This window comes from Pinus tabuliformis, chromosome 8 (assembly GCF_031772625.1).
Source record: "Pinus tabuliformis cultivar Carrire ecotype Pingquan chromosome 8, CPIR1, whole genome shotgun sequence".
NCBI lineage: Eukaryota > Viridiplantae > Streptophyta > Pinopsida > Pinales > Pinaceae > Pinus > Pinus tabuliformis.
Window position 1 is genome coordinate 291,891,355 of NC_142294.1, and position 144,179 is coordinate 292,035,533.

The 144,179-nt window shown below is 38.6% G+C and overlaps 2 protein-coding genes across 2 annotated transcripts; both read left to right on the forward strand.

Moving 5' to 3' along the window:
- Positions 1-34,742: 34,742 nt before the first annotated feature.
- LOC149235272 (GTP binding protein) lies at positions 34,743-118,118 on the forward strand. Its single transcript, XM_089372061.1, has 6 exons — positions 34,743-35,067; positions 73,489-73,549; positions 73,689-73,824; positions 73,976-74,306; positions 116,990-117,118; positions 117,243-118,118. The coding sequence occupies exons 1-6, from the start codon at positions 34,929-34,931 to the stop codon at positions 117,791-117,793; spliced, it is 1,347 nt and encodes a 448-aa protein (XP_089228187.1). The 5' UTR covers positions 34,743-34,928; the 3' UTR covers positions 117,794-118,118.
- Positions 40,506-41,320, forward strand: LOC149235273 (uncharacterized). Its single transcript, XM_089461337.1, has 2 exons — positions 40,506-40,642; positions 40,758-41,320. The coding sequence occupies exon 2, from the start codon at positions 40,783-40,785 to the stop codon at positions 41,167-41,169; it is 387 nt and encodes a 128-aa protein (XP_089317463.1). The 5' UTR covers positions 40,506-40,642; positions 40,758-40,782; the 3' UTR covers positions 41,170-41,320.
- Positions 118,119-144,179: the final 26,061 nt, after the last annotated feature.

The following is a 144,179-nucleotide window of genomic DNA, read 5'->3' on the forward strand; positions in this document are numbered from 1 at the left end:
GTTAATGGATCGCCCGGAAGACTGCTTTCATTGCAGAGATCTTCAGGCTGAATTTGAGGAACTGCGAGCTCAGCAGCGGGCCTTGGAGGATCAAGTGCGAAGTCTGGAGGCAAGACTGGAAGACCAATACCGAATCCTTAATGAGAAATATCGGGCTGAGATAAATCTATTCCTTCACAGAGTCAGCTCCTTACATGAGCAATTTAACAGCCTGGCCAATAGATGTAGCCATGCTGAAGAATCGATCACTGTCCTCAAATTCATGATGGACAAGCATTTCAAAGAGACTCCATCCTCTTCCAGCGCTAAACAGAATGAGCCTGATCCTAATCCAGAAGCGTCTACTGCAAGGAAGATCAGTCATATAGAGATAGATTAATTATGATATGTAGTTGTAAATTTTGGTGTCTGCAGTTTGTCCGGATTTACAGTAGTTTAAGAAGCCTCAGAGGCAGGAATACTAAAACAAGGATCAAGGAAAAGAACTTTTTTGTAATTCCTTGGATCCAGAATGCTCATGAAGCTCTATATGTATGGCAAACAACCTTCTCTTTTTTTCAGATCAATATATAGCACCCGAACTTTGTCTAAAAAAAATGGAACGAGAAACTACTGCAAATGTCCCTAAGTCTATTATTTACACATTATATTATTATTTTGAAGGATATGTTTTTTTCGACTAGGCAGACCTCATCTCTACTGAATTGTCCTTCCAACTTACCAATTTGTCCAAAACTCGTAAAATTTTCATGATGGCTTATTTGGTCATGGCCCTAGTCTCATGTCATACCTTCCATGGTTTACCTCGTAAGGACAATTTGAATCCAAATTTAAAGCCTATGCAATTTTAGTATCCAATGTTGTGGAAGCATAAGGCGCCATTCAAATTTTGTCAAATACAATATTCTTTTGTTACATAAGTTAGTTATCTGATAATCGGGCCAAAATGCAATAAAACTCTTGATTGTTTCTTTACATCATCTAGTTTTCTTGATTGTTTCTTTACATCATCTAAGGCGATCCCTGACTGCAGCTCTTTCTTTCTTTCAAGTATCTTAATATTTACTAGTCCACGAGAGCCCAATTATAGTCCACTAATGGGATGAATGCATTGACTTTTACAACTTTAAGCACCAAGATTTTGAAGGTAGGCACCGAACTTTCCCAAGACTTTAAAATCGTAAAATTATTTTTGACTCTTACAGTGAGATCCCTTTTGGGAAAGCTATTCATTTGTGATTTTGAGATTTATTAAAGCAATCTGAATCTCGTGAATGCTTTCCTGTGGCCTTAATGATTTCCATGAATGTAATTATTCTGTTGCTCTTGAATATGTGGACCATTATTCTTTTGTCTTTATCTATTTATTTCTTTAATGATGCTTATCTCACGAATGATGAATGGAGTGGACATGAATTAAATCTTTGTATATTTATGTTTTTGTTGTTTATTCTCATTACCATGCTTGGCCCACTCACATGTGTATGATTTCCATGTATATTGTTTCTTTATATAAGTGTACCCACATGTTGCCATAAGTGTTTCTTGTGCATTTGTTTACAATAAGCATATCACTTAAGGCAAGGCGGCTATAGGTCAAAGGAGCCAACACATATCAATATCTTGATTGTTTCCTCTAGGTTTCCTAATGTCTCCTTCACTTTCTCAATTGTGCTAGTGTAGCATTATGACATTTTATTGCGTCTACCTACCACTCGATAGACCTCATCCCTTTTATAAAAACAAGTAAAAATATATGTCTCCTCGTATACTAACTCCCTAGTTTAATCTACTAATTTAGTCTTAGTATTTGTTATTTATTTTATTTTATTTTGATTAATTATACAGCTTGAGTGGGCCTAATGGTTAAGAGCTTATGTTTCCTCCTAAAAGGACATAAGTTCAACTCAATAGGGGTGTAGAGTATGTGTGCCTTCATAGACTTTAACAATCAAATTTTTATCTGGAGTTAGGTCCCTTGTCCAATAAACAAAGGGGTCTCATACACAGATTTGGTGTTTGGTTTGGTCACGATCTTAAATTGTATTATTATTATTATTTTACTATTTTGTAGTGTGTGTGTGTGTGTATCTTATCTTATCGTCAACATTGAATTTATCAATATATAAAAGTTTATATTAAAAAAACAAGAACAACAATCATATATATAAAACATTACACACACACACAACAAGTAGCTAATATGCATCCATGATCAAATTTGAGAGGGGGCCTTTATATAAAGAGGCTCTATGGTTTAGTGGTTTTGTAGGGTCTCAAGTTTTATGGGCATGGTCGATTAAGGTTTTAGGTGGTGGTAAAGGCCATTTGATGGTTGTTTCGGGTGTCGATTTCAGGAATGAAAGGTCTTTCGTGCAAGGGATTTTTAATTTGGCTTTCCCATGGTCATTTCCCTATCGATTATCCATTTATGGTGGTTGTCAATCAATTTTTTTTTTCTTTCTGAAATGGAGGAGGAACAACTATGCTAAGGAGAATCATTGTGTCAGGAACATATTTTTAAGTTGCAGTCTAAATTTTATTATAGATCATTTCCATCCATGCCAAAGGACGGTTTGGTGGTGTTAGATCAAGTAAATAGCCCCTCACAAGTAGTGGGAGATATCCCTAGGTCTTCAATTTCTAAATTGGTGGCTAGAAAGGAGGATGTAGCAAATCCCTATTCGAGTGAGCTCACTTCTTCACATTTTGAAATTAATTCACTTTGTTCCCTCCCATCTCTAAGCTTCATAGGCATCTCCTTCAAGTGGCTTTGACCCAAGAAAAGGGTAGAGTCATTTTCTCGTAGAGAGGCAAGTCTGAAGTCTGGTTTTGGAAGGGAAAGGAAGTGTATTTACACTAGGGTTGAGAAGGAACCAATGTTGATTGGAAATGGTGTGTGGTTTGAAGACATTCCAAGTTTGTTCGGAAAAACTTTGGTTGGATAGTTCTATGGAAAATTAGTTAGGAAAGACTCCTTGAAACATTAGTTGGAAATTAATCAGGCACCGATCTTAGGGTATTTACTGATCTTCCATGTCTTGATTTGAGGTTGGCTCTATGTTAACCTTGCTTTAGAAGTTAGTGCTAATTTTTTTTTGGATCGAGAGTGGAGTTGGGGTCCTTTAGTGTCAGTCCTTCAAAAGTCGGCAGTGGATTTTGAACTTATGAGTGTTATGGTTTCCTTTCAATGTGTGTGGGGCACCATCCTTCGTAGTCTTTTTTTGGTTTGTTTGATTGATCACTTTTTGGTTGTGAATGAGAACAAGCTTGGAAGGTTTGTTATCATGGATCCAAAATGGGTTTCAAATGTTTATTGCCATTGGGCATGGGTCCAAGTTGAAGTTGATCTTAGGGATGGTTTGGTTGGGGAAATTGATATGGTCTTTGGTGATAATTTGTGGAACCAAAAAGTTGAATATTCGAGGCTTCCTTTTTTGGTGCTTCGTTGTAATGAATATAAAAATATAAATAACATTAATTAGTAGGTAATAAGTAATAATTAGCATAATGAAAGGATGTGTTTCAAAAAATGCAACTCTTGATTGAAGGGCACTCTTGTCTAGGAATATATATGAGGCTCTCATTTGTAAATCATATTATATCAATTCTTTCATTTTTCCTAGGGAAAAGTATCATAATTTTGATTATCAAGGAAAATTACATGTTGTAAATGCCATAGGCATATGTTGAGCTAGTGACCGTAGTCATCTGTAATCTGTAAAGATCTATAAAAGTCTATACAAAAAACCCAGAGTAGGGTATGCATCCTGTATCTAAACATATACATAATATATACAAAAATTCAAAAAATTTCAAAATTTCACCCACTGGTGATTACTGTTTTGTAGTCAATAGATAAAACTGTAAATAAGTTAGGGCTTGTCAGCCCTCTGCAAATCCTGATCAATGTATGGTCTATGGTAGTTCTGGTAGATCTGCTCTGGTTGTGCTCACAGATCAACCATTCCCCTTTGGGATGGTGTGCTGCCGCTTTCGAAAGCTGATCTGCAAGTTCGTTGTGCTCCCTGTAGATATGAGCACATGAAATTTGATCAAAATGAGTTTTTAAAAACAAAACATCATCTAATATGGTTTTGAGTGTATAAGCATGGCATGTAGAAGTGCAGTTGAACCAGTTAATAACAATCTTGGAGTCCCCAAATACTTGTAAATGTCTACAGTTTTTGTTTAATGCAAAGTATAAGAGATGACGAAGCGTTAGGAGCTCCGCAAAGTTATTTGTGCTAGCCCCCAATCCCATGCAGATATGGAAGATATGTGTCTCGGATACGTATAGGATAATGTCACCACCCCTGGTCTTGTGCAGAACCGTCAAAGTAGGCCCAAGGATGAGATTTGTCTGTATCCTTCGAAATGATGGTACGAACCGTGGCTTCCAGATCATCATCAAGAATTTCATTGTAACTATTGCATATCTTAGGGATAATGAGTGGCCAGATTAGTTGCCTACAACGAAAAATGTTGTTGTTCCTGCTCATCCATATGTACCAGCACACAATTAAAGGGAGATTTCGGGTTTTTAGATTTGGGGCTTCAATCCACTAGCTATTCTAGGCATTCCGTATACAATCACCAACCCATCGCTGAGATATATTTAGTGTATGCAACACCTGCTCCCAGATCAGTTGAGTTGTGGGGAAAGATAGAAACAGATGGTGATTTGATTCCTCCTCCCCACGACATAGTACACACCATGAGGGTCCCTGAAAAGAGTGTTTCCTGAGATTTGTTCCGGATGGGGTCTTTTCCATGATTATGTTCCACATCAGGAGATGTGTGCGAGGTGGGCCTTTCCACTGAGATAGGCTTATGGCAAGCATTTATAATAGGATAACCCTCCTTTGGTGTGTAAGTCCCCTTCTGAGCAAGAGCCCATATTAGTTCATCTTCATCATCCCTGAGTCTCACATGGGGTTCTATTAAAGTAGCATTGTATTTCCTCCACTCCATATGCCACTGTTTCAGTATGTCAAGGGCCTTCAATGATAGCCAAGCTTGCTGATATATGGATGTATTTAATAAGTCCCAATCTATGTGATGGTTACCATGCCACTACAATTAAGGAAATCAGTCAACTCTGGAGTGAGATTGTATAAGTTGCTGCAACCAATCCATGGATCAGCCCCAATGCGTACAGACATGCCATTGCCTATACACTAAGTAATACCACTTCTTATGATGGGGAGGGTGTGTATAACAACTCTCCAGATCATTGATATTCCTTTCCTGTTCCAAGTAGGCAACCGTATCTAGTCCATAATAGTATGAGGCCAGATATATTTATAGGTAACCGCCTCCGTCCAAAGGCTTTTGTGCTTCAGGAGAAGCCATCCTAGTTTGGCCGCAAGTGCTTGTGCAAATGCAGAAAGATTTTTGAGTCCCCAGCCTCCCCATTTTTTGGGTACTGCAATTCTGTTCCATTTAACCCAAGCAAAGGGTTTCCCATCCTTATGCCCCTTCCATAAGAAGTGGCAACATAATCTCTGAATCTTGGATAAGATACCTTGGGGAATCCATAATAGGGACATCCAGTAGACCGGGGTTGCTTCCAATATAGATTTAATGAGCACCAGTCGTCCAGCTCTGGATAGTAACCAATGGCTCCAATTGTTTAATCTTTTTTCCACCTTAGCAACCAACCAGGTCCAATCTATAATTTTTTATCCATGTGATTTAATCCTGAAGCCAAGGTACTTCAAACCATCCTCCAGCATCAGGCTCTGGAAGGGGAAATTGAGATGTGCTTGACAGGTCTCCTATTGAGAGCAAGCAGATAGAGTGATAGTGGATTTGGCCCCATTAATTTCCATCCCTGTTGCGAAGCAAAATAATTGCAACACTTCTGAGAGGGTGTTGTTGTCCTGAATGCCTCCATCTAGGAAAATTAAAATATCATCCACAACAATCAGATGCGAAAGAGTGCATTGCTACGTGATCTTGAGGCCCTTGAACCTCCCAAATCTTTTTTCTGATGCAATCAACCTACTTAATCCTTCCATTACAATAAGGAAAAGCAGCAGGGAGAGTGGGCATCCCTATTTGATTCCTCGTTCTACATGAAAGAAGTTGGAGGCTGGTCCATTGATTAAAGTTCCGAAAGATACAGTTGTGATGCAGCACATGATCCATTTGATGAAGGAAAGTGGAAAGCCCAAGAGTGTAAGGATCATCCTAATAAATAGCCAACTAACCCAAACAAAAGCCTTTGAGAGGTCAATTTTGAGAATGGCCCCTTTCAGCTTCTTCAGTTTTATGGAGTGGAGGGCTTCTTGGGCTGTACCTATGGCCTCATGAATTTGTCAGTTGTGTAGGAAGGCAAATTGTTCAGAGGATATGTTGTTCGATAAGATCAACTTCATGTGATTGGCAATGATCTTGGCTATAATTTTGTATAGGCAATTATAGAGGGATATGGGTCGGAAATCACTGAAAGATAGCGGGGAGTCTATCTTGGGTATTAGGGTGACATAGTTGCAATTAATAGCTCCATACAGTCTGCCATATGATCGACATTCCTCAATCACATTGAGTAGGTTCGGGCCAATAATGTCAAAGAAAGTAAGATAGAATTCCACAGACCAACCGTCTCGCCTCAGAATTTTGTCCTTCTTAAACCACTTCAGGTTACCTTCCAGCTCCCCCATACTTACAGGTTTGATGAGATCCTCCTCTGAGTCTGGCTCCACAAATCTAGGCTAATTCCCCACAATGTGAATAATATCGGCAAGAGTTGTGCCTTGTGGAGCTTTGAAAAGCTGCTTGAAGTGAGTGTTCCCCAACCTGGCCAGCTGATTATAGGATTTAACAATTTGACCCTATTATGTAGGCATCTACCAAATAGTATTGCAAGCTTTCCTTCCATTGGCATATTTATGAAAGAATTTAGTGTTACCATCCCCAGCTTGTAACCAAATTTCTCTACGTCTGAGCCTCCATGTTTCTTCCCGATCCAGTAGGATCTTGGATTTCTGGGCTTCCAAGTCCATAAGGTGTAGTTTTGCTTTGATAGAGGTGTACCCTCTACCCTAATCATCCGTTAGTGAGGCCAGTTGACTTTCAATGTCACAGAGGGTCTGCTCCTCCCTGGCCTTTTTCCCCCTGGCCCAGTCAATGGATAGTCTCTTGAGATTGACCGGGTTGCGGCAAAAAAATTCGGTCATCCTCTGATCATTTGGTAGGGAATGTGCTTTCCAATATTCTATAACCAATCTGATATATTCAGGGTCCTTTAACCAGGTCGAGTTAAATTTGTAGGGAGCCCTGGGTTTTTTAGAGGAGCCTGCCAATTCCAGATAGATAAGGGAATGATCCGAGATCCCACCAGTGCCCACCCATTATCTGTAATTAGTAAAGGAAGTGATCAGGTCTTCATGAATGAGAAACATGTCAAGTCTCCTACTGAGAGCAGCATCTCCAGTCCTTTTGTTGTGCCATGTTGGCAACTTCCTGTTCATGGGGATGTCAATTAGACGATGTTGCTCCAGAAGTAATCCTAGTTGATCTGAGAGTGGATCCAACTGTGAGTCGTGTCCCCAGGATTCTTCATGACCGATGGTGAAATTTAGGTCCCCCCTAGTATAATGGAGTGGTCGATCAGGGGGTTCTCTAGTAACTGCTGCCAAAAGTCTAGTCTACTATGATTGGGGGTGTAGATATTCATAATACAAAGATTTTTTCCTAATTCAGTTGAAAAAATATCCATACCCAAGAAACCATGACCACCCCATGTAGAGGTGACCTTGATAGATTGCAGGTTTACCCCAAGAGCAATACCCCCCAATCTCCCAATAGCATCCAGAGCTTGAAAATTCCATCCTGGCATGATGGCTAGGAGAGTCCTAACAATCAGCTCAGACCTACCTAGGGTTTCTTGTAGAAAAATAATATCACATGGCTCACTGCCCAAGAGCCTCTTGAGAGCTAATTTTTTAGAGGGGCTAGCTAAACCCCTATAATTGAAGGATAGCCACTTCATGGGGGAACGATGCCAAGGGTGTCATGTGCTCTAAGTACCCTTTCAATGATGTTCTGTTTGCCCTGGGCTACATCAACCCCAGTAATCTTGATGGCCTCCCCCGGGAGGGCTTATGCTCAACTTTAGAGGATGTGATGCCCAATCCATGCAAATCAAGGTGAGCCTGGTGGTGGGAGTGAAGGTTGTAAGGGTCAGAGCCCGAAGCAGGCAAGGAAATAGGAATGTCTTGGAGCCCCTGAGATAGTACATCCAAGGGGGTGGTGGAAAAAATTGACAGTGGGGGGTCAAGTGCACATGTGATGGGGGAGGTGACCATACTAGGTGTAGATGCAGATGATGCCAAAGAGAATATAAAATGACTAACATTCAGTGCAAAGGAAAAGGGAGAAGAGACAGTACCTGTTGATGGAGAAGCCACCGCAGCAGACCAGGATCTAGTCATAGGTGGGGAAATTGGCGGCATTTGGGCAGCACAGGTTATTTGAACCATGTCCCTAGCCGCTTCCTTTAGACTATCTAAACCTGTGGGTTGCTCATCCACAATCAGGTCTTCAGTCTGGCGATGCTTCTTTCCTTTGGATGTAGGAGGAGAAGATGGCGAGATGAGTGGACAGTCTTTGTAAAGATGTCCCACCTTGTGGCATCTTCTGCATCTGAATGGAACACCTTCATAATCCAGATTTTGTCTGCGTAAGTAGTGCCTCCAATGTAGGGTTATCTTCTCCTCCAGGCCTTCTCTGGTATCCAGATGAACCAGAATATGAGCCATGGTCATATTCCCCGTAGTTTCATAGGACTGGTCATGCTCCAAGTAGGTTCCCAACGCATTGTCGATGCACTTGAAGACATCTGGAGACCAATATTGCATAGGAAGCCCTGGTAAATGTACCCATATCAGCCCAGCTCCTAGTTGTTCCCTTTCAGGATCAAATAACGGATCCCATCCTTTCAGCAATACCCTCGCGTGAGCACCCGAATGGTGGGAATTTCTTTAAGTAGAGTGCCCCAAATCTCCAAGGTCCAGAGACATAGTCTCTCCACAGTGTAATTTCGCCCTCGAACTCAGCCCACCAGGACCTTCTTGCTTGTATCTGCTACTTCCCCCAAGGAGAGGTTGATATCCCTGTCAACAGCCTTCAGACACCTCCCTTTCTTGACTTTTTTAGACCTACGTGCCATCGAGTAATCCCAAAGGAGACCCTTGATGCCCTGGTTAACCGTCTATGGGGTAGAAGGAGTAGATTTAGGGTTTGGGATCGGCGTGCTGAAGCAGCCAGAGCGGATGGGAGTGTTGGGTGTAGGGCCGATAGGATTAGGTATAGCGCTTTCGGCCTATGTAGGGAATAGGTGGGTAGCAGACTCGGGTGGAGGGATGCCAAAGAAAGAAGGGATGTAGGGCGGGAAGGAAAATATGAGGTAGGCAGGGCATTGGCGAGTCAAAAGTAGGGGATGGTTGAAGGCATGTGCCGAGGAGGTTCAGGGTAGCCGGGGAGAGCGAAGGGCAATCCAAGCCGAAGGCATCTTCAAGATTGACAGAGGGCGGCAGGTGGGTCACAGATGGCCGAGGTCGAACCAGGGCAGTGTTCGGAGTAGACAAAGGGCGCAAGGATAAGCCAAAAGAACCGGAACCCGACACGGCGTGAGGGCGAGTCCAAATTTCTTTGTGGGGATTGGGGTCCTCGAAATAATCAACGGTATCCAGGTCCATGACTAATGGACAGGGAGCAGGTCAGTGCAGGTTATGGTCTGTGGGAAAGATGAGATGACTGCCGTAACAGAACACCAAGGATCCCACGGGTAGGAGGCAGGCAGGATGGAGGCAGGAGATCCATGGAGGTTAACCTAAACCGTCAGGTGCAGTGTAACACCGCCTCAGAACCTCCATTTTCGCCATCCTTCCTATCAATTCTTTCATACGTTAATCAATATATTTTATCCTCACTAGATTTCTTTATTGCTTTTCAAATATTTTGGATATCTAACTTGTGAGCCAAGTTTGGCTATCACATTTGGTATCAGAACTTTGTTTTATGATCGTAGCCATTGGCCAAATAGGCTTTTAGCCATTCTAAAAAAAAATGGAGTTTCTTCAATTCTGAAGTCTTTGGTCACTAAACAGTAATGAAATTTCTTGAAATCAAAATTAATCTATTATGAGAAAATTTGAAGAGAGATCGAACCAAAATTAAGAATTAAAAATTAAAATAAAGGGAGCACACTCAGTGGTACATATCCACTGTCATAATCAGTTATACATATTTTTTCCACACCTTCGCTAATTGTATCATACACATTAGAAATTGCATTGTTATTCTTACAAACATGAGCATGCCAATTAATTTATAATCTATTGTTCGTAAGTTGTTGTACGGTTCTCCACTATATCTATTCAATGTGTCGTGCACCATACCACACCACCAAATCCTTTTTTGTTTGTACAATGATGGATACAATCTATGACCTAACTCTAAGGGGAGATTAACAAAATATTCTTCTTTCAAGTATACCAAAAAGTCCCATTTTTTACCAAATAACATTATTTCTGCAACAAACTTCTAAAATACTAAATTGGATTATGAGTTCACCTCGTTGTCATTTTTTGCTTCTTTTCTACTATTGTCCATGCTTCCATTTTCTTTTATGAGGATTTTTCCACTCCGATCATTTCCTCTTGAGCTTGAACTAGAGAATTATTTACTCAACTTGTTAATGAGAAAGAGTTGGGAAAGTCCTTAGGTCCATGCCCCAAAGCAGATGAGATTGGATCCTCAACTTTGAGTCAAAATGTTGAAATTCATTTGCATGTCTTTGATGTTCTGTACTTCCGCCTCCAAGTCATTTGAAAGAGGATTCCAATAGAAGAAACCTCATTGGATGGTGAATCATTGGTTGTTAATGGTGTCTCTAGGGGCCTATATTTGGAGAGTCCACATCGGAAGAGCCTTTTTTGTTAAAAACTCGATGCTCATGTCTGGAACCAAACCACCTGGTTGAATTATGCCTTTGTTTTCTATCCTTCCTTATATTCTTTGGGCATTGAGCTATAAGATGACTTGTATCAAAGCAAGATTTGCTTCAAAAAATTTTTTTTTTCATAGTTTGGCTTTTATGTCAATGAGTATAATATCCTAGTTAATTTATTTGTCACCATAAATCCTTTATTGGAGCCCATTTCTATACAAATCCATGCACAACTACAAATATTATAATCCTCTATTTGAGGGTTGCAATAATGATTTTTCTAGAGCATTCCTAATGGCTTAAAGAGAGGGTAAACTTGTAACTGCAAAGGTATATTTGAGAGACTTTCCCAAATAAGGGCAAGAAAAAGAGAAGTAAAATAAGGATCAAATACTAGAGTCCAAGGGATCATGCATAGACTTGGGCTTTCCCAAAAACAGGGGTCAAGACCAAAGATATTATCCTTTCTTAAAGAAACCAAACTCAATAATAAAATAACCCCTTTGAGATCCAACCATGAAGATTGGTGAGGCAAGGCCATAAACCATTTAAACAACACACCAAAGCTTTGGCACGAAGGCAAGAACATTCGTAAATGGAATCCTTACCAATGGGGATGGATGATGTCATAACTTTCTGCACGAGACAAATGCAAGAAGAATAAGGGAAAGAGATGCACTAAATGCTAGTAGAATCCTAGAGAGGGCAAGTAGATGAGCCAAGAGAGCCCCCTTAAACAAGATCTGGAGGGTAGAGAATTAACCCTATTGGAAGAGGAACCTATCTTTTTTGCATGAGACACATAATCATGAAGGGAAACCAATGCAGGCCATGAGGACCACCATGAGTGTTGGGGGCTAAACCTTAGCCATCAAAACTACCACCTTCACTTCTTCTATTGCATAATAGAAGTCACTCATTCAAAATAAAAGTGTACCATAAAAGTGGTAGTTGTGTTGTATCTCATCTTTTAACTAGATGACACAGGGGTGGGTTTTGATCCTCTTATGTGTGAATAGGTCATGAGACCATTATAATCCCTCTTAGTGCAACCACGCGTTCAACCACTACCTCAAGATGCCCTCATGGCTTCAAGGCTAGGCCCTCATGGGATTTGGACCTTGTCTGATGGTGAAAAACTCTTGACTCTCCACATTTGGATCCAACCCCTTTGGGCACTTGATCCACTAATATATATTTTTTTAGTTTCCTAAGTCGTGTGAGTTCTGAGATGACTACATGCTTAACCTGACTTGAGAAACAGAGACCCAGGGGCATTTAAGCCATGAAAATCACACAGAGATCGCACCCGACCTGGGCCATACCAGCCCTTAACATGGCTAGATTTTTGCCCATGGAGTTTCAAACCAGTCACATTCACATCAAGAAGTGCCTTTATAGTACACCCCATCATCATCTATTCTATATCATGTGGGCCACTTTATCTAATAATATTAATAAGCAACCCTAATTGAATTGATTGGGATTTAATAATATAAATACTCAATAATTTATAACAATACATTTTTCAATCATGGTTGGAATTAGCCTAGGTGCAATATGAACTATGAGTTGCAATTCATGATGTGAAATATTATATAGTACATGTTATTAGGTGTGGTATGCTGAAAAATGGTCAACATATGGTCCTGCATACTATAAAAATGAATTCAACATAAAAAAACCGAGTTAATTAAGATGATAAAGCATATTAAAATGACTACACTTCTTTAATTTAATTACATATAAGTAAAATATACCACAAATTTATTTTCACATAGTCATTAACTAGTTTCATATATTTATATGTAATCTAGACTAGTAATTTATGTCACTAATTTATAGCGGTCTTAGTTAAAATACCTCAAATTTTCTATTATTTAGCTATGAAAATGTCATGACAAACCCTTTTTTTTCACATAGTCACAAATCAACTTTTTTGTACTTATGACATCAATGTCCATTAACCATCTAACTTGTCATAGGTTCACAGAGACAAATGACTTTTATAACGTCCTAGGCCATCTCATGGTGAACGAGATCTTGTAGGCCTTCAATGATAATAACATACAATGTCACCACTAGTAGATAGGCTTGATAGAATAATATGAAAATGACCAATCTCCTCAAATTTGCATATGTTAATGGAAATTCATGTCAAGGCTACAACAAATTGAGTTTCAACTACTATGAAGAAGAACTTTCTAGATCCCAAGGCCTTGAGCATGGTTAAAATGAAGGGCCACTTAATATTGTTATAGTATTTCCTGAAGTCAATTCTAGTGAAGGGTGAAAAGGTCAAAGCCTCGTGTTCATTACATGCTTTCCAGACCAAAAGTAGATTATTCAAAATGAAGCAACCTCTAATAAATCGTAGACGCTCGAATCAAATGGTTTTAGGTGAGATTTATATGCTTAATGTACATGGCAATGGTTGGGCCATGATTTTGCTAAAATCACTAAAAATAATTATACAATTCCCACTAGTTAAATGTCCACAATCTCGCTCCTCGGGAATAAATATGATTGAATCTTTTATTAATATATGTTCCCAACAAATGCTTTCTAATGGATTCCTTGAAGAATTGTTAGAGGTTACGTTCAATAACCTTTTAGCTGGATTTGTAAAACTTGTATATGAAGTGGTCTAATCTTAATTACTTGTCATCAATCTATTCCATCAAGGAAACAATCAAGTCATCCAAATTGAGATACTTTTTATGCATTCTTTCATATTTCTTGAATATATCACAATATCACATCCAAACATGTTTGCATGTATGCCTTATGTTTATTAAAGAGGCCTTAGGCCTAAAATCCCATCTTGTAATGGTCCATAATCACTTCCTTAATGTCTTCCTACTCAGTTAAGCATCTATTATTCATCTTAAACATGTCAATATTCTTTTATCTATTATTCAGACTGCCATAATTTCCTTTAATTTTTTAAACAATATGTTTAACCAACAAATTTATAAGAATTTAACAACTGCACGGATCGTCGATTTGACAGCGACATAGATCAAAGTGTCATAATTTCCTTTAATTTTTCAAGCCATATGTTTAACGAACAAATTTGTAAGAATTTAGCATTTGAACTTGATTCCTTCATTTAACTTTATAAGTTGTGAACGAGAGTGATCATAAAATTTTTGAATACAACACGATCATATTATGACACCTCGAAATTACATAACTAAATAAATTAAACACATGTCAGGAGAAAACAAACACTTGAAATGGTCATTCTTATAATTATTTTTATATATTAGAATAACAAAATCATTATATATATATGATTGAGTAATTAATATAATTGAAAAAATTCTCTCATAACAATGTTACATATTTATATATATAACATTGTTTTGGGAGAATTTTTTCAATTATATTAATTACTCAATTATATATATATATATATATAATTTTTTTACATATTTATATATATAACAATGTTTTGGGAGAATTTTTTCAATTATATTAATTACTCAATTATATATATATATATATATATATATAATTTTTTTACATACAATTATGATGTTTTTTATCTTTCTCATTTTGATGGTCTTTAAATTATTCAATTTATAAATTGTGAATATATATTTTAAACCATCCATATTTTTAATTAGGATAAACAATCTATATTCCTAATTAGGATAAACAATCTACATTTTTAAAGATAAACAACATTTTCATTTTGTATCTAAGGATGTATGAAACCGAAGTTGCTTTTTATTATACACAATATATATTTATCATTTAATTTCATGTTGTGGTATATCCAATTGTGGTCATGTAGGTGAGCATTTTAATGTTCCATGTTTTTTTAATATAGTAACTCTATATTATGATATCCTATAATTATTGTCGTGGGATTATTCTCTTATCAATTACCGTTTGCATAAAAAACAGGTACTAAGTAGCAACAAACGTGAAGTACGTAAAATTAAAAGTTTTAGAGTTTTATCATCTTTATATTTATTTTTATTTTTATTATTTTCTTGTTTTTTAACAATGATTTGATTAACTTGTCTTTTTCTCACGTGCTATCCTCATTTTTGTATACTAACTTATACACACAATATTGTAGAAGAAGAAGAAGAAGAAATTATTTTAACATCCACGAGTCTAAAGATAGCCTATGGGTCAGATTGCTTCTCCACCTGGCTCTTGTATTCGACCCATTTCCTGTGAAGTCTCACAATAAACACTCCCAGCTTCTCGACAAACCCCTCACTAAATAGATTATCCCAAGTGATAGCTACCATAATATCTGCATAACTTTCACTATTGTCTTTGAAGTCCTCACATTCTCAAATGAAATGCTTTTTTGTTTCCACTTTTCCGAAGGAGAAAAAAATACATACTCTTTCCTCCCACACTTCTTCTGGGCTTTTCCAGTGCCCTATTTCACAACGAAGTCTATGAGAATTAGTCCTTGGTTGAGCAATAAGAATTTTGTCTCTCCAAGAAATATTGGCCCCTGTGTATGCTTTTTGTTGATGATTATGAGCAGGATTAAACTCTTCAATATAGTATTTTTTCTTTCTCCCTAACTCCTTCTCCCAAGTAAGTTTGTGGAACTTATCCATAACAAAAACGTTTATCTCTTTACTGTTTGTGGGACACATGCTCAATAAAATACCCCATTTGTTATTTTTCCATAGCCAAGTCTTCTTTCTTTTGCACAATATGTCATTAACACAACCTTAGGCCATCTTCCCTCTTATATTTGCTCAATTTTTTTTAAATACCTTATGACTCGCACCATAGCAATTGCTTCAATAGGAGCAACCCCTATTTCACTTAATAAGATAACATAAGGAACTTCACTTTTAATTTTGAATTTGTTTGTAATCAAACGCTTCTGAATTTTCTCAATTTCTTTCCACTGCATGTTGGATATACTGTTGGCCCACAGTTCACAACAGTAGAGAATCAATGGAATCACTAAAATCCCAAAAAGAGTTAGAGTGGTTTGCTAGTCCCATAACTCTGCCTCTCTACACCTATTTTGAAAAACATAAAATGCTTTCCAACCCTCCAAAGTTCTTTTCTTTCTACAACCATCCCAACTAGGATTTCTATTGAAGTCAATTCTGAGGTATTTGTAATCTGTAACTTTGTCCTGAATGTTGCCTTCAAAGTAGAACTTATGCTAGTTATGTTTTATTTTCTTAGAGAAAACCATGACTTTCGTTTTGCTAATATTTACTTACATCCCCACCCTTCTACAAAAATGCTCAAGGGAAATTAAGTGTTCTTGCAAACCAAGAGCAGATTTAGCAATCAAAATAAGGTCATCTATGTACAAAAGAAGCCTTATAACAAACTTGCCCAAATGGATATTGTCAACCCCTTCCAAATTTCGCCACTCTTCGAGCTTGTCAATATATAAACCAAAAAGGCTAGGAGACAATGGGCAACCATGCTTGACCCTGATCTCGCTTCTAAAACTTTCAGAAATGCCTACTGAAGTTCTAATTTTCACTTTCAACTCTTCATACAACCTATGCACAATTGCTATCAAATGTCTAGGAACCCCGAGTTCCTCCATTATGTGCCAAATCTTATCCTTAGGAACCATGTCAAAGGATTTTCTGGAATCAACAAATCAACAAAAGGCTTCTTCCTTTTTCTCCCAAACTTTTTTCAATGATGTGACTTAAAGTTATACCATGATCAACTATGAAATGTTTAAGTCTAAAACCTGCTTTCCCTTTGGCACATTTATCTCTTTCTTTTGCCCACTTGCTGATTTTATTTTCTAGCATGCTTCTAAATAACTTTGCAAACAAGGGGTTTATCATTATGGTCTATAATTGTAGGTATTATTGACTTCATCACTCTTGAAAAGAGGTATTGCTAGACTAGTTGTCCAATCTGTGGGGAACCCATGTTGTATGATGTTATTGAATTTTTTTTGTAATGTGAGGTGCAATAATTTGAAGCCCTGCTTTAGATACTCTGCTTGGAGTTCAGCTAAGTCTTTTGCTTTTCCAACATCCAACTTCTTGATACCCATCTCTACCTCTTGCACTATGAAGAGTTTTGTATCAATGTTGACCAAGGGAGGAGGGTCAACATTGGGATCTTGCTCATAAAGTTGTCTTACATAGTCAAACCATTTAGAAGCTGTAATATTGTTTTCAGTTTGCATCTTTCTCGGCTGGAGCTCCTTCCAAAATAATTTGGGGTTATTTATCCCAAGGAAGATTAGTCCTTCTCTCCTTGAAACCATGAAATCAACGTTTTTCTTTCTTAATATCTGCTTGTAAGCTTTGAGATGTATGTTATCCTTATTTGGCTCTTTCCACATTCTTCTTGCCTTTTTGCATTCCTTGTCAGACCAAACATTAACCAGAAAGCAATTTGTTTCAGACTTGTTAATTTTTTCTCTTTTGCACTCTGCAAGTGCTCTTTGAATTAAGTATGCTAATTTGTGACTATGAAGGTCATGAAATGGGATTTTCTCCTTCTCGAAGAGCCTCCCTAACATTGTTTTGAAGGTATTACAATTTTTTGGAGTCAAAATAATTATGCCCTTTGGGAGATTTTGTTGAGCACGTTGAGTTTTTGACCCTAACTACTCCTTTCCGGTCCAAGAGAACTTAAATAAATTGGCTTGTGATTTGATTTTAAGTCCCAAATTTGATCTCTAAATTACATAATCTACTACACTTGCTCCATCATAAGTATTGCAAGTGAAATTACCGAACTTTTCCCATCTATTCAAACCATTACAACTGACTAAATCGAAAGCCCCACATAGAGTAAGCAATTGTTCACCAAAGAGATTGAAACCCTTGTCCTCTGAAATTCTTTCCCGCTGATGATTACTCTCTTTTGTAAGCCATATAGGGTCGTAGCCTTCTTTACAACAAAGAATGCTAGCTTGCTCACTTGTAGTCCTAGCATTGAAATCAACCACTGTAAGGACTTCACCTAGTTGAGAATATGTTGCAATATATGTTTTTAAGACTGCAGAGGGATCTTTATGGTCAAGCCCTCTACTTGGTAGATTTTTTGAACTCGCAGCGCAAAATAACATGTTGCATTTCTAATGTGATTTCCATTTTTTTATATTTTAAACTAAACGAATTATTTATTTGAGTCTTCTTTCTCTAACTGAATGAAACGACCTTCTTTTTCTCTCACTAATACCATGATACCCCATTGTCCTTTTCCATTCCCTGTTTCATTGTTCCACACGACCATCTTCCAGTACCCTTCAAACAAGGGTGTCTTGCACCCTTCATGCTCATGTGTTTCTATGAGGCAAATTATGTCTCTATCTTCTATAATAGGCCCTAACCCAGGTCCTCGTATCCATGGGTAACTTCTGTAGTTCCAACAAACTAATCTTAAGGAAACCTAGCTGTGACTTGATTGCTATTTGTTTTGACATGCAAGACTCACAATTGAGTCTTTGTCCCTGCTTTCCCAAACTGGCCTTGCTTCCTAATTTCCTACTAAAGGATTTGTTGCCTCTTCTTTATTATCATCTTGTTGTCCTGTTTTGGAAGGAGGTCCAAATCGTGCTATCGCAACTTTACCTTTATAAGTCCATGCTCTCTGGCCCTCATATCTTGTTGCCCTAACCTTTTCCATTTCCTCCCTCCTTTCCTCTTGTTGTCTTACAATTAAATCTTATTCTAGAAAAAAGTGAGAACCCCTTAAGAGTTGCTTCTTGCTTAAAATTATATATTTATCATGCAAGCTAGGCATGATGACTTTTATGGGCCTGGCTTTCTCACTGTTAAACTTACCTACCCTCCATGCTTGGCATATTTGTCCTTGCCATAGCAACTTGTCTTTCAAGAAGTCCCTTGCAAGGTCAAGAGTACATTAATTTTTCCCATAGTCTTTCACCCCTTTAATAATTATGTTTGTTGCTCTATCTTGCCTTTCCTTGCTTTCTCTATCTTGCATGTTTCCAACCCGAATGTTTGCTTCTCCTTCCCTATTAGCAGAATTCCTAATAACTTGGGCCCAAGTTTTGGAAACTTTTGTGGAACCTCCTTTCCTTTCTTCTCTTGTTGTCTCTTCATGGTTGTCTATTTGGGCAACCGCTTTCCCTTTATCCTGGGATCGTTTCGCATTCACCACCTTTGTACTCTCCACTACAAATTTCTTCATGTTTTTCACATCCGCCTTCATGAATTGCCATTTTGTCTTTTGCATCAAGAGAGCTTCATGTAGCAATGCCACTTGTTCCTTCAAAACTTTATTTTTTTTCTGCTAAAGCCTAGTTTCATCTGTTATTACATGAATTGTATGATCTATTTCTGGTTCGTTAGCTTCTAAAACCTCCAACCTCTTTTTTGCACTTAATAATTCTTTCACATAAAGATCATATGATGAGGTGAGAGGTGTGGATGTGGGACTATAGAAGGCATAATCATCAATGACTTTTCCTCTGGACCTATTGTTGCCACATGGTTGCAAAGGGGACTTGTTTCAATATTGGTTAATGCCAAGGGCCCGAGTACTTTCCCTTTGAAACTGTTTTTTCCTTGTCTGCTCCCATTTTAGATGAGCTAGTCTTCGCTTTAAAATGCCCCAATACTCTTTGACATTGACCCAAATCCACTTCCCAGCTTTGGATGATGAGGCAATTTTCACTTGTCCTAGATCATTTGTTTCCACACATTCTAAAATTTCTTGTCCCATTGTCATGTTTGAATGCATTTTTGATGCACTGTCCTTTCATCAAATATCTTCGAAAATGTTTGGATTTATTCACTCCAATAGGTCCTTTGAGTTTGCCTACCACTTCCCTTTTCGATCATGGTTGTTTGTTGTTTGTTCAAAAAGTCTAGTTGTTACTGCCCTACTGAATGAAAACTACACTGCATCAAATTCATAGCGACATACATTTAATGACTTAGATTCAAGTCAACATGAATCTCCATCCCTCCAACCCCAACAGTGCAGTCTTGACAGGGGCAAGCCTCTGGTGTATGTGATATCCCTGTTTTCAATTTGTTCATGTTTGCATAAATATTAAACACTATTAAAGAAATCATCATTCCCTTCCGGAAACCCACCTTTGTGTGCCTCTTCTTTAACCTTCATAAAGTTTACTTTTATCACATCCATCTTATTGTTTTTGCTTGAATTAGCTCCACACATGTACATGATCATGCAATTTGCATAAATTTAATTTTTAAATTTGCTTAAATGACTTAAAAAAATTAAATATGATTATTCCATTTTATCATATTTATAGTAATTAAAATTGTTTACATTTGTATTTAATATTCATTTATAATTTAAAATGAAAATTATATTTTATAATGTAATGTATAATTTTAATATATTTAAATATTATATTTAAACTACATGGTATTTAGAGTAGTGATAACTTAATATAATGTTACGAGCGGCTCATGCATGTAACATTGTCTCTTTAGTCACATGTGAGGGACTTATCTCTGCCAAGTTGGTCAAAATATGTAGAAGAAGTGTCCAAACACAATTAGCTTAAATTAGCTTAGACGAAGTAAGATTTTGAGCATTGTTGTCGAGTGATTATTGAATTTAAAGCTAAGAATTTTGGACCTGAAAATCTATGTTTCATTAGAACTGTGGAATTTGAACGAATATGAAAAGTGGTAATTTGAGAAACAAACCAAGTGGAAAACTATTACAACTACATTCAATGGTAGGATGCTTGAGCAAATATTTATTAAAATATTTCATTTACTCCATCAAAAAAGAAAAAAAACCAAAGATAATAAATAACATATGCATTAAAGGCTATTACATTTTTTTTTGCGAGAATGCAATTGTCTTCTTGTTGTTGCAAGATGGGATATATGCAATTTTAGTTTTTTTTTTTTCAATTTAGCTATATTTACACTAAACTACACATACTAGCTACTATGTAGAACTTGTTTACCAAACACATTGCATTGAAGTTGTTGGTTAAGTTTTGAAAGTTCACTTTTCACAATTTTATGGTGTTTGTAATGAAAATAGTGAATTTGTTTCTCATAACTTCTTAGAAATAATGTGGTTTGAACAATATCCACTCATGCTAGAAAAAAATTCCAATAATCTTTGTCTCTTAGCTCTCGGAATGTTCTAAACTCCCTTGAATGAATTGTCAGTTATCAACAAAAATTTTAGTATTATGAATTCTCATTATTTTGGCTTCTCCATAAATTAAAAGTGAAATGCATTCATGATATAAGAGAGTCATATTAGAGAATACCTAAGTAAACATATACATTGTAACAAAAAGAAGAAGAAGAAAGAAACAAGGAGAAAAATAAGTTATACCCCATTTAATCTCTTCATAATTTTCTTATTACCATTTTAGTAGTGAAACCATGCAATTAGTCAATTTAGCCCACTGTACTTAGAGAGAGAGAGAGAGTTTTATTAAAATAACACAACCTTGTTAAATTTCTTCATAATTTTGTCATGGCCATTTTAGTAATAAGGCCTTGTAAACTTAATTGCAAAGGTGTCTTTTATCATGAATTTATCTCAAGACTATAGTGACAAACTTGCCTTTAATGGTGTTCATGGCACTTTCCATCTCAATATATGTTTATCTTGAATTTATTGGGATTTTACAGATTAAATTTAGTTTAAAAAGTATTCTATGTTATCTTTTTTACTCGGGGTTTGTAAATTGGATTATTCTTCATTATTAAAAAAAAAACAAAAAAACTTAAAAAAATTTAAGGGATGCATTTCCATATTTTTGGATGATTTCTCTAAAAAACTTGATGATATAGGTCCTATGGGTTTAGTTTTAATGGTTGGGAAATGATTTGTTATCCTCTTCAATTGGTTTCAATTCCTGAAGAGGGTTGGCCCATTGTGATAAGGTTCGAAGAGTTGGTGTCCCTTGGAATAGATTCTACTTTAGTGGGGTTGATTCATCTCAACTCTTGTTAAGTCATAAGTTATTGGCATATTTGACTTGTAGGCTATTAGATATAATATTGATGTTATAGTGATAGCTAAAAAATTTGATCCTAAATCCCTCTTTTTCCACTAGGAAAAAATTGTTGAAATATACATTGTGCTGAACCATATGTCCTACAAGAGTTTCAACATGAATCTTCCTCCTCAAGTCTACCATTCAAAAATAAAGAGACACAAAAAAGAAAAAGGGGAAAAAAACCATTTTACATTCTGCTCTTTCCTAACGGTTATACAACTGAAATAACCATTAATTCTCCATGACGATAGCTTCCAATGGTTTCCCTTCAAAAAACTCATGTATCACCAATTATCATTGTCTTCCTATGGTGGCATCTTTGGATAATTTATCTTCCAGAGTGTTTAACTCTCGATAAATATGTATGTAGGTGTACCATTCTAGTTGTTCAAATTTGTTTTTAATAGCAAACAAGATGTGTGCTAGATGGGGCGCGAAAATACCATTCTGGTTATTATCCTGACAATTACTACTTTTGAAGCTCCATGGATTTGGATGTTTTTGACTCCATAGAAATTTGTGCTATGCATAAATTTCCATAGTGTCGATAGTTATGCCCTAACATTTGTTCCTTTGCCAGGTGAGAACTATATATGATAATAATGTGTGTGGTTTATAAACAGGGCAATGCCAACTCAACATGTGGGCAGATATCCTTACATGCTCCATTGAAGAAACTCCAAGGAATGTCATCTTCCAATGATAACATGATAGGAACCCTTTGTTTCTTCTATTTTACTTATGATTTGAAATTTTTAACAGTGTGTTCAATAGCATTACCGATAATATCAAAAGGGATAGGTTTGTCATGGAACTTGGCACAGTTCCTTGCCCGCCAAATATTGTGAACAAAGGACTTTGAGAAACCATCAAATCCTTCACTGGTCTATCAATCGCCTAATCCTTCACGCAATCTTCTAGTGTTGGTTTATCCAAGGAAGCGAATAGTGAATTGAAAATAGGATTTAAGAGAAACCCAAACTGCCTTGAAAAAAGACATCATGTGAATACATGGTTCATGGTTTCTTTATTAGCACAATAGAGAGGGCATCGATCGGGCCCAACCAATCCCCACTTTAAATCGATGTCCCAAGTTAGTAATTGATTTTTGAGGGCAATTCATAACACCACTTTGCACTTTAATGGACCATGTTGTTTCCAAATAAAAGACCACCACCACTTCAAATATCCTCCATCAATGTTTTAAAACTGAACCTGGTAACCAATTTTGGTAGAGAAGATTCTTCTAGATTGATTCTTTGTCCACATTAATCGATCTTCATCATCTTATTATAATCTAATCATTGAAGAAGAAAGTAATGCTACATATTTTTTCCTTTCCTTTGTTGAAGCACTAACCAATCCAAGATCTTGAATATACTTCCAAGCATGCAACCATCAATCTTGTCCATTCTATGCATTGGCACATGCGAATGTAAAAACACCTGCTTCATGGAGTGTGAAAATAATTCCATGTGAGAGCATGTAATTCTCACCCAATCCCGACCATGGGTCCAACCCCAATCTAACACTCTTCCCATCGCCACTCTCTAAGCAATCCATTGCCCAATAAAAGGAAAATAATCGATAAGCTTTTTCCAAATAATGGAAGAGTTCGACACCATTTTATTTAGATTATGTATCCAGTCGACTATTTTTTTCCCACAAAATATTTGCATCTAAGGGCTCTTCTCCATAAAGTTATGTCATTCATTAATCTCCAGAGGTTCTTTGCAGATAGTGCCCCGCCAAAAATAACAAGGTTCTTCAATCCCCATCTACTCAATAGCTTGGGCCTTGCAATTTGAGTCCACTTTACGAGCCCCACCCCCTCCAAGGACCGATTTCCAACCCATAAATATTTGTAGATGAGCGTCCTGATATTTTTTAGGATACATTTTGGGATCTCTACTATAGTCGACCTCAAAACTTGTATTCTTCCTATAACATATTTGATCAGAATCAATCGTCCTCCTCTTGAAAGGAAGCAGTTGACCCAAACGCTAATTCTAGCCTCCACTTTCTTACCTATTCATGTCCAATCAACAAATGTATATGTGTTTGATTTTAGATAGACACCTAGATATTTCAAATTGTCCTGCAAATCTTTTTGTTGAAAATGAAGGCTCATTGTTAGTTTATTTTTTATTGTCGTACCAATGTTCCAATACGATATTATGGATTTTTCCTCATTGGTTTGCATACAGGTCATGAGCTTGAATCTTTTTAGTATGCAACCAATAGAGGAAATGATCCCTAGTGTTCCTAAAAGGAAAAGGAGAATGTCGTCAACAAACAAGAGATGGGATATAAGAATATGTTCGAAAATATTAACGCCAGATAAATCACCCTTCAATATGACATCTTTCACCAATATAGACTATTCTAGAGTCTTAAGCAGAGTTACAATATAGATTGTTCTAGAGTCTTCTACGTCATAATCACGTGGCTAGCCCCTTTTTTATGAATATTTGGGGCTGACGGGGAATCCTCTGGAACTATGGTGGTGAAAATAGGAAGGTCGACTTTTAAGTGGCATAACTTTCGCATATGGACTCTGATTGACGTGATTCATGCGCCATTGGAAAGGTATTTGTGTGTATAATAGGAAAAGAAGGTGTTAGACTAAATCAACAAAAATTTACCCCCAAAATAAATGTTGTTTGATGCCTTAAAATTCTCCCGGAAGGTTTCAGACCTTGTTTTTTCAAATTGGGTCCCATTGGTAAAAACAGTCCCGTGAGTTGATTCCTCCATTTTTTCCACTCTGAAAGCATTGATATGGATGAAGAACAATATACCGATCCAATTTGGGTCATGGATTATCTAAAGAAAGGTGATGGCTAACCATTTATTAAGATGACAAAATTTGCATTTGATATACACGCCATAATCCAACTTACAAAACTGAGATGGAATCCCATTTGATAGGACATAGGCGAACGAAGGTCCACCTAACCTGACTACATGCCTAAATATTTTTTGTCTTGACCAAATGTAGAGTCTCTTGGGCTAGCACAACAACCGTGTATTTGTATATCCTGCCAAAAGCCAAATTGTTCCTCTGATATATATGAGCTGAGAACGAGGTTTATTCTCGTAGCGATAACCTTTGAGATCAATTCATAGATGACGTTACAACACAAAATCAAACAAAAATCACTAAAGGGATGTGGGTCTTGTTTCTTGGGGATCAAACATATGAAAGTGGAATTTAAGGTGCCATGGTCACAACTGCATCTCTGTGATTCTTTGATGACCTTAGCAATGTCTTCTTTTAGAAGGTCAAAGAACTCAACCATGAAGCCATCCAACCCCGAGCGCTTTCCCTTATACATTGTAGATAGAGCGCCTAGGACTTCTTTCTTTGTGAAAATTATAAATACTTCTAAGGATTCCATAATTAGATAGTCAGGGGTTTAATGAATAAATCCTTAAAGAAATTGGTCCCACATCAAGCTTTATCTTGAAAGTATGAGACTATGCTCCCCTTCACATCTTCAATCTCCCATATAGTATTTTGATTCTTCGTCATAATTGCAAATTAATGATTTTTTTTTGCATTTCCGTCACCTTCCTTTATCCAAAAGGCTCTTCTCTTCATCCTCCAAAGCTCCTCTTGTCTAGACATCAAGCCCCTTTTATTTTCTTCAAGAGCTTTTAGTGTGGAAACCACCTCTTGTGAGAATTTTTTTGGGTGTGTGTTATATTCTTTCCATGACTAATCGCAGGCGCGGTTGGGGGGGGGCGTGATAGTGACCCCTGTTCATTGTGCTAGGTGCAACAGGGGGGTCATAGGGGGGGTTTTAGGGGGGCGATAGCCCCCTTGCACGGGTTCCAGGGTAGCACCCCAATTTTTTTTTTGGACCCTATATTAGTTGGGCGAACCTACCTATGGTTTTGTGCATGGGTTTTGCACATGGTTTTGAGCATGATGGTTTTCTGCCCATGGTATTTTGTAGATCCGGTCAATGGAGCTACAGTTATGTTCTAATCCAGGGTTAATGGATTGGGGTTTATGAATGCTTCAGCATGTATATATGTATTGTAACATTGAAAGGAACGTAATGAAAAATCAATCTCGTAGTCCCGATTTTGGGATCGAGGGGAAAATCTTTGTGTACTTTTTTTATATTATCATCATTGTTTATTTTCTAATTTTTAGAATTTTTTTGCAAGTAATTTTTGTACAGGGTTAAAACCTACATTTGGTATCAGAGTTGTTTTGACTTCAAGGGGGTGCCTTTGTTGCTGTGGGGTTTTGCTCGGGCCTGTGGTAGACCCTATTCAGTGGGAGATCTACGAGATTGATTCTTGTGGTGAAAGAAGATGACGAGCAGCGGAAAGATAGAGATTGAAAAATTTAATCGCCAGAGTTTTGAGTTGTGGAAACTCAAGATGGAGGATCTACTGGTGGATAAAGATCAGTGGATCGCGGTAGATCCAAGTACTAAACCAACGACAATGTCAGCAGAAGACTGGGCGAAGTTGGATCGAAAGGCAAAGAGCACAATACGGTTGTGTATCTCAGATTCAGTATTGTTGAATGTATCAGGGGAAGCTACAACGAAGGATTTGTGGGTCGAGTTAGGGACTTTGTACCAATCTAAGTCTCTGGTGAACAAATTGTTCCTGCAAAAAAAGTTGTATAACCTGAGGATGAAGGATGGAGACTTGGTGACAAAGCATCTGAACACCTTTAATACTATGGTAAGCCAGTTGTTATCTGTTGATATAAATTTTTTAGATGAAGATAAGTGCATCTTTGCTATGTTCTCTACCAGGTTCATGGGATAGTCTGGTTATTGTTATAGGTAGCAATACAAATACCTTGAAGTTGGATGAAGTTGGATGAAATAGTCTCATCCTTGTTGTTGGAGGAGATGAGATGGAAAAATATGGATAGCCAGAATGGAGATGCCTTGTCTGTACGAGGATGACCTGAGAACAAAAACAAAAATAAGTTCTTGAGTGGGAGATCTAAATCTAGAGGGAGATCTAAATCTCCACGAAAACGTGTAAAGGTATGTTGGAAATGTGGAAAGGAAGAGCACCCAAAAAGGTCTGTAGATCTAAAGCTCTTGAGAAAGGAAAGGGATCCGATGATGCTCCTTCTGTAGAGATGGAAACCACCTCAGACAAAGGTGGGGATGTGTACTTGGCTTCTTCTTCAAGTACACATGTAGATAACGAGGCATGGTTGATTGACTCAGATGCATCCTTTCACTTCATTCCTCATAAAGAGTGGTTCTACGAGTATGATAAATATGATGGTGGTGATGTCTTCTTAGGGGATGACAGGAAGGCTAGAATCGTCAAACGTGGAAAAGTCAAGCTGAAGTTGCAAGGTGGAAGGATTATAACACTTTCGGGTGTTCTGCATATTCTTGCATTGGCCAGAAATCTGATTTCTGTAAGCAAGACGGATGATGTAGGTGTAAAAACAATGTTCAAGAAAGATACCTGCAAGATGGTTCGAGGAGCATTGGTATTAATGCAGGGAGTTCAAATTGGAACTCTCTACAAGCTTTTGGGTAGTACTATTATTGATGGGTGTAATAGTTATGTGGTTCCTCAATAGCGGAGCAGAAAATCTAGTGGTCTCTGGAGAAAAGACCGTGCTATGGCATCAAAGGCATGGACATATTGGAGAGTAGGGCCTTCAGATACTTCATGGTAATAGTATGGTAAAAGGTATGTATAATTTCTCTCTGGATTTCGATTTTTGTGAATATTGTGCATATGGGAATCAAAATCGAGTGAGTTTCCCCTCAAGTGCTAAGAGGGCGAAAGGGATATTAGAGCTTGTGCACAATGATGTGTTTGGACCTGTGTTGGCTCCATCACTAGGTAAGTCTGTGTACTATGTATCATTTATAGATGACTTCTCAAGGAATACATGGATATATTTCCTTAGGAAGAAATCTGAAGTCTTTGACATGTTTAAAGAATTTAACACTATCGTGGAAAACTAGAGAGAGAAAAAGATAAAGGTGTTGAGGACAAATAATGGTGGAGAGTTCTGCAAGAAGGAATTTGAAGAGTTTTGTAATAAGTGTGGTATAGCATGATAGAAGACTACTCCATACACACCTCAGCAAAACGGAGTTGCAGAAAGAATGAACAGGATGTTGATAGAGAAGGCAAGAAGCATGCTTAGTGGCGTTGGTTTGGACAAGAATTCTGGGCAGAGGTGGTGGAGATTGCATGTTACCTGGTTAATAAATCGCCTTCATCAACATTGGAGGATAAGACTCCACATGAGGTATGGACTGGTAAGAAACCCTCTCTTTCACATCTGAGGGTATTTGGTTGTGATGCATATGTACATGTTCCAAAGGAGAAAAGAACCAAGTTGGATAGTAAATCTGAAAGGTGCATCTTTATTGGGTACAAGGATAGTTTAAAAGGTTATAAACTTTGGAACCCAGAAACAAGGAAGGTTGTGTACAAATGAGATGTGGTGTTTAGAGAAGTGAAGATGTTATTAAACATGAAGTCCTACCAAAGGAACCTGAGAAGATAAAATTTGAGCTAAAGGAGGAAGTATTAGAATCTACAACAAAACAAGAATTAGAAGATGAAGAGCCACAAACTCAAGTTGTGAGAATATCAATTCGAGAAAGAAGGTAGCCAAAAAGGTATAGTCCATCTGCTTTCTATTCAATTTTTTCTTTATTTATTATTGATGATGATCCCAAAACTGTTAGGGAGGCAGTAGATTCAGAGGATGCCAAACTCTAGAAAGAGGCCATGGTTGATGAAATGACATCATTAGACAAAAGTGAGGCTTGGGATCTGGTGGAGTTGCCAGCTAGAAGGAAACACATTGGAAGGAAATGGGTGTTTAAGAAGAAGATGAATGCAAAAGGCAAGGTGGAGAAATACAAAGCTTGGTTAGTAGCAAAAGGTTATTCCTAGATGTCATGAATTGATTTTGGTGATATTTTTTTCTGTTGTTGCCAAGGTAGCTTCTATTAGATTAAGTTTATTAGTTGTTGCTTCTTTTGATTTTGAGGTAGAAAAGATGGATGTGAAGACACCATTTCTTCACAGGGATTTGGAAGAAGAGATCTACATGAAGCAACCTAAAGGCTTTGCAGTGAAGGGAAATAAAGAACTGGTATGCAGGTTAAAAAGTCTTTGTATGGCTTAAAACAGTCACCAAGGATGTGGTATCAGAAATTTTATACATTTATACGGGGACTTGGCTTCACTAGAAGCAAAGCAGATCACTGTGTGTATTTTAAATTAATTGGTGACCGTGTTATTTATATGGTCTTGTATGTGGATTATATGTTGCTGATTGGAAATGACAAATAAATTATTAAGGATTTGAATAACCAATTGTCCTCCAAATTCGACATGAAGGATCTTGGTGTTGCAAACTATATTTTGGGCATGGAAATTAAACGAGGTCGGGCAAAGAGGAAGCTTTGGTTAAACCAGAGGAAGTATGTTGAGACAATATTGTAGAGGTTTAATATGCAGGATAGTAAACCGATGAAGGTTCCTATTCATGTAGGTGTAAAGTTATCAGTTGAACAATGTCCCAAGACACAAGAAGAGGAAGAGGACATGTCCCGTGTTCCATACACAAGTGCAGTTGGTAGCCTGATGTATGCAATGGTTTGTACTAGACCAGACATTGCACATGCAGTGGGAGTATTGGGCAGGTTTTATGTCAAAATTAGGGAATGAGCATTGGACAACAATGAAGCGGGTTTTCAGATATTTGCGTGGAACTAGTGATTATGGTTTGTGCTACCAAGGAAGACCTGGATTGGACAAAGTTTTGGATATATGTGGCTTTGTTTATGCAGACTAGGATGGAGATTTATTTAAATAAGAGAAGATCTACAAGTGGGTATGTGTTTAACCTATTTAGAGGTGAATTCAGTTGGATGAGCAAGAGACAGTCTGTAGTGACACTTTCAAATATAAAGGCAAAATACATGGCAACCACTCATGCAAGCAAGGAAGCAGTTTGGTTGTGGAGATTGTGTTCAAGTATGGGGTTAGTACAACGACCTATAAGGATAGATTGTGATAGTGAGAGTGCAATTTTCTTGGCAAAGAACCTTGCTTATCATTCAAAGACAAAGCACATTGATGTTCAATATCACTTTGTGAGGGATATGGTTGAGGACAAAAAGGTGTTGCTGGTAAAGGTGGACACTTTGAAGAATGATGCAGATGCATTGACGAAGTTTGTGAGCACTGAGAAGTTTTGTTGGTGTAGAGAAACAATGGGCGTTGCAGGGCTAGACCAATGACTAAGCTCTCTTGTGACCCCCTGTGTGGAAAAGAAAACAACAAGTGGGAGAATGTTGGGTGTGTGTTATATTCTTTCCACGACTAGTTGCACATGTGGGGTGGGGGGGGGGGGGTGGGCGTCACAGGGGGGGCAACAACCCCCCTTGTTCGCTGCACCAGGCGTAGCCCCCCCCGTCGGGGGGTTTCAAGGGGGTGGTAGCCCCCTTGCATGGGGCCTACGACAACAGCCCGAGAATTTTTTTTGGACCCTATATTAGGTGGGCAGACCTACCTATCGTTTTGTGCATGGGTTTTGCACATGGTTTTGGGCATGATGAGTTTTTTCCCATGGTATTTTGTAGATCCGGTCAAGGGAACTACGATTATGTTCTAATCCAGGGTTAGTGGATTGGGGTTTATGAATGCTTCGACATGTATATATATGTATTGTAACATTGAAAGGAACATAATGAAAAATCAATCTGGTAGTCCCAGTTTTGGGATCCAGGGGAAAATCTCTGTGTATTTGTTTTATATTCTCGTCATTGTTTATTTTCTATTTTTTAGAATTCGTCTGCAGGTAATTTCTGTATAAGGTTAAAAGCTACAAAAATACTATTTGAAATTCAACATTCTTGAGAGAAGCTTCTTGTTGTTTCAAACAAACTTTGCTCCATTCTTTAATTTTTGATTTCAAATGTTTTAGATTATTTAAGAATTGGTGCATGCAAGGGTGGTTCTGGATGTTATCGATGTGCTTCCAATTTGTTTCCACCAATTTGAAAAACTCTTATTCTTTTAACCGTGTGGTGTTAAAGTGAAAGGGAACAATATGCTTTTCTTCAATGGCCTCGATCCTTTAGATAATCAGACAATGATCAAAGATGCCTCTAGGTTCTAACCAGGACATCAACCTTAGATTTTGATTCATGATCGATTCAAATACCATGAAACTATCTAGATGTTGACATCACTTCATTAAAAGCTCTGAAATTGCACCAAATATTGGCTAACTTATTCAGACATATGTCAATCATCTGAATCCTATAAATGGGAAAAGAAACCATCTAGAGTGTCTGCTCGTGGACGTGAACCCAAAACTTCCTAATTAGATGAAATCAAATTCACATCTCCACCTGCAATTATTTTAGGGAAATCAAGGCAACTCAAATTTCCAGGTGCCTCCTGCCAAATTGAGTCAAACTCTTGAACTTCAAGATTAATCAAGATGCCATTTATTGAAGAGGAAGTGGACAACCTAGAGAAGGACGGGTTCTAAGCTATTAATAAACCACCCAAAAGTCCTTCAACATCCAAAGTACTAAAGGACAATCTTTCAACCATGGTTCAATGATCTTCATAGCCTTATCACGTCAAACCATCATTTCTTGAAATAAGATGATATCTAGATTTTGTCATTTTAGGAGACATTTGAGGGCATTTTTCTTCGGGATGTGCCCAAAACCTCTGACATTCAAGGATAAGATTTTTGTTTTGAAGCCCCGGATGGGGCTTTCCTGGCTCTAAGAACCCTAATGATTGTCAAATGTTTTCCTTTTCTAATATCTTCCTTAGCACGAAACTAGGCCTTAGATAAATGTGATCTCCGCTCCACCTGACCCTTAATAGGGGGTCCTCATCTAGCCTACTCGAGGACATCGCATATGTCAATACCCTACTTATTAACTTGAGCGCATAGTCCCTACGACTAATCTCTTCGCCATCTTTTCTAGTTGCAATAGAGGTATCATTATTATCTTCTAGGGAGTAGGAGGATACTGAAGTCTCTGAAGCTGTCATAGAGTATGGAACATTTCCAGAAATAACTTGAAAGGGAACATGACCATAAGGGATTGATCTAAGGGGATGAGGAGCATCATTGAGGACAGTGTAGGAGAAATAGTTCCAATCAAAGACTTTGGATTTTCCAAATCATAAGAAGAAGGATTAAGCTTGGCGGAAGACACAGTAGGGAGGTCATAAGTGGTCATACCAACTGATTCGCACTCCTAATCTTTGGTCTTCTGGCGAAGCGTTGCATCTAGTCCTTGGTCATGAGCTTTAATCACCTCTAGATTTGTGTAGAAATTTCTGTTTTCCCACCCCGGTTTTCAGTTTCTCCTTATTTCTCCCATGTAGTTAAATGCTCATTCCCATAACCATACATTTAACAGACTGAAAAAAATAAATATTGCTGAAAACACAAATTCTGGAAATTTTTCAGAATGCTGGAAATTGCAGAATTAAAAATCAGCAATCAAAAACAGCCATTAAAACACATTAAAACACTGATATTTTGGTCAACGTGACCCTGGAAAAATCCCCTACAACTCTTGGGGAAAACCAGTTTGAGAGCTCTTCTTTATTTCTGAAAATTGCCTTTTTACAATGAGAATTATTCAGCAAAAAATCAGCAAGCAAATTTACAACTTATCTCCTTTCCCGTGCCTCACAGCAATCTGGAAATTACAGCAAACAGGACAGCAATAAATGTTGTACGGCCTCCGTTTTGTGTGCAGAAAAATCAGCAAACTGCTCCTCGATTTTTGTGCAAAAATCTGCCTTTCACTATGTGCTGAATCAGCTGTACAAATCTGCTCAACTGCTGCCTTGGAATGTGTGCCAAGCTGCTGTCTCCTTCTCCTCCCTGCTCAGAAATCTCTCTTGCTCTCTTGCTCTCCTTCTCCCAATCTGCTCATGAAAGAATGAATGACCTTTTCCTCCTTTAATATAACTCCAAGTGACTTTTGGGTGATCTCTAAATCCAATGGCTGAAATAGATTTAGATCAATGGTTGAGATTAAATGCTCATTTAAATCTCACTTTCTATTTTTTAATTCACCCCACTTTAATAAAGACCCACTTAGTCATTTATTTCCAAAGTCACTTTTCCTTTTTAATTTTTCATTTACTTTAAAATTAGACTTAGTAACTTTATCACTTAAAGTCACTTTTAAATTAGATTTAACTTTATAAAATTATAAAGTCACTTTAGGAGAAAAATTAAATTCTTTTGGACACTTTTCCCTAGGCCAAAGATCAAAGCCTAAGGGAACCACCTGTCCTCCGGTACCAAATTTCAACAATTTGTAGAAGCAAATTTACGAATCCACACTTTTTTTGATGGCTTGTACTTCTTAGCCCTGCATTTGCAGAGGTCAGTGAGGTATCCAATTTCTTTGTAAATGAAATACTTAAAAGGGACCCTCTAGTAATTGACTAGTTGTGTCCACTTTTTTCCTCCTAGAGACACATCAACTTCTACAACCAAACCTTTCCTAAGGTCCACTTAAACCATCAACCATGCACATATGTGGTCTTGTTTCGATAAACAACCCAACTCCATAGTGATATAATGCCCTAATTTATTTCCAATAACTTGTATTAGATCCATGTTCCAAAAAGACATTGGAAGGCTTAATAAGACAGTCCAAACTTTTTGGGTGTGTATGGGCTTTGTGGATGAATTAATGTCGATTCCCCATTTTTGTAGAAATAATATGGATCTGTCCCATATCCAATCTTTGGATGTAATTTTATCGACATATTCAACTTGGTTATGAATTGCGCAAAACTAACCCTTTGGAAGAATGTGACAAGTCAACGTATATGAAAAGGTTGGTACCCAATTTTGCCCGAACCAAACCTTTAAGGAAGCAACACTCAACAACTTGCCTGCAAAGCATTATACTAGTGTTTTTTCCATCAACAACGGGATCTTAGAGAGCCCAATATTATCCCCACCATTCCTTCAACAATTCGAGCCTTCAAGGGTTTTTGCTTCGACTTCCTGTATGAAACTTCTTTAAGGGGAGATGAGGCTTGAACCTTTTCGGATTGCTGGACTATATGATCATTTGAAAAATCAGAATCATATGGAAAGAGAGGGAAATTAACCCCTATAGAGCTTGTGCCTGCTCGAGTTTGGATCACGTCATTGTCATATACACCTACCTTACTATGTCTAAACTGTTCATTTGATAGGAAAATGCCAAATGGATACGAGCTGTCAAGCTTGTAGTCCACAACATCAATTTCCATTGTGGCCACATTTACAAATATGTCAGTCCAAGATAGGCCGAGCTTCAAAAAACGATATGCAAGGTAAAACTTAGGACAAGGTATGTATGAAATTGGAAACCGAAAAAAAAATCCTAAAACACCATTACATAGACCGCCACCAATGCTCGAGACATCGAAAAACCACTCTTGACCCTTATGCCTCCCATCAATCTCTAAATCTCCTCTCATCATGTTTGCTGTCTTGTAAAATTTCTTGTGTATGAGTATCTGCTTGCCATCAATTTAATCCTAAATCTTATCAAAATTAGTCCAACAAATTATCAATTCATAATACTTAAAAATAGATAAAAAAACCTTAGTAATATAAACTAATATATAATATAAAAAATATTTAAATTATATATCTATTAACCTAAAATTAAACCAATAACCGAATATGAATGACCACTAATGAGATAAACTTCTTAAACTAAACATTTTTCATTATTATGTTGCAATTCTCCCGTGTAAAATCCCTGAAACACATTGACGGAGGCATGCATATGGAAATAAAAGTGAATATTGTCGAAAACAAATAGCTTTTAAAATATATATATATATGAGTTTGTCTTCACTTAATTCCCTCGGCTCCCCCAGAGAATGAACGCCTAGTAGGCTTACAGTTGCTGTCCTCACAGTCGAGCGCACATCCGATCGCTCTTGTAACCTATCTGTCATCTTCTAATTATGGGGATAGAGATTCCTGATGAACAAAATGGCGTCCAGTATGGCCAACCAGAACAACGAGAGGAAGGATCCCTTTCTAGCAGGCCCAGCATTTTCTTAGTTGGTTCCCCGAGTGTTGGCAAGCGTGCCATCCTCACGAGTGAGTATCCTCTAATTTCAGAATACTACAGTTTTTCCAAATTAACGGACCAGGATGGATAATGCATTATGTGGATTTTACAATCCATAAAATTCAGTATATCAAAATCATTTTTTTTGCTTGATTCGTGAGGATTTGAAATTTAGATGTCATAGTTTACATAGTCTTATGGGCATAATCAATTTTTGTTATAAAATTAAATCTGCGTTTCATAATTTTATTCTGAGGTGCCCATGGGCTAAATCAATTTTTGTTCTTCAATTAAATCAGTAGCTGCCCAACTGACTACTCCGTGAGAACCCTTTGCTTGCAGCATAATGTCCACCGATTTAAAAGTAGAAAGCCAACCAACCAAAAATCCAATAATTGTGCCTACTATGATCTGATCAAAGGGTAATTCCCTCGGATTGGAAATTGTGAAAGCGATCTACCAAAAACTGTTATGGGCCTTTTGATATGATCTGATATTTTTTCTCTGCTAACATATCCTGGGAAATATCACCAGACACTTTCTTTCATTATGAGGAGAGTATCTGGGGTAAACCCTAGATTCAACAGTGCACAAGGTTAGGTGAACAGGAGTGCTCAAAACTGTTACAAATTACAGCATTATACTTATTATGAACTCAACATTTCACTTACACGTTGAGGACCTAGGTGGAGAGGATAACTCTCCATCCCACAATCACTTGGGCTAGACCCAATTGACATGCTACAATCTGATTTGTATGATATAATGCAAGTTTTTTTTGTAAGCAATACAATATTTCACTAAACCCTAGATCTTTCTGTGGAGCGAGTTAAGTTAATGTTTGTAGTTATTGTAACAGCGTTGGATGAGTGTTGACCAGGATAAGGTCAAACTTGTTTTAGAATTACAAGTTACAACCAATCAGTAAACCGAGAGAAATTATAGCAGTGCTTGCTAAGTTGGTATTTCTTAGAAGATGCAGGATTTACCATCATTCTAAAATGACTTTTAAAAAAGAATGCTTCATTTTATGGAACTCAACAGACTCAAGGAGCATTTGGTTAATTGAAACAGGCTTTCTTTTCAGTCTATAGGGTAGTGCTTCTTGGTTAATCTGGAAAGTCTTCTATATACATATCTAACAGCACCGCCCATTGGTATCATAATTATGCAGTGTTGCGAATATCTTGATAACATCCCGATTTTATTTTGAATTCACGATTTTTTGGCCTAGCCTATGTTTGCCGATTTTTAAATATATTTTTATGGTATCTTAATTTTGCCAATGTTTGCTGATTTTTTACCGATATTTTCCTGATTTTTTGGTTTTCCAGACCACTGCCAATTTTATCCTGATGCCGATGTTCGCAACATTGTAATTATGTAAGAACATGGCAATCAGAAAGAAAAGACAGACTTATTACACACGATTAAGAATTGAAATGACCAAAAAATACAATGAAGTTCGGAAAGCTTCACCACACTACTTTATTTTTCCCAAAAATTCTTGGTGTTATATAATGTCATAAATTATCAACTAAAACAATGATGTATCAAATCCTTTGAAGTACCTGTTACGAAAATAGCCACAAGGGAAAACTAGGTTGGTGAAAGTGGGGTAGTGTTATAGCTCCTACCAGGGTTCTACTCCTCAAAGGAGTGGTTGGAACACTCTGGCAAGGATGCTGTTGTTTAATGGAGCTGCCATGTTCGTTAAGCTAGGCTGGGTTGTAGAAATTTTTTTGCTGTAGCCCCAAGTTTCAAGTTTTTGCATGAGGTTTAATGCCCCGACCCAACATAACATGAGTTGATATAAGAGACTACTCTACTCATTTGACTTTATTAGCTGATACAAGAAATTAAATGCAAGCACACAACAATAAAATATACATTTATTTTTGGTCCAATAACCCTGGAAAAACCCACAAGGGGAAACCCAGTCTTCAAGGAGGATTTAATTGCTTCTTAGGAAAATTTTACACAGCAGAAATAAAAGCAAACTTATCTCCCTTTGCTTGCTGATGTCACTGTCCAGATTTACATAGAAATTTGTGCCTCACACAGTCATAAAACTCAGCATGTGATTTGCCTCGAACTCCATGTTTAAAACCCACTGAAAGTGTCTCGAATTTCGTGTCAGACACTGCCGAAACTTTCTAGAAATTTTGTGCCTCTGTCCTGACCAATCTTCCTTGGGATTCACACTGAAACTGTCTCAAAATTCGTGCCACCAATCCATGAATTTACTGCTGTAGCAGACCTTGGAATTCATGCCAGAATTCCTCACTGGTTCTGCAACCTCTGACAACTGAGAGTGCACTCAAATTTCGGGCCAAACCAGTTCCTGAAACTGCCTCGAAAATTGTGTCACAGTCTGATTTCTCTACCTAGAAACTCGGGCTCTCTAGGAATGCATGCAAGCTGATTTCCTTGGGATTCGAGCTCCTTAATACTGTGAATTTCGCCTCCTGCAATTGCTGTAGCAGCCTCTTCCTCTTGCTCCTTCTCTCCTCTCAAGTGCTCATGAGAATAATGAATGAGCCTCTCTTTCCTTTTTCCTTTTTTGTCATCTCAAAAGAAGAGAACCCTAACATGTGAGATCTAATGGTTGAGATTAAATCTCAGTTTATTAGATCAAGGGTGGAGATCATTCCCTTTCTTCATCCCTTCTCTCATGTGGTCCCCCTCAATTAGTGAGCCTCCTAGAAACTTTTTAAAGTTTTTGTACCATCTAGATTCTTCACATTTTTTCCTCATAAAGTCACTGTAATATTGAAAAGTGTACTTCGTACTTTTCTCATAAAGTCACTTTATAACACAAGTGACTTTAATATATTAAAGTACATGGTACATAACTCATAAAAGGTGATTTTGCTACATGACATTAATAAAACTCATGTCCCAAGACAAAAATTCATTAATGTGTTTTCCTAGGCCAAAATGATAAATGCACTAGGAAACACCAGTGTTGTTAAAAGCGCGATTAAATCACGCTTTTTTCCCTAAGCCGATTTAATCGCGCTTTTTATGGGAAAAAAGCGCTTAAAATTTATTTTGCCGCTTTTTTCAAAAAAAGCGCGCTTTTTTCACAAAAAAGCTCGGGGGCGCGGGGCAGCGAGTTTTATAATGAAAATTTGGATTTTTTTTTGGTCATTTGGATAGTGGGCGCGCGCGGAAGGAGGAGAAGGTGTTGGAGAAAGGAGCTGGAGGGTTTGTGAGCAAATCTAAGTGCTTGTAGGACAAATTCAAGAGGAGACCACCAATTTCACCATAAAAACGGTATGTAGATTAATTTTTTTTTTTGTTTTCTTTTTTTAAAAACTTTGTTTTTCATTGTTTTTTGTGGGGAAACTTCATATGGGCACCATTTTCCTTTTGTTTTCATTGTTTTTAAAGAATTTTTTGTATTTTTTCATTGATTTGGGATGGGTAAATTGGTATGACTATGGGAACCAATTTTTTATTTTATTTTTTTCATTTTTTTTAAACATTGTTTATGTTTTTTCATTGTTTTTGGCATTTGCCATTTGGTTGGGTAACTTGGGTTTGGAACTTTGGATTCTGGAAATTTGTAACTTGTAATTTAAATTTTGTAAATGCTAAATTGTAATCCTAAATTCCTATTTCCTAATCCTTATTTAATATTTTCCCATAGGTTTGCAAATTCAAAATTCAAAAACAAACATGCCAAGGAAATTGGATCCTTTCTGGGAATATGGTGAACCTCATGCTCCGAATGATAGACAAAACTTGAATTGCAAGTTGTGTGGAAAGGAGATACGCGGGGGGGTGTACAGGTTGAAGTTTCACCTTGCACAAATCCCTGGACATGATGTGGGGCCCTGTATAAATACAAATCCTGAAATTATCCAAAGAGCCATGAGAGCATTGGGAGAATTAGAGCACACTAGAGAGGCCAAAGAAGAACTCAAAAGGCAACTAAAAAGGTCAGCTGAAGGAAGTGGGCCAAGTGGCACTGGTTCTACTGCAGCATCAGTCAATCCGGTAGCTGCATCATCATTTTTTGTTCCTCGAACCACACCTGGTTCACAACCATCTATCGGTTCAATGCTAAAAAGAACTGAAAAAGAACAAGCTGACAGGTTGATGGCAAAATTTCTCCTTTGGAGTGATATTCCTTTCAGCATTGCAAGGAATAATCCATTTTTCCAACCTACTGTTGATGCTATTGCTAGTGTTGGCCCGGGGTACAAAATCCCTTCTTATCATGATTTCAGAGGCCGGCTTCTTCAAGATGAAAAGCGTGACTGCACCCAAAGATTGGAGGATTTTGGGGCATCATGGGCACAAACAGGATGCACTGTTATGTCAGATGGTTGGATTGACCAAAAGGGGAGAACCCTTATAAACTTTTTGGTTAGTTGTCCCAAGGGGACTATGCTTATCAAATCTGTTGATGCATCTCATCAAATCAAAGATGCAAAAACTTTATGTGATTTGCTGGATGTGTTTATTTTGGAGGTGGGTGAACAACATGTTGTCCAAGTCATAACGGACAATGCTGCAAATTATGTTGTTGCTGGTAGAATGCTGATGGACAGGCATCCTACTTTATTTTGGACACCTTGTGCTGCCCATTGTATTGATTTGATGTTAGAGGACATAGGGAAAATTCCCCTTGTCAAAGATATTGTTGACTCATCAAAAAGCATCACAAAATTTATATATAATCATACATATGTGCTTAGCTTGATGAGAAAATGCACCAACAACAAAGAGTTGGTGCGCCCCGCCATTACACGGTTTGCCACGAGTTTCATATCTCTTCAATCCCTCTTGAATTCTATGTGGGATGTGAAGAGAATGTTTCTTTCAGAGGAGTGGCGTGCTTTGCCAATGAGCCGCAAACCAGAAGGAGAGGCCGTATGTAGACTAGTTTCATATCAGGAAGACTTCTGGGCGGGAGTGCAGGAGGTGTGCGCAGTTACTGAACCTTTGGTAAAGGTTCTTCGGTTGGTTGATGGTGAGAAGCCCGCAATGGGCTATTTGTATGAAGCCATGGACAGGGCCAAAGAAGCCATTCGGGCCTACTATGATGATAAGGGAGATGATGGGTTTCAGAAACAACTCCATCTATGGGGAGTGATTGATGAGCGATGGAACAACACACTCCATCGTCCCATTCATGCTGTTGGGCTTTTCCTGAACCCTGCATTTTCTTATGCATGTGGGTTTGATTTTGATGGTGAGATCATGGATGGATTCTTATCCCGTGTCCAGAAGATGGTGCAATCTCCAGAACAACGTATAGAGATCTCTAAACAAATTGAGACATATAAGATGGCAGGTGGCACATTTGGCTTTGAGATGGCTGTCACTGATAGGACGATTAAAATGCCAGGTATTTTTTAGTTTGTAACTCTGTTTCAAATTTCATTGTCTCTTCAAATTCCATTTTTTTCTTATGTTTATTTAAAATTTTATTTGTAATTTTGTTGTAGATGCATGGTGGAAGATGTATGGTGGCAGAGTACCCCTTTTGCAAAAGCTTGCCGTACGCATCCTCAGCCAAACATGCAGCTCCTCAGGATGTGAGCGCAACTGGAGTGTATTTGAAAAAATACACAACAAGAAGCGCAACAGGTTAACACTTAAACATTTAAAATATTGCAAATTTCCAAATAAATTTTTGAATTCATTAAACAATATTTTTTTTATAATATTAATTATTAATTATTATTTCATGATCTTTGTACAGGTTGGAGTCCCAATGACTTAATGACATGGTCTACGTCTACTACAATCTTCGATTGGGGGTGAGGCAACTTGAGAGGACACCTGATGTGGATGCCATCTCATTGGATGGGATTGACACCACTGCTGCATGGAGGGTTGAGGCCGAGAGGCCTCTCATGGATTCTACTGATGATTGGTTAGTGCAGGATGAGGAGGAGGAGGAGGAGGAGGAGGTGACACCGCCTACCCGGGCTACCACTAGGACCAGTAGAGGACGTGGTCTACCTCCTGTAGCTCATACTTCTAGTTCTTCAGCTTCTAGAGCACATCAGACTCCATTGCCATTTCCACCAGCACAGGCACCAACATCTACATCTAGAGGGAAAGAGAAAGCTGTGACATTTTCTCGCAAGAGGGGCAGAGGAAATCAATAGGATTAGACTTTCATTTTATTGTATATGAGTCTATGACATTATGACATGATGAGATACATTATCATATTTTTTGTTGATATTTTGAGGCTGAGCTGGGACTCAGGAGTCAGGACTTACTATTCAGGACATGATTCAATGTTATGTGTGATTTTAGCGCTAGAAATGATATTAAACATCTTATATATTAGTTTTCTTATCATATTTATGTGTCAATGTATTTATTTTATGTTGTAGATGGTTTAGATATTAAAAAAAATGAAAAAAAAATGAATATTTTTGTACCAAACGCTTTTTTCCCGCTTTTTTCGATTTTTTCCGCTTCATTCCCGGCGCCGATTTAATCTCGCTCGCGCTTTTAACAACATTGGGAAACACCTCCTTGATACCCTTATTTTCAACACTCTCTCTTATCGAGGAAGGTGTTTCTCACCACTCCCATCCCCTCTCTGAAATATACATGCTTGTCCCTTGGTGAGAATATCTGCTATTTGTTCATCAGTGGATATATACTCAAGCTTCACAACTCCCCTCTGAACCTAGTCTCTGATGAAGTGGTCCCTGATCTCAATATGCTTTGACCAATCATGAAGTACTGGATTTTGAGAGACTTTGATACAACTCTGATTATCACAGTATATTGTATTTGGTCTTAGCCTTTGACTAAATAACCCATGTAGCATCTTGCAAAGCCAAAATGCTTCGCAACTAGCCTGACTAGCTGCTATATACTTTGCCTTTGAACTGCTTAGTGCCACTGACCTCTGTTTCCTGCTAAACCATGACATAATGGTTGAGCCCAACGAGAAACAACACCTGAAAGTACTCTTCCTGTCACTAGCACTGCTAGCCCAACAAATTTTGTTCCCATACTCTTCCCCAAAAAATTGTTCCCAACAAACTCATAGACCACTGCTTGGGACTAATTCTAAAAAGTATGACTAACCTAATGGGCAATTTTGTTTTGTTTTTGTGACATGTAACTGTTTGGACTCGCCATATCTGTCTGCCTTACCTCTCTGATTTTCTTTTGTTGAAGTTTCTAAGTTTTGTTAGTTATAAACCCTTCATGCATTTTATCTGATTTATTCCTACCTACTTGTTATTTTTCTTAACAAATTATTTACAATGTAAATACTGAAAATAAACACTAGTGCATGCTCAACATATTACAGATCAGCAACTAAAAGAAACAGAAACAAGCACACCATATGACACCATTATTTTTGGACTAATGTCCCCAGAAAAACCCAATGTGGGAAAACCGGTGCAACGATCTAAGGGTTTTCTTATTAAGCAATATTAGAGTACAATCTGGATGCCACAACTGGCCTACCCGACAGAGAATTTCCTCGGCAGTAATACCTCTCAGTTTCTGACAAATCTTTTGGCTGAAACCTCGGGTAATTCTTCTGGCAGCTACTCAGCACAAATCTGCCCCAGAAACCCTAGCGTCAGCCTCCCTTTGCACTGCGTCAGCCCCTCTCTGTCTCACGCTGGCCCTGCGTCACCCCGGATGGGTTTGCGTCAGCTCTGGGATGCCCTGCATCAATGCTCTGGCCCTCTACATCAGCAACGCTGGCCTCTTTGAGGCTCTACGTAGCTCCCAGCTGCCTCTGCATGGCCTTGGCTGGCACTGCATCACTCTCCTTGGCTACTGCGGTGCTCTCTTGGCACTATCTCTGCCTCTCTGTCTCTCTGTACTCAAATGCCCCTTAACGTCATCTCCTGATCACTAATTCTATCTCTCTTAGCAAACCTTGCTCTAGAAAATAGAATGAATGATCACTTTGGTGTGTTCTCCAAGTGATCCTCAAGCCTCCTCTTACACTTTTCCTGTTGACATATCAACGGTCAAGATTAAGTCCCTAATCAACGATTAAGATTAGATCTGGCTTGATCCATGTCTTTTGGACCATTCTAACACAAATTCATATTAATACACATTAATATTTTATTTTCCCTAAGTTTAGACTTAGGGACTCCATTAAAGATATTAATTATTTTAATATCTCCTGATCTGTTTAGAATCTGCCCAAACCCTTTCTGGGTATTGGAAATCTCATGTGCCCCAACCTCTCCACCAAATTTCGTGGCTAGAGCACATCCGATGCTACCCCAAATCAACACTCCTTCTTAGCAAGGTCTGTGCTCTAGCAATACTCCTCACTGAGTATTACTCTGATCATCCGGCATCGATACCTGTGCTGATGCTAGGCCTTCCTGCCGAAGATCCTTTGCATTGATGCATCCTGTACTGCTGCCCATGGTTCTGCCACTGCCACTGCTGCATCTGTACGACAACTCCCTCTGCATTTGTGTTGCTACTGGTCCTTTCTCTTAGCATTGCATCCACACTGCACCTCCTCTCATCATGTTGCCCACTGCTGCACTGCAACTAAGTTACTGAGAAGTAAGTCACTGATCTCCCAATCTAACCTCCCTGTTGGGCTAGAGAAACCCATTGATGCTGAAGCTCCCTTTGCCGCTAACAGTACTCCCTCTCTGACCTCTGCGCTGCTGCAACAACTCCCTGCATCTCGCACCGCTGCACACCTCTCTGTGCCATCCTGCACAGGTGCAATACTCTTGTGCCTCTTGCATTGCTGCAGCTTGCTAGCCTCGCACTGTCTCAGGACTCTTGCACTGTAGCTCTCTTTGTCGCTCCATCCGCATCCGTCTCTACCCACATCAGCCAATCTTGCTACTCCTCTTCGGGGCTCCCGTAGCAAGGTCTAATCCAGGAGGCTGGGTACTTCAAGGATCTTGCCCCGCATCGTCTGTAGTTCGCCTGACTACAGTTCGATGTCTCCCCACTTCCGCTCAAGTGGTGCGTGTGCATTCATGGCACAACCATCGTCTGTCAAAACTTCCTTCTTTGCCCGTGTTGGCGTTGCCTTAGTCTCAGAAGACTCTCCCTTACTCTTCTTCCTCCGACATTGAGTCGCATAATGACCTAGCTCCCCACAGTGGAAGCACTTGATCTTGGAGAGATCTTTCTTCTTCCGCTTTTCCTGCGTTCCCTCAGATGCTAGGGCCACATCTTCCTCCTCCTGCTTGACTTTGATCCCCTTACTATTGCTACCCGTCTTCGACTGCCATTTGATCTCTTCCTGGCGAAGAGCTGCCGACATCTCGTCCTAAGGGGGGAGAGTCCCTCTGCCTAGTATACTCTGGACATATACCTCCTAGTCTTTTGAGACAACATTCAGGGCTGTCCTCACCATCAGCGCCTAATCCGGTGTCGCCTCTATAACAGTCAACTGATCTCGGATCTCATTCAGTCCTCCGAGGAAGGTGTCAATCGGTTCTCCCTTCTTCATTTGATACGACCTCAACTGATTCTCAAGCAACATTCTTCTCTGCACAAAAGTATGCTGGTACAACTTCTTGAGAGCCTCCCACATCTCAAATGCCGTTTCCTTCTCGGCTATGTGTGGTACTACATGATCCTTGACCCCATCAAGGATAATGCTCTTGGCCCTCGCCATCGCCTCCTCGTACTTGTCATTATCATTGGGGTCGACTGGGATAGCTATTACCTTCAAGGCGAAGTTCTTGACACGATTCCTACCAAGTACAGATAAGATTCTGGCCTTCCATACTGCGAAGTTCGACGTTCTGTCCAGTCTATCTTGGTCTCTTACTCCGTGTAGTGCCATGATGCTCCTCTATTTCCCTCTTGGAAGTTCTCTGTTCGACTCCTCTGAGTCTCTACTTCCCATCTGAAAGTTCTCTTCTGGACTCCCTTTGAGTCCTGATTTCCCTCCTGGAAATCCTTCTGCTGCTGTCGAGATGCTCCCTAATCTGATCGTCTTGCATAACCGCACCACTGGTCCGTGTTCCTCGGCGAGAAACCCTCGGTAGCAACTCCTATGGCCTTGCTCTGTTTGGGGCCATTCTAACTACAATACCTCACCAGCTCCACTCTGCAATATTCCCACAGCCTTCTAAACCCCAACAAACTGAAGGGGAGAGCTCCTAGGCTCTGCGCAATCCCGGCACCAGTAATCCGGCCTCCTCAGCCAACAGCGTCAGCCTTCCCAGCTATTGCGTGGCTCTGCGTGAGGCTCCCTTTGCCTTCTTAGCTTTTGCGCTACCTCTTCTCGACTCACCCTTGATGATGCAGGCACCGTGCCACCCTTCCCTTGTTGCTGCTTTGCTAGAAACAACTTTTGTCACCTCGGGACAACTGTTTTCTGCTGCTATTGCTCTGCTCGGCTGATGTCCTTAGTCCTCCTGTGATCTGCAATCACGCTCTGATACCATGTTGAAGTTTCTAAGTTTTCTTAGTTAGAAACCCTTCACGCACATAATCTGATTTATTCCTACCTACTTGTTATTTTTCCTAACAAGTTATTTACAATGTAAATACTGAAAATAAACACTAGTGCATGCTCAACATATTACAGATCAACGACTAAAAGAAACAGAAACAAACACACCATATGACACCATTATTTTTGGACTAATGTCCCCGGAAAAACCCAATGTGGGAAAGCCGGTGCAGCTATCTAAGGGTTTTCTTATTAAGCAATATTAGAGTACAATTTGGGTGTCGAAATTGGCCTACCCAACAGAGAATTTCCTTGGCAGTGATACCTCTCAGTTTCTAACAAATCTTTTGGCTAAAACCCTGGATAATCCTTATGGCAGCTACTCAGCACAAATCTGCCCCAGAAACCCCAGCGTCAGCCTCTCTCTGGACTGCGTCAGCCCCTCTCTGTCTCACGCTGGCCCTGCGTCAACCCTGGGATGCCCTGCGTCAGCTCTCTGGCCCTCTGCGTCAGCAACGTTGGCCTCTCTGAGGCTCTGCGCAGCTCTCGGCTGCCTCTGCGTGGCCCTGCGTCACTCTCCTTGGCTACTGCGCTGCTCTCCCGGCACTATCTCTGCCTCTCTGTCTCTCTGTACTCAAATGCCCCTCAGCTGCATCTCCCGATCACTAATTCTATCTCTCTTAGCAAACCCTGCTCTAGAGAATAGAATGACTGATCACTCTGGTGTGTTCTCCAAGTGACCCTCAAGCCTCCTCTTATACTTTTTCTGTTGACATATCAACAACCAAGATTAAGTCCCTAATCAACGACTAAGATTAGATTTGGCTTGATCCATGTCTTTTGGACCATTCTAACACAGATTCATATTAATACACATTAATATTTTATTTTCCCTAAGTTTAGACTTAGGGACTCCATTAAAAATATTAATTATTTTAATATCTCATGATTTGTTTAGAATTTGCCCAAACCCTTTCTGGGTATTGGAGATCTCATGTGCCCCAACCTCTCCACCAAATTTCGTGGCTAAAGCACATTCGATGCTACCCCAAATCAACATCTTTTGGTTCATGAATCGACTCATGTCTCTTGTTCGATCCATCCCGTCACATCGTCCTTGAAAGGTTGTCCTATCCACTCACTTGTAGATGCAAAACCTATCTCTTTTGTCTCTTAAAACTTGTGACAATGACATGCTTGCCAAGCCTCGTCTAATTGTCCTTAGGCATGCTTCGTAGAAGTCATCTTTGGGGAGTCCAAACTGTTACATGTCACAAAAACACAACAAAATTTGAAAATTGCCCATTAGTTTAGTCATACTTTTTTAGAATTAGTCCCAAGCGGTGGTCTATGAGCTTGTTGGGAATTGTTCCCTAAAATGTTTGACACCTTAATTTCCAACTTAAAAAGATATGTACGACAACAATAGTAGTAACAACCACCTATCATATCCTACTTGTGTCCTTATTTACAATTGTAAACCTTAATTGCCTGTCTATTTTTAGCAAAAAGCCCATTACTTGAGTTGACTTGTACCTAAATACTCATGTGAATTGAACTTTGATCACGAGCTAAAAGCCCATTACTTGAGTTGAATCTGTTAAGTTTAGGAATGTTCTATGCTTAGAGCAAATTTTATTTCAATTTTCACAGTTAGCTCAATATTTTTTCCACATTAGCAATCACGTCAACATTAAAGTAAATCGCAGATAGAACATAAACATAGATCGCAGAAGACAAGCCAAGACAAGAGGACACAAGATGTGGCGCTAGCCAGGGACAAACCCCAATGTGGAGAAACCCTTGATCAATTCTTCTTATATGTTTTTCAATAGTTCAACAGAGAGAGAGAGAGTACATTTACAACAGAAGTCAACTCTTTGACTTATCTAAATAAGAGCATAGATAATTTCTAAGAAGATGATACATGAGATAGCTGAACTCAGTTGAAGACATGTTGCTTCAATTGATTCTCCAAGGTGACTCCTTCACCTATCATTGTGCTGCGCCTCGTCATCATGCTGCACCTCACCGTGCTGCACCATGCTGCACTCGTCATCATGCTGCACCTCACCGTGCTGCACCATGCTGCACTCGTCATCACTATGCTGCATTTCATCATGCTTCACCAATCATGACTGTACCCATCATTGTACTGCATCATGTGCCATTGCTGCACCATGTTGCTATACTGTCCTATGTGTTTGCTGCACCTTGTTTACCATACTGTCCCAATGTGTTTGCAGCACTATGCTTGCCATGCTGTCCCAATGTGCTTGCAGCACCATGTCCTTGCTGCACCTTGCTTGCCTGTTGTACCTTGCATGCTTGCTATATGTCCATCATAACCATGCTGTCCCATTGCTGCAACATACTGCACCATGTTGCCTTCATCATGCTGCTACCTATCACATCATTATGATGCTACTTGCTGTGCACTGTGCTGCATTATTATTATGCTGCATATACCAGCCTTAGCTGCTTGCTATGGCTTCCAGCCTAGCAGAGCAGCTAGGCTATAGTTCAGGTTCAAACATACAACTTCTCCCTCAGTATAGAGACAACTGTTACCATACATAATCCAGGCTGAACAACAGTCTTTCAACATGGCTGCTAGATTTCCATTGCAGTGACTTAGGGCAGAATACAAGTAGCATATGCATCCGTCTAGACTGCGACCATAGTGTTAAGGACAACGTTAGTTCCTATCATTAGGCCAGCGTATATATCTTACTGCAGTGGATATTATGACAGTGGATTAAGGTCTCCTCATGACAGCATATCTGTGGTATAGAAGACAGCAGCTAGGGCTCATTTGAGGCTTCCTTTAACAGCATATGGAAGCCTCCTTGCTGCGTTGAGGAGCCCTCTTTAAGGATAGAGAAAGAGTCTCTATCTATGGTGACAAGACCTGCGGCTAAGGCATGAAGACCTGTGGCTAGGGCTTGATAGAACATGCGGCTAGGGCAGAATAGGACTGTGTATTAGGGCAGCGAATGGGAGCCTCCTTACTGCTGTTAGGGTATCCCTTTTGCTGCGTCTAAGGGCTGTCTCAAACCCTTCCAGAACAGTGTATAGATTAGGGCATGATAGGACTGCGTTAGGGTCTGCTGTTAGGCCTCCTTCACCGTGCTAGATCTCCCTTTCCTTTCATTGTCTAGGGCTTCCACTCCTAGATTTCTCTTCCACTAAAACCCAAGACAAGTGGAGAGAGAAATCAAGGTAGAAGTGTGTGTGAGAAATGACTTTCAAGTCATCTCCTTTTATACTAAAACGTTGAACACGTGGGGTTTATTTGGTTGCTGGCCGACCTTGACGAATTGTCCCACAACACAAATAAATTCATATCTCCATGAATACTTATCGGAATCAGATGATCTTTAGATCAATCCTACACCTCTCGATGAGAGGGATCCAAGAAAAATATCAGCGGCCATTAGTAAGATGACCCACATGGAGTTTGGCCCTAGTTGCCAATTTTAACAGAATCTCTATAGTAAAGGATTCATAAAGGAGAAACTCCATGATATATAACTTTAATCGTCAAACAGGGTTGGCTACCTAGAGCATTCCTAGTGAGAGAGATAGATAGGAGAAGAGTGATTAGGGCATGGAAGAAATTGTTTTCAGTTAGTAACATAGAAAGTGAAAAATGATTGGAATAATAGAGAATGAGTGATGTTTGGGACTTTTGAGGTCTAATAGGAAGGCTTAAAGCGTGAGAACATGGATTGATGGAATGGGACAGTGAAGAGGATTATACTTCGAAGTTATGATGTATGTATTGAAAGATTGTCTGCAAAAAAGCTACATTAAGCACACTAATTATGGTTGGAATGGTCTAATGGAAGACTTTTCAAAGTTTAGTCAACAACTAATTTGATGAGTTGGACTGATAAATCTAGAGAGTGTTGGAGCAAGAAATTTGTAGAGAATTGAAGGTTCACTGACCTCTCATTACTAAATCTTCAAAGTTTTCGTTGCCATCCAGTAGAGACATTACATGTTCTTGCACTTGAATAGTTTCTAGGTGCCAAAATACATGTTCTTATCCTCAATACGGTACCATACCCAAAGAAAATTGAACGAAGTGATAGAAATCAGGAGTATGATGATAGGAACTTTTTAGATACAAGTACTCAAGGTAATATAGATGAGGAATATTTTTTATTAATTTAATAGTAAGCCCCTAACAAGATAGTGTCAAGTTCAGCCTGAATCTTAAAACTGATGTTATCTTGCATATAATCCAGATTCCAAACCCTGAGTCTTCTTTTTCAATTTGGTCAGCATTCCCGCTTGGGTTGCTTGGATATGGATTGCCAGTCTTACTCGTACACCCATTGCCTTTATCACCATAATATCCCCCACTATTTTTACAATAGCAAGTTTTCTGTTTCAGATTGTGGAGGAGTTGTAGAGGTTGCTGTATGTTTCTAGTTTTACTATCCAGCATCTTGCTTAACAACACGCTTCCGTTGTATATCCAGTTTCATGTTGCTCAATGTGGGTGATCTTGAACATATTATATAGCAAGGGGAAGGAAAAGCACACTGCTAATTAGATAAGGTATACCCCTCCCAGTGACAATGAATAGGAATTCTGAATGCTTCTCTGTGATTCACCGTCTTTTAATCTATCTCTTTTTTCCTACGAAGTTAAGCTTTAGTATGGACAGTTATATTTATTTTTTGAGTGTGTTTTACCGGACTGACTTAGGGTACTACTGTTGCTGTTTTGATTTTAAGAATTTCCCATGTAGGTTGTGTATAGTATATACTGGACATGTGGCTTTTATTAATCTATATTCATCACCCTTGTTTGCCTCTTAGAATATGCATTGATGTAGATGGACCAAACTCCTTTATATTGCAGATAGGTGGGATTTACGTTTGTATAGCATCCACATTCATGGTTAATATATGTATTCTAGTCAATGTTTGTACCCTTTTTTCAAATAAAATATAAATCTAATGTTTAATTAACAAAAAAGAGTGTCCAGTCTCCCAAAACAATCGCTCCAGCATGGTCAACATGTCCTTGACTATGTAGGGAGACCTAGTCTGCCTCTTTCTCAGGAGAATACCATTTTTCTCAATTTGTCAAATTTAATAAACATGTTTTAATTTCTAATTTTGATATGAGCAATCAGGGTTTCAGGAGCGAGGGTGAGTCTAGTGGATCCTGGAGGAATCTCAGTGCTCTCTTTTGCTTGGGGTCTGGGTAGTGTCTCAAACAACTTGGCAGAGGCATATGCCCTTCTAAGTGGTCTGCCCCTGGCTAAAGAAGCAACCATCCACTCCCTTCTAGTCTTTGGGGACTCCATGGTTATATTTCGAGCCGATAGCTAGTAGCCCCTTATAGCCAATAGATAGCTCAATGTGCCATTATCTCCACCACCTCAGACAACCACGTGGTCCCTCGCCCACTTTTTATGATTGCATGTTTGAACTTTGAAGGTGGGCATCCTGACCCCGAAGGTATGGCTTTTCATTGGTACAATTGAGTAATTTTCCTTATTGTCATGGGCACTTTTGGGCATGGATTGGTGGGGGGATTTGGCAGAAAGAGTGGGCTAGGTCTGTAATCTTGTCTCCATTGCCCGGTTTTGTGGTTAGCTTTGTATCCTAGTCCCATGGGATCTCCTTTACTGGCCATTAGCTTTAGGGTTGGCACCAGATGGGAATTCCCGATTTTGGTTGTGGTCCCACTTCCCTACACCATATACTTCACTCCCTTGCACTTATTTTAGCCGCATTCATCTCTTATCCCATTCGGGTCCACATGTGTTCACTGGGTCCACATAGGGTTAGCCTCCCCCTCCCCTTATCTACACCTTGGGTCGGGCCTGGGACGATGCAGAGAGGTTGATGCCGCTAGGTTACTCTCAACAGGAAATTTACCACAAAATGAAAAGGATGGCCAGGACATATAAATTTAGCACGTGGGCAAAAGCCACACATGAGCTCTATCCCTTATCCATGGTCATCACCCTAGTTCCTATGGGCCCTAGATGAGCCCCCTCCATCATTAAGGAATCCATGATTGTCCCAACCCCTGGTGGGCATGAACTGCCCCACCTTAAGGGGGTATCTACTGCTATATACTGCACAACATGCTCTCATTCCTTGAAGCCTCGAGCAGTTATGAAGAAAAAACAATCAAAGGTAAAAGCCATATGAAGAAGGGTGGAAAAACAAAGGTTGGGGTAACTCATGTACCATGATTTTCTCCCTCCTACACCCATATAGCTAGCTATGGGCTTCCCTTATTATAGCTACGTTTGTACCACAACATGTGGTTTGGATGATTCCCCTGATCCCCACTCTGTTCCATTACTTTACTGTTTGCCACCTACCACTTGAGGGATGTACCATGGACATGTCACTCCCTTTAAAGGATCAAACCACCTAATACGATCCTTGGTTAACCCCCTTATTGAGTTTGGAGACACTTGTGCACGCCAAAGCCCGCTATGGAAGGGCATACCACCATGAAGTGCCTCATTGATTCCATGACTTGTAAGCTATTTTACTTGATTATTCTAATGATTTGTTGTATTGGAGGGCAAGGAGACGCATTGAGCTTTATGCAGGATTGCAGGTGGGTCTCCATTTCGGGCTTCGTCTCCCTATACGGGGTCGTATCCCTCCAGAGGGCCACATTGGCACTTGTAGGGTGAGCGTTGAGAGCCATGGGCCTCCACCATAACGGAGAGTACTTCATGGATCCCCAGTACTACTCGTTGATTGCTCGTGTTCCACCTTTTCGATGAGGACGATGCACCTAGTTCACCAAGTCCAACCGGCTCCACACATGCACCACACACTTGGTAGATGATCTGGGGTCTAGATTGTTGTTTTGGGGTAGCATTGGATGTGCTCTAGGCCTCACATTTTGCAAGGAGCCTTGGGCACATATATTCCAAAGAACCCAGAAACCGTTTTGGGAAATTCCACCTAGAAACACTTATATTAAAATAATTAATATTTTTAATGGGGTTCCTAAGTCTAAACTAAGGAAAATTAAAATATTAATGGGTATTAATCTAATTGTGGGTAAATCTTCTAGACAAAGACGGAAATCAAGTCAAAAAGATCTGAGCCTTTGATTAGGAGTTAATCTAGGTCGTTGGTTGTCCAACAGGAAGATATAAGAAGGGGCTTGAGGGTCATTTGGAAAACACATCAAGAGATCAAGAGATCGAATCTCTGAAGTGAGAAGTTCTCAGGAGGAAGTTCTGATCGAGAGATCTTTTGCAGTAGAGAGGCAGTGAGAATCCAAAAGAAGGAATTTCCGGAGAGTACGAGGCAAAGGGAGACAAAAAGACGTCTAGAGAGAGGCAGACGTTGGGGCAACGCGGGCCTTGAGGGGAAGTCGAGTTTCCTGCTAAGGCAAGTTGAGTTTCAGTTGCCGGGAACCGGGGTGTGACTTCGGGAGGCAGAAGATCGATTTTCTCAGCTAGGAGAGGATCCAAAAGAGGGGTAGTGTAATACCCAGCAGGGGTGACGCAGAAACTACCAGGAGTGATGCAATTTTGCGTAGAGGCCATGGAGAAGGTGACGCAGAGGCTCCAGTTCAGCAGGATTAGTCATTGATTCTCCCATTGACAGAGTGATGTCATTTCACCATTCTTTTGTCCAGTATTCTCTGTATCAGATTGCTAGTTGAGCATCCTAGAATTGTACTTAGATTTTCCCCTGCATAATAATAAAACCCTCAGAGTTGCGACATCGGTTTTCTCGCATTGGGTTTTTCCGGGACATTTGTAAAAAAATAACGGTGTCCTATGTGTTTGTATTTCCTTGCCCAGTTTCTATGTTTTAGAATCATATTTAATTTGGTGTAGGTTGCTTCAGTAATTTACTTCAATATTTCATGAAGAAATATGAAATAAGTTTGTAATGTAATTTATGATCTAGGAGAAGTAGATTCAGCTGGTTGCCGTAAATTCCTGAGATTGATGTCCAAATGAGGAGAGAGGTCACTCCTATGTATTTACATTATACATATGCAGAATGGGTTAACATCTTTAGAAAACTGCTCGCTGATGATGAAATCTGAAAGGCGCAAACACTTGAACACGATAGACCCCTTTTGTGAAAAAAGGGGTGCACTGCTATGGGGTCGTTGACACAGAGTGGTCAACAAGTAGCATAACTTATTACCATGTACTAGATGAGAAGTGCCCCAAGTTGGATCAGACTGCAAAGAGAGGTTATTTCGTTGGGCATAGTGAAACCTCTAAGGTGTACAAGATCTATGTTCCTAGCAGCAGGAAGATCATAGTGAGATGAGACATGAAGTTTATGGAGGACAAAGCCTTCAAGGAGTCTCATGAAATGCCAACATGTGATTAGAGTGGAGTCAATAGAAGCTCCATTGGTCCAACAACAGGGGCAACTAGTGGGACTGCTAGCAGTATAGTCACAAGGATCCAGTATAATTACCAGTACCAACATATCCTCAGGAGCAGGAGATCCAGTGAGTTCACAACAGACGGAGCAACAAGGGCAGGATGAGGACCTGGTTGAACGTCCCACCACTATTGGTTGAACCTGTAGGGAAGTTCGTCAGACATTAAGAGATGCAAAGGAGTTCATTGGAGCTCCTAGGATGAACAAGAGAGAGCACAGATAGCCTGATAGGTACCAAGCTTTGTTTGCACAGGTTGTAGAACCTTCCGGCTATCAGGAAGCCACATAGCATCAAGTATGGATAGATGCCAAGGTAGAGGAGTATAGTTTGTTCATGATGAACAATGTTTGGGAGGTGGTGCTGAAGCCTGAGGACAGGTCAGTTGTAGGTTCACCATGGATCTACAAGATCAAGTACACTGCAGATGGCAACGTGGAGAAGTACAAGGCTAGGTTCATGGCAAAGGGGTATGTGTAGAAAGAAGGGATAGATTACGAGGAGACATTCGCCCCAGTTGCCAAATACATTTCTATCTGGTTAGTTATATCCCTAGTAGCACAGATGGGGTGGCAAATTCACTAGATGGACGTCAAGACAACATTCTTGAATGGGGTGATAGAGGAGGAGGTATACATAGAATAACCAGAGGGCTTTGAAACACAGGAGAGACGCGCACATGTGTGCAGGATGAAGAAATCTCTATACAGGCTCAAGCAGGCTCCCATGACGTGGTATGGTCAGATTGACAACTATTTGCAACAAATGGGATTCGTTAAGAGTGACATAGATCCCAACCTTTCCTACTTGATGGTAAAGGATGAGCCACTCATCCTAGTTTTGTATGTGGATGACCTCTTCTTGACAGGGTCATAAAGGCTCAGAGTGCAAGAGGAACTTGGCAACAGAGTTTGACATGAAAGACTTGGAGCTGATGCACTATTTCCTAGAATTGGAGGTGTGGTAGGATGGGGAGATCTTCCTTGGTCAAGGGAGATATGCTACAAAGACTCTGAGGAGATTCAGAATGCAGGACTGTAGACCCATGTTTACGCCCATGATGACCAATTGGAAGAAGATAGATGCATCAAAGGAAAATGATGTTGACCCCACCTTGTATAGACAACTTATCGGTTCTCTCATGTATCTAGTCAATACTAGGCTAGATATCAGCTTCACGGTCAACACTCTCAGTTTATGGTGGAGCCGAAGAGCGTGCATTGGACAACAACGAGGCATATTTCGAGGTATTTGCACGACACAATAGAGTATGGGTTGAAATATACTGGAGCTGATGTCGTCTGACTATGTGGATTCATAGATGTAGATTGGGTAGGCAGTTCATGTTGAATTTCCACGATCTTGGGTCTAGGTTAGAATCTTATTATCTTAAATCTTTGACACTACCAAACCAAGAATAACAATGATAATACTTTGCACAACAGAATATAAACAACAATAAATCTACTAGTGCTCAAAATATGGACAACTTTTTACAATTTTCAACCCATCTTCGTTATATTAATCAACATATAATACAACAGTCTAGGGCCTCCTTACCAGGGATAATGTCCCTCATTCATCCACTAGTACAAGAACACAAAATTGGGGCTTGGTGTCAGTCCATCGACAACCAATCTACCTCAACAAGATACTCTGACCATCTGACTGATGCAATCGACTCTCTCACCTCCTCTCGTTCGTACCTTGTACCTTCCCGGTCCTTCGGCTCCTGATCTGCAACACTGTCTCTATCAATGATCCAAGTCCATCTGACCACTAAACCTTGGCTATCCAATCTGCTTACTAGTTGTGCTTTAGTCCATCAAGGGGACAACACATCGAGACTCCTGTCGAGGTTTTGACAACTTAACTTGTGAACAACTCTCAACTTCCCACTGTTGCTCCTTAGCTACTCAGGGACTTCAGCTCACTATAGTCTTCTTGCGCTGCTCCAATGAAGACTAACATAGGGCACGGAGGGCTACCATCTATCACTTTGTTGACCACTATGTGTCAGCTACCCATAGCAGTACACCCCCTTTTTTGCATAAAGGGACAACGTTGGATCAACGTGCCTGTGCCATTCGACTGTCATCATCAGCCCAATCATGTTATGTTGTAAACCCAGTCTGCATGCGTAAATTGTAATAATCTTAGCAGATTTGAGTCATGTATGTAAATTGCCTAGGTAAACCTAATTTTCTAGTGATAATCTACGTTTTGGAAGGTTTTTTGTCTCACCGATCCATGATTGGTAGAGTTTTCCTTCAGCCTAACCCCAAAGCCGGAATGGATTTTGTCATTAGAATCTTAGAGGAATCCTAGTGTACTTGGTCGAGTCTATGTAAAAGTAATTTGGAAATAACTCTTAACTATTTGGTTAGGTTATTACAAATTGCTTGATCTACTAGATTATAGTTGTGTCGTAGAACTGGGTGGTTTATGAGGGTCTATGTCAAATGGGTTTTCCCCCTTGAGATGTAAAGTTGTAAAAGTCACGATGTAAAGTGTCTTGAGGGTTAGAAAATGTTTTATCCCCTCATAAGTCCTAAGTCCTAGGTCCTAGGTGATTTTTCCAAAGGTTAAGTTCAAGGATCTAAAAATAAAAAATAAAAACAATAAAAAAATATATAAATAACAAAAAAAATAAAATTAAAAAATTAAAAAATAATAAAATAATAAAATAAAATAAAATCTAAAAAAATAAATTAAAAAATAAATAAAAAATTTGAAAAATAAAATAAAATAATAAAATAATAAAAAATCAAAATTTTGAGAAAATAAATGCAAAGTTTTAATTTTTTAATATATTAAAATCTATTTACAATTTCGACGGATGAGATTAAAAGGGATTTTGATTCTCATCGACGTCGAGATTAGCTTGACATGGATCACTCGAACTAGCAGTTGGGAAATTTTATTTTAAATAGGATGTCAGGGGTCATTTGAGATCAGATTGGATCTGAGAGTCTGGTGCTAAAGAAAGCTCTCTTGTAGTCAATTTTTGTGCAATAAAGAAAGACTTTGGGGTTGAAATCTTGCTGGTGTTACTCTTCTGGAAATGCTGTAAGATGTTTTATTTTTCTGCATAATTTTATTTTCAGCCATTGATGATAGCTTGATGAAGATTGATTCAGGCACATGTATCTTGTCTGATCTTTGGGGTTTGAATGATAGTTTAGATTCTGAAATATAATGGCAGGTATCTCCATTTGATCTGGATTTCACTATTGTTTTCTCCCTCTATGTTAATGGTTGATTTTAAGCTGTGCAGGAAATCTTAGTTTTGAGTTTACTGGGCGTTAGGGGAAGTTCTCCGCTGAACTAGCTAACTCCCGGATTGCGTTTTCTGAAAGAGCCCAGCCAGTTTTAATTCCGGGCTTATCATTTGAATTTTTCTTATGAATGCAAGAAAGGTTTTCTGAAATATCTCACATTAAATTTAAATTCTGAAAATGTTACTGTGGATTATTGACAAATCTGGCTATTTAGAGCCTTTAATCTGTAATTACTGTAATTATTTAGCTGGTTTTTGTTAGGGTTTTAGGTTTCTTCCTTGCACATTTTATTTCTGGGTGTTCGGTTTTTGCAGGTTGCAGGTTGGAAGAAAACATTTTATCTGAAGCCAGATCTAGGCCCTGGAGGGTAAGATCTGGCCTCAGGTTCAGTTCTGGCAGGAATATTTACTTCATATCTGGAAAATTTTGCAGGGTTTTCATCAGACAATCTGAAGCAGCTGATTCAAAATTTTAAGAGCCCTGATAAATTTTAAGAGGGTTTTCCAATTTGCTGTTTGGGGTTTCATTATTCGCAGGAAATTTTTTTCGAAATATTTTTTATGTGCTGCCTTGGGCCTGCAAAAAACCCTCAGTCTTCACGCTACTATCTTTCTGCTCAGCTCCTTCAGAACTGTTGCCTCTCTTCTCACCGTCACCGGATCTGCAACGCTGCCATCTCTCATGTCTCTCCACATAGCATTCAACTACGTCCTCCATCTGCTGCCTTCACTGCAAGCTCATGTTGCCCTCATCAGTTCTCTCTTTGCCTGAGTGTAGCATTCCCCTCCACACCATAGAGCTCCAGAGCCGCAACGCATTTGCTGCTCACCCCGCAGCCATCTCATCTCCGTCCCTATGCTTTTTTCCTTCAGCGATTTCCCTCTTCCTTCTCCTCACGCCTTCTCTCTTACCTGCTACGTGTTTCGCCCATCGTGCTACCCAGGCAGCTCAGAAAACTCACGTAGCTTTGTCCTCTCCACGTCCTTCAGCTGCCAGCGAACTTGAACACGCAACAACTCAACAATCTCCTCTACACGCTCAGTTTTTCCACGCTACTCCAGCACTTGCAAACAAAAGAAAAATAAAAAAAACCACTCCGCTCCCATCGCACTTGCCATACCCTCATCAACTACTGCCATTCACTGCTCCTTCACCCTTCACTGCCCACACATTTGTCCAAAAACCCTCATGCAGTTGTGTCCGTTCCTCACATTCCTTTCCCCTGCCGTCGACCTTCATCTGCTATCCGGCAACCTCTTCACGTTGCCATCAACTCTGCGTCCAATCTGCGCCTTCCATCCACGCCGTCCCATCTCGTCCTCTGGCGTGATTCTCATCCACGTACCTACAAAACACCAGCAATACGCTTTTGATTTTTTTTCCCTGTTGTTAAGTATGCGTATTCATGTTTTACAGCTAGTTCATTTTTTTATTTTCATATACATGTTTTAATTTTTGTTAAATTAATTAGGTTCAATTAGGAACTTCGATTTTGTTTGAATTTTGATTTTAGTATATTTAGATTTTAGCTTTAGAAATTAAATCTCTATTTTAGTTTAAATTTTGTTTTCATAAAAAAAAAAAATCGATTTTCATTTTTTAGGTTAGTTGTTAACTTACGTTTCAGTTTTATTTTTTTTAGATATATTTAAACTTAGATTTTAAATTTTATTTAGTTTATAGATTAAAGTTTAGTTTTATTTATTTTTTGATATACGTTAGCTCATGTTTAGGTTTATTAATTCCTTGTTTTAGCTTTAGAATTAGATCACTTTAAATTTAGTTTTAATTTTTCAAAGTTTGATTTTAAACAATTCAGAAAAATATAAAAATATAAAAAAAATTATAAAAAGGGCATAAAAGGGTTTTTTTTTTCTCAGGTTTTAGATTTAAGTTTCATTTTTTTAAAGATTTTATATTGTTTCATTTTATGTATATAGATTAGGTGTTAGTTTTAGATTAGATTTTATTTAGATTTTAAGTTTTGTTTCATTTTAAATTAAAATTTTTAAAATCATAAAAAATAAAAAATAAATCATAAAAAAATAAAAAATTTAAAAAATCATAAAAAGTTTTAGATTTTAATGGGCTCATATTTTGTTTTAATTTGTTAGATTTATTTGATTTTAAGATTTAATTTTAATTTAGTTTAGTTTAGTTTAATTTTGTTTTAAAAAAATATAAAAATATTTAAAAAAAATATTTTTTTTTGAAAAAGCTTGAAAATTCATTTTTCGGCGTCTTTCGTGGTATCGATGTTCCACTTTTCTATAGTTAAATGCATTTAATGTTTATTTGAAGTTAGCTATGTGAAAGTGGTAACTGGTCAGCATTTAAATTTTATGATCATTTAAAGCATTTGATTTTTCTTGAAGTTTAATTGCTGGAACATTGTTAAGCATTGTGCATTTATTGAATAGCTTGTATCGCTTGGGATATTCGATGATAAATGATTGTTTTACAAGGTTTATATTTCTGCAACATTTAATAAATAATCATTTAATCATTAACTCCATAAGGCACTGGTACATTAATTCCTAAAATCAATCAAGTACTGGTATTGCCTTGCTGTGTCTCCCAACCCAACTGGTCCACAGTTGGTCTTCATTCATCCCATAGGGTCTACCCCCCTTAGCCTTGGGAGACGACTTAAACGGAGGGATCGGGGATCAGGGTGACAGCCCCTGGTCTGAGCGTTGTCGTGACAATCTGTGCGACAACTTTTTTTTGTCGCCGTTGCCAGGGACATTTTATTCTCGGCGTTTCAACGACATTCATCTTCTCAAAAAGTAAAAGGTAATCCCAAAAAGTATAAAAAAGGTAATCCTTAGGCTTTTTATTTTGTTTTATAGTTTAGATATTTTAGATTTAAGTTTTATTTATTTAGACTTTGTTTTGTTTTAGTTTTAGATTTTATAAAAAAAATAAAAAATAAAAATATATCAAAATCATAAAAGTTGTTTCTTTTTTGAAATATTTTTTGTGTCGTATTTAGTCTTGGGACATTTTGTCACGTCTCCAAAATTTGGTGTATTTCGCTAAGGCTAATTAATTTTTGATGTGGGATTAATATTTATCATTTTTATATGGTTAAACATGTTTAAATGTTCATTTGAATATTAGCTATATGAAAGTGATAACTGATTAGCATCTAAAAATTGCGTGGTCATTTTAAGCATATAATCTTTTGAATTTTAATTGTTGATCATTATTAAAGCGTTGTACTTTTGTTGAATATCTTGCATTTTGCTTGGGTTATTTAATGATAAATGATTATTAATGGTGGAATTGCAAAGATCATATTTTGCAGCATTCGATAAACAATTATTTAATCATTAACTCCATAAGGCACTGGCCCATCAACTTCTAAAATCAATTAAGTGCTAATCTGCCTTGCTGTGTCTCCCAACCCAACTGGTCCACAGTTGGTCATCCTTTACCCCATAGGGTCTACCCCCCTTAGCCGTGGGAGACGGCGTAAACGGAGAGATCGGGGATTAGGGTGACAGCCCCCGGTCTGAGCGTTGTCGTTACAATCTGTGCGACAACACTCTCCATAGTTTTTTCCCCAACATCAATAGGTGTTGTTGACCATTGAAGTGGCACCTGATGATTATATGAAGATTCCATGCCTAAGGATGTACCAATGGACACTTGTACCATCAGATATCATCAGTCAACAAAGTTTTTAAACTCTACTATTTTCTCGTCATCTTTCTTATACCTAGATTCCACACCCTGCGGGGAATTGTAATAAGTAATACTAGTAATGATGAGTTTTGAGTCTGTAATAGGTCTAGAATGTTGGGACTCGATCAAGAAACGAGTACCTCTTGGAGTGTTTTTTTTATTTGGTTAATTATCCCTTATTTTTCAGAGGCGGATAATTTTTTTGGGGTTTTTCACTCACTTTTAACTCCAAAGTCGGGGTGACGGTTTGAAGGTTGAGCCCCTAACACATCTTAGTGTCTAGAATCGATGTATATTACCATACTAGATCACACAAATTTTCGTGGAATTTGGTTAGGTCTACGTAGTCATTTTTTAAATTTTTTAGATTTTTGCACTGCGGAAATTGCAATAAAAATTGTACTTGTAATGTAATAAGTGATGTTTAGAGAAGTTGTATGGGGTATGAGTAATGAAATTTGCAAATGTGTTTTTAACCCTCAAAACTCATTTTTCCTAAGTTTAGTGGGAAATCTGGCAATTAATTAAGCCATTAATTAAATAAATGGAGAAAAATAAATATCCACACATGCTAAATGTTGTGGAAATGAGGTGGAAAATTATGGGAGAGTTAAAGTGAAATCCCAAGGTGATGTGGATTCCTAAAATCAAGGAAAGGACATGTGCTCAAATATAATCGAATTTTTGACATTAAATGAGAAAGCTGCTTACTTGGAAATTCGAATTTGTGAAGTTAATGCACATTTGAGAGGATTTGAGAGAATATTTGGTGGAGGTTTTTGTGGGAAATTGTCACCACATGGGTTACCACCCATATACACTTGTCATTCCATCATAAAACTTGAATTTGGCACATAAGGGAAGAAGAAAATGATGTCCACTTGCCAGACTTCGATTTTTACACTTGGCATTTGAGCTCCATTCAACAAATTCGAATTTTTTTTTGAGATTGTCACCTCATGCCACTTGTTTAATCACTTCTACATTGAGATTGATTCCCATAGTTCTATATAATAGAGCCTTGAGCTCTCATTTGTATCATATTGTTACTAGCTATTGTGCTTGCGGAAGCGGCCTTGTACACTTTCAAAATATCAATAAAGACATTGGGGTTTCATTCATGAGGTGTTCTTCTTTTGGGAGTGTGATGAATTGTTGATCATTGGTATAATTCCTTTTACTCATGCTTTGATCTAATTTGTTTCCATATGCTTTTATAGATTTGTTAATGTAGAGCTATCTTGCATTGACATTTGATTTAGAAGTATGCTCTAGGTATAGAATGCTCTAGTTGGTTTTAAATAAATCTCTGGAGTTTCTTATCATTGTTTATTGCTAAATCTATATGGAACTAATTCTTGATTGAAGTTTGTAGAGGGAACATCTTGTTGGGATCACAGAATCAAGCATGAGGGGAATTCTTTGGAGACACCAACCCACTCTTGAGTCTTGATACGTTCTTAAAGGAGCTCTAATTTGTTCTTTGAGCCTTCATAGTCTTATCTTACAAAGTGGTTTTGTAGGGGTTTTGGCACATAGCTTGTACACAAGCCGAGCATTTCTAAATTTAAATCTTTTTTAAAAAACATTGTACTTCATTTATTTCATTTGCTATCTAAGAGCTCGAAGATGGCTAAGCAGAGATGAGATTTTACACTCACTCTTTAGCTTCGCCTTTTGCAAATTATAATTGTACATATACATTTTATCTTGTTGATTTTTTCACTAATACTTAACTTATTTTGCAGTCATTGTTTGGATTGTTTGCTAACTCTTGTGTGACAGATTTTGAAGAGCAACCTCCCGCAACATCTAACAAGTGTTTGCAGGACCTTTAGCAAATGTTGGGGGTTTGATTTCCAAGGATGTCATGAGCCCTTTTGAGGCTTATTTTGGCCAAGTCGAGTTCACTAGAGGGCTGCCCATTTTCCTCTCTAAGCTGTGGGTATTTGGAGGAAACTTACACCTTGTTTCCCTTGCATAAGTTTTGTGAGATCTTGTCACTACTTTTTCAAGAAAGAAGGTCTAGTGTCCAAGTTTCAAGCAATTATTGTGAGGACTCTCCTTGAAGTTTAGTTGAGGACTTTGAAGGGCCCTCTTCTCATTGTAATATTAATAAAAGATCTAATTTTATTGTGGGAGCTTGGGATTTCTCCCATGGTATCCTATCTCCCCATTTAGAGGGAGGCTTCTCTTGGGTCGATTCACATTTGCATGGTTTAAGTTTTCATACTTCATTCACTTACATGCATGCTTTAATTGGGAATTAACACAACCTCACTATCACATTTCATTAAGTTAAAGTTTGTTACAATTTCATTTGTGCTTTGCATTCTCTATCTCATTGTTGCTTGAAGCTACAAACTTACACTTTACTTTGGGCAATTCATCCATTACATGCAAGCATTTTATATTCTTAACAAGTTTTGATTCGTTTCCATTTACTTTGGTAAATTGTTTCTTGAACACTTGAATATATGCCTCATTATTATCTTGAATATTGGAACAATTTATTGTCATTGTCTATTTGAAACAAATTTTACTTTCAAGCAAAATACTTGTATCATTTGAATTCATTGATGAGACTCATGCAACACTTGTAAGCTAATTTTATTCCTCCAATTGAAGTTATAATTGCAACTTATGTTGAACACTTTCATTTTCAAGCATTGCAAATCAATCTCTATTTTGGGGAAAAAATTACATACATTTCATTTAGGCATTTTAGTATAGGAAGGCTCCAAGCCTTATTAAATTTTTACCTCCAACATAAGCTGGTTGAAGTAGACATCTTAAGGATTCTCTACCCCCCTATTGACTCCTCACTATGAGATCCATATTTTTGGGCGAGGGTGAGGTCTGAGGATTGAAGAGTTAAATTGTAATCTCGTTGAAGAGATAATTAATAAAATTAATCAAAAACACTTTCCATTGCATTTACTTTACTTGTTTCTTGATGGTTTGAGTTTTCATATGCAAAGTCTATTCCAAAAGTAAGTATTGTAATCCTTTCAAACAAGTGTTTTCTTTTCATACGTCAAGTCTAATTGCATATTGATGTCTTGGTTTAACACTTCCTTTCTTTTACATTTCCAAGTTAATTATTAATTTTTGGGTTTTGGCAAGATATGTTTCAAATGTTTTGATTTATAAAGAGTATTATCTTAAAAACATTTTGTATCTTACATATCTTGTGCTAACAATTTTTGTTCACATTTTAGGGTTACTTTGCTTTCTCTTTTGAGAGCATTGCATTTTACTTTGAGCAAATATATCTTTTAATTGTTGAACAAATTCCTTATAAGGCATTGGTTTTATGGTTTTTGTCATATTAATGATTGACATTGTTATTTCAAGTTGCTCACTTCATATTTGCTCATAAATCCTTAAAAGTAATCCATTTTCATTATAACACTCTCCTAGAAACTCACATTTTTTTAACTTAACTTTTCATTTGGGACCACCCCCCTTAGCTAACCTACGAGATAGCTCAAACGGAGAGACTCAGGATTAGTGTGAGAGCCCCTTCTTTGAGTTCCCTGCCACCAACCACACCTTGTGGGGTTGAAGGCTTTTCTCACTAACTTGTAGGTACCAGATGTAGGCGACAGGGTCAACAGGTGCAAAACCCCAAGCTTGGGTTTCAAGCCCACAAGGCCATTTGTGGATGTCCTTCCTCCAAATCCTCGATTCTCAAGGCTTGGAGTACCTCCCAAGCTACAAAAATCAACAGTTCAGTGGGTAGGAAGAGTACCTCTAAGTACTGCTTCAGCGTTGGATAAGGGATGGTTTCTTGGTGCAGTAGGAAGCAAAAGTCAGTAGCACTAAGCTCTGCATAGGCAGAGTATATGGCAGTTAGCACAACCACGTGCGAAGCTATATGGCTTTGGAAGCTGTTGGTCAGCTTGTTCATGCAGAGAATGGAGACGACCAATGTCTATAGCGATAATCAGAGTTGCATCAAGCTCTCTGAAAATCTAGTATTTCATGATAGGTCAAAACACATTGATATTTGGTGTCATTTCATTAGAGACTGTGTGCAGCATGGAGGAGTCCAACTACAATATGTTCCCACAAAAGAACAAGTTGCAGATATACTCACGAAAGCTCTAGGCTGAGCCAAGTTCTTCTATTTCAGAGAACATATGGGTATAGTGGAGAACCCAGTGTTAATTGGGAGCGGGAGTGAAAACGAGAGCGGGAGCGACATTTTCAGAAGCTCCCGGTTTGGGAGCAAAACCCGAAGCGTTTTTTATATAATATATATATATTTTTATATTTTGATACATATATGTCAACAAAAACATGTAGAATAATGAATTAGATATAAAAAACATAAAAAACATAGATTGAACCATATAACAACAATCATCTAGAAGTTATAATCTTCATCAACCACGTCCACAAGTTAGTAACATAGTAACATACAACATATTGAGTCTCATGATTCATCAATCTTAAAGTTTCAAGCTTTCAAAATTCAATATATAACATTTATCATCATTGATCGCCAAAGTTGTACTTGTAAGCTAAGTGTAACCATTACAACAAATAATATCTAACATGAAATGAAATGTTATAAAATGAAATGAAATGAAACAACTTTCAACTTTCATGAAGCATCATATTCATAATTCATTACTAATGAGTTATAATTGCCAACTTCAAACTTAAATTGTCATATATTGTTTAAAAAAATATCATAATAAATATGAAAGAGTCAATAGTTATAAAAGCTACTAGAAACTAGAAAAGAGAAGTAAATCTATTATCTATTTCTTATGCTTGGGCCTCTTGCCACCACGAGAAATGTCTAATTTTTTAGTCTTGTTGGAAAATCAGGATCTTTGTCATTAATATTACCCTCTAAGCATTAATATCCAGAGGTATCATTGTCATTACCTCTGTATCTATATAGGATCTTTGTCATTAATATCACCCTCTAAGCATTAACATAAGATAGAAAAAGCATTGCATGTCAAGTCAAGATTTTGTTTGAGTGATGCGTACATTTTTAGGAGGGTCATGACAGAGGAGTTCGACAACCAATGTCACTAACATCAAGGTACATAGAGGGATTGGTGCTCTTGATTAAATACGAGTTTCATACCCTAATACATGACAAAATTCAATGGAAACATTGCAATCCTCCAATCCTGAAATCCTGAAAAACTGATAAGTCTGCTGGATTTTGAATGAAATCTAAAATTCTACTTTCTCCATATGAAATCCAATGAGGCCGGAACCACTCTCAAACATCCTGATTCATTTCATGGTAATGTTAAAAATTTAAGTAAAAGTGTCACTTTTACTTTAAGAATTTAACATTACCATGTATAGCATATCAATACTAGGGCCTAGACTTGATCATTAAGCTGCCCCACTCAAAAATTATTTGTTTCTTTAAAAAAAATTGCATTTCGAACATTACTACAAAAAAAAATTGCAAAAAAGGCAAAACGCTCCCGAAAAGGCAGGGAGCGAATTTTTTTTAGGGAGTGCTCTCCTTACCCGCTCCCGCCCGGAGCGCGGATTGGGAGCGGGATCGAGGGGGGAGGGGGAGCTCCCCCACAACACTGGGAGAACCCATTTCAGTAGCGGGGACAAAGTATTTTGGATGCTTCTTAGTTGCAGTAGTTGCAATAGCAACAAAAATAGTGAGAGGAGTGTTAGGTGGGTTGCAATGCAGTCACATACTTGGCAGTAGTACAAGATGCACAGTGCAGTGTCAACAACTAGATGTAGCATGGTTCAGCTACAGTCAGTGGCAGATGAATCAGAGTTAGCGCAATAGTTGATGGACAGTGGCAGACAACTACAGTTGTTAGACATCAACAACATGGTAGGATGTTATGGAGACAATTGGAGAACACCTTCCTCGCTAAGCGGGAGTGTTAGTTTTGTAGCATCAGATGGTTTTCTAGTCTCAAACTTTGTCTAGAGGCTAAAATACCTGAGTTCTCCAAAACCAGAAATTGTTTTTGGAAATTCCACCTAGAGATAGCTCAATTAAATTAACTGATCACCACTTAAATTTTTCTTAAGTATAAGCTAGGGAAATTGGTTTATTAATAGTAATTAATTAAGAAAGTTGAGAATTCTCTAGAAACTCACACAGATCGACTTGTAGATGATCTCAGCCATCGATTAAGTTTTAATCTTGGTCGTTGAAGATTCAACCAGAGATTATAAGAAGAGGTCAATGGGTAGATGGAGAAATATGCAGAGTGAGAGCCAGTAGTGTGAGGTCCTTGGTAGGTTGAGCTATCCAACTTCAAAGGTAAAACAGAGGAAGATATTTCGAGCCAGAAGGGCCGCAAAGGGCAAAGATAGTGATTCCAGAGGAGGATTCCAATTCTGAAGAGTTAGGCAAGGAGGTTGAGTTATTTCTCCAGGAGGCTGCGCGGAAGCCTCAAAGAGGCAGTTCGATTTAGCTGAACTAGAGGTGGATTCAGTTGCCAGAGGTCGAGAAAATTCCCAGAAGGCGAAGAGGACTGTTTTCAGAGCAACAATAGGCAAAACAACTTGATTAGCATTAGTGCCGGGATGAGCATGTGACAGGCTGTGTAGAGATCGCACAAAACCCTGCATAGAGGGTTTGGACGACTTACTTGGAGTTGTCAGTTCATGCCGGGATTACCTGGAGAGGAGGGTGATTTCCCTCAGTTGATTTTGCCAACTTTTCTCTCAGATAAAAACGTTAGTTTGTCATCATTTTATTGTACTTAGAAGTTCACTGCTGCATAATCTTAACTGTTGCATAGGTTTTCCCACATTGGGTTTTTCGGGGACAATCATCCAAAAATAATGGTCTCATATTTTATGTATGTGTGCTAGGATTTCTTAGTTTCTAACATTTTTATTTCTGCAACGTAATTTTATTTGTGAAGAAATTGTAGTGTGAATAATTCGTTATTTTGCTGTAAACAAAATAAACTGCATAATTAATTTATCAATTAGAAGAATTATTTCCAGTTGCTGCATTTCAAGGAATTTTTCACAATTATTATTATTGTTATGATACTATTTATTATTATTAAAAAGAAATTCAAGTCACTCGATCATGGGACTCAATCATGTCATATGTAATTACTCTCAATTAATGCATACTCTCTCTCACTTAATGGATATATTACACTCTCTCTTACGCACTCATTAAAGGATGTAATAAAAGATTCCTCTTACGCACTCTTTAATGCATATGTTACATTCTCTCTTTTATGGCATAAGTTACTAAGGCATGCATTTCTCTCATTAATGGCATGAGTTACGCTCCCTAATTGGCATATGTAACTCTCCCTCAAGGCATGTGAGTTACTCCTCCTTTATGATTCAAACTCCTTGCTCCTCCTATATATATGTGCCTCTCATCCTATCTTCTCACTACTTGTGCATTGTGAAAGAAGGATTCGAACTTGAGAGAGAGAGAGTTGGAGAGACTTGAAGAAGAGTGTGAGAGAGAGAGACTTGGAGAGTAAGAGAAAAACTTGAAGGTTGATTCAGTGTTTGCATCAACTGCAGCTACCAGTGACTTTCATGCTACAACTTGTTCAGATTTGGGTGAACTTACTCATTCTCTTGATCTCCCATTGTACTTTGTATCTTTGCTAAAAAATTGATATATAATAGAAGAAAAATTTGGTTGGGTTTTCCCCTTGTGGGTTTTTCCTTGGTCATTGGACTTAAATTCTCTATGTCTCATTCTGTTCTTGGCTGTCTTCTATTGTGCATTTGGTTTATGTTCTATCTACAATTGCTTAACTAATATTGCAACATAAATAAGGTTTGTAATAAGTGATTGTTACAACATAGAACTTCAGAATTTCAACACGAAAGCATACTAAGAATACAATCGAAGAAGTCCTAATTAATTATCTCACAATATAGTTCTAAAGAGAATCAAATTAGGGTCGATTGACCCTTTTACCATGTGACAATATTGTTCAAAGGTTTGAAGCTTGTACTATCTTGTTTCCTGGACCATCACAACATCAAGAACAACCCATCAAATCGAAGCATTATTAGCAAGATTGGAGATGTAGCCTTCCCCAAACCATTGTCTAAGGACAAAGCTTCCTCTAAGGGTTGGGTGGCGAGGAGGGTGGACATGTAATTTACATAACCTACATTACAAAGAAGTAATAATAATAATAAACTCAAGGGTCATGAGTCATATGATGTAATGTCCCTTCCTAATTATTTTCCCAAGGCGAGGAGAAAATCATTTTTGGCAATTTTGTTATTTTTGGCTTAATGCAATTTTGATGGGAGAACTTAGTAGAAAGGGGGGGTCGATGTGCTTTTTTGTGGATTGTGGAGGCCACTCACCACCCAAAATATGCACCCCATGGAGGCAGTTCGATTTTCTTAAGTGGGGGATCGAAATATTTGATGGGACCCACGTGGGGCCCAAGGGAGCAAGCATAAATAGAAGGAAGTGAGCAACGTTTGGGTCTTTTTGATGATTAGAGAATTTCATTGTTGCTTTCGCTGTTTAGCTAGGCTACAAGTGCTGTTCAGCACAAGAATTTCCCAAGGAGTGAAGCTCATCCCTCTCTTCGGTGGACTTTGAGTGCTACCCTAGGAGGGATTTCTTTTCCATTGGAGACGGAGAGAAGATCACCTAGCAGAGGAGTATGCTGCCTTGGCCAGCAAGGACGCAGTTTTGGGAGCAGTTGGGATGCAGTGGGAGAGACTGCGTGTTTGGTGGAGTAGTAGAGCCAGGGAATTCAGATGTGAAGGTTGCTGGGGGTATTCACATCAAGTTTCCACTTCGGGAAGGAGAAATTACAGCTGGAGGGCCAGTCAAATACCCAGGTCGAGCTGCTGGTCGAAGGGCTTGCATCATCCTTGCCCAGGAGTGCGCATTCACTGGTGAGGGTCACTTGGAAGGAGGCTTAACCGGAGGATTGGGGAGCTGGGTTGTGGGGAAATTGTTGGGAGTTCGATTTGGGGAGGTTTCTTGACTTTGTGGCAGCAAGTTACAGTAGTTCTAGTTATAGGTAGTGAGTACCAGTATTGGAGGAGGGCATTTGGCAGGTCAAAACCAGGGAAAACCCTTTCTGGGTTTTCTTGGGTTTTTGGAGAGGAGTACATCCCCAAAGTTGCAGAAATTTCTGGGTTGTTTTGAGGGGGTAAATCAGAGCTTGAATTCAGCCAGCAGTGCAGTTTTGAGGGGACAATGCAGTTTTCTGGGAGCAGCGAATTCACAGCAGCTGTGCCCTTTTGTATTGATCACCTGAGGCTTGTAGCTTGCCTTATGCAAGCCCAGGTGCACCTCATCAAACTTCTATTGTACTCCAGCATATTTGTTTAATGAAAATTGTGCCAGTTGGGTGTTGATGAGAAATTTCTGTTCACATGTTCCTTACTGAATTAAAATTTTATGTGAATGTTATTACTTGTCTTTGTTATCACTGCAAATCTTCCATTAGGAATATTACATATGACTAAAGCATGCAACCATTTGATGTTCACCTAAAACTTTAGATGCCATTACTATACAAATCATCAATCATATTACAATTTATATTTTTGCATATATGGAATTTTACTCTTTAGCCTACTTATGTTGGATATTCTTAGTTATTGAACAAATTTGTTTGTAACACTTTGAAATCTGAATATATAGACACAACAACAATAAAGTTAAGGTTCATGAGCCATATCCCTTAAGCATGTTACCATTCAATCTTGATATAAAACTTTTGATGCCATTGTGCAGATCATCAATCATATTAGAAATTATATTTTATATGGATTTTAAATCTTTAGCCTACTTATGTTGGATGTTCTTAGTTATGAAACATATTTTTTTTGTGACACTTCTAAATCTGAATCTATGGACATGTGAGAGCGATCAAATGAAAGAATTCTCACACAATCAAGTATTCATCACTGACCCAACGAGAAAGGATAACTTCTTTCTTCGTTACTCAACATTGTTGAGTACAAGGTCTGAATAACTTTTGATCATATTCATGCCCAGCCAAAGGACATAAGGGGAGCTAATCATGACTTAGAATCATTACCTCCACACAGTTTTGAGAGATACAATCGACAGAAGAACAATGCTAGAGATTTGATCTATAGATGCTGTGTATAAACTCAGACATGAAAGAGGAGGAAGGGAGTGGATGGCAGAAGGATGGAAGTCTGAATATGCACCAATGATTTGCCTAGCTGTCTCATGGTCCCTTTTATCATTAAAAACCTTTGCTAAACCTGAACTAGATCAATCCTCCCCCATTAGGAAGAAATGGTCCCTATTGCATCTAGTTCCCTCATCAGATGGGGAAACCACAAAAAAAGCCTTCTCTTTCAAAAAATATAATGTTCCAAATGATGAAAAGCAACACCTATCCTTGGACTGAGTTGAGCGCAAAACAGCAATGCCTCTATCCTCATCCATATGCTGAGGTTGACACAAAAAGACAGTACTGATTAAGAAAAGCTCACTTCAGTCTCAAGACAGCGCTACATTTGGAGATGCACTAGTTATCTTTTCCCTGAATTAACGTTTGACTAAAACATTTATTTCCTTCTCCAAACCTGCACCACTCTAAGGCTAAAGTTAGATCTCTTGAAGGGCCCAATTCATCATGTGTGCATGAGTTGGTCTGAACTTGGGAACAAGAACTGATTTTAACCTTTGAAAGGGTGATATTTGACCTCATGACAGTGCTGTTCTCCGTGCGAATTGCATTTTCTTGGAAAGGTTAACTTTGTCGTCAAGGAATGCTGTTCAAGAATTCTTTTCCTCATGATAAATGTAACCAAAATGACCATACTCTCTTCTTCACTTTTTCTCATGCTGAATTTAGCAGAAAGCAATGCTCTTTTTAGCACAGAAGGCAGCTCCTCTTTTCTCCAAAAAATAGCAGCAAACTGGTCTAAAGATGTCCAGATGTTTTTGAATAGGAAAATCTGAGCTGGGAGGTCAGTGTTCTTGTGCTGGAGTTACTCCATCTACATGCTATGACCTGGCAGAAAAGAGAATCCTCATCTTGCTATTCAAGGCGCTTAATCTCGGCCTTATCCATATGTGAAAAACACTAGATTTATGGCTATGTGGAGCATAGTTTCTATCACTACATGCAGTTTTGGAGCTATCCCCATATAGGCTGCTGGATTAGCAGATGAACTGAGTTACTGTGGAGTCCTGCTTTTGCTGGCTAGATTTACTTATGAAAGAAGTACTAAATCTGCTATACATGTAGCTGCTTGTCCAAGAAAACTGAACGGAATCTATGTGAGAATACCTTGCACACACTTTACAATAGTAGGGCGTTGCTTTCATCCTCTAAAAAAAATAATAACCCACATTCATGAATTTTCTATTTCCAAGGATAACAATATCCATAAATAGCTCATGCTTCCAAAAATAGCAGTGGCTTCATCCAAAACTATAAACTTCTAAAAATAGAAATCCTCATTTTCTAAAAATAGCATGGTGATTTCCTAAGAAATAGCTATGTCCGCAAATGATAGTCTAAATATGGCACATCTAAAAATAGCAATATGTTCTCCACAGTATCCACATGCAAAAGAAGTCTCCCTTTTTAAAATTAAGTGTTTAAAGTAACTAAACATATAAATATGCCAAAAATAACAACATATCTTCGCGAAAGTGCTTGGAAGGTACTAGCCGTCCAAGTCCTGAGTATTCATTGATCAACATCATGCAAGCAAACTGAATTTGCCTCTTTATGATTCAAGTGCTGATCTGAGGGTATCTGCATTATGTTGTTCTGATCTGAGGTAGAGAAGTGTTTCAATGTTCATCTCCTCTAACTTCTAAGTGGTGATGGGTATGCTGAAGTTTGGTCTACTGGTTCAGCTTCAAGCGTTGACCAAATAAAAGTGATTGTTTAGAGTGGAGTTTTCTATCTCATGAAAGTTTCTTTGCTCTGGTAACCATTTCTATGTGTTCATGTGCAATATTCGTGAAGATTCTACCTTTCCTTCTTTTTCCCACGTAACATATCCTGGGGAAACCCCCTGGCACTTACCCTGATTCTAAGGATGGTACCCAAGGTAAACCCTAGATTCTTCAGGGCACAAGGCCAGGTCCACCACTATGTTCAAAGCCATTACAACAATATACTCATTATGAGCTCAACATGTCACTTACAGGAATAGAATCTGGGTGGGGAGAATAATTCTCCATTGCACAACCACTGGGGCTAGATCCAATTGACAAGACTCTACCTTCCTTATGGTATCTGTGTTCTAATTTTGAACATATATGAAGTGGGCAATGTGCTTTTTGCTTTCCTTACTTCTGCTTTCTCTTTGGAGCCACTTTTTGGTGTTTTTCTTTGTAATTTCCAATCCTCAGTAATACAGAGGCACTTGAAGGCCTGGTTTTTTGCAGCGTAGCTGTCATCTTTCTTTGCTTTGCTTATCAACTAAACTGCAACTCCCAAATTTTGTATTGGGAAAAGTTGCATGATTGATTTTAACTATTGCTTGAATTTGGCATTTATTATGTCATATAGTTTATTATTTTCTGGGAGCAGAAGAAATTAGTATGTCCTGCCAAAGTTGGTACCATATTTTAGAGTCATTTACATGAAGTTATCTTTCCAAAAATGCTAAAGCGGTTTGTTAATATTGCAATTCCCAATAAATCATTGGGTTGTTGTTTTGAATTACAGGGTTGGTTTCTTTGGACGCAGAAGACAATAGTCTCTCATCATCTGAGATTACATGCCATGGGTATGCTTCTGGCTTTATGTTTTCACTCCCTATCCAATCAGAATGCATTTTCAATAAATAATGCATTTTTATAGGAAACCCTGCAGGTTATATTTATTACCAATCTAATCTGAGTTTTTTCTTGTTTTGAACAAAGCAGTTGGACTATCGACACAAAGTATTATACAGCTGATGTTTGTGTTTGGATGGCACATCTTTGTGGAAAAACTTCTGAGCATGCTCATTCACTATCTAAACATTGCGATGCACTGGTGATGGTATTTGATCTGAGCAATGTGAGAATTGTATCTCTATCAAAATTTCACTTCATACAAAGAAATATTTTTTGATTATCCAGAATTTGAGAATGATTACATTTTTTTGTTTAATGTTATAACTGTACTAAATATGTTGATTGGACCACTGGGAATGTTTTTCTTTGTACAGCCATCATCATTTGAGGTTCTTCAAGACTGGGTTTCTGAAGTCGACTTGCATAAGTTTGAGATTTTGTTATGCATTGGGAACAAGGCAGATCTTCTACCTAGTCACCCTGCTCATGCAGAGTACCGAAGAAAATTGCAGAAGTATGGAGAATCCTCCAGTGATCCTCACCCAGAGTTTTGGAATTATGGTATTGATCGAAGTGAAGGTTGTGGCTTGTTGAATGAGGATGAAGAGACTTCACAGGAGATACAGAGGTCTTGTCTTGAATGGTGCAATCAAAATAACATTGAATATATTGAAGCATGTGCAATCAATGATGGCTTTGATAAATGTGTGGTTTTCTCATCTGAAACCCCTCCTAATTTTGCTACTTTCAATTCCTCCTTTAGCTCTTTTTTATTCATTCATCATATTCTTTTCTATGTCACTGCACATAAACAATGCTGGTCTGCTCATGGTTGGCAACTATACTAACTACTATTTGGTAGCCGTAGGTTCTGTAAGATTCCCACTTGAGAATCAACCAAGATACCCACTGTAGTTTCAGAGTTTGTATGGTTTTCCAGTCAAGATTTTCGTCAAACACTTTGCTGGCACAGCACTGTAGGTGAAGGTTTCATTCATTTAACTCATAAAATTAGATAATAATATACCATGAAAGTGCTCTTCAATAATTTGGGCTGATTTGTAAACTCAGAGAAATAGGCAACACTGATACAAATGTACTTAACAATAGACTTTGGACATAAACATCTATATGATAAATTGTCAATTAATACACAGTGAGTGAACAAGAAATTAAGAGAACCTGGTGAAATCAGTAGCCATATAAATCTGTTTGAGAATTCCAATCAGCTCCAGCAAGCTTCCTCCAGCAGATTGACAAACATTCAAGTTTGATATATAAATATACGCCCAGAAATGTACAGCAGATTGTTCCAGGTAATAAACCAAAGCCACACGTCCTTTATAACTTCATGAACAATGGTACAGGCTGTCCCTTCTATTCAGCTTTATGCACAAGAAATAATTACAAGGAAACTCGTCTCTCCTCAAATCTGTTACAACCCCAACTCGCCCTCAAGTGCTGATATGTCTTGACAGCAGATTAAGTGTAGAAAGAGTGATATATCAGCTCCAACGCACAGCCAGAGAGGGTGCGACCAGTTTAGGAATGTTGACAAACTCCAGCAAGGGAATACGTCCCCACTTGACCACCAAATACTATCAAACTCAGCCGCTTTTAAAATATGCTCAGCCAACTGTGTATAGAAGAGTCAGCAGCCCCAGTGAAAAGAAAATTCGGCCCTTTGCAACTAGAAATCGACCCAGAAATCAGAGAGGGGTTTGGCCTCTGAAGATGAAAGGAATATGATCCTCTTTGACTGTGACTTTGTCCTCAGTACTCTCAGAATGCTCAGCCTCTTTGCTTGAGAGAACTCGGCCCCATAATAGCTGAACTTCGTCCCATCGAAGCATAGCAGAGCATGGGCCTCTTTATTGGCAACTTCCTTCTCTGACTAGGCTTGAATCTCCACCTGTGAGAAGATATATAGAAAACACTATATCAATACTTAAAATCAATTGATAAGACCTCTTTACCTCAAAATTTTCTGAAAAACTTTTGCTCCATGATAGCGCAATGGTGAAATATAAGTGATTTCACTTTTGGAACCAACTAGGGTGTCTAGCTTCAACACCGAAGTTAGCTATGACGGCTAGGGTTTTTCAAACTTTAAACTTCTCTCCCAAAATTTCTTCAAGGACTCTTTTTTTCAAAAATGCAAGTGAAAGAATGTGGAGAAACTCCTCACTTTTCTCTTTTTATAATTGAGTGACCACTTTTGCCACCATTTTACCCTTTTAATATTTTATTAAGTCACTTTAGGAGACGTTCACTTTATAAAATCGAAGTGACTTTTTATTAGCTTAGGATATGTGCCCTTTTCACCCTTAGGCAATTATGAAGTTTCTCCTAGGTGAATCACCCATTGTCATATGTATATCCTATCCTCTATGAACTGAAGATGGCTTCCTACTGAGGTTGCTGAAAGGAAAATTTCCCTTAGATTGTGGATCTAGCTCGGGGGTGATTGCTGTAAGTAATTCTGGCTACAGTAGGTCTATGGTTGGGTGGAAGATCGAAGTCTCACCTTCAGTTTGTCCTACATTTTTATTGTAATGACATATATTAGCTTAGAGCAGTGAAGCTAAAGATTTCCTAGTGAAATTTAGTGCATGGCTTTGAATTGTTGAAATGTGTAACTAGGTTCGGTCTTCACAATGTCTATTGTAATCATGATTTTATATATTTGATGTTAAAGAGAAAAAAAATTATTATTGTCATTATTGATCCATGGGTTTCATGCTCAAGATAAATCTATTTGTAGGTCAAACACCCATTGAGTGCTTCTAGGTTTGTCATAGAATTATGAAGTCAAAAGAGTCGTTATCATACATGTAACACCCCTTTGGGCATGTTGTATCTTGTAATGAAATTTTTTGTGAAGTCAAAAGTGTCATAAAGACTCTCCAAGACCTTGTCAAACAAGTCGGCCTCATGGACAACAATTTGACTTCCTAAGAAGCCTATATATAAGAAGGAAATCGACCTCATTTGAAGAGCAATACAAGCAAGTTCGATCTCCAGAAGAAAGAAGTTGTAAGATAGAAAAAAAGGACAAGAAGAAGAAAAGCAAGATCGAATTTTTGGACCTCTCTCCAGTGTTCCACAGGGACTCGCCCCCCCTAGGGGTCTAGTTCCCTAGCTCCCCCGCGCTCTGGGGACTTGGGGACAAGAAGGGGTCGTTTCCCCAGGCTCCCAAAAAACAGGGTACGCAGGGGGGCGTGCCAGGGGGTCGTTTCCGAAAAGGGAGTCGTGGGGGGTCGAGAGGGGACATGGGGGGTCGAGGGGCCTGATTTTATTAAATAAACTTTTGTTTATAATTAAAATTTAACATTAGTTTTAATACTTTAGGTTCGTTTTTTTATAAATTTAATTCATTATTCGCCTTGGCCCCTCACTCCATTCGCAAGACGTTCCTAGTTCCTCTGCAACAGAGAGGAATTGTTCCACATATAGCTTCATCCACTTTATCAAGAGGAACAAGCTTACCTCTAAAAGAGCGAAGAAGTTAGTTGCTGTGCACAGTGCCCTACATCTTGAGCATAGGAAGACACCTCAGTATTTGAAGGGACCAACAACACGATGGGATGTTAATCCAGAGGATGATGCACAAGTAGATATGGAGGAGAGACTTGATGAGAGAAAGATGGGGTTGGTTGGTGTGCCACTTAGCATGTTTGAGAATGCTAGTGATTCAAATTCAGATGGTGATATGGTTGATTCTGATTTATTCATGCAACAGATGGATGCAGAGACTAGCGGGGCATTACCTTGAGGCTTGAGCAAAATTATGCTCGTTTATCTTTTGATATGTTGATGTTCTTATGTTATTCTGACTCTTTAAATTTTTGACTCTTGATGTATGAGACTTAGACTTTTATAATTTTATGTCAATATTCACTGTTCAGTATTCAATGTTCATAGTAGGAAGTGGAACATCAATATGGTTTAAACTTTAATCATAATGTATGATGTATGATTATAAATTAGAATTTTAAATTTATATGATATTAGATATTGATATTCATATCAATGATCATGCTTTGCAACTTTTCAATCCAAACCCAATTTTCATAGTGGACTCAATTTATAATTTATATTTTATATTTATAAGTTTTTAAGACCTTGAAGTCCCCCCACGTTTCTTAAAAATTGGTGGGGAGCTTTTGCATAGGCCGCTCCTACGTATCCTCGCTCCCTCGCCCCCTCGTCCCAGAACCTTGGTGGAACATTGCCTCTCTCTTGTGTTGTGGTTTTTGAAGTTGCTGGAGAAGTCGAAATTGCAAAAGTTGTTGGGCAATTTGAAGTTGCAGAAAAAGTTGCTAGGGAAGTCGAAATTTCAGAAGTTGCTGGAAGTAACTAGGTCGAAGTTGCTAGAAGCTGCTAGGTTGAAGTTATGCAGCGACCAGATAGCTCGATGTGCCATTATCTCTGCGACCTGAACCAACCATGTGGTCCCAACTGTTATGATCGTATGTTTGGAGGTGGGCCTCCCGACCATGAAGGTATGGCTTTTCATTGGTAGTTGTGTACTTTTTCTTACTTATCATGGACACTTTTGGGCATGGATTGGTGGGGGGATTCGGCAAAAAGAGTGGGCTAGGTTTGTACTCTTGTCTCCTCCGCTCAATTTAGTGGTTACCCTTGTATCCTAGTCCTGTGGGATTTCCCTTACTGGCCATTAGCTTTAGGGTTGGAACTACATGGGAAATCTTAATTTTGATTGCGTGGTCCCGCTTCCCGACACCATATACATCACTCCCATCCGCTTATTCCAAGTTCCAACCCCATTCATCTCCCATCTGGGTCCACATGTGTCCATTGGGTCCACATAGGGTTAGCCTCCCCCTCCCCTTGTCCATACCTTCAGTAGGGCCTGGAATGATGCCCCGGAAGTTGATGCAAGTAAAAAGAAAAGAAAACGCATAATCTGGCCACTCAACAGGAAACGTACCACAAAATGCAAAAGATGGCAGGGACATCCTACATGTCAGGGTCTCATCCCCCTGGAGCCTCGAACAATTATGAAGAAAAATCAATCAAAGGCAATAGGCATATGAAGAAGGGTGGAAAAACAAAGGTCGGGGTAACTCATGTACCATGATTTGCTCCTTCCTACACTCATATATCCAAGTGTGGGCTTCCCTCATCATAGCTACCCTTGTACCATGACATGTGGCTTGGAGTATTCCCTTGATTCCCACTCTGTTCCATCACTATGTCACTCGCCACCTACCACCTCACAGTTGTACCATGGACATGCCACCCCATTTAAAGGTTGAAATCACCTAATAGGGTCCTTGGTTTACTCCCTTATTTAACTTGGAGACACTTGTACATGCCAAAGCCCACTATAGAAGGGTATGCCACCATGAAGTGCTCCATTGGTTCCATGATTTGTATGCTCTTTTACTTGATTATTCTAATGATTTGTTGTATTGGAGGGTAAGGGGATGCATTGCATCTTATGCAGGATTGCATGTGGGTCTCCATTTGCGGTTTGGTCTCCCTATACGGGGTTCAAGCCCCTGAGAGGGTGAGTGTTGAGAGCCATGGGCCTCCACTGTCACAGGGAGTACTTTATGGATTCCGAACACCACTCACTGATTGCTCGTGTTCCACCTTTCTGGATGAGGATGATGCACCTGGTTCACCATGCCCAACCGACTTCACACTTGTACAACACACTTGGCAAAGGTTTAAGGGTCCAGATGAGGATGTGTCTCACTTCAAGAGACAAAGGTAGGGTTTATGCCATCATCCTAGCCTTTACAGATGGTTTACAGGCATCATTGATCCACTTGGAGACCCATGAGGATGTTCTTGTGCCCTCACACCCACTTGGGAGCACCACATGTGACTTGGGAAATAAGGGGCCAACCCATGTCCACTATGATTTGAGTCCGTTGGACTTCATTAGGCCTTCTCAATGGCCCAACAACTCATTATATTGATTATTCCGCTCTCTTGAGAGGCTTATTTTTATATTATTCAGCTATCTTAGTGGGCTTGTCACCAAAGGATGTTATTATTGCACATTATGTTATTATTTGGGGATTAATTAGGCCTAATTAGGCAAATCAAACTCTTTAGAGATCATATAAATTGATGAGAGGTGATTCATTTCTCTCATCATCACTAGCTTGGGCTTAGTAGCTACTTGGAGAATTTCACATTCCCTTTTGGAGGACGAGTTTGGTTTCATGGATGAATTTTGATGTTTGGATACTATTCTCTTGGTCTTTGAACTTCATTCTTGTCATGATTTGATGATTGGATATACTCATCGTACATGTAAGTGATTTCTTCTCATGTTTATTCTTGTATTTATCATATCCCATGAATGTTGCTGGAATTTTCGCTATCTAGGTCTGAAATTTTCTGCTACTCTATGCGAAATGGTGGAAATTTTGATCTATTGAAGCATTGCATACATTGCATGTGTAATGTATGAGTGGGTGAATGTTCTTATAGGTTATGTTTATTGAATATACCTTGACAAGTCATCAAACATTGCACATCGAAGTATAAAGTCCTTGGGTAGTTGCTCTTATGCTCTAATTGCCAAGCGAAGTTGCCTAGAGGCCTCCTTGATTGGTTTAATTCTCTCCAAATCATAAATTCACCTTGACTCCATTTCTCCCAAAGGCAAGGCACTGATCCAACTACTGGTGGTCACCTAAACGATTATTTTTCACACCTCTTTTTAGGCTTAGCCCTAATAGGTCTCCTAGGGCATCAATCAAATTCCATTCTAGTCATAGAATCACCTCGATTTTTGTTCCACTATTACGTTGAGGTTTTTTCTAGAGGTCCTTCAAATTTGAAGCAAATCCGATGATGGAATCCTGAGATATAGCAAGCCCTAGCCACAAGACCAATTCTTTCCCTAGATTGACTTGGGTTAGTGCCCTCATTAGGATCATTGCATGCAAATCTCAAAAGAAAATTAATCCTTTGATTCTATTCCCTACCCTAATTAGGTCAAACCCCTCATTGGTTGCTCAATTCCATATCCTTGACCTAGTTTTGTGTCCACTTGGCTCTCTGTGGTCCCTCAATTTTGGAACTCCAATCCCACAAGGATTACTCCAACTCCACTTGGCGCCGTTGCTGGGGAGGAAGCAGGTCTACCTCCTTGATGAATCATTGAGGAACTGATTCTCTAACGACAATATAGACATTCCTCTGGCGACTCCACAACACCCTTCTTAGAATGGAAAACCCTGAAATCTTCACATACCATCGAAGAAAGGATGAAAAACCTCCTACTCCATTCTTTTACAGGATGCTCAATAAAAGGAAGCATAAGCATGAGTTTTTCGTTCCTTTGAACCTTTCCAACATGCTTGGGGCCCTTTTTAATCCTCCCCCAGAAGACCCATAGAGGCCAAAGTTCACCGGGAAGGAGGATCCCCAAGAGCATCTTTTAAACTTCAAATATCGAACATATGACTCATCCTATAATGAATACACCCGCATGATCTCCTTTGCCATGACTTTAGAAGGGGATGCTCGAGTATGGTATCTATCATTACTCGCATCCTCCATTTCTTCATGGGGTGATTTTGTTGGTGCATTTAAAGGGAAATAGTTTCGTGAGGGAGATGTAGTCGAATTGTACAAAGGCCTCCTATCTAGCAAAAGTGGTGATAATGAATCCATTGCTGAATTCAACCAAAGATTCAACATGATAATCCATTCTATTCCCCAAAAGTTGAGCCCCCCAAAGGAGGTAACCCTAGCTGCATGCTTCAATGCTTTCACCGGGAAATTGCCTTTTGATGTTCGAAATAGGAAGCCTACTGATCTTCTCCAAGCTCAAGACATAACCTTTGATCTTTATCATGACATGAAGCAAACCTCTATCAATGTAGTGCAAATTGATGATCTTGGCATTCCCACAAATGGTGAAGATCCATCTCTTCATGAAGACAAACCCTTGCCTGAGATCAACAAGAAAAGAAGAAAAGGTTACAAAGGGAAACCTCCAGACCTAGCTACCTTGAGCCTTCCCCTCAGGTTGGCCGTGAATATGCATGACCCTTTTTATATTTCCCTTGGAATCAATGGTCACACCTTGAGGAATTGTATTTTGAATTCTGGAAGCCCAATCCACATCATGTCCGAGTATAATGAATAAATTTGGACTCAAGCTTTCTAGAGAGTGAACCAATAAATTGGTCTTGAACTATGTTGCTAGGAAACGTGGGTTTGGGGACGGGTACGGGTACGGGCATGGGGACAAGTACGCCATTTTTTGAAACAGGGTGCGTGGGTTTGTTAGGTGTATATTATAATTTATATAAATAATATATAAATATTATATTTTATAAATTATAATATATGTGAATTTGTATATTTTTCAACTTTAAACAAGAAAACTAAAATATTTATGATTTGAACTTTAAATATTTAAACATGCACATCATTGAGCATTCAACATTCACAATGAAATTTCAAAATTTCTAGTTTGATATCAAGTGCAAATTGGAGTTTACATATTAATAAGAATCATGATATATGTCCATTGTCATACTACATTGAAAATTTGCCTTAAGGCATCTCCAAACAAGAACTAGGAAATTTTAACATACTAAAATAAAAATAGCTAATAGTGAAAAATGGCTTCCTCAAGCCATGTCATAAACATCCATGTCATCGGCATCACTCGGATCTTCAGTTAGCATGCTCTTCAGGTAGGAATCACTCTCAACTTGAGGCTCTTGCTCATTGATAGCAACTGGAGGTAGCTCAATAAGGCCATCTGGTTGTATCTCCTCATCCATACACATATCATCATCTGCATATTGGTCCCATCTCTTGAGAGGACCCTCCTTGTACCCAGGGTCTTTTGAGATATGAGACGAAGGTGCTATGAATGTACACTAAGTTTTCTGCCTTCTTTAAGCCCAATATATTTCTCTTTATTTTAATGGATAAAGGCATAAATACTCCAATTCCTCTCGCAAGATAAAGAACTAGCTACCAGGAATATTAGGGGAAGCCCATTAAATTAATTAAAAAATTAAAAATAAAAACTAAAATGAACCCCAAACACCTGATTTTGGGGTTCCAAGTACCCATCATCTGGGTTCTTCGTATCCGTCAAGACAAAAGAACCCAATTTTTTTAAATGGAGAACTCAGTTCTTATGGGTTCTTCTCAGAAGAACCCGTACTCGAATCCGGTACTTGGGGACAAGAACCCGGGACGGGTTCGCGAACCCGTGCAACATAGGTCTTGAATTATGACAAATTCAAGGTACATGGATTAGTGGAGGGGGAATTTTTTATTTTTTTCATGCATATCACCATAAACATAGTCATAGTAGAGATATATCCTACGTGGGGGATGATTGTGTCCAAGCAACTAGTAGAGGATCTAAAGATGTCTATTAACCATGATAAGTCTAGTGTATACCTCCCTATGAGTGAAGATTCTTACGCATCCATTCCAAGACATGAATTTTTTGCCCCCATGATTGCTTCTTGACAAAACCCCGATGAAGACCTAAAGGAGGAAAGCATTGAGCTCAGGGAATGGAGGATTATCAAGAATGAGCATGTTAGAACTAAGTTACTAACCCCCCACAAGCAATTTGGGTGATGCGTTTTGATGGGGATTGTTATAAGGCGGGGGCCGGGGCTGGTATTGTCATTTTCTCCCCATCTGAGGAATATTTGATTTTTGCCTTCAGACTCCAATTTGCATGTACCAACAATGTGGTCAAATATGAAGCCCTATTATTAGGCCTTGAAGCTGCCTAGGTAAAGAAGATTCAACACCTACTAATCATAGGTGATTCTGACTTGATTGTTTCGCAAATAAGAGGGACTTTCCACACCAAGCATCAAAGACTCATACCATATAGGGAAAGGATCATTCACTTGATAAAGGGTTTCAAAGAGGTTTCGTTCCGGGTTGTTGATTGATCCCTCAACTATTTGGCCGATACCCTAGCTGTGGTAGCATCTACCTCTTCCATAATTGACAATTATACATTATAGTTAGGAAGATGTGTGGTCAACAACATTTGCAGACCTTCAATTCCTGACTATAAAGACCATTGGCCTGTATTTGAAGATGACAAATACATAAGTAACTTCCTTTAAAATCATGAAGAACCCCTCAAGAGAATGGAAGACCTAATCAATGAGCAACACTTTGATAGGGATGATCATAGCATAACCAAGCCTGATAGTCACGATTCACCAAACACCATAGTTTTAAAAATTGGCCGGTTCATTAGGCAACTGGGTCGAATCAGGAAAAAAACTCGGTTTAAGGGTTGACTTCGCCAAAAAATCACAAAAGCCAGACCAAACCGACCGGTTTATGACGGAACCGACCGCTGTATGGTCAAACCAGCCGTTTCCATCATAAACTGACCGGTTTATTTCCAGGCTAGCTACAGACCCCACATAATGCAGTTTTGTGAGGTTTGAGGTTGTTTTGAGGGAAATTTGGGGTTGTTTTCCTCCAAAAACAACCCCTCCAAGAAAAGCATGCGTACCCTCTTATTTGCTTGACACATCTCAACCCTAGCAATGTTGGCAATTAATAGTAATGTTAAATTCTTAAAGTAAAAGTGACATTTACTTTATTTTTATTTTTCACCCTTTTACTTAAATTTTAAAAAATACCATGAAATGACTCAGGATGTGCGAGAGTGGTTTCGACCTCATTGGATTTCATATGGAGAAACTAGAATTTTAAATTTCACTCAAAATTCAGCAAACTTAATGGTTTTCATGATTTCATGGTTTGAGTGTTTGCAATGTTTCCATTTGTTTCTATCATGCGTGAGGGTATGAGATTGGACTTTGATCAAGAGCATGAAGCCCTTTAAGAACCTTGATGTCGGTGGCATTAATTGTTGAACTTTGTAGATGTTGGTGGTATTGATTGTTGAACTCCTATACCATGGACTTAACAAGAATGTACCCTTCGCTCAAAGGAAAACCACTGGTTAGGCATACTAATCTTTTTCTACCACATTATAAGGTCGAGGAGATGAACCCTTCACTCAAACCAAAATCATTGGTTAAGCATGTTAAACTTTTTCAATTTCTATCATGTTATAAGGTTGAGCAATCCAAGTTTGAAGACTTTGAGCTAGATGATGCTTATGTATCTCTTGTTGATGATCTCATTTCTAGTAGCGCTGAATCAATGATGAGTTTCATGAGTGACCATGTTGTTCAGTGATTTGTAGTTTTGATGTCTATTTTTGCTACTACTACTACTACTAAAGTTGTTGAGGAGTTTTAGGAGTCCTCAAACTTTGAGCCATATTATTGATGTAGCTCATGTTGATGATCCCTTGTCTAGTAGTGGCGATGAGTTTGATCATGATGAGAAGTGATCAAGTTGTTGATCACTGATATGTAGACTTGTAGTAGGTTAGTGGCCCCATAACTTAGAGCATTGTTTTCGGACTCTAGAGGCCATTTAGAGCCTCATTGATTATGTATTTTGTTGTTGATATGTATTGCACTTAGTGCCATTTTTTTATAATCACCTTTACATGGTATATAGATGAGAAAACCTTGCATATTTTGTCTCTAATGGTTTGGAATCATGGTTTTAAATCTTAAAAATAGTTTGTTTATTAAAAACTAATTATTTCATGTATTTTTTAAAGACCGGTTCATTGAGATCTGACCAGTGCCGGTTTGACCGGTTCTGGTTTGAAACCCGGTTTATTAGGTGGACCGGTCCAGTCACCAGTTCCAGTTTTTAAAACTATGCCTGACACAATTGACCTCAACCTTGGATCTGAAACTACTCAAATAATTAAGATTGGGAAGGGCCTATCTAGAGAAGAAAGGGATGGACTCAAAAAATTGTTAAGGGAATTCAAGGATGTGTTTGCTTGGTCCTACAGTGATCTTAAAGCCTATAGCCTTGAGATTATACAACACACCATCCCTTTGAAGGAAGAGCAAAACCTGTAAGGCAAAAGTTAAGGCGAATGAATCCCAAGCTTGCCCCCTTGGTTAAGGAAGAACTCCAGAAAATGGTTGATACTGGAATTATTGCTCCCATACGACATTCATCTTGGATTTCCAACCCTGTGATCACCCGCAAAAAGACTGACAACATTAGGATGTGCATTGATTTTAGGGATCTTAACCAAGTGTGCCTAAAGGATAATTACCCGTTACCCAACATGGAGAATCTATTACAAAGAATAACCGGGTCACAAATGATGTCATTTTTGGATGGGTTTTCTGGATACAATCAAGTCATTGTGAAAGAGGAAGATCGTTTGAAAACTGCCTTCACCACACCATGGGGAACTTACATGTATCTCAGGATGCCCTTTGGTTTACTCAATGTTGGGTCCACTTTTCAAAGGGCCATGGATTTCGCTTTTAAGGACCTCATTGGGAAGATCATGGAAATATACCAAGATGATTTAATCATTGCTTCCAAAGAAAGAAAAGACCATTGCAAACACTTGAGGAAAGTATTTGAGAAGTGTAGACAATACAACATATCACTCAATCCCAAAAAAATTGTCGTTGGTGTCGACAAAGGTAAATTGATTAGGAACATGGTACCTAAAGATGGGATCAACATTGACCCTAAAAGGATCTAGGTAATCAAAGATATTCCTCCCCCAATGACCAAGGTGCCCTAAGGCCATTCTTCGGCAAAATCAATTTCATAAGAAGATTCATACCCAATTTTGTTGAGATCGTAAAGCCCATAAACAACCTCTTAAAGAAAGATACCCCTTACATATGGGATCATACAAAGAATAGCGCTTTTGAAGAAATCAAACCAAGAATCACTTCTGTTCTTGTCCTTGCATAGGCAACACCTTAAAAAGTACTACCCTGAGGGCACTTGACATTGTATTATGTGTGTTACGGTAGGATGCATTGCATGTTGATTTTCTCATTAGAGCTAACATCATATGATATTTTTATGATAGATTAAGTGCATTTAGATTAAAATTGCATGGAAATAATTTGACTTTTTTGGTTGATTTTATGCCCTAATACTAAGCATGGGTGATCATAAGACACCACAAAAACATGCTGCAGGTAACAGGTCTGCGGTACCAAGAGATTGCTAGTGTTCTCATGACCTCCCGTTTGAGTTCCTTTGTGTGCCCCTTCGAGATCTCATGTCATAATTGAAGCCAGATGTACCCATCACTTGTGAGTAGTATGCATAGGAGAAATTTTTTCTCCTAGATGGTCCTCAGCCGAAGGACAACAACCCCTTGCAGCCATCAGATAGCTTGATGTGCCATTATCTCCACCACTTGAGCCAACCATGTGGTCCCTCGCCCATCTGTTATGATCGTATGTTTGAAGGTGGGCATCCCGACCCCAAAGGTATGGCTTTTCATTGGTATAGTTGAGTAATTTTCCTTAATTATCATGGACACTTTTGGGCATGGATTGATGGGGGGATTCGGCGGAAGAGTGGGATAGGTTTGTACTCTTGTCTCTTCCGCTCGATTTGGTGGCTACCCTGTATCCTAGTCCTGTGGGATCTCCCTTTACCAGCCATTAGCTTTAGTGTTGGCACTACATGGGAAATCCTAGTTTTGATTGCGTGGTTTCGCTTCCTGACACCATGGGTCGGGCCTAGAATGATGCCTCGGAAGTTGATGCAACTAAAAAGAAAAGAAAAAGCATAATTTGGCCACTCAACAGTTAGAAATTTTATCTGTATGCTTCTGGTTTATTTCTCCTACTTGTTAATTATAAACAAGTTATTTAAACATATAAACATCGAAATAAACACAATACAGTCTCAACCATCTACAAATCAATAACTGAAAGAAATAGCAAACACACAAGTGACACCATTATTTTTGGACAACTCGTCCTCGGAAAAACCCAACTTGGGAAAACCGGTGTAGCAGTTATGAGGGTTATTTATTATGCAGTAACCTTTGAGTACAACTGGGTGCCAAACTAGCTCACCCGACAGAGAAAAATAACCGGCAGTAATACCTCTCTATTCGAAAGTAGATATTCAGAAAATCTGCCCCACGAAACCGTCTCCAACACAACTGAAGCATTGCGTCAGCCCTCCCAGCCTATGCATTAGCCTCAAAACCCTCTACGTCAGCCCTCTGAGGCACTGCCCAACCTCTACAGCCTTCTGTGTCACTCCTGCTGCCCTTTGCGTGGATGACACAGGCCCTCTGGCCTCTGCGCTGTCTTAGTTGGCCTCTGCGTGGCCTGCTTTGGCTTCTGCGTCTGCCTCTCTGTCTCTGTGTTGGTGTCTTGACACTATCTCTGCCTTTGCGTTAGTATCTCGACACTATCTCTGCCTCTCTGCCTTTGTGTTGGTCTCTCGACACTGTCTCTGCCTCTCTGTCTCTGCGTTGGTCTCTCGACACTATCTCTGCCTCTCTGTCTAGTACTCACTGCCCCTCGCTGCAAACTGATCACTGATTCGACTTTTCTTAGCAAACCCCGCTCTAGAAAATTGAATGACTGACCACTCTGATGTATCTTCTAACTGACCTTCAAGCCTCCTCTTATCCTTTTCCTGTTGGTCCTTCAACGGCCGAGATTACATCTCTAATCAACGATTAAGATATTGTTATATCCAACACATCAAGCTCTCATCCTCTAGAACCCAGAGCAATTATGAAGAAAAATCAATCAAAGATAAAAGACATATGAAGAAGGTTGGAAAAACAAAGGCCGGGGTAGCTCATGTACCACAGTTTGCTCCCTCCTAAGCTCACATACCCAGGTGTGGGCTTCCCTCATCATAGCTACCCTTGTACCATGACATGTCACCTGGAGCATTCCCTTGATTCCCAATTCGTTCTATCACTATGTCATTTGCCACGTACCCCCTGATGGATGTACCATGGACATGTCACCCATTTTAAAGGTTGAAATCACCTAATAGGGTCCTTGGTTAACCCCCTTATTAAGCTTGGAGACACTTGTACATGCTAAAGCCCACTAGGAAGGGCATGCCACCATGAAGTGCCCCATCGATTCCATGATTTGTAAGCTCTGTTACTTGATTATTCTAATGTTTTGCTGTATCGGAGGGCAAGGGGACACATTGGATCTTATGTAGGATTGCAGGTGGGTCTCGTTTGGGGTTTGGCCCCCCCATACGGGGTCCAAGCCTCCCAGAGGAGCACATTGGCACTTGCAGGGTGAGCGTCTAGAGCGATGGGCCTCCACCATAACAGAGAGTACTTCATGGATTCCTAGCACCTGGTTCACCATGCCCAACTGACTTCACACTTGTACTACACACTTGGTAGAGGTTCTAGGCTTCGGACGAGGATGTGTCTCACTGCAGGTGACAAAGGGAGGGCTTATGTAATCTTCCTAGCCTTTACAGATGGTTTACAGGCATCATTGATTCACTTGGAGATCCATGAGGATGTCCTTGTGCCCCCACACCCACTTGGGAGCATCACATGCGACTTACTTGGGAAACAAGGGGCCAACCCCTTGTCCACTATGATTGGAGTCCATTCTCTGACCACCACACACTTTGGACTTTATTAGGCCTTCTTAATGGTCTACGACTCATTATATTGATTATTCTTCCCTCTTGAGAGGCTTATTTTTATGTTATTGAGCTATCTTGATGGGCTTGTCACCAAGGGATGTTATTATTGCACATTATTTTATTATTTTTTCTTAATTAGGCCTAATTAGACAAATCGAACTCTTTAGAAATCATATAAATTGATGAGAGGTGATTCATTTCTCTCATCATCACTTGTTTGGGTTTAGTAGCTACTTGGAGAATTTCGCATTCCCTTTTGGAGGACGAGTTTGGTTTCATGGATGAATTTTGATGTTTGGATACTATTCTATTGGTTTTGGAGCTTCATTCTTGTCATGATTTGATGATTGGATATACTCATTGTACATGTAAGTGATATCTTTTCATGTTTATTCTTGTATTTATCATATCACATGAATTTTGCTGGGATTTTCACTATCTAAGTTTGAAATTTACTATTACTCTATGCGAAATGGTGGAATTTATTTATTTATTTATTTTTTGTTTCTATCTATTGAAGCGTTGCGTACATTGCATGTTTCATGTATGAATGTTCCTTGAGGTTATCTTTATTGAATATAACTTGACAAATCATCAAACATTGCATATCGAAGTTTAAAGTCCTCGTGTAGCTGCTCTCATGCCCTTAATCGCCATGTGAAGTTGCCTAGAGGCCTCGTTGATTGGGTTAATTCTCTCTAAATCATAAATTCACCTTGACTCCATCTCTCCCAAAGGCAAGGCACTGATCCAACTACTGGTGGTCACTTAAACGATTATTTTTCACACCTTCTCCTTCTCTTTTTAGGCCTAGCCCTAATAGGTCTCCTAGGGCATCAATCGAATTCCATTCTAGCCATTGAATCACCTCGATTTTTGGTCCACTACTGCGCTGGGGTTTTGTCTAGATGTCCTCCAAGTTTGAAGCAAATCCGACAGTGGAATCCCAAGATATAGCAAGCCCTAGCAACAAGATCAATTCTTCCCCTAGATTGACTTGGGTTCGTGTCCTTATTAGGGCCATTGCATTCAAATCTCAAAAGAAAATTAATCCTTTGATCCTATTCCCTACCCTAATTAGGTCAAACCCGTCATTGGTAGTTCAACTCCATATCCTTGACCTAGTTTCAGGTCCACGGCTCTCTGTGGTCTCGCAATTTTGCAACTCCAATCCCACAAGGATTACATAGAAGCTTTTTATCCATAAGGATCCTTAGGTCTAAGAAGCCCCTTGTTAAGGCATGTCCTCCAAACCTAGACTCAAGAATCCTTTTAGCACTTCCTAAAGAGCCGACCACCTTGCTTTTGAAGCAAGGAAGCTATCGAATTGAGCCTCTCTTGTGAATAGGCCTTGGGAATCACTCTCTATGGATTTATAGATCCATCCTTCCTAGTGATAGCCCTATACCGGGTTGCCTCCCATTGGTGAAAGTCCGTAAAGTGCAGGGAGCCTTATCTGAGGTGATAGTGGGCTATCGCTCCATTGTTGCCCCTTGACCTATTAGTTGCTCTATAGGATCCCCTCCTAGGACCCCTGCTAGTTTGAGCGGTAACAAGACCCTACCTCCACTCAAAGAAAGGACTACACATTTGAAGCATCTTGAAATGTCCATATTCTACATTTCTACATCCAAAAGAAGCAAGAAGAAACATTGCCATCATCATAAAAGAAATCAAGGTGTTCTCCCTCACATTGAAGCAAAGTTCACATCTCAAACATCCTTGAATAAGATCATCAAGGAAGCAACAACATCAAGAAGGCATCAAGTTGAAGATAACATTATCTAGGAGCTTCTTCACTTGACAAGTAAGTATCTTTATATTCATGTCTGAATCTATTATTGAAATGACTTCATTTTGAAAGGAGAGCAACAGATAGGTTGGGTCATCAAACTACCTTGCATGGAAAAAGAGGCTAGATTTTGTGCTCATAGAAAATGAAGTCATTGAATGTGTTATGGGTTTAATCTTCAAACCATCTCAAGAACAAACTCAAGCACTATTCAAGTATATGAAAGGGGAAATAAGGGCCCAAAGAATCCTCATAGAATCAATCAAGGATTCACTCATCCGCTGTGTAGCAAGATTCACTCATCCGCTGTGTAGCAAAGATGGAGACATCAAAGGAAATCTATGAAAAGTTGGTAGAATTGTTTTCCATAAGCATTGTAGGACATGCTATATCATTGAGAACTGAATTGTACAAAATGAAGGTATCTAAGGATGAAGGGATAGCCTCATACCTTATGAAGGTATCACAAATAAGAGATCAACTACAAGAAGTAGGAGAAATAATGTCTGATAAAGAAATGACCACCGTTGTGATCAATGCACTACTCGGTGTGTTGTTGCTCCCAGAGGCAATCTCAGATTGCTTACAAGACCAGTGCCTGGGCACATCTAGATTTTGTGTGTCTCGTATGATTCTCAGGAAAATGGAGACATCACACACACACACACACACATTAAACGAAATGGGTTGGTTCATTCATCTAAAGGAGTAAGCCATGAGTTTCTGGTACTTCTTCACATATATAGCTCACAGAAATATGTGCATAAAATAGTGGAGGCCGAGTAGTTCAAGGACCTACAGTTTAATAAGCTTTGACAGAGCAATGAGAGAGGATAAGGAGAAGGAGTAACTCATCACATAGAGCTTAAAGCATCAAGAATTCTACACTTAACACATAGAGCTTGAAGCATCAAGAATTTCTACACTTATTTGAGTTATAGGTAGATATAATGGACAAAAGAGAGACTGGGTGCTATGATTCATGGAGCGCAATTTTAAAGATATAATCTCAATAATCCATACAGGCACATGCATTAACAAGTCAATACAAATGAATTTGTGAGGAAGTTTGAAATATTTCTAGCAGCTATGATTACATGAATTCAGAGAAGAAACATGAACATAATGGATTTTAACAGAGGGAGAACATACTGTAGTACTCGAAGGGGGAATCACCACCATTTTCTTTATATTTCGAAAGATGCATATCATACAGTGATACAGTCTGAAAATAACATGTAGCTTTTTCTTTAGGATTTCTGAACCTTTGTGAAATGTTGCTTCCCCTTATTTATCTGGAGAGGGGAACATTGAACAGTGATTACAACAAAATATCTCAGCCGAGCCTCAGCTGTCGGATTGACTAGCTATCTCGGCCCAGAATGGCTCTGTGGCCCAAAAATGACTACAAACGTTAATCGCTTCCATAAATGGCGAGACATCAGAGGAAAACAAAACAGGTCAATCGATCTGATGAACACGCCAATAAAATATCTCCATGCCCATACCTGTGATCGCCTTTGCTTCAGGCTGTTGCTTGCCCACGGTCTAGTTACCTGTGTCACTCAGCCGGTTCCCATCGCTTCTACCTTTACTCTTCGGAACGTTCGTTCTTCAAAACTGGGAGCAGTCATCTATCAGTTTAATGCCACAATACAAAAGCAGAGGTCGCCTAGGCGGTACTTCGTCTTCCCTGCATGGAGCACCATGCTGGATCATCAAGTCCTCCTGACCTTCCATGTCTTCATTTACTCTGTATCCGTCGATCTTGGTTTTGTGTCACAAGGGGCCTTTCTGGGTCAGTCCATGCCAAGATTGAATGCTCCATCTCCTTTCTTAAATGCCACAGTTGTCGACCCACCACGCCTTTAATGTTCTGCACTACTTGGTTGCGGAGTTATCACATCGGGGTTTTCCATTAAATAGTCTTTACAGGACGAGGCATTTCGATCCACTTTAGCCCCTTTTGCTTCATGTGACCGAGGGCTATGACCAGGTGCTTAGTCCTCGGGTGCTAGGGCCTTTGGACTCCCCTCTGGGGGTCTTTTTCCTTTGTTGCATAGAATCCCACATATCAGTGGTTTATAATGCTCAACTTTGGTATCTCCCCTTGACACTTGCGATTGTCGATCTGCAGGATTGGGCCCAACCGAGATATTGCAATCGGAGTATAGGAGAGGGCCTTCTTGCCATATTTCATAGAGCCTGTCGATTGTCTGGAAGCGAAACTTCAAGAAAGCAGGATGCATAAAATATCGCATCCCAAGCCAGGACATCGCATATCGCAATCGCAAGTCGAAAGGGACTTCGGCGGAGGAGGGCTTTCATTTGTGTGATTGCCGATCTATGGGATTGGCCCCTTTAATGCTTAGCCCTTGGTTCTTCGGCCATCCATGTAATCGTGAGTCAACCCACTTATCGGAGCCCCTTTATCGCATGATCACAATCAGAGGTTTCACTACGGAATGATGCCTTGTCTCGCCAATTGCCGATTTGCGATTGGTGATGTCATCACTGCCATGTGTCACTTTGTGAGTGGTGACATGTGTCACCCGGAAATGCCCCCATAGGACCTTGAAAAATTCCATATCAGCATGCCACGTGTCCTCCGTACCGCCACATCACCTCCATATTGCCATGCCATGATGACATCAACTGCCATGTGGATTCATAGGGACCAATGGTATTTCGCCACGTGGCCCCCTGGAGGAGAGAGAAAAGGGCCCTCCTGCCCTTGGTTTTTCACTTCAGTCCTTTGTTAAATGGTTTTCGACCCCTCCTGGGGCTTTAACACTATAGGCTCAAATTTTGGGTATTTAGCACTATTGGCATATTCCTCCCGCAATCCCTTTAAGGGTGATCCGTTGCAAACGCCGATTGTTGATTGCGATATGTGTGGGCTCTGTCGATTGCCGATTTGACTATCCTTTTCACTGTACGTTGACCCTTGATCACCGATTTGTGATATCACTCCCGGACCTTCGTTATGCGGGAAGTTCGATATGCGGGACCTCCGATCGCCGATAAGCCGATATGTTGTGCCTTGGACCCACCGATAGCCAATTTGCGATATTGGTGATTGGCCGATTGCAAATTTCGCTGTCTTCCCCTACTGCTGCTTCAGAAAAGCCCTGAAATACGATTGCGAGCCTCCCATTGGTCTTTTTTCTTTTGTTTTCTGGCTTTCAAGGGCTATCTTCATTCTGCTCTAACTTTTGATCCAGATGTCCATTTTTGGACTTCCACATACTATTGGAAATCTTATTCCGAACATTATGCAATGGGGAGGGACTCATTTAGCTTTGAGAGCTTTTGAGGTTTGAAAGATGGCTTCGAACTTCACTGCTATTTGGCACTTGGGACAACTGAAAACTCATAATGTAGTGAGTGACAACACAGTGAATGGGCAACTTTGTATCAAGTATCTATGGAAAGAAAAAAGCCACTCCATTCAATGAACCTTGGTCATTATGTAAGATTGAAGAAACTAGATTGAAGGCAAAGAGCGTTGTTGGATCAAATGAACAAGTTCAAGCATATGTTGCCATGGCCAGGAGAAATTGAAAGTTTGGAAGGTTTGATCCTCGGAAAAAGAAGAAGATCGACATGTCAAAGATACAATGCTATGAGTGTAATGAAAGATGGCTTCGAACTTCACTGCTATTTGGCACTTGGGACAACTGAAAACTCATAATGTAGTGAGTGACAACACAGTGAATGGGCAACTTTGTATCAAGTATCTATGGAAAGAAAAAAGCCACTCCATTCAATGAACCTTGGTCATTATGTAAGATTGAAGAAACTAGATTGAAGGCAAAGAGCGATGTTGGATCAAATGAACAAGTTCAAGCATATGCTGCCATGGCCAGGAGAAAATGAAAGTTTGGAAAGTTTGATCCTCGGAAAAAGAAGAAGATCGATATGTCAAAGATACAATGCTATGAGTGTAATGAATATGGGCACTTTAAAAGGAATTGTCCCAAACTCAAGAAGGACAACAAGAAGATAAAGGAAAGAAATGAAGCCCATATCACTGAAGAAGTAGAAGAGCCTGAAATAAGAAGACAAAGGAGGAAGTGAAAGATCTCTACTATGACTGAGATAATCTCCTACACTTAGTTCTTTTCAAGTTTATAAAAGATAGTAGTCATGATGGAAAGCATCACAAGAATGATAGGATGCATTACAACCAAAATAGAGATGACATCATCATAGAAGCATGGAAGGATAACTGAAGTAGAAAGTTTACATGGTTGTAGCAATCATCCTGATAGAAAGGAAGTAGCTCATGGCATCTCCATTGGAAGCATATAAGGATAACTGAAGTAGCAATCTATATGGTTGGAGAAAGTCATCTAGCAAGATAGAAGATAAAGAGATCATCATACATCATCATCATTAGAAAGGAGCATTTGTAGAATGAGGATCATTAAGATCCTCCATTGGAATCTTTGTTAGAAGATTCACCTCTACTTAAGAAGAAGCAAGTGTCTCGCAGATGGTCTACATTCCACATTATGTGGGATCTATAGGTTAAAAGGATGACGGTATGATGACAAAGATGTGCAACATGTCAAGTTGGTTGAAGTACTTTCATCTTCAAGCAAGGAAAGGAAGCTACTAGAAGGAAGTCTAGATGACCACATGAAGGAAGAGGTATGTATATATTTAGTAATAGATAGATAAAGTCATGTTATCATATGGTCGCAAATAGAATGGTTGAATGCTCTATCTCATGAGCATGATCGGATAAGAAGGATCTTCTCGATTAGAATGATGCGTGAAGGCATGTAGATAATGTGCCTTGAACTCTTCTACATATTGATAAGATGAAATCAACATAATATGACCTCATATAGAATATGAGGTGGTTGGCAACTATGGTTCCTATGATGAAGGAACTATGTATAAAAGTTCCTAAGGAAGCAATATATGAAGAAAGGAAGAATAGTTCATGAAAGATGCAACCATAGTCACGTAAGATAAGATAATTAATCAACATAAGTTAACTAGAAGAATTAGCTATGACATCTCCATGGAAGAAGAATGCATGAAGACCCTGATATATATACTGTAGAAGAAGGATCTTGGTAATGAATGTCTTGGAGATGGATTCATACATGTGCAGGATGTTGATGCTGATGTCATGATGAAAGGCCATCATAAAAAGGTAACTTTCAGTTGATGTTCATTTTGATTTTTGAAAACATCTGGTTGGGTTATTACAGGGCTACCAAATTACCTACAACTAGTACTCATGAGATTGGATGGAAGATCTTGAAAGAAAAATGTCTTGGAAGTAGTAGCTGTATGAAGGATAGCTAGACGTGGACTAGAAGATCACTTTCCGATGAAGAGAAGGATGACATGATTGTTGGTTCAACACTATGTTTCGTTGAAGAAAAGTGATGGAAAAGATGACCGATGTTTCGTTGAAGGGAAGTGATGGAAAAGATGACCGATGCCCTACGAAGAAGATCTAGAAGATGATGGCTCCATGATGAAGAAGTTGAAAGTTCATGACATTGAAAGGAGGAGCCTTACTAGCAGATGAGAGTACCATGTTCTCGACCAAAGAGATGATAGCTGATGTTGGAAAAAAGTCCCTAGTTAAGAGGGAGCTTGGGCAAGTTCCTTGGTAAGAAGGAACTTGGATATATTCCTTTTGCAGGAATGAGTATATCCTTCCTAGTTGAGAGGGAGAGATAGACACATCATTCTTGTCTTCATGTTATGAAGAAAGAATGGAGGATTGGGTAAGCATATGAGATTGATTCCGATACTCTTTAAGGATGTGGTAGGGCATCCAATAGGCAAGAGTAGTCGAAGAGGAAATCCCTTGAGGATATGTTATTCCAAGACAAGAATTGTCTTAGAAGGACTTACCTTGTGAACATTTGGGTGGGGTATGTGCCTTAAGAGACAATGATGATGGTGTTTATCAGTCATTGTCTCGCCAACATTGTGCTTTGATCTTGTGGAGAGATAGAGCTATTAGTCAAGGCCTTGCTATGTGGCAATGTTGGTTGGTATGATGAGATGCAATAAGATAAGCTGAAATAATAGCTTATGAGGTGGTTTACCAATCCCACTCTTCTTATGAGAATTCTTCAGTATGAGAATGTCCAAGTCCCATGTATGGATTATGAATACCTCCCTAGTGAAGAGGAAGTGTTGAAATGTGTAACTAGGTTCGGTCTTCATAATGTCTATTGTAATCATGGTTTTAGATATTTGATATTAAAGAGAAAAGAAATTTGTTATTGTCATTCTTGATGCATGGGTTTCATGCTCAAGATAAATTTATTTGTAGGTCAAGCACCCATTGAGTGCGTCTAGGTTTTTCATAGAATTATGAAGTCAAAAGAGTCATTATCATACATGTAAGAACCCTTTGGGCATTTTGTATCTTGTAAAGTCAAAAGTGTCATAAAGACCCTCCAAGACCTTGTTGAACAAGTCGACCTACAAGAAGGATCAAGTCAGCCTCATGGACAACAATTCGACCTCCTAAGAAGCCTATATATAAGAAGGAACTCGACCTCATTTGAAGAGCAATACAAATAAGTTCGATCTCCAGAAGAAAGAAGCTATAAGATAGAAAAAAAGGACAAAACATCAAGGACAACAAGAAGAAAAGCAAGATCGAAGTTTTGAACCCCTCTCTCTCTTGTGTTAGGGTTTTTGAAGTCACTGGCAAAGTCAAAATTGCAAAAGTTGTTGGGCAAGTCAAAGTTGCAGAAAAAGTTGCTGGGGAAGTCAAAATTGCAGAAATTGCTGGGCAAGTCGAAATTGCTAGATGTAACTAGGTCGAAGTTGCTGGAAGCTGCTAGGTCGAAGTTGCTGAACGTTGCTAGGTCAAAGTTGCTGGAAGCTGTTAGGTCGAAGTTGCTGGAAGCTGCTAGGTCAAAGTTGCTCATCAAGAAGGAAAGTTGGCTTGGTCTTGGAGGGGTCTTTGACAAGGGTCTTAGGTCTTGGAATTCGTCATTTGAAGTTCTATAAGAAGAGAAGAGTTCTTGTGGGTTTTCCTCTCAAGAGGAGAGGTTTTGGCCATGGCTTGCAACCTATATTTGTGTCCTCTTGTGTTATTGATCTTCATTGTTTGGTAGTTGCTTGATGATAGCAAACACAATAATAATCATGAAAAAGAAGAAGCTAATCAAGTTAAGTAAAAATACATTACAAACAGTTATCAAAGTAAGAGAAATCACCTAATCTAGATGCCCCTAGATTTCTCAACATGAATGATGTTGCATTGCCGAGTAATGCTAGAGCATGTCTGTTTTGGTTGAATTTCTTGAATTGCCTATGGTTCTTGTTATAAATTTGTGCCATGCATTTATGAGTTAAATGCCTAAAGCTTTCTATTGTTGTTGATGGAGTGCATTCTGGGTTTAATGGCTCTACATCATAGTTTGAAATGCCCTCTTTCCTGTGTAGAAATGAGGCTAAATTCTTGAAGCTCTTTTCTAAAGGAATGGGTTATGCATGTGTTATCTCTGAGCTTGTAGAGTAACTAAATGCCTATGCATGAAAAGAAAAATAATCTCTGATAGAAAGAAATTGAATTCCTAATTTATAACAGTTTGGCCATCAGGCTTTATTTTACAAAATTGAAATCTTAGGAGGGATAGACTTGTTTCATACAACAAGCAAATACGTGTGTGTGTGTGTGGGCTGCAATAGAGGCGTGATGGGCCAAGGCTACGAAAAGATCATAAAGGATAGGGGCATATATAAATATATACGCTTGCGCACCTATATAAGCCTTGTATACGAGACTTGAGGTTGGGCTAATTGTGGCTATGGAGGCTCGAGCAAAGGCTCTATCATGCAAGCACATATAAAAACTATGTTTTTTTTGACAAGCATGTGAAAAAAAAAACAAGTCCCAGAGGAGATATGGACGTTGAAGGTCATGAGAAACCTCTGCTGTTAGATGGACCTTGGAAGTATTATCCTAGAGGTTTGAGGGGCGGCTCTGATGGAACTTCTGGGATTTTAATTTTTGGGACGACGTGGCTTGTGGGCTTGAATTATAAGCTTGAGTCTATATATATTGAAAAGGGGGAAGCCTACATGTAATTCATTTAACATTTGTAATTGGTTGAAACCTTATTGAAGTGGTGCTGGTGGGATCCATAGGGGCAATAAGCCTTTGACACATGTTGAAGAGCCTTTGAGCAAAGGTTGTGACCCATGAAGCATGACCACTATAAGACCCGTCAAGACCTGCGGGTCTGAAACAGGTCACTCGCATAGAACCTGTGCAACAGTCAACACCCCTAACCAAAAAATGAACATTGGTCAAAGAAACAACAAAATGTCTTAAAAGCAGCTTGGCCATACCCAGTCAAACTCGACCTGATAAGGTGGTCAAAGTTGGCCCAAAACAATCTTGAAAACAATGGTCAAAATTGGTCAAATTCTGTGGTCAACTCTATGGTCAGGCCTGCGGTCAATCCTGTAATAGGTCTGCGGTCAAAGTCAACAAAATGCCTCAGTTCCTGTACCAATGGATGTGGCATGCCAAAAACGAAATTCTAGCACAAAAACCACAGTCAAAGGAGGTCAAATCACCCCTAGTCAACGCTAGTCAAACCTGCAACAGTCTTTGAAATTTCGACCCTGTAATTCGACCTGCAACTTGTCCTTCTACTGCCCCCATGTGCGAGGAAAAGAGATGCCCAATAAGCTGTACATACCAATTAGATGATGAGCGAGAAGAATGTGTGAGCGAGTGAGGTGCCAAATGAGGTTGGAGGTCTCTCTTATCTATACAAATCGTTGAGGGTGAAGTGACATGTCTCTTGGGCTTCATGAGCCTACATGATGATGTCGCCGACCTTGACAATTTGCACGTGTGAGCATAAATTCAAAAACACATTTCTGCTTTCCAAATTTGATGATCTTTACGTTGATCTTCTCGAAAAGAGGAATTCAACGCCATCATCATCTCCATGAAGTGAGCTGTCCAAAGTGGAATTTGGCCCTAGTTGCCAATTTTAACACTCCCGCTCAACTAGGGAGAATTCCACCTGCCAATCCATCCATCATCATGCCATCTTGTCTTCATGTACCATTTCTGTATCTTGTCTCTACTTTGCTGAACACTGATATGGATAATGAAGAAGTATCGATCAAGAGTGAGTCACAAGACCTTACCACTCTCCACTGACAAAAATCAGTCTAGGGGTAGAACCCCCATTAGATTTGATCCTAGATCAAGTTGTTGAACACCGTGCATCCTAGACATAGGGAGTACGACAGTACACGATGCGTCCATCTGTAGTGCTATGATCCCTAATCTCTTTTTCCAACTCATTGGCTGGATGAGTGGTACTTCCCATGAGTCCTGGACTACATGGTAGGATGCATGCTAGGGCATCCACAAGAGAAGGTAAACCACTCATCCTGTTCATATGCCATAGGAGAAGGTGAACCACACATTTTATGCATATATCATCAACCATAGGGGAAGGTGAACCACTCACCTTACACACGTGTCATCAATCCTAGGGGAAGGTGAACCACTCACCCTACACGCATGTCAACCATCATGGGGTATCACAGGAGAACGTGAACCATTCACCTTGTACACGACACACCTATAGGGGAATGTGAACCACTCACCCTATGGTTGCTCATAACTCCAAGAAGTACTCCAAGCCCCCAGGAGCTCCCAGAGTTCAATGTCTAACTCAAGCAGGACCCTCGTGGGAGCGTCCTTCCATGACTCCAAATCTCTCTCGAAAGACTAAGAATTTGACCTTCCCTAGGGCTTTGTGAGGATGTCAGCAACCTGCTCATTGGTCCTAATGTGTTGGAGCCTTATTGCTCCCCATTGTACCATATCCCAGATAAAGTGGTACCTGATATCAATGTGCTTGGAGTGGTCGTGGAACATGAGATTCTCTGAAAGGTGAATCCCACTTTGGTTGTCACAATAGATCATGGTGGTATCCAACACGTTTTGAAGTAGCTTACTGAAGAGCTTCCTCAACCAAATAGGTTCACAATAGGCCATACTAGTTGTAAGAGCCATTCTAATTTAAAGAGCCATTACTGAAACTATAAAGATTGACTGAAACTGTAAAGATTGTAAAGGAGTTTTAAAGAACCATCTATCTTGAACAGAGTATGAAACCTTATGAACCTGTTCTAAATTTATACAAAACTTCGTATATCTAATTGATTGATTCGATAAGAAGTACATTCCTAGTCTTCTGCGGATGAATATGCTTCAGAACTTCTCTAGTTCACTCCCATTACCAAAAGACCGAAACCACCCAGCGAAACCGAGTACAACCTAGATACTCAGTCCAGTATGTTTCTCAATTGATGCAAACTGTTCCCCCGTGCCCAGAAACTTCAGAACAAGCAAGGCTCAATTGTTCCTGATGATAAACTCTGTGTACAAATTTTCCTCCTGTTTCTCCTCCCCTTGTCTTCAGCTTCGGCCTCTCCTTATGTACTCTTCCTTGGCGGTGGTTGCTCTCTTCACCAGCGAGCCCACTGCTTCCGTTCTCAGCGACACCTCCTCCATGTAACGTGAGTATTATCTTTCTTTTAAGGATATATTGACGTGTGTTTTTGTTCTGATTAACGATTTTATTTGTTTAATTAAAATGTCCTAAGTTCATAAATAGGAACTTTATTTTGGTTTAATTTATCCTTTTAATAATTATTAATATACTTTATTAAAATTCTGGGATAGATAATTATATAACCTTTTTTTTTTTAAGAATTCACTTAATTTTTTACATCTATTTCTTTTATAACCCTTTTACTTTATGCTTTTTAGCTTAATATCATTGGTAATTGCTCATTAATCATGATGCATTAAGTAATATGTGTGCTGGTGGGTGAATGCGACTTTTCTATTTGAAGGAGTGTCAGGATATTTAATATTTTTAGTTAATTTAGAATATAGTTACTAGTGTGGTGCATGCGATACATGCATATGTAGCTATCATATGCATGCATCGTATGCATGCTAATATTCTTTGTGCTCTCTATATTAATGATGGGTCATTACACTAGCTGCAATGTATTCGGCCTTGGCGGTGCTTTAGAGCAACCGATTTCTGCTTCTTTCTCATCCAAGAAATCGATGCAGACCCCAATGAGAAGCAACATCCTGACGTGCTCTTTCAATCCGCCACACTGCCAGCCCAATTAGCGTCAATGTATCCATGGAGCCTTAACTTCCCGACAGTGTATCTTAGCCCATAGTTGATTGTGCGACAGAGATATCTTAAGAGATTCTTAGCAACAATCCAATGTATGTGATGAGGCTCAACCTAATATTGACTCAAAATATTTACAGTGAAGCATATGTCCAGTCGGGAGTTTACTAAGAACATCAGGACCCCCACAAGTTGTCTATATTCAGAAGGGTTTGCCAATTCGGGTCCAATAACACTTCCAAATAGCTTCTTGAAGTTTAGTTCCATCGGAGTTGTCACAGACTTGCATTTCACCATCCCACATCTTTCTAACAACTTCACAATGTATTTTCCTTGAGAATGGAAAAATTCGCCTGGCTTTTGCCAGATGTCCAGGTTTAGGAAGTGATGCATTAGTCCTAGGCCCTTCATCTCGAATTTGGAAGTCAACTCGATCTTACAGTGATAAATGAGAGGGTTTGCATCAGTTAGAAAGAGATCATCAACCTAAAGGACCAAAATAAGAGGCATGTCCTTTTCAACCTTGAAGTATAGATTTGGATTAGCATAGCTTCTAGTAAATCTCAGCTTCATAAGATAGCTATCAATTCTCTCATACCAAACCCTAGGAGCTTGCATCAACCCATAGAGGGCTTTCTTCAACCTGTATACATGAGACCTTCGATCTTGTACTCCAAACCCCTGTGGTTGTTCCAAGTAGATTTCCCCCTTAAGTGAGCCATGCAAGAAAGTAGTCTTGACATCCATTTGATGTAGGCTTTGTTACCCACCATTTTGTGTGTAATTCCCTAAGAGAAATATTTTCTCCAAGATGGTCCCTAGCTGGCAGCCAACAACCCCTTGCATCCACCAACTAGCTCATTGTACCTTTTCTCTGCCACCTGGGCCAGACATGTGATCCCTCGCCCTTTTGTCATGATTGTATGTTTGAAGATGGGCCTCCCGAACCGAAAGGGATGCCTTATCATTTGGTAATTGAATATTGTAGTTTGCTTATCATGAACACTTATGGGCATGGATTAATGGGAGGATTCGGTAAAGAATGGGCTAGGTCTATGCTCTTGTCCCCTAGACCCCTTTTGCATGTTAACCTTGGATTCTAGTTTTGTGGGATCTCTTTTACTGACCATTTGGCTTTAGGGATCGTATTTCATGGGAAACCCTGAGTTTGGTTGTGTGGTCCCGCTCCTTCATCCACATATATTGCCCTCTTTCCACTCATGATAAACTAGTGTTCCACGGGGACTCGCCCCCCAGGGGTCTAGTTTCCTAGCTCCCCTGCGCTCCGGGGACTTGGGGATGAGAAGGGGTCGTTTCCCCAAGCTCCCAAAAAACAAGGTACGCAGGGGGACGTGCCAGGGGGTCGTTTCCTTGTGCTGAGGGGTCGTTTTTGAAAAGGGGGTCGTGCGGGGTTGTGGGGGGTCACGGGGGGGACGTGGGGGGTCACGGGGGGTGGGGGGACATGGGGGGTTGGGGGGACATTAGTTTTAATACTTTAGCGTTCCAATTTTTTTTTTTGATAAATTTAATTCATTATTTGCCCTGGCCCCTCACGCCATTCGCAAGACGTTCCTAGTTCCTTTTCAGTAGAGAGGAATTGTTCCACATATAGCTTCATCCACTCTATCAAGAGGAACAAGCTTACCTCTAAAAGAGCGAAGAAGTTAGTTGCTGTGCATAGTGCCTTATGTCTTGAGCATAGGAAGACACCTGAGTATTTGAAGGGACCAGCAACACGATGGAATGTTGATCTAGAGGATGATGCACAAGTAGATATGGAGGAGAGACTTGGTGCAAGACAGATGGGGTTGGTTGGTGTGCCACTTAGCATGTTTGAGAATGCTAGTGATTTAGATTCAGATGGTGATATGGTTGATTATGATTTATTCATGCAGTAGCTGGATGTAGAACTAGAGACTAGTGGGGCATTACCTTGAGGCTTGAGTAAAATTATGCTTGTTTATCTTTTGGTATGTTGATGTTCTTATGTTATTCTGACTCTATAAAATTTTGACTCTTGATGTATGAGACTTGACTTTTATAATTTTATGTCAATATTCACTGTTCAGTATTCAATGTTCATCGTAGGAAGTGGAACATCAATATGGATTAAACTTTAATCATAATGTATGATTATAAATTAGAATTTTAAATTTATATGATATTAGATAATGATATTCATATCAATGATCATGCCGCAACTTTTCAATCCAAACCTAATTTTCATAGTGGACTCAATTTATAAATTATATTTTATATTTATAAGTTTTTAAGACCCTGACGTCCCCCCACGTTTCCTAAAAATTGGCGGGGAGATTTTGCATAGGCCGCTCTTGCGTATCCTCGCTCCCTCGCCCCCTCATCCCGGAACCTTGGTGGAACATTGTTATAACCCCATTCATCATTTCTCCCACCCGGGTCCATATTCCTCCACTGGGTCCACATAGGGTTAACTCTCCCTTCCCTTTGCTCACACCTTGGGTCGGGCCTGGAATGATGCCCCGGAGGTTGATGCAACTGAAAAGAAAAGTAAAAGCATAGTTGGCCACATTCAACAGGAAAATGTACCACAAAATGCAAAAGATGACCAGAAAAAAACATTTATCACGTGGGCAAAAGCCAACACATGAGCTGTACCCCATCATCATGGCCATCACCGTGGTTCCTACAAGCCTTAGATGAATCTCCTTTACCATTTAGGAACCCATGATTGTCCTAGCCTTTGGTGGGTAATGAACCGCCCTACCTTAAAGGGGAAGGGGTATCCACTGCCATATCTCACACATCATGCTCTTACCCCTTGATCCCTGAGCAATTAATTAACGAAAATCATAAAAAGGCAAAAAACATATAAAGAAGGGTGGAAAAATCAATGCCAGGGCACCTCATGTACCACGATTGCTCCCTCTTATAAATTATATACCCAATCGTGGGCTTCCCTTTTACTAGCTATCCTTGTACCCCAACATGTGGCCCAGGGCTGCCCCTTTTCATTCCCTACTCCATTCATCTCTTTATCACATGCCACCACCTTTTAAAGGATGTACCTTGGACATATTATCTCCTTTAGAAGCAAAAACCACTTAATAGGATACTTGGTTAATGCCATTTGGAGCTTGGAGACATTAGCACATGCCAAAGCCCATTATGGAAGGGCATGCCAGTATGAAGTCACCATCTGTTTTTCACAGTTTGTAAGTTTTTTTTACTCTATTTCCTTGATGACTTATTGTAATGGAAGGCTAGGGGACACATTGGATCTTATGTAGGATTGCAGGTGGGCTCCATTTTGGGTTTGGTCTCCCTATACGGGCTCCCTCCAGAGGGCTACATTGGCACATGTAGGGTGTGTGTTGAGAGTCATGGGCCTCCACAGCAGTAGAAAACACTCCATGGATCCCCAGAGATGTTCAGAGATTGCTCGAGATCCAACTATTGGACGAGGAAGATGCAGCTGGTTCATCTCTGCCCAGCCAACCCCAAAGTTGTACCATGCACTTGGCAGATGACCCAAGACTTGTATGCTGATGTGGCATCACTTACACCATCATCTGAGCCCTTACAGATGGTCTACAAGCATCTTTGAATTACTTGGAGACCCATGACATCACTTGTGTGCCCTCACGCCCATTGGGAGCACCACAAGTTTATTATGTGGAGAACAAGGGGCCAACCCTTGTCCATTACTTTTGGAAGTCTAATTCATCATTTTGACACTTACGGACTTCATCAGGCCTTTTAGAGAGCCCAACGACATGCATTTTCGATTATTCGACCTTGGGAGGCTTATTAGTTTGTTTATAAGCTAGTTTGGTAGGCTTGCCACCAAAAGATAGTTATTTGCACATTATTTTAGTTGATGGGCTAATGTAGGTTCAAATTAGGTAATTCAAACTCCTAATGAGTGTATAAAGAGGAGAAACATGAATTCATTTGGTATCATCACTTGGATTGGATCAATCTCTCTCTTGAATATATAGCAAGTCATTCCTGATTTGAGTTATTCTCATGAAGTAGGATTGAATAGACTCTCCTTTATCCATCTTGATATTCTTCAACTTGTTTTTGAGAAAAAAGATTTGGTTTGCATTGTTCACTTTGAACATCCAAACCAACGTATCATTTATTTCCTTAGAAGTTTCCAAATCAGAAATATAGGCAACCAAATGCTTTTGAATAGAGTCAACCAAAATTTTCTTTGCTTTGACTCACCAATGTTTTAGCAGCAACCATTGCATTTGAAGGAGGCCCCACCACTTTTCTCTGCACATAGTCCAATACTTCATGCTCCTCGAAAGTCAGGTCCAAACTCATCTTCCATGCATGATAGTCAGATTTATCATTGAGCTTGTCCTCAGAGTTGAAGTAAGAAGTAGAAGCCATGGAGTCTCGTCAATAGTCTTTGTACAACAAATTTCTTAGAGATTGCTTTTCTCTCTTGCTTGGGCTTGTCCTCACCTAGGCTCTGATACCATGTTAATTTTAGTTAACAATGGTATGCTCTATGCTCAGCACAATTACTTCAATGTCCTTTTAGGAGCCCAATGGCAATTTCCGATTTAGTTTTCCAATAGCAATCACATTAACCATTAGTCACATTGACAATAACTATAGATAGAACATGTGTCATGTCCCCATTTTTATTTTCCTCTATAGTACAACCAAGATGGGTTTCGAGGGTATGTGATGGCCAGGCTGCAGGAGCAGGATTGCATCATAGGGGTTCCTAGAGCAATTTTGAGGAGTTTTTATGGGATTTGATGGCATTTGCTTGTCATATTCCATCATCCGCACAACTTGCCTTTCGTTCTGTTGCATTCCGACAACTTTCAAAAATTAGCATTATTATGTGGCCTAAATTAATTATGCTCGAGGTGGCATTTCGGGAAGATTATTTGATGGAACACCTCAGTGTAATAGATCATTGGAACTAGAACGAGAAGATCTACATGATGGGATGCAGAGAAGTGACTTCCAATGGCTGAAGACAGTATGATGGGCGATTTACCATTTTCCTTAATTAAAAATGACTTTAATTAGTCATTTAATTAAGGAAAAATAATGAATTGGAGGAAAAGACCCTAAAGTGACTTATGTGAAATAAAATAAAATTAAAGTCACTGAAGATAAAGTCAATGGAGGACCTTCTAGAATAATAAAAATAAATAAATAAGGTGCTTCTAGAGGCTTGGAGATCTATCCATCAGTCTATAAAAGAGGAGGAGGAGGTCATTTGAAGACATCTGGGATTTGTGTATTGTCTTTGTGCTGAGGTTTTGAGAACCCGGTTCTCTACTTTAGCAGTAACCCTAGGACAGAAACCCTTGGGTGATTCAGTGAGAGTGGGCGAGCACCCATCTCTTCCTTTGGTGGATCCATTCAGGATTCACAGGTTGCAGTTTATTGATTTTCAGTTTGTTTTGGAGGCTAGTTGCGACATTATTGTAGATATAATTGGGGCCATCATCTCAGCCATATTTCTAATCTTGTACCAGCTTATTTACATATTAATAAAATAAGGCCGAGATCTTTTGCATGTTTATATTGTCTATTATTCAGTTGCAAATTGTTTATGGTTTTGACGACTTAAATTTCTGAATCTATTTTCTGGAAATTTTATATTTGGGACATAACAACATGAACAATAAAATGTAGAAGACAAGGCAAGACAAGAGAACACCAAATTGGTGGATGCCATGGAAAAACCCCAAGATGGGGAAAGCCCTTTGATCAATTTTTCTTATTATTATATCAAATGTTCAACACACTGAGAGAGAGAGAGTGCAAAAGTCAACATTCACTTGCCAAATCAAAGTCAAAACAACCCTGTCAAATCTGAAACTTTTTGCAGCAGTAAATAATCCTAACCAGAAAGTCAACGCTGGTTAAAGCAACAACAAAATGTCCTAAAAGCAGCTCGACCATATCCAGTCAAACTCGACCTGATAAGGTGGTCAAAGTCACCCCAAAATAGTCATGAAAACAATGGCCAAACCTGGTCAAATTCTGCAATCAACTTTGCGGTCAACCCTGTAATAGGTTTGCGATCAAGGTTATCAAAATGCCTCGGTTCCTGGGCCAATGGATGCGGCTTGCCAAAAACGAAATTCTAGCATAAAAACCGCAGTGAATGGAGGTTAAATCACCCCTGGTCAATGCTGGTCAAACCTGCAACAATTTCTGAAATTTCGGCCTTGTAATTCAACTTGCAACTTGTCCTTTTGCTGCCACACGTGTGAGGAAAAGAGGTGCCCAATTAGTTGTACGAACTAATCAAATGATGAGAGAGAAGAATGTGTGAGTGAGGTGCCAAATGAGGTTGGAGGTTTCCCTTATTTATACAAATTGTCGAGGGTGAAGTGACATGTCTCTTGGGCTTCATGAACCTACATGATGATGTCGCTGACCATGACAATTTGCACATGTGTGAGCATAAATTCAAAAACACATTTCTGCTTGTCCAAATTTGATGACCTTTAGGTCGATTTTGGTCCTCTCGAAAAGAGGAATTCAATGCAATTATCATCTCCACCAAATAAATTGTTCAAAGTGGAATTTGGCCCTAGTTTCCAATTTGAACATATACTCACGGGATCCCCCCCTATATATATATATATATATATATATATATATATATATATATATATATATATATATTGGACCATGAATATAGGGGGTCTCGTGGGTATTGAACATCATGAACGGGTTGACAATTGACGTATGGGTTGTGACTTGGATGCCCACATTCGTACCACGTGGAGGCTACGTAGGAGCCTTGTGGTGGTCCAGAATGACTTGGTAGAAGTTAATAGGCTAAACCCTTGAAGGGATCCTATCTTTTGATCCAGAGGTTAGTTCGAGATGGAATTTGTACCATTGGAAAGGTCTCGATGAGACGAATGTAATGGTGCTGTCCATTTTAAGTTTTGAAGAGTTCAAAAAATTTAGATCCCATCTCCATAATTGAAACCTTGGAGTCGGGGTTAGTCTAATAACTGCCCTCTTGCTACCTTAGTAGGGGCTAGGGCTAGTAGTGGGTGTGTTACAGTAATCATATGCTCCTTGGTGCTTCAAAGTTGGTTGATCTAGCCAATGACATGGCCAGCTTCCAAGCCTTGAAATGCCTTGTGCTAAAACTCAAGAAAACTTGCTCAAAACCATTAGTAATTTTAGGAGATGATTTGCAAATAAGGAGAGATAAATTACACGATTAACAAGTACATGAAAATATCCAACCTAGTTGCAAAACAATCAAAGGAAAAGAAAATACTTATTTATCCTTCCCTTAGGCAACACTGCCCCTACTTGGGCCCAAATTTACTGAGAGCAATTAACAAATTAAAGAAACACAAGTTACCTCATGCCAAGAGAGACACTCCACAAGTTCACACCACATGGACCTCCCAAGTCTTTTTTATTAGGGATAGCAAGTACAAAATCCGGTGTAGTATCCCCAAGCTCAAGCTTCCAACCATGTGAGAATAAGAAAATGGGAGTTTTATTTATACAATTTTTAGAAGCAAATCTGAATGAAAATCCAATCAACAAGTGGCCAAGGGTGAAGATTCGCACGCTGGGTCGAAATTCCAAGTGTCTCTTGGACTGGTGTGAGCCGTCTCTAGATTGCTGGAGGTGATCCTCTAAATCTGCTAGCATATCAGGGCTCATGGCCTGTGCATTGTTTGTGTAGAACAAGTGTGTAGTGGAGGGGAATTGAAGGGAGACAACTCCCACTCAACTCATGGCTAATCTCATCATCTTAGTCAAAACTATAATGAATAAACAACTATCTAACAAGGGGCCCACTTGTAGCATCCTAGCTGCCAACGTGAGTCTTCTAGAGCTGCTGCATGGTACCTTTTGAGGATAGGTGTAGGGGGAGACACAAGGGAGAGTTAACTCCCATTCAAGTCCCAGTCAAATTAGCTAAGATCTGCCAAGTTGCCAACCAACCTGTGATCCAAGCGAAGGAGACTCGACTTGCATATGTGGCAAACTCAACCTCCCTTAACGATTGTTAATTTGGCCTTCCACTTGGTGATGAATTCGACTTTCTTATGTGGACTCCAAGTTAGCTCTCAACTCAACTTTGATGGCCAAGTCACTCCTTTGATCGCTGGTCACATTTAATTTGTCTCAAGACATGCTCTCTTTTGTCCCTAGTTCATTTTTTGTAATTTTCTTATGTTTTTCTCCACTTTCATGAGTAAAAGTGGGTTTGCATGTGGAAATAATCATTTTTTGGCCCCCAAAGTGGGTATGAGGATAATGTTGGTGCTTTGAGCATGAACTTTGAGCACTCACATGCCACCAACATTTCCTAATGCCACTTTATTACATAGAAAATTAACAATCTCATCCTGCGAGAATTGTTAATTATTTAAAACTTTGTAGAAATACCTAGTCAAATTCCATAAGACTTTGGATATGAACTAGCATGGTAATATACATTGACCCCAGACATTAGGACATGTTCAAGGCTCATCTATTAAGCCGCATTCTAGCTTTAGAGGTATATGAGTGAAAAAACTTGACTAGTTATATATTGCTAGAAAGTGAAAATAATTAGTTAAGTGAAAAAAACATTCTAGAGTGGACTCACTTAGTAACCAGGGCCCAAGTTGCCTAAGTCTGTTACATAAGTTTGTCATGCTAGCATTCATTTATTACAATTCCCCTACGAGGTTATGGAATTTGAGAGAAGAAAATAGAAGAGGTGACAAAAAAGGGTAGAAATGCCTTGCTGGACCTCTTATGGTTTGAAAATTTGTCAAGTGCCTTGTGCATCAAGCCATGGGGTCTTCATATGTTAATTTTAGGTATGTTCTATGCTTAGAGCAATTTATTTCAATTTTCATAGTTAGCTCAATATCTTTTCCAGATTAGCAATCACATCAACTTTAAAGTAAACAACAGATAGAACATAGACATAAATCGCAGAAGACAAGCCAAGATGAGAGGACACAAGATGTGGCGCTAGCTAGGGACAAACCCCAATGTGGGGAAACTCTTGATCAATTCTTCTTATATGTTCTTCAATAGATCAACAGAGAGAGAGAGAGAGATAGTACATATACAATAGAAGTCAACACTTTGACTTATCTAAATAAGAGCATAGATCATCGCTAAGTAGATGATACATGAGGTAGTTGAACTCAGTTGAAGACATGCTGCTTCAACTGATTCTCCCCGGTGACTCCATCACCATGCGGCACCTATCATTGTGCTGCTCCTCATCATCATGCTGCACCTCACTGTGCTGCACCATGCTGCACCCATCATTACTATGCTGCATCCCATCATGCTTTACCAATCATGGTTGTACCCATCACTGTACTGCATCATGTACCATTGCTGTCCCAATGTGCTTGCAACACCATGATGTCCCATTGTGTTTGCAGCACCATGCTTGCTGCTGTCCCATTGAAGCATTGCTGTACCATCTGCTGTCCCAATTTGCAGCACCATGCTTGCTGCCCCAATGTAGCATTGTTGTACCATGTTGCTGTCCCAATTTTGCAGCACCATGCTTGCTGTCCCAATTTGCAGCACCGTGCTTGCTGTCCCACTATTAAGCATGACTAGCCCTCTAGTGCTGCGGCCATGCCTAGGAGAGGCTCCTTCATACCACGTTGACCTCTTGAGGGTCTATCCATCTCAATGCAACCCTAGATTAATTCCAACAGCTTGCTATGGCCTGCGGCCTAGCTTGCTGTAGCTTTCGGTCTCCTCAACGTGCCCAAACAATCACTTAATTTCCAGCGTTTAGTTCCTCATCTACTCGGCCTTGCAGCTTGCCCTCTTGGCCCTAAATCCTTGGCCCTCCATCCAACAATTCAGTCACTTGAAGTGGCCTGCGGCTAGGGCAGGATAGACCAGCGTTTAGGGCAGAATGAATAGGCTTTAGATTAGCCAGGTTAGGGCAGATTTAGGATAGCATTAGGGCTGCTTTAGGACTGCGGCTAGGGCTTGTTAAGGCCTCCTCCATAGCTACGTTAAACTTCTTCCATGAGCTCCTTTAGGTCAACGTAGATCCCTTCCATAGCTTCGCTGGCCTATCTTCATTGTTGCGGCTAGGGCAACCTCCTTTCCTCCAATGTCTATGGCTTCTTCCTCCTAGATTTCTCTCACACTAAAACCCAAGACAAGTGGAGAGAAATCAAGAGAGAAGTGTGTGTAAAATGACTCTAAAGTCATCTCCTTTTATACTAAAACGTTGAGCACATGTGGGGGTTATTTGGTTTTTGGCTGACCTTGATGAATTGTCCCATAATACAAATAAATTCATATCTCCATGAATACTTATCGGAATCGGATGATCTTTAGATCAATCCTACACCTCTCGATGAGAGGGATCCAAGAAAAATATCAACTGCCATTAATAAGATGACCCACATGGAGTTTGGCCCTAGTTGCCAATTTTAACATCATACCTTGCTAAGTGGAACTTAGGAGGTAACACACCCCATCTTTGAAGCAATGGACATGACTACTCTAATGGATGCATATCTTGTGATAGGCACAAATGTCTCCTCGTATTCCACTCCCTCTTGTCAAGAGAACGCTCTTGCCATGAACCATGCTTTGTACTTCTTGACATTGCCATCAATTACATGACTTATTTTGAAGGTCCATTGAGAAGTGACCACTGATTTTCCCTGTGGACTCAACACTATGTCCCACACATCATTCCTCACAATGGAGCTATACTCCACCATGGCATCGCTCTAAACTTGCTTATCTGTAGCCTCAAAAGTAGAATTCTTAGACTCATTGATGCTGCTTGATAAGGCCAAATGATTGTAAAATTTTGTTGCTAGTCTAGTTTGCTTGAAACTATTGCTAGGTGCCTACACATGCTCCTCAACATCTCTCCAGGTCTGCTTTGCCCATCTCGGCCCCCCCTGGTAGAGCTTGAACGAACATCTCGCTCCTCCTCCAGATCTATAGGTTTTCCTTGCTGCTAGTCCATGCTCAACCTTAGGAGCCCCTTGCTGGCTCTCTCTCATGAGACCTCCTAATGGTCTTGCCTTCATCGAATTCAAAATCCTGACTAATGATAACTCTTCGCTGTCTTGGAATGTAGATTTGGTAGGCCTTTGAGACCTCGTTATAGCCCATAAATATGCCCCTTTTTGACAAGGGCTCTAGCTTAGTCCTTTTCTTTGTAGGAGTGTGAACATAAATTGGGCTACCAAAGATGCGAAGATGACGTACCTCTGGCTTCACTCCTATTAACATCTCCTTAGGAGTCTTGTCCTCCAATACTCCGTGAGGACTCCTATTTTGTAGATACATAACTATATTGCAGGCCTTCGCCCACAAAAACATATGCAATTCTTGGTTATAAATCATTGCCCTCACTGCCTCCATTATGGTCCTATTTTTTCTCACAAGAATCCCATTCTGTTGAGGGTTGTAAGGTACTGTGAACTCCTTCTTGATCCCTGTTGTCCTACAAAAATGTTGAAACTCATTGGAGGTATACTTGCCCCCATTATCCGATCTTAGCACTTTAATATTCTTCTTGGCCTGGTTCTTCACAAGAGCTTTAAACTCTTTAACCGATCGAAGACCTCACCTTTGGTCTTCAGGAAGTAGACTCAAGTCTTCTTGGAAAAATTGTCTATGAACGTTGCCAGGTACAATGACCCTGTGATTGATTCCATTGACATAGGACCACAAATTTCTGAATGCACCAAGTCCAACACACCCTTGGACCTGGTCTCGACTCTTGCTATGAGGAAACACAACCTTTGCTTGCCTGTCAGGTGCACACCCCTTGCACACTCCCTCTTGCTCCACCCCGATCTCCGGAATACATGTAATCATTCTTTGTAATGTAGGAAGAGCCCTATAGTGTAGGTGGCCCATCCACTTTTTCCAAAGCTTGATTTGTTTGTCACTCTCATGTACAAGAGTCTTCATCGGTTGTCCTCTCAACATATAGAGATTCTTCTCCCCTCTCCCAATTACTCGCTTCTCGCTAGGATCAGCGCCTTTCGGCCCAACAACTTGTTCACTTACCATGACGCTGACGTCTAGTCCTCTCTCTTCCATGGTCGAAATTTATAGGATATTCTTCTCCAAACTTGATACAAACAACACTTCATTCACCTCCATGATACCTCTTGAGTCCATCTAAAACTCAATGCTACCAATGCCTTCTACTATATACTTGGTATTATCACCAAGCTCTACATGTATATCTCTAGGCTCCTTGGTCATGTTGGTGAAAATGTTTTGAGATCCTGTCATGTGACTAGACACTCCACTTACCACAAACCAGATACCTCTCGTGACGGTTCCATAAAAGAATGGCACCAAGGAAAAGTTCTTAAACTTTTCAGCCAAGTTGTCAATCTGTGCATTGGCTATCGTGGCTATATTTCCCTTGCCCTTCTCCTAGTTTGGAAACTCATTGGAGAAATGCCTGAACTTGTGATATGCAAAGCACTTGACTTTGCTCATGTCCTTCTCCTTTTTACCTTGTGAAATTCCACCTCCACTTTGGTTCTGCTTGGCCTTCCCTTTTCCTTTTTTCCACTTGTGCAGCAAGAGCAAGCTCCTCTTTCTTCTCACTAGTCCTTCGTTATCCTCTGGTTAATGAATTCTCCCAGATCTCCTTCTGAATGAAATCATCCCACAACCGACTCCAATTAGGAAGTTGTTGCTTAGCTAGGATCCCATCCACAAAGATGGTCCATTGCTTGGTGCATCCTTTCAGAGCTACTTTCACAATCTTTGAATTATTCACAGCCTCCCCAACAACTGAAAGCTCATCACCAGTCTAACAAGATCCTTGCGACGTTAATTGTTACAATCTCCGATTTGTTCATCCTAGTGTTGTTTATTTTTTCACGCAACACCATCTTCCTATTTTCATTTGTGTTTTGATTAGGACCGGTTAGGGCTACTCACATTTGATGTGCTGTGTTCGTCCTTGATATGTGAGGAATTGTGTGATCCCTCACAGCATCCAAACTTATACCTATTGCTTTCACATCCTTCTGATTGTGCTCGGTTGCTTGGTTTGTATCCGAAGGAACCTAGATATATGTGTTCACAAAATTCCACACTCCATTCATTTTAAAACTATGGTTATTCGTTCCTTCCAGCTACTGAAGTTAGAGGCCCCATCTAACTTGTCTACATATTGCAAACTACTAGGTGATACCATCTCACAACTCAACCCTGGCCAAAAAAATCCAGCTGCAAAATTAAAAATAATTCTGTTGCCATAAAAAGAAGAAATTTGCTGCTGCAAACCCTAGTGATCTCGTATCTTTCTTTCATAGTTTTCCAGAACTCTAATACCATGTTAAATCTGATAATACCAGCCCAGATTTGTTTTCTCGCATTAATTATTTATTTCTAGAAATTTATTTTATAATCCAAATAAATTCTGAATTCTTGAAAAATAAAGTTACTGGTAGTTCAACTTTTAAAAATTCAAATGTGTAGGGGAAATAAATTGAGAGAGAGATCAATCACATATTACAACATATAAACAGCCAGGGCAATTCTCCTTCATTAATTAATCTCATGAAATCAGGCTTTCGATCCACAGAGAAATTACAAGGAAATATGCTTTGATTGGAACCTATAACTCGGTCCCATTGGAAGAATTCGGCCCTGGGAATTCGGCACATTGGAAATCAGCCTCTGAAGAAATTTGGCCTGGAGAAATCAACCCACCTTTTCACTAGCAACTCGGCCCTGCGCTTTCCCCTCACTCAGCCTCTGCTGCTACAGGAAATTTCAATCTCGCTTCAGCAATTTGGCCTCCTGGAAATCGCTCGACTCAACTTGCACTCTTCCTTTGCTGTTATAGTCTAGCTGAGCCTCTCGCTTTAGAGAAAATTGCTTTTTCCACTTGTGTTGTGTCTTCACCTCTGCCTTAGGCTTTTCTTTATAATCTTCATTAAGCCCAAATCCTTAACCTTAATCTTCCTTCTAGTAGATATAGGAGATCAACGGTTGAGATCATTTTTAAGTCACCTAAATAATTTAATTATTTATCCTTAGAAATTTACTTAATAGTCCACAGTGATTAATAGACTTCAATTATTGTACTTTTCCTACGTTAGATTTAGGAAAGAAGACATAAATCACGTACCCTAAGCAAGCACCTAAAAAGGCAATAAATCATCTTCTACATGCTAAAGACACCAAACCTATGCACTAAACTTTCTGAAGCTACCATAAGCTTCCTCACATAGAGCATTGACCAACAGCTCAAAAAAATGACACATCACACAGGATTCATATAGACCTGCATACATAACTGTCCCAGCCATATATCCCTGAATATACTTGGCATTCCAGATTAACAGCAGTATAGAAAGTTCATGGTATCACTACCATAAGGTAGAAGTCCTCTTACAATAATACAGACATATATAGGCCATAGTCAAAAGTATCTGAAAATATTCTAGTACCTGAAAATACTACAATACCCGAAAGTACTGTAGTCACGTGAGCAATATGATGTTAAGGATAATTGAGGTGAGTCAACAGCGATAATCACTTTATAGCACTATTAATAATGTATTAAAAAATTTATGTATTTGAGAGAGACTAGTACACACGCCTGCATGTTGGCAGTATACCTTGGGATTTATCTCTGTTGTATTATCACTGCAGTATTATTAAAATCGTTTTATACTTGCTTTACGCTTATGTTTGTGTTAAATGTTTCAATACGCATGTGCTTTTTTTGTTGTTGTAGTAACTGAGTTTTGTATCTAATTTGGAACACAATTTCCAAAATTGTCCCATGTGAACTCAAAATTGTTAGCTTAGGTTTGCTTGTAAGTCGTGCACGCACTGTGACTTGGAAAGTGCCATAGTTAATCTTTTGATTGGAATCATTTGTTCTGTAGGCTTGTCAATCAATGGGGATTCACAAGGAATAAATCGCATCCGGGAAGCTCTTTATGCTCATATGTGGCCTGGCATGGTGATAAAGTCACAAAGCAAATCGGCTGGCATACCTGTATTACCAAATGAGGGTGAGTATTCTTTTCCTATTTTCTAGAGTTAGTGCAGTCTTATTATTGGATTGCCATGTGAGGATTGACCAGTTTCAGTTCAGGAATGATAAATATCTCTCTGACAATCTGACACCAATTGCAGAATTTTCTGATGATGATTCTGAATATGAAATTGAATATGAGCTCCTATCTAATGGCTCAGCTGAACCTTGGGATGGGGTAGAAGATCCTTGGGTAGCTGTTAATAATGGTACACAAGATATTCATGTAACAGATGAAAGAGAAAATATACAAGAGTCTCAGAATGTACATGTTGAACAGCCTAGCAACATTCAAGTCCAAAAGCAGAATGTATGCACTTCATTTCTGCAAAAAAATGGGTCAGTGTCTCAAACTCCTGTGTTGTCAGTACATGATGAGGACCATGCAGAAGCAACCACGTCACTGGTTTCAAGCACGATAGAACAAGGTGAGTTGGAAGAAAGAACTGAATGCAGTCTAGAAGATGCTGAAAATAGAGGAAGGAGGGAACATGCCTTTGATGACTTAGAACAATTGATGCATGAAATGGCACGCATGCGTGAAAACTTGAGATTGATGCCAGACCCCCTCAGGAAGGAGATGGCTGGCAGACTAGCCATGAAAATGGCTTCTGTTTTTTCAGATGATGAAGAAAATGACGGTTTGGATTGAAGGTGCGTTATTCTTGTATTTTTGTGGTTATGAATTAGAATTGCAGTTCAAACATTGGAAACAAATCATAGAGGAAAAGTGAGGAAATTCAGATGTACTTAAATATGTCACACGTCACTTTTTCGTTATGCTTCAAACTGGAAGTACTAATGGCTTCTTATTTTTTCCTCACTTGTCCATGTTCTATACTTCTATAGCACATTATGTTTTGCTTGTATATAAGTGGATATATATGGATATTCACAAGTATTACATTTCATTTCTTTTCGGACAGTGATATATTATGATTTGCAACTATAAAAATCTTTTTCACCAGATGCCCGTACAGGCTGTAATTGTGTATTAAACACATTTTGTGTTAAGTGCTGCTTTCGATCATGGGAGATGCACACAATAACATTCCATACACATGGGTTTGTAATGGGTATTATTGATATCTATTGAAGATCTTTTCCTAATAAAATTCTATAAATATGATGCGCATATTGTGAAGATGGGTAACTGATTTCTTCCACTATAACACTAAAATAATGTGTTATTCTTCTCATCTGATGTGATAAGGACCATTGATAACAGCGGTTGTATTTGAGGAATTTGGCAACAAAGTGTTCTGAGACAATATTGAGTATAGAATATATGCACGGTTCGGCACAAGTAGGTGATGGAAGTAGACCGCTCGTGTCTAAATTATGCTGTTAATGTTTTTCTAAGAGGGCCATTTAGAAGAAAAAGAACGATTTTTTTTTGTTTATTTTTTTAATCTTTGTTCGAGTTGCAGGTTTTTATGGCAAATCCTGTGTTATGTAATTCTACAGATTAGTTCTGAGAAGGCTGGATTTTCTGTTAAGCTTATTTATTGTAAAGAAATTTGAGTAGAGTACACCCAGAAGAGGAAGGTGTGAACACCATGGAAAAATTTCTCTTTTGAGGAGGTGTTTTCGATAGCAGTGGCTGGAGTTAAGTGAGATACGATTCTTCTTTTAGAATCAGGTTTGGTTGCTTGCAGTCTTAGTGCAGCTTAAAAGAATGTTCGTAGTGGCTTTTATTGCTAAGTTTGTCACGAAAACTTATGGGTTTGATTTATTGGGATAGATCAAAGTGTTTATGCAATGCAACCTTTCCCTGATTGATAATTTTCACGGTTTGTTTTGGCTCAAGATGATTAATACAATAGAGGAATTGCACGTTGACGGAAGTCTCTACTTTCTCGTCCTGTTGTTAGTAACTTAGTATCACACGGGATTTTACAGAAGAGTACTTTTTTATGTTGTGGGATTCCCTCACTCTAAAATGGGAAATATCTATTCTAGATGCCATTCTGATAAAAATAATATTTTTGTAGTTAGCGACAACTTTTGGAAAATACATTAATTTTTGACGTCGCATGTACAAAAATTTGAAACACCTCTAAAAGATAGTCCTACTAATGTAATTTTCAAGTGATTTTTTTTTTCTTGAACTCCTGACCAACCAGGACCTGGTATATAGGCTTGGGGAATAATAATAAAATGTTTGGAGGAAACTCTGTCAACATAATCGATATTTTGAACCAATTGTTGTTTTTAAAAATGCCAAACAGTTCTAAAGGGAAGAGGGTTTGAAGTAAATTAAATTGGGCTGTTATCACCGAGCAAAGTGATGAATACAGTTTGGATGCATTAGTTTCGTGGTAAATATACGATTGAATACTAAATTTTGTGGGAGTTGCGTTATGCAAGAAGTCACTTGAATTGGGTTCTTACTGGGCAAAGTGACGAGTGTAGTTTGGATGCATTAGTCTCCAAGCAAATAGATGATTGAATACTAAACTTCATGGGAGTACCTTTAGCAAGATAGAAGTCACTCAAAAATGCTTGGAGACTAATGCGCATATTGGTTTGTGTTCCTCAATCTCATGAATGTGAAAGTTCTTTGAAGTTTTATCTTGTAGCACATGCCTTATGCTAGGATAGTATTATATATATTTGTTCCCCTTTCAACTTGTAATTTCTTGTGTCGTTCGTCAAGTTGTCTTTGCTAGATTCATAACAGCTTCCATGTATAGGAATTAGAAAAGTGGCCTAGATAACAATTAGCTATCGAAGGAGGTTCTTTCTTTCACATTGTATATTTAATTCAGCTCATTTCTTTTTGAAAGTCTTTTCCTACTATTGTCATTTTGCTTGTAAATCTCTTTTTGTGTCTCATCATGTTTATACATGGTATATATTAGTTGGTAACATTCACTTGTTCTGGAGCCCATTTCCAATTTTCCTCTCGAGGAGGCTCTGCCTTAACACGCAGGAATAAAGATAAATTATAATTTTGTCGACAGTTCGATAACTTTTTAAATATTGTTTTCCTCATAACGTATCTATTTCAGTGATTCAGAAGCTATAAACTATGAGACTTGCACAGTGCAATAACGGTGATATTTTGATGTGCTATACATCCTAAACAATATAGGTGTTGAAACTTTCGAGATCAAAGCATGTAGGAATTTGGATGTGATATATATCCAAAACAACCTAGAATTGTTTTGAACTTTAAAGATCAAAGCATGCCATTGGAAAGTGGTGTGTTAGACGTAAGGTATTTCATTTTAGTCAGGGAATGTTGCATGAAGCTAAAAGTTCACCATAGTTGTGAATTAACTGTTGCATGTAAGTGGAAGTCATTGCATATTAGTGTATGGAGTTGGGAATATTCATGCCTTTCTTATGATTGCATGTTATCCACAAGTGTTGCATTTTACTTGAGAAGTATTTCATGCATTTAAAAGTGCTGCATTCTAGTTAAGAAGCATTGCATATGAGTAGTCTCCATGATTGAAGTGACACCACTCCATCTTTCTCTTCATGCACACCTACTCCCAAGTTTTTTTGGGTCAGCTCAAATCATTTAATATATGTAAGTTCTCTTCTAGAAATTCTTAACAATATGAATAATTGTGGAAATCTCCAATCACATATAAGTTAAATGTTTTCTATTTTCCAAGGAAAAAGAAGGTTAAAGAAAGATGTTTTCATCTCAAAGGTCTATTAAGGTTTTTTCTGCTTTATTGGGTCTCATCAGGGGTCAGTTTAGATTTAAAACTAATTAAAGGGTTGTATGCGTCAAAGTGGTAGCCACACCTCTTAATAAATGACAATTAGGGATGAACCATCAAGATTAAAGTGTTTGAAATTCAATTTCAAAAGATGCTCGGTTAACTTTTCACACTGGGATCGTAATGCTTGTTTTAGGCCATATAAGGATTTGATGAGTTTATGTACTTTCTATTCTTGTCTCTTCAAAATAAAACCTTCTATCTAAGACATGAAGACATTCTGTTTCAGGTCTCCATTTAAGAAAGTAGTATTCCCATCCATTTAATAAACTTTCCATCCCTTCTAAGCTACCAAAGAAAAGATAGACCAGTGGGTGACCCTTTTTACTGTGGGGGAGAGAGTCTCCTCATAAACAATACCTTCTTTCTGTACAAATCCTTTTACTATGAGCCTTGCTTTGTGCTTATCAAGTGAGGCATCTTATTTGTATTGAACTTGCAAGGAAGGTGAAATAGAAGTTGTGGTTAACACCCTTTGCTATGTAAGTGCAAATTATAATCACAAATAGTTGAAAAGAAACCGTTTCAATGCTATGAATGCCAAGCTTCGTTGAAAATCACTTCCACAATACAATTGGAGGAAAGCCTTCTAAACTTGTGTTGGTGGAAGAATGTGGAATCCTATTCTATTTTACCTTTTCCCCTAAAAGTGAACACAATTATTAACTTAAGGAGAATTGACTTCAAAGATAGAACACGAGCCTTAAAACCCATGTTTTTGGGTCAAAAACATAAAAAACAACCCTTGAATAAAAAAGTGGTGCTACGGGGAGGAAGGGATTAAAATTAACTTGTTTGAAATCATTGTTTGACCATTGATACTATTGTCAGCAAAAAGTTTAAAATTGACCTCTAAATAAAAGTGATGTTTTCAGTGGCATATACATTTACTATTTTTTTGAGTTAAAATTATAGCTTGATTGAAACTAGTGTCATTATAAATAAAAGCATTAAAGTCAACTTCTTAATCCAAAATTGATGTTACCTATTTTATTTTGGGTTTAAAATTACAATTTGTTTGAAATCATGGTTCCTAAATGGGTATCAATACCATTATAAACAAAACTTAAAAAATGAACATGATTGCAAATAAAATCATAGAAAAATACGCTGGATTCACAATTACTTTGAGACGGGTGAATCAATCTAACGACAAATTTTACTTATTTAAGTATTCAAACACCATAAAGCATCATTCTCACAAACTAAACAAGTAACACAAGATATATGTGGAAACCCTTATATGAGAAAACCCCAAAATTTATTTATATGAAAGATTTTGTAGGCACCAACCTACTTTTACATTAATTTCTAGGCACCAACTATCAGAGACACCAATTCCCTCAACTAGTTTGCATGTACCAACCAATAGGAGACACTGATCGTGGGCACCAACCTACAAGAGACACCAACCATCTTGTTGCTTTGTGGGCAACAACCTACATGAGACACCAATCCCCTTGTTGCATTGTAAGCAACAACTTATATGAGACACCAATTGCTTAAGTTGATCCAAATCAACTCTATAATTTTCTCCTCTTCACAACTCAACAATTTTCACTGCACTAGTCTACTTGCTTCTTTGAACTCTATTCTTTATATCTTTGCAATTTGTCTTGCACTGATATGCTTGCTTCTCCAAACTTTATTCTTTACCGTGGTCACTGGATTGCAAATTGACTTTCTTGTAATGGTCCATTTTGCTATTTTGTTTTCTATCTCTGTCCATGTGTTATTTAACTAGGTGCTTCCTTCAACCCCGATTCAACCATTCATGCTTACAATCGAGCACTTATAGGCCAACTCCCTTCAATTCAACCACATATGAATATGCTCTAAGATTTTAGCACTGTCAGCCCTGTCGAGTGCTCAGTACAGTGGATCATGTGAACCCCAAAATTTTAAAACCTTTGCGCTTAGGCGCTAAACTACCAAAACATATAGAACCTTGTGCTATGACCTAGTGCTTTAACTCGTAAAAAATCCACAAACCAGAGGATTTATAATATAACACTTGTCTTATGTCGGTGGTATGGACTCTCTGAGGGCCAGTGCCTTAGGAGTACCGATATCAAGATATCATGCTTGAATTGGATGAATACTTCATAAAAATATCGAGATGTATAAGTTCTAGTATTGACGATATCTACTAGCAAAAGTGTTTGTTGAGAGGTTTAGTTATTTGATTGCAATGTCACCTGAGCACTCAAAAGTTATCAAAATAATTAACAAAGGGTTTGCTTGAAAAATAACCTAGGCCGGGGTAGAACCTTACATGAAATTGTGATACAAAAAGTCCGGGGCATGGTGGAACAACCTCGAAATATTGGCATGTAGGAAGAAATAAGAAAGAGTTTTCTTGCAAAATGCAGAGGCCGAGGCCGATGCCGAGTTTGAAATTGTGGAGATTGGATGTTGAGGGCCTTAAGCCTTGGGTGCTAGACCTTAGCCCTACGTGACTTGGAGTAGAGACCAAGGGCTGATGATATTAGATACCGGAGAAATGAAAGGTCCCGTGTTAATTGGAAAGGCGGATACGATGATATGCCAAGGGCCTTAAGCCCTTGGGTGCTATGCTTAAGCACCTAGTGATTTGAGGATGAGAGCACCTATTGACTAGGGGATGAGACCAAGGGGGTTGAATCAATAATTTTCTTAACTTTAATTATTTCTGCACTTTCAGAGCATTAAATATTGTTAGCACCAATCAAATCAATTAAACATCACATCACATGAAAACACAATTTTTTTTGTGTGGAAACCAAAGGTAATAAAAAACACATAATGCTTTCTAATATATTTGATGAGTACAATAAATATCAACTCCAACTAAAGGGAAACTCCAACTCTCTAGTACTCTAGAAAATCATTTAGTTTTATCAGGAAGACCCAACTCCCTTAAATGATGTTGCAACGCATTGTTTTTACCAGCTTCAACTAGAAGGACGCTCCAACACCCTGCTAGCATAAATTTGTGGCCCTAACACCACCCTGTCGTCGTGAAGTGTTTTTAGACTCCAACCTGAAAGAGACTTCAATCTTCGCCTTGCACCACCCTGCCACCCTTAAATAGAAGATAAGAAAGAAATATATCCCGTACCATGGATAATGACCTACTTAAAATAGTATCCAAAAACTGATAACTTCACGATTCTCCCAGATCACAACTATTAAAACTGCTCATTTAAACTAAACACTGTAGATTTAACCCTTGTACTAGGTTCTTAAGAAATCACCTCATTCATTGCAAAGCATAGTATCAAACAATTTCAATAAAAAAGCATCACATCTTTGAACATTATGTTAGCTTTGGAAGTGATATGGTTATCATGATCATTGCTTCCATTGTGTATGCTTTCTTCTGCCACTGATTTGCTTCAGACTTGCTTCAGATTTTACCCAGAGATTTTGTCCTCAAATCTATCTTTGAATATGGGCTAAACATGCCTAACTCCACCCCTTAAATCTTGTCCTTTGTTGAGCTCTATTAATCCTCAAATCATTTGCATATAACTATCACTTCTCTACCTCCAAGCAGCGGTAAACAACCCTTAGATATGCCCTTAGCTATGGATAATACATGCGTTAGAATAGCCCTAACACAAACTTCAATGATGTCCTTCCCCTACGGCACTAGGATACTCTTTATTTACTTCCAAAACAGACTAGACAAGGCCCCTAGCCTGCGGCCTTAACCCTTCTTTTACTGTAGCTGCTATAGGGGTAATTTGACCCCTTACATGTGTTGAAAACAAGCCTCAATTTGTGCAACTTCAACAAGGCTATTGTGTTGGGAATAACGATTTCCATTAGACCAAAACCTGTAGGTGTTAGTCAATGATCACATCGCTAGAGATAAGGATCCATAAGAGGTGGTTAGTCCATATCGCGAAACACATGGGGAGCACTAGTTTATCCAATTTCCAACAATCTCCCCCGCACCACAAGTTGGGTGTGTATCAAACTCATGACCTACGCTCTGATAACACTTGTTGGGAATCATGATTTCCATTAGACCAAAACATGTAGGTGTTAGTCAACGACTACATTTCTAGAGATAAGGATCTATGAGAGGTCGTAAGTCCATGTCGCGAAACACATGGGGAACATTGGTTTATCCAATTTCCAACATATTGATAGCCCTACAACAAATTCTTGTAGCCCAAAACAAGCCTGAATTCTGCCTAAGAGTTGTGACTTCTACAGGGTTACTGCGACCCTATAACAAAGAAAACTTGACCCCCGATATGTGGTTTGGACAGGCTAGTTAGGCCTCCAAACGTAACAACTTGGACTTAATACCTTAGTGCAACCTTAGATTGTCCTCAATTCAGTGCTTGAATTTCCCTCAGGAATGTCTTCAAAAGAGGTTGAAATTATGCCTTAAGGGGGGTCGAAATTTAGCTTAAAAATGGCCTTAGATCAAGGCTTAGAACCACAACTTTAGCCCAACGAAACACTATGCAAATAGATGAAACAATGAAGCCCAAACACCTTAGAAACTCAACCTCCTTCTTTAGATAATCAACTCTACCCACAACCTTAGGAATTTAAGAGAAAACTTACACAAGATAAGTGTGGAATTATGATCTTGGAGGGCATATGAGTGCCCTACATATACACTTTCAAGGGAACCAAAAAGGGGGCCGACCAACCCTAAAACCCACCCTCAAAATTGAAGCGACCAGACCAATAAGCAAAGATTAAATTCATAAATTCAAAATTTTTGTGGACCCGACCATAACTCATTTTTGCAACTATATTCATAATGCAAATTCCTCCTCTTGAGGGCCGACTTGGTCAAAGATATGTAGCAGCCATGACCCACAAGATTAATACAAGGATCAACATATTTTTCTTAAATTTTAATGCCAAAATTTTGGACCAAAACATCATTCATTTTTGGGCACCATGACCACAGTTTCAGGGCTTCAATTTTGAGAAGGAATATCTCTTCAACGATGAGGAGTTATGTAAAATACCACATATGGATGGAAAGGGTTTGACAAGAGCTATCCAACCATCATACCATTATGTACCATAACCTGATCCATTATATCTATAAACCTCATTAAATGCCGAATATTGATGATGATCTTTATCGAACCTTCCATCAATCGATTCTTCCTTGTTCCAATTTGCAGGATACTTGAGACAACCTTCACACTCTTGACATCAATGCCAAATCTCCTGACAACCTGACCAATAGCCTCATCCTATTGGATCTTCCCTCTATTATTCAACCTCACACTTCTATTCATTGGTATGACTGTGTTATGATAGAGCTTGCTATATGTCCTCCTCACACTTAACTCTTTGCTTCTCTACTCCTTTTGAGCATGTCTTCTTATTAAAAAACAATATTTGATCCTCTATAGTGCTCAACCATTTGGATATATATAGTGTTATGGCACTTGACACAATGTTGACTTGCCAAAGCAGTTTTAGGGGGGTCCCTTGGTGGTTTACCACCTTTTTTTTTTCTTCGGGGGCAGGGGGTTGGGGTTGGTGACATATGAGCATCCTTGGCTTCGGGCGATCATCATCAACCAAAAACAAGTTTCTGTTTGAGTTTGTAATGTAGGAAAATAAGTGTTACCACTCCCATGTATTTTGAGTCGCTGACATTCCTAGGATCATGTGTTAATACTCTTGTTACGTGGTGTTGCTGACACACCCAAACTGATAATTGCTACTATAGGACAACTATTACTAGATGTGTTACGAGAATGGAATGTACATTATAATTTTTTGGTTTGTTAGCATACTGTGAGGAATCAAATTGACCATTAAGGGAATTTAAGGTCTAAAATGGGCCTCCTAAGGAAACTATAAAATAATAGTGGCAATAATAAAATAAGATTAGATTACATCATCAAATTTTATAGGGAAAAAAGAAAAAAAATACTTTTCAACTCGTATTTTCAACTTATCTCCCTATGGGTTTACTCAAATTTCGAGCGGAAACACTATTTGGATGCATAATTTGATTTTTCATCCAAGGAGTATTGATGGTGCATACATTTTTTCATGTATTTGTGTTTTTTTGTGTAGCAAGGTCCATAAAAATTATGCAACATGGGTACTCCTTGGATGAAGAATTAAATTTTACATCCAATGAGTACTCCCGCTCGAAATTTGAGTAAAATTTTAAGGAGATAAGTTGAAAATACAAGTTGAAAAAATAGTTTTATTATTCTATTATTTTTTAATCTATTTACTTTTTTACCCCAAAAATAGTGAATCATCCCCCATGGTTGAAATCATCATCTTGAATCCTGTTGGTTCTTATAAAGTTTATTTTGGTTGTACATTTTTCTTAGGAGGCCCATTTTAAACCTCAAAAGTTCTCTAATGTCAATTTTAGAATGTGAAGAGGTAGGAAGCATGAGAAACAACTTGTTTCAATTGGAATACAAAGAGGTCATCAACGTGAGAAATAAATTGTGGGAACAAGGAATAAAAGGGGCTTTTGGTTCTATCTCTTGGGGCTTTTGGCCATTGTGCGATTTGGAGCGACCTTTGCCTATTGGATGATTTGGAGTGACCTTCGCTGGCTGCACAATTTGGAGAGGGTGCTTTAACTAGTGCTTGGTATTCCTATGCTACTACATTTAAATTTATAGCACTCCATGGATGTTATTATGAAATTTGATTTTTTTTATGTAACAACACATTTTGAATGAATAAAACACATTTGAATTCTACCTTGAGTTCTCCTGGGCAGTGTTAAATTTACTTATTGTTTATGCTTTGTGTTTTAGTCATTGAATCAATTTAATATAGTAGTCAAAACCAAATGACTGTGGTTGTGCACTCTGTAGCAACAATTCTGGTTTTGTAGTTTGCTGTGAAAGCTACAAAATCTCACTTGTTGTGTTAAGTGGTATCAAAGCGGGTTTTGTTATGGGATTTGTACTCTGATTTGATTCGTGTAATATGGTACCATAAAACCTTATTTGTGGTTGCTTAGAAAGAGTGCCAAAGATATGCATTTGGACATAGAACCTGGGTTGAGGTCTGTGGATGTTGGTGAGACATTTACAACCCTTAAGGATGCTACCAAGGAGAAGAGTAGTAGGATGAGTAGGTGTAGGAAATTGAGAGCTGGAAGAGTTGAGAAGAAGAATAGAATAGTTGGAGCATAAAAGAAATGGAGATGTAGAAGTATATTTAGAGCTTGAAGAAGAAATACATGAAGAACAAGATGCTGAGGGGAGAGACCCAACAACAAAGTTGATTTCATACTTGAGCAATAGAGGCAGCACTTCCATTAATAGATACATGGTCCTTTTCTATGTCCATGTTTTGAATATGTTTTATGCTTGAATATGTTGGTTTTAAGATGACAGACCCTTTGCGGAAAGGCCATTGATTGGTTGTTTAGTGGTATTGTGTGTATGGTTTTATTTTATTGCAAGTGGAACGAGATATTCAAGTGTAAGCATGCTTCCTGTGAATTAGACTTGAGACTTCACCGATCTACGAGGATACCGGGTTTCAACTTATGATCTCCATCTTATCATGTGCGAGTGTTGAATGTATTTGTTTGTATAACAAATGATTGAGGTTGGAATCTTTGATATTATTCACGATCACACAAAAATCTAGGTAGATCATTCTTTGCTCTAGTGGGTGAAAAGTAATCAACTTGCTTTGATAAAATTTTCCCATAATAGAACTGGTGCTTTCAATGAGAGTTTGCTCTATTCGTCTTTAGATCTCTTCTCTTTTGCCTTGGATCTAGTTTTTTTGGTTTCTTATTGAGTTCTCTATGGTTTTTTAGATTCATTTTTATCTCCATTGGTTTTAATTGCATTAGATCTAAGCTGATCTTAGATTTGGAGATTGTTTTTATGTTTTTTTTTTTAATGAGAGAATAATAGGGCGCAACTGCTTTTATCAATTTTTGTTTTGCTTTTTTTTGTACAAAATTTGATAAAACTAACCACATATCTAGATTCCCCTCAAAACTTTACCCCAAAGCAAAAAAAAATCACTGAAAATGGTCTCCAGATGAGGATGTTATGGCCAATTGAAGGTTGGCTAGTCTGTTTTTTCTCCACCCTTGCGCGCGGCTAATTTGTTTAATCTTATTATTACTATTATTATTTCCGTTCTTTTATGTACATAATTAAGTAAAAATAAGTGCAGATCTATAATCCTCTTAAATTTTTACTTCCTCACCCCCCCCCCCCCCCCAAAAAAAAAAAAAAAAAACGACCTGAAATGGAGTCCATATGAGGAAGATATGGATAATTGAAAAATCAACCTATTTTCTGTCATTTTTTCGCAATTTTGGGGTTTTTTATTTCAACTTTTTTGCTTGATTTTTCAATTTCTTTTCTTAAGAACTTGCTATTATTTGTTGGATTTGTTTGATATTATTGCTTTCCACTATAAAACATATCAGATCTGCATGTACTCTTATTGGTTTGTGTCAGATCCTTCCTTTAGTTCTACTCTAGGGTTTTCCTTGGAGGTTTGGTTTGGTTTGGTTGGGGCTATTGTCCTCATATTTGGATCCTGTTGTTCACATGTTTAGTTGATCAAGTAACAACTAAGATTTGTTTTTTATTTGAATTTTACCTTTGTTTGGCTTTCGTTACTTCTACTTGAGTGATTTCTCTTTTGTTTGTTTGCTTGTTTGCGAGTCATGGTGTTTTATCTTTGATTATGCAGTTGTCATCTAAAAATATTATTTGGGTGCATATTTTCTAATTTCTATCACTCCCTTGTAATATTATTTAGGCCTTCTTGCCTCTAAGGTTTGGTATTGTCCTTTGTAGAACATTTGTTCTTGTTGAGTCATTGTGCTACAACCCTAGCTTGTTGACATTGCCTTCCTTTCTCACTTTTGGCTTTCTTGTTGTTTGCTTGAGTGTATTTGTTTCTTTGGCTTTGTTTTCCTAGCTCTAACACTTTTGAAGTGATTTGCATTATAGCTTGGAGACTTTTCTTTGACTTCTTTTCGGTTAGTTTTCCTTTTTGGTTTGTTTTTGAGTTATTTTTTTTTATAAATTTGGGGATTTGCATTTAAGAATTTAGTGAGAGGTGCATTATAATAGGCATTGGTGTGTTTTGGAAAAAATCTTACCCTCCTGTAGTTAGAATTCATCGAAGTGAAAAGAAGAATTTGCATATAGCTGCATCAGGGTTACTAACAAGAGTCATTTGCACCATCTAAGTTTCACGTTGCATCTAAACTGTGTAAACAACCACTTAAAATTAACGTGATAATACAAAAACTAGACTCATCTTTTATTTTTGTTGGTAGCACACCAACATTAGCTTATGCTAGGGTCCTAGGGTCTTGGAGATAAGAGTGTGAGTCAACTGCTCCCAGACTACAAAACAAACTTACCAAGCTCGAGTTAAGGAGTTAAAATCATTCATCACCCCACAACAAATTCATAGCATGTCAGAAACCTGGTTCATGTTGGCATTATGATACGAGTGTTGTTCTTGATGGCAACTCACTCACAGATCAATTCAGTTTTGATAAAAGGCAACTCACAGTGTAACAGGTCAATGCAGAGGTAACAGGGCATTGGTACAGGAGAACAGGAAGTTGGAACAAAGGTTTATTGATCAGAATCAAGAAGTTCAAGGAAAAGGATGTTTTCAGATAGTTTAAATTGCATACGCATGTTCACATTGTCAAAGAAGCGTATACACGCAGGTTCACTGAACAAAAAGCGCGTATACGTATGCACGCACTTTCACAAGAGGAAAAGCACGTATGAGTTGGAAAATCAAGGAAATTCAAGTTTAAAGAATACCAAGGGTCAATACCATGGTATTAGCCCACAATATTGAGTAGAGTAATGGTTATTTGATCCCGTCCAAGAATACCACAGGCTCTAAGCATTGTTTTGGTCCGAGGAAGGCCAAAAACTATATGAGGAGAAGATCAAAGGACCAAGTGTGCAAGTGAAAGGGGTTTCTTAGGAATACTTATATCTGAAGTATATTTTATGTTGTAGGGGCTATGATTATGATATGATCTAAAATATTTTGTGCACCTTGGATACAATGTTGGATCAGGATCATGAGACCTGAAATGACTTATTATTGTATGATATGATATTGGTTGGGATAGATCTGATTGCTTACGCATGCTTTATTCTTTAAATGTCATGATTTGGGTATGTCTGAAGTTTGGAATAGCGAAGTTGTAAGTTAATTTTTGCATATCTATATGCTGGTTTGCCTTGGGAATGACACGTATACACGCAGGTTCAACTCTTCCAAGTAGCTATACAAAAGAAAAGCCTATTATTCAGAAATGACTGATCTATTTGATCAGTGCTGCTATTTTACTGCTGTCTATCAATGAAGTCTTCTTAGATCTAAAAGTTAAATTGAATGCATAAGGAGTTTGTGTCTGATTGATTGATTGATTAAGTGAGAAGGGTTATCTTTGCTGCTGACTGTCTGGATGTTCAGAATATAACTGGTTGGTACATATTTGATTCAGAAGTTTGCATGATTCAGTAGTCTGAAATGTATACGCAGGTATTGTTACAGGAAGTAGCATATACACGTAGGTTGGGTTCATTAAAGTAGCATATACATTACGATGTATGATTTTTGAGGTTTCAGCTGGTTCTGAATGATGATGCAGGTTTCTGGGTTCAACACAGTGTTCTGGTGATAGTGATCTGACTGCTCAGATTGACTGGTTATTAATTAATGCACTTAGTATTATAGAGTTTGAGCTTCAAAGTTTCTGATGGGTCCAGTGTGAAAATTTGATGAAACGAGGGCTTCATATTGTGTTGTTGTGTACTAGGAGCATCCAGTCTGAAAATTAATGAAACGTGGTCCCTGGAGGAAGAAAGAAGGTCATAGCCTTCTGTAGGTCAATGCCTACATACTAGTAAACATATCGGCTAGTACAAGAGCTAGGGGGTTGTAGCTCCCTTCGAGTAGAAGCCGGAAAACAAGAGAAGGTTGTATTCTTCTACAGGTGGGTGCTTGCATACTGGTATGAGTCTGCACCAGTGCAAGATTGCAAACCGATTTTCTCTATATTAAGAAGACAAAGACGACAACAACAAGTGGTTTTTCTCCTGCATTGGGTTTCAACCTTAAATCTTGGTGTTCACGTGTGTTGATTTTGTGTGATGGTTTATTCTGTTATTACTGCACAAAGTTACTATATAATAAGATACTGATGCACTGATTAAAGATCAACACATGATAAATTAACTAGATCATAAGTTCTTTGGGCATACGCTTGTTTCTTTAATCACAGTAGCGTGCACACACAAGTTCACTTCACTGAAGTAGCCTATATAAATATGATTGGGAAATAAAAGATTTTTGAACTGTAAATACTGATTCACCCCCCTCTCAGTATTATTTCCAATAGTTCAGAGGGGGTTAGGTTAGGTCACAGTGTGAGCGGTTCTCCTTGGGGCCACCCACCTCATGGTAGGGAATCCCATGTTGTGGTTAATCACCAAGAAGATCAAGATTCGTGCATCCCCATGGGACGAGGTACCACAGTGGCCATTCCTAAGAAAACTACCTTATAGGTGGTGGTTGTGGGAGGCAACCATACCTCTTCCTTACCTTTCTCTAGATAAATCTGCTTGCAGAATTCAATCCCCACAAGTAAGAAGTCTCTTGGAAGGCCATCTGAAACATAGACTGGGATTTTTTTAGTGTGTGTTGTTTATTTTGTGTCGGTAATCTTGTCGTTAGGGTGTTTACACTAACATAATTTTCTTAATTTATAATTTTTTCACCTTGGCTGAATATAGTCACCGTTAGTCACGTCATATTCACGGGTTGCCTCCTAAACAAGGTGGAATTTCTACTCCTGCATGAAGAGTGTCTGTCGGTGCTCAAGACGCTAACCAAACCATAGTTGTGGAGTTTATACCCGATCCGTCTGGTAGTGATTTGATTTCTATTGAAAATTTGGAAGGCGACTCAGGTTCTCCTGCTAATCCACCTTTGACCGATCCTTTGGGACCATAGTTATTGTGGTTGAACTCAGATGATTCAACACCTTCTTACACATACATGCCTTTATCTGTATTACCTATGAAATAGGTTAGTTCCTCGTTACCCTCTACATTGACAGTTTCATCTACCGCTTCATCATTGCCACCACTCAGTGTGGATGCACCTACTCCTCTGTCTATTCTTCTCACATCTTCTTGGGAATTCCACTAGTATTATATATAGCTCCCATATATTTCCCTCACGTATCCATGCCAACTCCATCATCTATATCAACCATGGTCGTTAATCCTAGTTAGTCGGTGGGGTAATGAGTCTTTTCTCCTAGCTTTTCTCAACCTACAATTCTTGTACCTTAGGTGTGGTTACTTCTAGAAATGTGTGTGGGGGGTGGGGTGGGGGTGGTGGCCATTAGTTTCTCCTAGCTAGCCTGGGGGCAACATTGGTTCAAATATGTCACAAGCACGGTACAGTTCATTGTTTGGAGGAATGCCAACTTCCAACACTTTTCATGGAGTGGCTAGTTTACCTAGGGGAAACCTTGCTGCTAGTACTGTCACTTCTATAAGTTACCCTCCTTATGTCAGTGCTATTGATCAGGTTGGTCCATGTTTTCCCACAGGGCACAACCCTATTAGCAGTCATGCTCTTGGGGGTTAATTACTCTCTGGGGGCATTTACCCTGGGGGGGGGGGAGGAGGAATCCTTTCACCAATAATCCTAACTCGCATAATTTATATGTTGGGGTGAACCCTTACCATAGCCAACAACCATCACATAATAATCCTTATATGGGGGGACTGCAAGGTTGGTTAGGAAAATATCCTGCCTATGACCTATTTAGTCAACTTCATAATCCATTTTTATCTTTTCTTTATTTACAACGAACTCATTCAACATGACCCCTTGTGGCCACCTATGCCCACAAAATTTCCCTTCGACATCCCCAAATTTGAAGGAAATATTGGGGAGAATCCATCCACTCATATTACCACATATCACTTGTGGTGTTCATCTAAATATTTAGTGGATGTTTCTATTAAGTTACGCTTGTTCCAACACACTTTAATTGGGGACGCTGCCAAATGTTACATCAAATTGGACACAACATCCTATAGTGATTTTTCATCTTTAACTCAAACCTTTTTGATGCACTTTCAGTTTCCTACAAGGTAGGGTATCGATTCCGACCTCTTGTCCAAATTTAAACAAGATGATTCCACCTTAATTTATGATCATATTCACGAGTGACATTGTTGCAAGAGGTTAGTTAAAACCAATATTCTTGATGAGATCTTGCTCAAATGCTTTATTTGATCCTTAAGACCTCAAAATTCCAAAGATGTGTCTATGTTTAGAGTTGTCACTGAGGAGCAAGCTATCTTAACTACACAACAACTGGATTTAATTTATTCACAGTGGGGTATGCTTTATGAAGTAATTCCCAATGCTCCTAGGCCTTCCATTGACCTACTGAAACCTACTCCTGGCCCACACGTTTATGGTGTGATTGGTTTAGTTTGTGATTTTGTGAGTCAACTTGCTGCTCAACTTGAGAAATTGATCGTTACAATGCAAGCCCCAACAAGTGCGTGTGGCTCTATAAGCACTTTCTTCTGAGAAATCCATCGATGTTATTACGGTGAAGTCCACAACACCGAAGAACGATCAACATTCTGGTGGTAAAAAGAATAAGAAAAATAAACAAAAATAAACCTCCTTAAGAATCTGAACCAAACCTAGAAAATCAGGGAGGGGGCAGGAGTGAATGTCGTCAAAAGATTAAGTTACCATTAGAGGAAATTTCAACTCAAAAATAAACATCTAAGAAAAAATTAAGAAATTAATAAAATATTGTCATTTAGACAATTTTTAATATATCATTTTTATTATTTTACTTTGATCAAAATTACCCAAATAAATGTGACGTTTATCAAAATAATAATGTATATAATTTATCTTTAAATTAATTTATTAGCACAAGATTTAAAGTTATTTTTTTTTAATTTAGATTAAATTTAAAATTAAATTTAATGTACCTAAATTTAAATTAAAAAAAATAAATTTAAAATTTAAATTAGTTACACGTCATTAAAATTAAATAACCATATATATTATATTTAAATTAATTTATTAACACAAGATTTAATAAAATTTAAATTAAAAAAGTGAATTTAAAATTTAAATTTAAGGTAAATTTAAATTAACCAAATAAATGCACTTTTTTCAAAATAATAGTATAAATATTTTCTATTTAAATTAATTTGTTTACACAAGATTTAAGGAAATTTAAATTAAAAAGGTAAATTTAAAATTTAATTAGTTACACTTGATTAAAAATATTATCGATACTATAACTTTTATAGAATAAGATATTACTTTTATTTTTAATATTTAATGTAGTTTTGGGTCACTTGGGGAACACTCACACTTAAGATAGGTAAATATATTAATAAAAAATTTCTAGTGCCTAGTCACACCTATATCTCTTTTGAATTTTAAAGGATTTTGATTGGATTACATATTATGACATGGAAATTAAATGTTAACCTTTTATAATCAAATTTCCTCTAATGCTTGTAAAATTTGTTAAGGTGAACATTTAACTCATGAGTTCCCTCGAATGGATGAAGTTCGTAGGATTCTTGATCCACCACCAACTACTCAACAACCTGCTGTGCTAACTCATCGATTCCCTGCATAACTGCAGTAGGAGATGAATCCCGAACCTCCTCCACCTCCGCAATGGGGCAATGAGGGTCCATATTTCAATTCCGGAAATAGCTTGTCCATCCTTATGTGTTAAGAGAACATCAATGTGACCACACGAGCGAAGTCCTATGACATTCCTAAGTTGATTTCTTATTATAAAGACTCATCCACTCCACCCCCCTCCATTGGACCTCTCACATTAAATAAGCCTTTGGAACCTATTTATCGCCCACCTAAGGGTGTCATTCATAAGATCACACAGAGAATCCATTTGCGTGGGAGACCCAACATTACAATATTGTTTAGGATCTTTCCCAATCTCCCTGTGCCATGTCTGCCTTGGAGGTCTTGCAAATATATCCTCAGCAACACAAGGCTTTGTTGTTTGAGATCGGAAAAGTGGACCCCTCAGATTTGAAACTTATCATCTTTAATGTTGAAAAGGCAAACATTCGACTTACCCACCATATCAATTTTTAGATTACGGTGCACATCTTTCAAAGGGATGTGCATCACACTTTGGTCGATGAAGGCTCTTCCACTTGTGTCATGTCAGGATCATGCTAGAAGGCTCTTGACTCTCCAACACTCGCTAATTACAATACCATTCTTTAGGAATTCGATGGAAATAATTTTGTACCTATGGGGGTTATTCCCAATTTTTCCATCGAGCTAGGGGGAAAAATACCTATGTTGATGTTGAAGTCATTGATGCTCCTTTAGACTATAATCTGATCCTTGGACGTAGTTGGTTCTATTCCATGACCACTGTTGTCTCGTCTGTATTCCATGTCCTTTGATTTCCTCATGAAGGAAAGATTGTTAGCATTGACGAGCTTGACTATTGCGTGCCATCGACCCTACTTTCCACTACAGGGAACTCAGTCCCACTTGTGGGAGATAACCGTGGTGCATATCAAAGTGTTGGTCCAATCTTGCTTAAAATCTCATCTCTTATTGGGGTATTTCATTAATTACTCTTTCCCAACATTGCTTCTTCATCTTCTAAAGCTCCTATGCATATGATGTCTTTCGACACTTGTGGACCCCATAGACCTCTTGATCCTTGGGTGATGTCTCCTGATCTTATGGAAGTTGATCAAGCTAGTGAGCATCCATTGCCTCCCTAGCAGTCCCGTCAGTACCACCTAACGTTGATAAGAAACCCCATCATAATATGGAATATAACCAGGTACCTTTTCCAACATGGGCTATCATTCCGCAAATTCCACTGATAATCCTAGGGAGATTATGCTTCTTTCTGCCTCTAGTGTCCCCGATTTGGAACACATAGAGCTTGGAAACATAAATATTGGAATGATTCAGGGAGCACATCCTTGACCCTCCTTGGAAGTGCCACCCCTGGACTGAGTCAAGTCTTGGGGTTCTACTACTGAACTTGCCAACAAATTACCCAGTTCATTATCACTTGTTGATGAATGTCTTGTACCTCTTTTTTGTTTTGATCCTCCCTTGTGTCCTCAAGTTAATTTTGAGAGCACGACTATGTTAGAATGTCCCTGGAATGGTCAAACTTTCCAAATTGGGATGTTTGACTTCCTTTGGAATGGATCCATGCTGATGAGCCATATTGTATCCTTACCCTCCATGCGTTCGCGTATAGAAACCCTTGGCCCATGCCTGGTTGTGGGCACACTTTAACATGACATACTAGAATGTGTTGAAATGGTACATATTTTACATAGGAGTGTGGTGCTTTATCATTTTTTGGTTTGGTGCGTGTTATGTGTATTTGTCATGCCTTATTTATGCCAAAAATCCCAAAAAATATAAAATTTAAAAAATAAAAAAACATGGTCTTGTTATTACCTCATCCACATTTATTATGTGATTTAACCATGGGTCTAGTCTTTTTGGATGATTTTAACAAGATAGGGTGGTGTTTCGTTTATGAAATCCATTGGACTTTAGGTGTATTTCTCTCTTACTAGCATATAGGGGTAGATCACATATCACCATATTTGTTTCATTTTTGACCGTCAATTCCATCTTTATGCCTTAGGTCCAACCCCGTCAAGTTGCGACATTAGCCACTCTTCTTTATACAAGTCATAGCTTGGCGGTAGATATTATCTGATCATGGATACCCTATCTAGCACCTTTTTTTTCCCGTTTTGGTGTCCATGCATTCATTTTTTATTCTTTTTCATAATTCCTCCTTTTGACCCACCATGACCTAGAATCTTAGCCTCATGTCCTCTTCTTCGTCATATTTATGGCTATACCCCAAGATGATTCCACTATAATTATCCCTTGTGATTGCCACTTTTTTATCAGCCTATGTCTGCACAACGAGCCTTGGTTTCTCTATTCCATTGTCATCATTTGCTTGGCCTACCATTTTCTGTCACTTGGTGTTTTACACTTTCTTGGAGGAATTGCTGCGATGAGTGGTTCTATTAGCAAACCTCTTGTACTCTTTATGTCATGAGAAATTCCACCATCAACATAACAAGTTGCTACCCTTTATACCACTCATTACTCCAGAAGGAGTTTCCTTTAAGCTCTTTTCATACTCCTTAATTTAGAAAAGATTGTAGAGTGAACTTGTCTCCTTCGCTCGTAACTGAAATTTTTTATTAGAGAAATTTGATTATTTTTAACCCATTATATCAGTGAATGATCTACCTAGATTTGTGTGTGATCATGAAAAAGATCAAAGATTCAAACCCCAATCCTTTGTTATACAAACAAATATATTCAACAATTGCACATGATAAGGTCGAGATCAGAAGTTGAAACCTGGTATCCTTGCTGATCAGTGAAGTCTCTTGAGTCCAATGCAGAGGAAGCATGCTTACACTTGAATATATCATTCCATGTGCAATAAAATAATACCCTACACACAACACCGCCAAACAAGAAAACAATGGCCTTTCGGTAGAGGGTATGTTAGCTTAAAACGAACATATGCAAGCATAAAACATATTCAAAACATGGACATAGAAAATGAACATGTATCTATTAATCCAAAATGAAATTACAAGAAATATACACCATCTAGCAAAGGTGATCCTGTCCTCAAGCTTGTAGTATGGTCTCCTCTTCCAATACAATAGATCTCTCACGCTATGGTTTGGATACTAGATCTAACCCCCCTTTCATGTTGCTGAGATTATATAGGCTCATTCTATCCTCTAGGATAATGTATCTAGACACCTATGGGCTTGAGAAGTTAGGAAACTTCTAAAATAATGGAACCCCAACTAACTCATACATAAGTGGGTCAAATTGATCTCCTTGGGAATGACAAACACTAGAAAACTTTTTCACAATTATGAGTTTTTTCTCAAAATTTTCAATTATGAAATAATTATTATCTCATATTTATAATATTTTGACAAATTAATTATGAGAAACAACTCAATCATGTAATTCGACCCTTTTATCATGGGATAAATATCACATAAGTAAAAGAAAAGGTGAAAAGGGATGCATTTTAGCCAAAAAACTGAGGTAAGTTGATATTGGGTTTGCCTCACTATAATGAAGTGGCACATAGGGTTATAACATCATCAAAAAACAAAAAATGTGATAGTGTTATAGTAGTTTCTATGTTGATACCCTTGATAGTACCAATACTTCTAGCTTCCGAAATTGATTTGATCAGACCATTTGCAAATAAAATAAATAAGATAAGCGGCAAAGGAAACCCCTACCTTAGGTCCCTATATGATCAAAAGAAACTTGATAGGGAATGTTTCATCATGATAACAAAATTTACTAAATCCAAATACCCCATAGCCCACTTGATATACTAGAGAATTAAGCCAATTTGAGAGAGAAATATTCTTAGGAATACCCAATTAAATGTATCATAAGCCTTTGAGAAGTTATTTTTCATAACTATTGTTGACTACTTTCCCACCTTTATTGAGTGAAAACCTTCTTGGATATTCTATACTACATCTTGATTTTTCCTATTAAAGAGGGAGCCAAATTACTTTTTTTCAAATAACCATGGAAAAAGCTAGCTATATTATGTTTACAATTAACATTGAGATGATCTTGTGGACATGGTTGTAAATGGATATTGGCTGTTTTCCTAAAACGTAGAGTTCTACCATAGTGTTAACGCTATGAATTTAGCATTCATATCACTTGACATATTTCCTAACCCTCTGAATTCCTTGATTACATGAAGGAGACCCTTCTCTAAAAATTCAGAGAACCCAACATAGAATTCTACCATCTAGCCATTCAGTCTTGGATTTTTTTTCCTTGTTGAAAGTCCCCAATACATATTTCAATTCTTATCCAATAACCTCACCGTCCATGATAATATTAATTTCATAATAAAAAGCCTTTGAAACAGTATTACCACCCTTATTATTTTCCTTATAGTATTTTAATCCCTTTCCATTAGCAAAGGATAAATCAATCAACAAGGTGGATCTATTTCCATCTAGACCCTCCATTTCTCAAATGATGTTGAAGTTATTTCTAAGTCTAGCAAATATATGGAATTGTTTATATTGTAGTCTCCCTAAGCTAGACAAATGACCTAGATTTTGGGCTTCCATTCAAATTCCTACAATTCAAGATGTTTCAACTTGTTCTCATAGTATCTCAGCCTTTCTAACTCTTATGAGAAAACCCCACTAGAATTTTTCTCAAATAGATATTGTAAAGGCTCTCAATTTCCTTTAAATTTTTCTGTTCGAATTTGGATCTCTCTTGAACCCAATCCATTGCTAGCCTTTTTGTGTGAACCATATTGTTTTGGGATTGTTACATTATTGATACTCTGCTCAATTTTGTGTAACTTTTCCAATTGCCAATGACCAAAATTTTGAAATCCTCCTCATTTAGGTAATTGTGATTGAATCTAGAAGGCACAATGGATTTATGATTCACAAGTTCTAGCTACAAAAAAATAGACAAATGATCCAAAAGACCTTCGATACCTAACCACGATTGATTTCTATTGACAAATTATAGAACCCTATCTACCATTCATAAGAAATGTATCCTTTTTGAGATTCCATCCCTACCTCTCTTTCAATTTCTCCAAGTAGGTACTATTTTATGGGGTTCAACATCCACCAATTTTAAATCCTCAAAACTGTGAATGAAATCATTTTCCAATTGGTTTGGTTGCACAGACTCACCCAAATTATCCCAAGATTCTTGGTTAAGTTCAAATATCCCCCCATAAGCGCATATTACCCTAACAAAATATTTTGATCTTTTAGATTTTATTAGAAGTGGATTCTATTACTATAAGGTGCATACAATATTAGAATCCTAAATAGCTAATATTGAAGTTTTCTCCTTCCTTCCAGAACAATACTTGTATCAAGACACACAATAATAATGGTGTTATCGATATCATTCTAACCAAACACTAGATCCCTAAACATATATTGCACATCAATTGAGCATAAATTCTAATATTTCAAGAGAGAAGACATAAATTCAATAAATTTTTCCCAAGGGAGATTATTTTTTCAAATAATATGGTATTAGGTTTATAGAGTGTAAATTTTATTTTGAGGGTTAGCCTTTTTAGGGTGCTTCCTAACCCTCTTACATTGAATGACAAATGATCATTATAGTGCAAAATTATATATTTTTCTTTCTCTAAGGACACCTTTAATGTTTGTTCGTTGGCCTTCCTTTACCTCAATTGAGGCCTTCAACTTAGCCACTGACATAAAATATTGAAGGAATAACTCCTATTGGTGATGTTGAATAAATTAATATGATGGATTTGTAATGTGTTAATGATGTAGATCGATTCTATAAGTCTACATAAGAATAAGAGTCGAGGATAAATGAGAGAAGTTAGGGATGATGACATTTGGAGAGATTCATGGAGAGGTTATTGTGGATAAAATTATGCATATGGTTTGAATTAATAATCTAATTATGATATAGATATCATGGTAACTTATTTTTATATAAAGGGACCATTTACATAGAGGAATTATTTATTAATATAATTCCCCTTCAGAGTTTTCTAGAGCATATTCTTTATGTCCCTTTCTTTATAATTCGCTATTAAGGCCAACAATTGGTATCATAGTGATAGGTTGCTAATGGGTGGATTAAAAAAAATAAGAGTGTGAGTTGAGATAAGATTTTTGAATGGAGTGCATATTCAAAGGCTTATTATTCTTCATAGATATGTGGATCTAATGTTGAAAGAAGTACGAAAAAGAAAAGGTAGTCCAATATCTCAATCTTAAAGCCTCTCAATCTCAAAATGGTTCCTTGTCTCACCAAGAAGCCATACATAGGTATTAACCAAATTTTTTGATCAACACTAAATTTTTTTAACTTTTGGTTTCCATACCCTTTATACATCTAGTTGAACAACCTAGCCATACATTCCTTAAATTTTGTAAATAGTGTCTAATATCGCTTTTAAGAAAACAATTTATGCTTAGCCATTTCTCGAAAGTTGGGATGGTAGGATTGTGGCATGACTTGTTACTCTGCTTGTGTATCTTGAAATTGATGCCACTAATTCATGCTTATACACTTTTCCAAAACTAGGGATGTCAGGGTGATATAAACTTTGATTCAACCCTTTCACCCATCCCAATTCCCAACTAAACCAATTAGCTATCTGTCTCTTGTCTCGATTCCCTATTATCTTGAATTTTGTGTACCCATCCCATCCCAACTCTTTAGTATTTCTCATATATCATGATACCCCAACTTCTGATAGCCTAAATTCCGTGTCTTTCCATAATTTATGATTTTCTTGATAAAGATTTACTTCCAAGGTAAATTAAAGACTTACTACCAAAAATTCATTGTAGTTGATCTCAACATTCAATTCAACACCATTCTTAATAAGGCGATAACATGAATTTCACCTCAGGAAAATAATTTTCATTAATACAACATTAGGTACTTCTATGGAAAGTAGTTGATGGATTTCGTAACATTGAATGTAAATTTCCTCTTTAAGTGAACATTATGAGTTTATTACATAAACTATCTCAAGGTTGTCAGAAGAAAAAGATGGAAGGTAGGAAGAAAGAGCCTTGTTGTGGGGATAATATTAATAAATTCAAAAGAACTATCACTATCACTGGTCTATTTCATATAAGTGGTATTTTGAGTTACCTGAAGAAAAATGAGGCATCAACCAAGCTTGGGCAACTGAAGTAGTAAAAAAGGGTTGTATTCTTGAAGTATCTGACTTTGAAAACATTATTGCATGGTTCATAGCAAAGTTTGATAAATATAAAAGGGCGGTTCACCTTGAATAAGTTGGTAGAAATCCACTGCACTTAACAATGATCCTTTTAGAAAAATGTTATGATTGTTGATTCCATATAGAGTTTTCAAACTATTTGAGGAAAATGAATCTATTCATGGACAAGGGGGATGTAGTGAAATTTTAAATTTTTTTCTAAAAAGTCCTTCTCTTTCCTTGATGCATGTTGCTCAAATTTAAGTAAATACTTTTGTTGATCCTTATAAAGAATTTGCATGGCTGTTAGCAGGAATTGCTAGTCAAGATTTCATTGAACAAGTACCCATATTTCTTCTTTACATTATATATCATATAGTTAATGAAGTCATCATATTTAACTAGGATAATATAATTTCCAATGATATTTCCTTTCAATTAGGGAATTTTGAGAGTTCAAAAACATTTTTCATTTCTTCTTATCTGTTTTATGAAATATTCTATGTAAATATATTTTAATACCTTCTTACTACTATAATATAAATACAGATAAGCTAACCTATTCAATTTTGGTATCATTTATTATGGAGAACAAGGATCCCTTTCACTTATGTTAATCAAAATTACTTTATAGTTTTTAGCCATAGTACAAGCAATCCTTTTGATGATGCTCAAGCCTTTCTTTCAAGAAAAATAATTTTTCGATTACAATAATTTTTTTCCTACATTAGACTTTATGGATTTGAAGGAGATTATATTTTCCTTCTTCATTATGTTTCTAATAAATCATTTTCCATTGAAGTATGCCGATAATACAAGTATTGGGCACATTTCATTAATCCAAGGAGGAAAAAACAATTAATTCCTACTCCCTTCAAATTTGGATATTTTAGAGATGAAATTGCTTCATATTTTGAAACCTTCAAAATGATACGACATCTCTCTTGTAAATGTTTTAAGCCACATGGAATATTATTTACACATATGATTTATATTAGGTGGGTTTTAAACTTTAGTAAGTAGTTGGAAGAAGGAGCTAGATGCAATTCGAACTTAGGAGAAGAAGAATACAAGGAAAATTCTCTCCATGATGATACTTCGATTAGTATAAAAGAAAAACAAAAGAAATGGGGATAACATATATTCAATACTGACCATAGTTTCCTTGATTATTCTAATAAAAAATCTTTAGTCTTGTTGACGGTGTTGGACCCGTCAACAATTCAAGGGATCTCCCTGGTAAGAAGTCCCAACTAGACCTTAGATCGTTTGGTGTAGGAGTCCCAGTAGTGGGTCGTACAGTATCGCCTTGATTGCAGTTGCACGCAGAGGCAAGAAGGATGTCCTTGTTTGTAGAAAGGGTGTGACCAGTGCAACAAGCCAAGGAAAGTGCATGAAGGGTTCTAACACACGAAATGGGGAATGAGTGTGCCCCTTTG

Bases quoted from the DNA above. Each gene is read 5' to 3' on its own strand.
- LOC149235272 (XM_089372061.1), top strand. From the start codon at position 34,929: ATGGGGATAGAGATTCCTGATGAACAAAATGGCGTCCAGTATGGCCAA. The intron at 35,068-73,488 runs GTGAGTATCCTC...TTTGAATTACAG, and splicing joins CAAGCGTGCCATCCTCACGA to GGTTGGTTTCTTTGGACGCA. The intron at 74,307-116,989 runs GTGTGGTTTTCT...TTTGTTCTGTAG, and splicing joins CAATGATGGCTTTGATAAAT to GCTTGTCAATCAATGGGGAT.
- LOC149235273 (XM_089461337.1), top strand. From the start codon at position 40,783: ATGGTCTACGTCTACTACAATCTTCGATTGGGGGTGAGGCAACTTGAG.